Here is a 144,179-nt window from a genome sequence, read left to right on the forward strand (position 1 = left end):
GAATCCAAGAGTTAAAGTTTCTGTAAGCTGAATAAGAGTTCATCCTATGCGTCATTTGCTGTTTGAGAGTGACTGAGGGGGAATAATTACATATATGACAAAGGTGGCTGTTATGCTATTACTTACAACATTTAGCAAGTTTTCTTCAGGTTGCCATTGCCTCTGTAGTATTCAGAGAAAGTCAAAAGAAATAGAATATATTTCAAACAATTAACAAAGCTCTCAGTGAAGCCTTGTTCTCTCTGTAAGGAGATTATAGAGTCATTCATTAAAAACTATAATTTTTTCATTTATTTTTTAATTTCAAAAAAAGGTAGTTAAGAACATGGGCATACCTAATATAATAAGTGCATTATACAAGTTTGTGTTTGAATTCCACATTAACCAGCCATGGAGAGGTTATTATAATCTCTCTGGCTTCAGTTTCTTCAGATCTCAAATCGGGATAATACTTAGCTGGTACCATGGTTATGGGATTAGAGACAAAGATATAGAAAGCACCACATAATATTGTATGTCAAGTGCCTGGCACATGGCAAGCACCCCTGGTATTGTTATTTGGAGAAGTGCTATGCTAAGCTGTTTACATTGAAAAGACATTCACATTCTCTGAGTATGATGCTGCTTGAAAGCCTTCTTTCCTGCCTGGTGGCCGACTTTCCCTTTTCTTATTGTTCTAAGAATACTTCCCCATTTGACCCATTGTAAATAGTAGCAATTGTTTAGTTGTTCCATCAGAAGACAGAAGCCTTCCTGGAGCCTGGCTAACAGAGCTGCCTGTCTGATCTAACAGCATTAGAGCTGGAGACAAAGCACAGTCTCTCACTTCCTCCTGGAGGAAGAGAACAGTGTCTCCAACCAAAATAGATTCTCGTTGTCTTGCAAAAACCACCCAGAATACATACAAAGGAAATGAGGGCAAAAATTCCCTGTAGTGAATAAGGAGACAGAATTCCTCTCCAAATAAAAAGTTTTTCAAAGTCTGTAGGAAGTAGTAATGGGTATTACAATACATGAATCATTGTTACGCCAAATCCAGGTGACATATTAGTAAAATACTGTGTGCAGAGTGGTTCTATTTGGATTACTTGAACATGGATAGATACTATATCTAGAGAAATATGCCTATATAGTTACATTTACAAACAAAGATAGCCTAGTCAAAGTCACAAAAACCAACCCATCTATGGAATTTAGTGGAAAATTGGTTAAAATCTTGACAGGAAAAAAATAATAAACTTCAGCTCTCTCACATCTATATAATAAAGCTTGGAATAAAAACCATGTGATACTTTCTATATCTTTATACCTTTTAAAATTAAAGCTGGATGCCAATTAGTGGTAAAGATGGGGTGTGGGAGATATCAAAGATCCATTGCCCTACAAGAGTAATAAGTAGTTAACTTCTCAGTTAAATTATTGCTAAACTCAATTATTTTTATTCAGACAAGATAGTGATATTTATCAGTCATGACACTTGCTAGGTTTTTTTCCCCTCATTGGCTAATTTTCCTCTTGTCTGGACTTCAGACAATGTCTAAAGCTGAAAAAAATGGCAATTCTAATTTAAATTGAAGATCAATTTATTGGTAACATTATTTGAAAAAATTTGAAGGATGTCAAATAATGTAACTTTTCAGACAAAAGAGCTCCTTCTTTTGCCTAAATATGTCCTCCCTCATTTAAGAGAAAACCAATTTGTAAGAAAGTAGCATCTTCACCTAATATCTAGAGAAGAAAAGTGTCTGATGAACTTTATAGTTCCATTTCAGAAGTAAGGGGAATACTTCATTTATCAGATATTAACACTCACAATAAAGTTACTACAATCAAAGCAGAATAGTATTGATATTATAACAGATAGATAAATGGAAAAGATTAGCTCAAAAGGTTATTCAAGTTATTCAAGTATATCTGGGAGAAGAAGTCATTGAAAAAAGATACATAATATTTGCTATAGAGTATTGCCCCTTGTCTGCGGCTTTGCTTTTTGCAATTCCAGTTACCCTTGGTGAACTGCAGTGTGAAAGTATTAAATGAAAATTTTCAGATAAATAATTCATAAGTTTTAAATGGCATGTTTTTCTGAGTAGCATGATGAAATCTTGCACCATCCCACTCCTTCCCACCTGAGGACATGAATCATCCCTTTGTCCAATGTATCCACACTGTATACACCACCCACTGTTAGCCACTCAGGAGCGACGCCTTGGTTTTTAGATTCACTGCCATGGCATAGCAGCACTTGCGTTCAGGTAACCCTTATTTTGCTTAATAATGTCTCATTCACCTCACTTCATCTCATTACGTAGCCATTTTATTATCTCATATCATCACAAGGAGAAGGGTGACTATAGTACAATAAGATATTTTTGAGAGAGAGACCACATTCCCTATATTGTCATAATTATCCTATTTTATTATTGTCTTTGTTAATCTTTTATGTGCCTAATTTATAAATTTTACTTGAGGTGTGCTTGTATAGAAAAAATATAATATAAATGAGATTTGTACTACTCACAACTTCTATCTTATAACATATCCAAAAGTACATTCCAGATAAATTAAGGAAATACATATAAAACAAGTAAAATTACAAAGGTATTAGAAGAAAAATTAGGAAAGCATTTGTATAGCTATGGAATGAGGAAAGCTTTCTTTAGCAAAATAAGAAACTTAAGGTGAATAACTGATTATATATATTTTAAATGTTACTCATACTACAGAGTACCATGTTGCTAATTTGGAAACAAAAAATGAAAAGAGTAGATTAAATAAACATGCATAACTTCTTTGTAGTATAAAGCAGATTACAAATGATCTTCCAAGAGAAAATATTTACAACTCATATAACACAATGGCTTAATATCTTTAATATACAAAGAGCTCTTACAAATTAATTAGAAAACAGCATATGTGAACAGGCAATTCACAGTAGAGAAAATGCAAAGAACCAATAAATGTAAGGAAAAATGTTTGACATTTATATTAGTAATTAAGGAAGTGAACATTGAAGTAGCGAAACATCATTTGGGGTGCAAGGCAGTGTTCCTACCAGCATAATATAATTTCAAACAAGTCCTGGCAGCCGGTGGTGGGAACACTTCGGGGTAATGGTTACCCTTGGACACTAGGATGGCTCTGTAAATTGCTTCAGTCCAAAAGTAATCTGTCTGCATTTGTTAAAATATAAAAAATGCACAAAAACTTTACCTACAATCTCAGTTCTGGGTAGTTATCTGACATAAATAAAAATAAAGTATGTAAGCATGTGCTCAACTATAGTTATTGAAGGAATGAGGCAAGGCCTTGTAACGGATAAAAGCATGGCAGACTCATCTGAGTTCAAATCCATAACTAACTGTGACCTCAAGTAAGTTATCTCATTCTTATGTGCCTCAATTTTCTCATCTGTATAAAAACAGCAACAAGTCCTATCTCATGAAATTTTTATGATGATTCAGTGCATGTAAAGTGTTTAGAACATTGTCCTGTATGTTTTAAGACCATAATAAATTGGTTTTTATTATTATTATTTATAATAACAAAAGCAACTTGGATATCATTTGAGAAGGAAAACAATCTAACTGCACTATAGACCATTAAAAATAATGAGGTATATCAGTATGAATGTATTTGCCCAACGTATAGTAAGTGAAAATGTACAAGTTACAGTTTGATGTATTGTATAACTCCAATTTTGGAATAAAAGCAAAACTAAATGCTTCCCCTACACATATGTCTATTTTTGTGGTGGGACAACAATTTGATATATTAACTATTTTTTTTTCCTTTCAGTAGTTCACCTTTTACCTCCTTGCCTACATTTGCCCCCTGGCTACTCTGGGCTACTTGTTGCCAGGAAGGTACAAACAGACAAAAGAATCATCCTAGTAACTCGTTTCTAAAAGGTCAAACTTGCAAATGTTTGAGGGTTTGAGAAGGGAGGGGTTTCCCCACTGCCTGATTGGAAAAGGGACCTGACAGAATTAAAAATGCAAATATATAAAACACATGTATAAGGATGTCCATTAAAGGTTGCAGAGGAGATGCTTCCAGCTTGGGGAGGGATGAGAGGGTACTGGAAGGAAAGCAGCAAGCGTGTGAGGTAAGCTTAGCAGGAAGCGGCCTGATGCCGAGTGCCACAGATAAAGCCTGGGCAAGTGGAAAACCCAGTTAGGCTGGTGGGGTCTAAGGCCAGAGGAAACCCGGGCCTCAATTTCCAGGTGGAAGCAGGCAAGAGCCCACAGAGGACATGACTATAGTGAATCAGGACAGGTAGGGCCTCAGGCGGCCTGGCAGAGATTAGAAGGCTCAGGCATGGCGCAGAAACCACCGCACCTGACAGCATCTGACAGTAAGGGCTAACGCATCTATGGGTACCAGTGGCCAAGGCCCAGATAGGGTGAATAGTGTCTCAGTATCATCATAGTTACCAAGGATCAGATGCTGTACGGACTCTACCTCCCACTCAACTCCCTGGTGCTACATAACTTCCCACCCCCTGAAATGTAGGCACAACCACAGGAAAAGGGAGGGTAGTCCAAATTAATTGAGGTTGAGTGGTCAACCAACACATGTGAATGGAACCTCAAACTAGAAATTAGTTTGAGTTACAGAGAAGTGAAGTTATATTTCTTCCTCATGCAAGTTATGGGCTCATGTTATTTATATATATGGGAGAGTCTATGCAGTATATAGCTGAAAGGAGGAGAAAAAACTTGTTTTAGTTTAGATACTTCTGTAATGTTTAAATGGTTAAAATGTATAGGTAGCACTTTTGTAATTTAATTGACTAAAACGGTAACAAATACAAAAACAAAAATAGCAAGTTTGAAATCATTTTGTAATACATGGTAAAAGTCCAGACTCAAAATGTCTATTTTGGGCAAAGTATTAGTATCTCTATAACTCAATTTGCTAATTTATAAAATGAGGGGATTGGGTTGAGTGATTTATATAATCCTTTCCTTCTATAAAATTCTATTAAAGTAGTAAGTTTCCTGTTCTTGAAAATCTACACCCAGATACGGTAGAAAAGATTCATGTTTATGAAAGATCTTGGATAAGTAAAGACCCTTCTATTTTAATATCCTAAAGATAATGACTACAGGAACTAGAGTGGAAAAACAGAACTGTTCCAAGAAACGGGTTTTGGTTGTCAATCTCAGCTCTGCCAGTTATTTTTATCACGACCTTGGTCAAGACAGTTTAAACACTTTGGATTTAAATTCTCTAAACATCTGTAAAGCAAAAGTTTCCAGGCCTGTCTGAACATCAGAATCAGTTTGAGATTAAAATACATATGTATGCACGTGCATGCGCATGTATATATATATATATTCAATAGAAATGTGTACATATGTCACTAAAAGACACGTGCCAGAATATTCACAGCTGCGCTACTTGTAATAATACAAAACTAGAAACAATGCAAATGTCCATCAATAGTAGAATAAATGGAATGTTGCTATACTTGTGATTGGATACTGGAGAGTAGGGATCAGAAATTTTTTTTCTTTAGAATGCTAGATAGTAAATATTTTTCAGCTTTGGCAGCTATACCGTCTCTGCTGTGACTAATCTCTGCCACAGTAGTGTGAAAGCACTATAGAGGACACAGAAACAAATTAGACTGGTGGTGCTCCGGTAAAACTTATTCACAAAACAGAAGGTGGACTCCCTCCTATATAGCAAGGAAAATGAATTAACTATGACTACATACAATAACATGCATGAATTTCACAAACATACTGTTGAGTAAGAGAAACCAGATGCAAAGAGCACACTTTGAATGGTTCCATTTATATAAATTGCAAAAATAGCAAAAGTAAGCGAGGATGTTAGAAGTCAGAATACAGTGGTTCTCTTGGGAGAGCGGTGGGTGCAAAGAAGTGTCTTCTGGACTGGATTGCTCTATGACCAGATCAGAGATGGTGTTCATTTGGTAAAAATTAATTGAACTATATACTTGCACAACTTGTACTTCTTTTTTTTATGATGTAATCTTTACTTCCCTGAAAAGTTTACATAAAGAATAGATCTTTCAGGGCCTCATTCTGTAAGAATCTGCATTAGTTGGTCAGGGCTGTGCCCTGAAGGTCTGTCCTAATCTGGAGTTGAAGAGGTGACTTGCTCAAGGTCACGTTGCTGGCAGAGCCCACAGAGAGTGAGCTCTTACAGTGTTGGGCATGGGGTGAGCCAGTTCTGCAAAGAGAGAGGACACAGCACCTGTCCTTGAGAACAAACTGGTGATTAGCTCATGGGAGTCAAGTTTATGTTCCAGACTTCAGCCTCAAGTGATATTTGCACTATCACCTGAATATTCTCAGAGCTTCACAGATTTTTTAGAATAGCCAGCAAGCTGCCAGAAGGCTTTCAGAAGCCAGCTTGAGCACAGCAGCCAGCTCTCCAAAGTGGATGAATGGTCTCGATGTGCTTCCTACCTCCTGCTCCTCTTACAAGAAGGCATTGTGGTGGAGCAGACACAACCTGAATTTGGGGTTCACACAGAAACAACTTCACATTCTGATTTTGTAACTTGTTGGCAAATACTGAATTTTACTGACCCCTCATTTTTCTCACTTGTGAAATAGGCCCAAAATTTACTCCCACTTCATCCTCCTCACTGCTACAACATGCAAAGTTTGTTTTCTTCTCTTTCTTCATTCAATATTTCTTGAACCAGTCTTTATGTGCCAACTACTGTTAGGCCTTTTGCAAGGATTACTTCATTTAATCCTTCACAGTAAAGAAGGTTTATTGATGATCTTCACTTTATACATGAAGAGACTAGTAATCAGAGAACTTAAGTGACCTGTCTGAGGTCATACAGGTAAATAAGAGGTGGAGTCAATTTCCCATGAGGAAGTCAGATTGGGAGCCTAGGTAGCCCTCAACCATTGCTGAGACAATGGTAGTGCCTGGCAGCTCTCACCCTGTCTGGCCCATGGATGACATTCAGTGGATGTTATTCTGCATTTCCTCTTTCCTCAAAGAGCTATGAATCACAGCAGAGGCCTGACAGTCAGAAAATCTGGATTCTAGTGGCTTGATGAATCCCTTTATTTCCTGACCAGTATAATGAAGACATTGGACTAGGTAAATCTGAAAATTTTTTCCTAGGGTAACTGAATACGTGCTCATATTCTCTATGAATACTTGCTCAAAACAGAAAATAACTTTAAAATATTTTTGTCCTAAAATTTTATAAATATTTTGCCTTTGCTTCCATAATCTGAGTTTGTTTTAATATTTAAAAAATAGAAATTAAATTATTTACCAGCTAAACCTCTCTCCATCCCCCACACACTCACCTTCGCCCACTCCTGCAGCTCCTGCACATCCCTTTACTCTGGGCATGCCTCGCCCACAGCTGCACAAACCTCAAAGCGGAGCTCTTGATTTGACTTGAAAAGCAGAGGTTTTTTGTTGATTTTTTTTTTTCAGGCCTCTGTACCTATACCATTCTCTTTATCTATACAATGTGGAAGCTTGTAACACAGAAGCTCTCCCCAGACCTGATGTGAGTCCTTCAAACTCATCTACGAATGAACAAATTCTTCTCATTGAAACACTTCATGCACTTTTGACTTTTTGCCAACTTGGCAGAGAATGCTGGATTTCCTGTAAATTGAAAAGTGGTGATGGTGAAGCTGCTGATAGTGTAAATGCTGATAAAATATAACTACATCTCTCTATGGAGGGTTTCTTGTAAAGGCAAAATGGAAACACATTACCAGATTTGGAAACCCTTGGACCAACAAGTACATGTAGAGGGCAAGAAGATAAATTTAGAGAATAAACTAAGGATCGTTTTTCTATTATTTCCCCAACATTTGCCTACATCTAAAACCCCATTAGTATTTGGAGGAGAATGAGTTTTGTTAAAGCTATTTACAGAAGTAAACACAAAAGTTAATTTGAAAATAAGCCAGTAGTTTTCTCTTGATGCAATGATTAGCAGAATTTCAGAATAACATTTAAAATAAATTGTTATAATAATGGGAGATATATATATATATATATATATATATATATATATATATATATATGGCATTACATTTTAAAAACAAACCATGAAAAATGACACCGTAAATCTTGAAAGACACAAAAGCCAGTAGAGTTGAAAGATTTAACATTCCAGTAATAAGAGTTTGGAATTCCAAAATGCACACAAAAATGTCATCTTCATTGTTTTTGCTTAGTTTGGTTTTATTCCAGGAAGTTAGGAGACACTAGGCTAGACAGTAGACCTGACAGGTCATGATGTAAATTCTTCCTATGAGACAGGAAATGCTCTCAGACCCTGCACATGACCCCACAAAATTTGCTCTTTGTTTTTAGTTTATTCATTTACTTCTTTGTGCTTAATTTTGTATATTTTGTTCAGATGAGACAGAGAGAAAACTGCAATCATAGGACAATATGCCTACTAAACAAATTGCTCTTATAGCACCAAGGAATAAATAAAGATGCTTATCACTGATTTATAAAGAGATATTCAGTATAAACAAAAAGACTTCTTATAGCAGCTTTACAAAGAACCTCAATAAAAATTTTCAGTTTCTAAATGCTACACACACAGAGGCACACAGACAGGCATGTGTGACATATATACACATATATGATTGATTTTCAGGTGATTTTAGATTCTTAAAGAAGCAATCACTCAAAATAGTTTTTAACAATCAACAGATTTTGAATTTGTGTTTTGGGCTATTACCATTTTGATCATGAAGAACTTGGGAATGACTAACCCAGAATATTTTCTTCACTGATTATCAATGATACATCTAGTAATTGAATCTGCCCACCTGGAAGTATCATGAAAATTTCTCCTTAAAAACTGAGGTTGGCTTCAGTTCAACTTTCAGATTTCATCCAGTGCTCCAAAGGTATGTTCCTATGGTTGAAAAAAGGAAAACAATATATTATAATGCATTTAAAAAATTTAAACAATACAAGCTGAAACAAATTTATAGTAACAATGAGCACACAATAATAGCAAAAATCTTTCTTCCTATAAGTATTTCTGATGAAATTATAACAATATTATTTCAAGCCATACTACAGAACTGCGATAGAATGATATGTTTCAAGCCATATGCTATGGGGGATTTTATTGCAAAAATCTTATTTTTCTTCAGTTTCATTTTTAAGGCATATATTTGACTGCTGGTTGAGGGAGTGAAATGTCAGCTCTTAGTATTTGAAAAGAAAACTCAGGGGTTAGCAGGGCGATGCTCCTTCCAGCCATTTGGGAGAGGATCCTTCCTTGCCTCTTCCAGCTTCTGGTGGCCCAGAGCATTCGTCAGTTTGTAGCACACCTCCGCCCCTGACTCTGTCTTTACATAACCGTCTTCTCCATGTGTCAGTGTCTTCACATCGTGTTCTCTCTGTGTGTGTTTCTCTCTTCTTATAGGACAGATGTCTTTTTGGATTAGGGACCCATGCTACTTTATATTATCTCATCTTAACTCTATCTATAGAACTACATTCCCATAGAGTCATTCTGAGGTGTCAGGGGTTAGGATGTCAACATAGTCTTTGGGGGGGGCACATTTCAACCCATAACACCTGCCCTAGTAGGTGTTCTAGATGCTGGAATTACAGCATAAATAAGACAAAGTTCATATTCTCCAAGGGCAAGGAGATTTACATTAAATAAACAAAACCCAAGAATATCAGTTAGTGACAAGGGCTACATAGGCAGTTATATAACAGGGCGCCTGCTTGGCTTGGGTGGTCAGAAAGATTACTTTAGAATGACCTTTAAGTTAAGATTATAAGATAAGAAGGAGGCTGGAGAAAAGAGAATTCCAGGCAAAGGAAACCAAGACTTCCAGGGAGAAAGAGTCTATTCCACTGCCCACGTTCTGTCAGAACAAAGGGTTCCCTTTTGTCCATGAATTTATGTATTAACTTCATAAATTATCTACTTAAGTTTGGGCTTCTGTTAGGTAAGTCTCAGAAAAATTATGAACAGATAGAATAGCAACCTAAGCAATGGGGCTTTTCATGCTCTAAAGAAAGAGTATTTATCTTTAGTTTGTGGATGCTATATCGTTTTTTGAACTCTGGGGAAATTTTTAAAATTTAAAAGTTGATTGTAAAATATAATTGAAATATTGCAAAGAAATGTAAAAAATAGAGAAATTACTAGTGATTATATAAGTCCTATCCATATCCCTGTAAAAGCTATCAGACTTGATTTATATCTATGCATTCATAAAAGATATTAGTATCATTTATTAAAAAATTACCCTGAACTGTATCACTAAATTGCACAGAAATTATAGCAATTTTGTTCAAATATAGCTATGTTTCACAGAAGCTACATTTTTCTAAGAGCCTTCTCCCCCTATTTAATTCTACAAGTTCCATATAATAAGATATAGTGTTCTAAAGCTGGACTCTATGTAGTTTCATCTCAAGGAATATGAAAACATTATATTGTTGGTGGTGAAATGGTACCAGGTGTTAGGCCGCTGGAGTCAGACCAGACTTTGGTTCAACAACTTCTGTACTTGAGTTCAGGCTAAGACAGAATTCAGAGCCAAGACTCAAATTATAAAATAAAGTTTATTTAGATAGTCACAGAAGTAGAAGAAGTGAGCCTTAGCATAAATGGGCTCAGGAAACAAATTATAGAGACAAAAGGAGGGCCTTGAAGCTTAGGAGAGAGAAGCAAGGAAAACATCCTGGGTGGAGGTGTGTCCTCTCAGGGTTGTGGTCTCTTATTAGTGGGTCCCAGAGCAGGGTTCATTAATCAATGCAGCCTGTCTTGATGTCAGCCCTGGTGTCACTTGTCTGGTTTTGCTACTTTTCTGGCCCAGAGCTGAAATACAATTGAGACCCAGATGTATTTGATGTGGATCAGAACCTCATTGTCCTGGAGGCTTAATGCTTAAGGGTTATTCTCCAGCCCACTTATTCTGTTCCCCCTCTAAGGGAGTCTAACCTGCATGACTAGCAATATGCCAGGCAAGGAAAGGTCAGGGGAGGGTCCAAGCTACATGACCAGTGATATGAAAGGTCAAGGAGTCTAAACCACATGACCAGTTAGATGTTAGGGGAGGAAAGATTACCCTAGGGGCTAGGTCCTTGTTTTCCCAGTTTTGTCTGTTGCTAGGCACCCAGGGCTTTTACTCTGGTGACCTTTTGTTTCTGGCCCATCATCTTCGTCCTGCTCATATCTGTCTAACTGCATACTACAGAATGACAGTGAAAAACTTCTGAGAAGATATCAGGGCCAACATCTTTTGTACATTTCCTATATCAAATTTGGTTTTACATATTTAATACTCATAAGAAGATTCATGGTAAATATAGGGCATCTTTTTTTATCTCTATTGCTTGCAGACATAGGCATTTTACTCACTGAATTAACAACTTTTCCATATGCCTACCGATGTTTAGAAGAAGACCAAGAATTTGTAAAATAATATGTGGGAACCTGTAATTCAGTGAAAGAACAAACTCACCCATTCCCAGAATAACCTCAGAACTGACCCAATTGTTTTGAATAAAAAATTTTCTAAGAATATGGTTACTTCATAGAAACTTTCTATGAATTTCTCCAACAAAATTTAACAAGGGTCAAGACCTCTCTTAAGATATCCAAAATTTTAAACTGTTCATCTTTGGGGATGTAAAGTACAGCATAGGTGTGGAGAGCAGGACCAATAAAATGGCATTGGTCTTGTCAAGATAGCATAAAGTATGTAAAACAAAGTGGAGTCACTCATGTCAAACAAGATGGCTGCCAGTCAGCCTAAGTCACACTAGACACATCTGGCAAGGAGACACACCTAAAATATCTGCACATGTGACCAGAACAGCCGTGTCTGCAGAGCAGGACCATCCATAGATAGGCTCCTGGGGAAAGTTCCCACTTGCCTTCAGGGGTGCCAAGACATTTATCAAGAGACCCAGCTCCAGATCAATGCTGAGACAACTGAGCCCCCCATACCAGAGTGTTCCTTCATGCTACATTAATCTTCCTTAACATTGGCCACTGGAGGTTCTACCTGACTGGACTGAGGACTTCGTCTGCCCTGCTGCCTACCTGGCTCTGGAGATACTTCCTTGTAAGACACCGACAATCCCCTTGCCCACCATACTGTCTTCTGGACCTGCAGACTGAGATTCTGGGACTCAGGTTCATTATCCCCCATTGATTGCTGTGTGTTTGTGGTTATAATTCCCTTAGATTGATAGAGTATGAGTAGGATATTAATGTATGTTGTTGTTCTACTTTGAGTGAATCTGCATTCAATGAAAGCTGAGTGAATAGCATAGTTGTCTTGTATAACTCTTGTCTATTCCTTGGTGCCAGGTTACTCAGTAGGCAGCTAGCCAAGCAGTTACCTGGCTGACTTATAGGAAAGGCTATATCACAAACATAGGCTCATGACAATAGGGAATAGAGTCAATAATATTGTAATAATTATGTATGGTGTCAGATGGTTACTAGACTTAGTGGGGAGATCACTTCATAAGTTATATAAATGTCTAATCACTATATTGTACACCTGAAACTAAAATAATATTGTATGTCAATTGTAACTAAAATTTTAAAAAAATATTTTAATAAATGATCATCTTTTTATGCATTGGAGGTATATCATGCTATAAATTCTTAAAAATTAATCAAATAAGCAAAAATGTTTCTATGAAATAAACACTTCGAGAAACATATAGGAGAGTTACTCTTTTCTATTGATTCTATATCAAATAACTACATTAGAAGAAAAGCTTTAGGAGATTAAACAAAATCAATTTTACCCCATCCCTTTGGGTCATCTAGACTAGTGTAAGCAAATGAGATCAGCATTCATTCATTTATGGGAGGCTGAAAGTCAGTCCTCACTCTCTCCTCATCCTCCACCATCCCCACCTGTGGTCCCTGAAGGCATTAGATTCAGGCATGGGGCATCTGGTGTCCTAGCTCAGGGGATAGGCACCATAAAGTCTGCAACTACTAAGCACCATCTACCAGGGTGCCAGAAAAGAGGTTTGTTTTTGTTTTTGTTTTTTAATTCAGTTGAGTTTTTGTTACTTCTTAAAGGTCCACAATGATAATTTTTAGAAGTCTGAGTAAAATGCTGGTTCCCTGAAAGAGATAACAGATGAGCTATAAATACTTGATTAATATGAGCTCACCAGATAATTAATGGAGGCTGGTAGAATCAAAGCTCACATATAAATAAGCCATCAGAGTCCATTGTCAGTGGTTGCTGAGAATAAACATCTATTCTGTAGCCTACTGCAGTGAAAAGATATGTGTATCAATATGATTTCAGATATAGGAAGGTGGCAGGAGGCTTTGAACCTCTTTCTAAACCAAATGTAGGAAAGCTGTTGCTTTTATCTTCTTCCTTTTAAATCACAGTCAAAACACACCTCATTCCCTTGGTTCTAGAAGTGTGTTACAAGAACAGGCACAAGAATCTGTTGGTGTTTTGCTTGATATTGGTGGTCCCTGTGTGCCTCCCAAGTTTTGCACATAAGTAACTGAAGACTGAGAGTGTGTAGAAAGAAGAACTTGCCCTTGTGGTAGTTTGCAGCTTCAAAAAACAAAACAAATGTCAGCATGGAAAGAGAAGCAGCAGCTTGCTAATTGTCAAACAAATGCAATCTGCTATCTACTGTTCTCGGGCCTCAACTTGTTGATACAAGTGAAGAGTGCTTTCTTTGCCGGAGAACTGCGCCCTCCTGGCAAGGCGTTGGAGCAAACCAGGCTGCTGTGGGGTGTTTTCCTCCTCAAACCTTTTATTAAGCCACTCTGACTTGTTACCAAGGCTGCCTGGGCGTGTTGATTCCAGTGAGTTCTATGCATCAGTAGGGACTGAGAATACGTTTTTTAAAGAGAAGAAACTTTACAGGTGTGGGTTATTTCAGAAAAGTGGAGAACAGAAGGGAGGTTGCAGTTCCTGGAAAAACATTAATATTATGAGTCAGACATACCTGAAATTTCCATACTCTTTACAGATTCAAGTAACGTGGCGAAGCACACACCTTTCTTGGTTTCCTCTTCTAGGTTCTCCTGTTGAGTCTTCCTCCCACTTGGGAATTTCTTCTGCTAGATTTTAAAGCTATGATTTTAAAGCAACCTGCTCTGGCTTAGCCAGATTGGTTTAGATCACGATGATTTCCTAGACAAACTAGAGTAACCAAATAGGATATTTCTAGTGTAAGCACTGTTTTAGTACAGAAGGCTAATTGGGGTGAAGAGATCCCAAGTTGAAATTAGAATTCTATTTGAAAATGGAATTTGAATTAGTTCAAATTCACCAAATAGTTGTTTCTCTCTTTACTGCATTGGATCACAGAAGGTCCGATAGCTACAGTTCAGAAAAAGTTAAACACAGTAAGAAGTATAGTTCCATCAGAATCCAAGTGAGTCAGTTGCAGAGATAGGGGTGGGGGATGAGAAAAGGGGGGAGGGAAAGTCTACTTTCCATAGACATTCTGAAATCCAAGGTCTTCCCACCTTGTAGAGCAGTGAGCAAATCACAATACAAAGGTCAAATCCAGCTCAATTCTGGGAGCTAAGAAAGGTTTTCATATTTTAAAATGGTGTAGAAGCAGCATCAGCAACCACAGAGTCATTATGTACCTGCAAAGCCCTAAAATATTTATTAACTGACGTTTACAGAAAAAGTTTGCTAACCCCTGATAGGAGTCAGCAATTGCCTGGAGATTTGATGTGCTTCAGCAGGGCCCCTTATAAGCAACCTCTGATGAGAGAAGAAAGAGGGTATGAGGATTTTGTGGGAGGTACTAGAACCAGGCCTGGAGAAGATATAGTCATAGTTGTCTGGTGCCTGTATTCCTTTGGGTAGAACACAATCACATGTTCTGCAGGTACCTGCAAGAAAGGATAGGAAATACAGTCCAGCTCTGTGCCTAGGAGGAAAAGGAATCTGGTTGGCAAAGATAAAGGTGGTAGAAGGCACACGAGGTTAGCTGCTAGAAGAATGACATAGGCAATTGCTAAAGAGTTCAGGAAAAGGCCAGAGCACCACAGACTGAGTTACGAGGTTATCACGGTGGTTTCCCAGAAGAGGTCAAACTATGATGGTCAGTCATCAAGAGGGTGAGAAATGTAGGTCGCTGGAATGAGATAATGAAGCATCAAAGTGGAAAATGTAAGGCTTGCTCAGGGGATCATGTTTAACTAGGTAAGAGGCTCCAAAGGGAAGTTCTGGGAAATAAGTGTAGAAAGATTGAGTTTAGCTGGTAAAAGGCCCTGAGTGTCAGGCCATTGTAGCTAATATGTGGATACCAACTTTTAACAATCATTCAACCAGGGATTTTTTTTTTCCATGATTTTTATTTTATTTGTTTACTTTTTGCTCTATGGCAGCATTGACTGTAATTTTGGAAATTCTGCACCTTTAGCTGTATAGGTATCTCTGGGTGAAGGTTAACTTCAGAATATAGGAATTAGGATTTCAATACATGAAATGAAATGATAAAAATTGATCCAACTTTTTTTTTTTTAATTTATTAATTTGAGAGTGAGTGAGAAAGAGAGAAGACATTGATTTATTGTTCCACTTATTGATGCAGTCATCGGTTGCTTCTTGTGTGTTCCCAGAGTGGAGATCAAAACAGCAATCCTGGTGTATCAGAACAATGCTCCACCCAACTGAACTACCTGGCCAGGGCCTAGATACAACTCTTTAAAAAAAAAAATCAAATTGGAGAGTCATACCTTTACAAGAGTATATGATAACATTTATAAGCAACTTAGAGAATGAGAAGAAGATGAACATCCAGGTACTCACTACCAGATAAGAAATAATAGAACATTGCCATTATGTGTGATGCCTTCACCCTCACCAAGACCCCCTTTACCCCCCTTTCTTACTGCTTCATTCCACGAAACAATAATCCAAAATTTTGTTAGTAGTTCCTTGCTATTTTTTATAGTTTTACCACTTACATATGGATTTATTTAAATATGTTATTTATTTTTACCTACTTTTGACCTTTGTATAGATAGAATCATATTATATACATATTCTTTTGTGATTTGTTTTTGTTCACTATTATGTTTTTGAGAGTCATGTAAATTGTTACTGCTCATAACTAGTAGTAAATTCATTTATAAAACATTCTGCTCTATCTTAACCATTGTACACTTGAATGCCATTTCTCTTTCTTTTTAAATTGGAGAAAACATTTCTTTCAAAGGAGACATTTGAGTGAACACTAAAAAAAACACAACAAACACAGGAAATAAGATGCCAGTGAGGGATGCATTGCTCTTTTAGAGCATTTGAAAAGCCCAGCATATCTCTCCTTGGAACACCTTGTTCTTACAGGAGGGGAAATGTTGGTTTAGGTTTATCATGTTCAACTTGATTTGCTGTGACAGTTATCTGTACTTTATTTGGTGGTTTGTTTTTACAAATCACCAGTTCCCACATGTGATTGAAGGGCTCTAGTTACTTTAGAGATAGCCCCTCTTTCCCTGTCCTCTTCTTGCCAATTAAGAGTATTTGAGGCACTTTTGTAAATAATAATGAGTCTCAGATTCCATTTCAGAACATTTTTTTGCAAGGGCCTGACTTCATGGGAGAATTTCCTTGCATACCTCAGGCTGTTGGCAACACATGACTTGGTTTTAATAATCCAGTTCTTCTGGACATAACATAAGTCTGACAGTGATAATTCTGTATTATAAATCTTTAATGTTAGGCTTTTGGTCTTGAGTCTATTTTGGCTCAATTTCATAAATGAGATAAGCCACTGTCCCCTTCATGTGTTGAGCCTGGCTGAGAGGATGTTTCTCAACTCTGGTTGAGACACTCATTCATCCATCCACACAGCAAAGCTTGGAGATATGGCTTCAGCACTGCAGAAATGCCCAGCCCAGTTCCTGAGAGAACCTCACTGCTCAAGCCTTAACAACCATCTGATCTCTTTTAACAGAAGGAGGCAAGTTAAGTATCTCTGAGTGGTGTAATATTTTACTTCTTAAACATTTTTTAAGTTTCTTTTCCTTTTGTTGTATATTTTATGGTCAGGACTCAATTCTGAATAATTAGCATATGTTTGCCTCATGAAAACAAACTGAGTTGCAAACACTCATTTTTAAACCTTTGTGCCCTAAGCAATCACTTCCATAAATTATGTATCTCTAACTTGACATGCATTTTTCAGTAGGCGTCTAAAGCCATCCCTCATCATGAATACTCATTTTCACATTAAAAGTAGAAGAGCCTGGAAGCCTGTTGTTTTTTTAATTTGTTTTGTTTTGTTGTTTCTTTTTTTCTGAAAGGCAGACAATCTTCTTTTGCAAGTCCTATTTATTTCTGATGGGAAGTTTTATTTCTATCTTTTGAAACATCATTTTAGATTTGTATGATCAGTTCAGTAAACTGCTTCTTAAATATATAAATAAATATCAAATTAAACTTGCAATTAAAGTTTACTAAAAAAATAGGTTGCTATAATTTTGTTGGTGACAGAAGTACAGAAGTAGAAATCATTAATGATGATTGCTAATCGTGCAGCTGTGCCTACAGACCATGGGTTTAGCTAAATAAAGTCTTCATCCCAGGGAAAACCTTTGTAGACAGGATTTAAATACAGCTCATTTCTTTTCAGTATACTGACATCTTTTAGCTTGACAAATAAAACCAGAAAAATAGTTCTAGAATGCCCATCTCATCTTTTCTTCCTTTGCTGTTGCTTTATTGATTGTTAGATTTCAGTTTAAAATAATGATATTAATGTGAGAAATTAGGTAGTAATGGTGAAGAGAGGGTCATCTTAAAATTATAACTTGTTTTCTTCCTAAATTTTAAATAACTTGTCTTGGCATTTCACATTACAAATGGCTTATTGGTGCAGCTGATAGAAACCACTATAAAAACAAAATCACTAAATATTTGACTTAAAGGCATAAGAAAGATCTGGGTTTGAGCACCACATCTGTAACTTAAAATAAAAAAAACCTATAAATTAGGTAGCTCTCAACTTTTTTTAACCATATACATGTTTTGATTAGCACAAAGATCACATTTGCCTTTTTCTATTCTTCTTGCAGAAAAAATGTCTGTTCTAGGGAAAAATTTGCAAATAAAAAACCAGAGATATATAGAGGTTATAAGAAATTGTAGTAATTCAAGCTTGGTTCTTTTATATTCCAGTCATGTGTTATTTCAGTACCCAACCAAAGAGAGGTTGGGACAGGGAGAGGGAGAAATGGTAAGAGAAAAAGGAGAAGGAGAGGAAAGATAGAAGAGGCTTCTTTTACTTTTACGAATGTTAAATAGGGGATGCTGAGTAGGGAAAATATGGTAATAGCGGTAGAGAAGAGAATATGGGACTATGGAAAAAGTTGTCGCTTACTGAGACCAGCAAACTGTGGCTATAATTTTGTAACTATTCAACCTGAATGTTCAATTAGAAAGATGTATGCATCTTTGCTTCATAAAGATGGCTTGATGTGATGAAATAGATTGGAAAAAAAAAGCCTCTGGATAGATGTCTGTGTTGTAATCTAGTTCCACCACTGAAGTACAGAGTGACCTTGGCCATGTTACATAACTTACTGAGTCTTCTTTCCCCTTATGAGAAATGTTGGTAGAGTATCCATCAACCCTGCCCACTCAACGCGATTTAGTGTAAAATCTCTGTGAAAGCTGGAAGGTACCAAAGTAACATATAACATAGGACCACAAATAAACGGCATGCTGTTCCTGGGCCTGCCAGTTGAAAGTAAAATATTTAAAAAAAAAAAAAGGGGGGGTGGGGCGGGGAGAGACAGGTTATACCATTTTTAGGAAAAAGGCAGCTTATCCCTAGCCAGAATTTTTAAGATCATATTTGACATATTCAAGGGCTTAGTATTAAGCAACAGAACTTAAGCTATTTTATTTTGTTATCATGATCATAAAAATCTGCAGATCTTTTTCCCCCTTTGGACAAAGTGGTTCAAAAAGGTGTTGGGGGAAGAAGCAGGGTATTCGTGACCAGGCGGTGTTCTCAGGGGACCTCGGTCGGTCGTTTGGCTCCTATTACAGAGCACTGGGGGATGAAGGAGATAAGCTGACGAGGGGCTTTGCCTTTGCTGCCCTCCGACTTCTCCTGAGTGATGCAGATCAAACTGCAGAGCTGGAGACAGCAACTGCCAGAGAAACATGCCAGACAGCTCCTCCAGTGACAACCCAGCCAAGAGGCTCCTGTCAGACCCAGCCAGTTAGTGGTGGCCCAGAATGTGGTCAGAACACGGGCGGATGCAGGATCAGCGCTGCTGACACACGGCCCCTCACTTTTGACAGGAGCTCACACTTCTGGGGCTCAGGAGAGGAAATAGACATTTGGAAACAGATATGACCAAAGGATTTTCCCTTCAACAGGTCAGCATGCAGATTTTGGAGGGGAAAAAACAAAAGAAAACAAAAAAAACATTGCTTGTCCTCTCAGGGCTTATCAAGTATTTTATCACATTTTTATAAAATAAAGCCTTAGCTCAAGTTTTGTTTGCATGAGGGTGTGTCCAGTCCATGAAGGGAAAATTTCCACGCTTTTTCCATTATGTTCTGTGTTCCTCCGTCCTTTGTTCAGTTGTTCAGGGTCTCTGTGCATTGTGATCCTCACACGTTCTAGGCTTAAGATCAACTTTATTTGAGATTTTAAAGCTCCAAGGGCAAAAATGGTGGGGAAATAAATCAAAATGCTTTTGGGATAAGACCAAATATAAGCCAAATGTCTGTATAAAGAGCAAATGTGACTCTTCTTAGTCAATCATCCAGTGATATAGGTTAAATGATTACTCAGACAATACCATGTTAAAGACACCATATATACCTTTATCGTAGTCCTTCAACAAATTAACTAAGAGGACCAATTTTGTCACTAACGTGGTAACATTGTGCACGTCAGTCTCTTTCCCACTTGTGGTCTTTCCCGACTCCTGAGTCTGAGGCAGGTGCTGATAGCTTTTATCCTGTGACGGGAATTTTTAGAAACACCAGGCCTGTTGGGTGGACAAATGTCTTCATCAGGAAGTCACGAACTGGTTGGCGATAAGGAAGGGTCCATCTGGAAACCATTTGCCCCTTGGTCTCATTTGTACTTTCTCTTCCTTTAGCTGTCCTCTGTTGTGAATTGTCCTTTCAATCATCGCAGAGCTTATCATGCTGGCATACTCAACACATGCACCCTCCATCCTTGAACAGCAGTCATCTCACCGTTTTCTAAGAGAAACGGATAGACTCATAATGTAGAAGACAGAAGCTGGTGTCAGTTCTCTGTTAGAAGATAGACTTTAGAAACATAAGAAAAAGAGTGCCGTCTGCACAGATCGGGGCACTTTTGCCTTCTGGAATGCCAATTCTGAAACCACAATGGTCCTTCCTCCTTTGGCAGCCTGGAGAGCGAATGCTAAGGCCTTCTCTTCATCACAGTGCTGAAGCATATCACACTGCCTGCCTTTGTCCTGCAGCACATGTTTTACCTTAAAGGCAAATTAGAATTCTGTGAAGGCTAAGCATTAAGAAAAGAAAACTCAGACAAATTTTAGTCTCTCTGGAAAAGTGATTGATAAATACACTCAAACGATGAAAATATTTTCACACTGTTAAGCATATATTGAAAAATAATAGACGTTTCTGGAAACAGCTTTCTTTTGATAATTTTCCCAGGGCCAGAACACACACATATATTCTATGGACTCAAGACCAAGTAGGTAAGAGATGTCATTTTGTCAGGTAGATTCTTCAGGAAAGAAGATCATGCCATGCATGATCATTTAAAATAAATAAATAAATTCTCTGCCTTATAATAACATATCGTAAATTGTATTTGTGGTGGCTTTGTAATGTGTTGGCTTGGCTAGGATGAGCCTCATGGCCCAGAATTCCTGTTCTTGGGTGTCTCTGGTTAAGGTGGGTTATAAGAAAGGTGCTCGTGGGAGATGTGATAGGTAGTGATGCAGCAGCGGTAGTTGAGCTCACTGACTTTGTTGCTTCTCTGCTGGTCTCCTCATGGGTGTGAGGCAGGGGCTGGGCTTCTACCCGCTTTGTCTTTCTCTGGGTTCTGCTTCAGTTTCTCAGATTCCTGCACCTGATAAACAGAAAGTAGCAACTTTTCTTGACACAGTGATAAGATATTTGCATACCAGAGGGTGGGGAATAAACCCCATAATAATCAGGGACCCCAAACCTCAGTAAAATGTCTAGGGGGTCCAGTATGAGAAAGATCGAGGTATCCTTTCTGACCCATTTACCGAGTGACCAAAAAAGCTAGCAATTATGAATAGGGCCCAGAATGAGAGAAAGCCCGTCAAGGACTCCAGGCTGCTGGGAAAGCGTCTGTGCCACCACGTAATCCAGGAGATCCAACAGTACGTGAAAGGTCAGCGACAGGGGTACTGTTGGGAGCCTTTTTTAGGCTCCTATAAGTGGATCACAGTGTAGGTCCTTAGGATTTTGGAATAAAGTTCCGACACCCTCTGCAGATAACTATTCTTTTAAGAAAAAGCTTTTGTTTTGCTACTGGGTGTGAATAGAAATTGAATGCATGGCCATGGGTCACCAAGTTACCATGTGACTTGAGCTGCCTAATAGTAGGTATTGTTTGGGCCACAGAGTTGACAGTTGAGCATGCGAAGAAGTACTTCATTCTGAAGGACAGTGATGAAGGGAAATTCTCCCAGTGGACACAACTTAAGCACTGCACCTGGGTGTCTTCTGGACAGATGTCTAGGAGAATAAGTCTACGTTAATTCATGGGCCATGGCTAATATTTGCCTAGAAGTTTAGAAATTTATAAAGAAGATGACTGAACAATTGGTGACAAAGAGATGTGGTAGACCTTTCTAAATGGGCGTGACATGTGAAGATATTTGGGTTCTATATGAATGATCACCAAGGATTGAACTCAACGGAGGAATATTTTAATAATCAGGTGGACATCAGACAGTCTCCTCGAGCAACTCCTATTCTTTTACAATTGGCTCAAGAATAATGTGGCCATGGTGGCAGAGATGGAAGTTTGGCATGAGCTCAGCGACATAGACTTCTACTTACCAAGGCCCGTCTGGCTATAACCACTGCAAAGTGCCCAATTGTTAACAGCAGAGATCAAAACTGAGTCTCTGACATGGCACCATGCCTAGCTACTGGTTAGCTAGGTTGATTACATTGACCAGCTCTCTGCCCCCATGGAAGGGGCAGCGCTTTGTTCTTACTGGCATAGACACACTGGATATATATTTACTTTCCCTGTACACAATGCTTCTGCCAGAATCACCACAAGGAGAAGTTATGGGAAAAGATCCTCTCATTATTATCCAGAGTGATCTGCTAAACCTTTGCTTTACATTCTTATGAGTATTAGGCTTTGCTGGTCTAGAGATCTTAGTTTTAAAGGGAAGCATGCTTTTACCAGAGGGGCCCAATAATGATTCTGTTAAACTGGTACATTCCTGAGCACTTTGACTCATCCCACTGAATCAATAGGCAAAGAAGAGAGTGATTGAAACTGGATGCTGCTACACAAAGGTGTAAAAAGGTAGGATATTTCTAATGTTTAAGATCTTCTAGGTTGCCTCTTAGTCAGTAGAGTATTCCCTCACTTATCATGGGTATTACATTCTAGACCTCCCCGCGAAGTAGGAACCTTACATTTATTCTACACTCTTAAGCCTACATAACTTTAACAACATATGTATACAGTACCACAAAATCCCATGATATAGTGAAAAATCTGTGATAAATTATTAAATATAATATTTTTTAAAATCCTGCAATACAGTGAGGCCATGATAAGTGAACCACGACATAGAGAGGGACTGCTATATTCCCAATCCTGTGATTAAACTACGTCAACTCAATTAGTAGGACTGCTAATAACCCAGGCCCTTTAGAAATAAAGATTTGGTTCACTCCACCAGGCAAGGATCCACAACTAGCTGAAGTGGTTCCTGAAGACAAAGTAAACATGAAATTGGTAGTGAAAGGAAGAGTTATAAATACCAGCTATGACTACATAACCAGTTGCACAAATATTGTGATATTTGTGAGCATTTCTCATTATGGTATGACTATAGGTATAGTTATATATACATATATATATATATATATATATATGCATCTAAATATATTTATATATGTTTAACCAATTATTTCAACATTTGTCTTCTTTCTCATTCCCTTATCATCTTCACATAAGGTGTGTTAATAGTAGTTAACTTACTATCCAATATATAAGTTATAGGGTAGCAAAGAGAAATCGGCTTAGTGTGAATCAGCTACAGTCACACTAAGAACTCACATCACCAAAGAGAAGAACTTTGGATCCTCTTCTGGGGAAAGGTTAATGTGTATTGGGTTGTACTTGGAATAAATGTATCATGTTAGCTGGAGACATGACTCTTATTACCTTTATTTGGAGATTAAGTTTGATTTATAGAGATGTGGATGAGTACCATGTTGTCAAGAGTGACTTTGTAATGAGTGAACTTGAATAGGCTGAACTCTGTTTCCCAGAGTTCCCTTTCCTGATGTTTCTGGTTAGGGTGGGCCAGTGGAGCATGGCATCTCCTAAGGTTGTCTAGGAGACTAGGGAGGGAATGGAACAGCACCCACTGACTTTTGAATATAACATATTCTGAGAGAAACATGGAATGACATCAGCCTAAATAAAGATGAGTCATTCTTGTTCTTACCTTTCTTCAGCACCACCCACATGGGAATTCAGTAGCCCCAAAGTGTGGCTCCTTTCCCCTCATTTTGCTCTAGTTCCATTTTCTCTCACATTGCTCGGATAAGTCAGGAGTGACAGATTGCTCCACAAGGTCGTTCAAAGCCTCCAAATATGGAGTCATGGAAAGAAATATAACATAGTGGGTATTTGACTGAAGAGCAAGAGATCTGGATTTTGACTCCGATCTGGCACTTACTTACAAGCTATGGGACTATGGATAAGTCAGATTCTCTCTCTGAGTCTCATTTTTTTCAATTGTAAATTAAAAGGGTTAGAATATGTGATTTTGAAAATATTTTCATTCTATGCACCTACAAGTGGGCTAATAAAGGCCTGGAAGATTAACAGGTATAGTCATGTCAAAATCCAGGGAGACAATCAGAATCAAGTGTCCATTTGTAACTGTGGGTACTGCAACATAGTCAAGCAACCATCTACTCACCCATCCATTCACCTGTCCATCTGTCCATCCATCCATCCATCCATCCATCCATCCATCCATTCATCCAATAAATATTTAGTAAACACTAATATATACAAAACATTGTGCTTGGCAGTGGAGACAGGAAATCAACATAATTCAGTTTCTTTCCTCAAGATGCTTACAATTCACTGAGAGAAATCACATTTACACATAACTAATTACAATATTTTAGAATTTCAATAATAAATATGTTAAGAACAGAGATGGTGTTTTGGTAAATCTTGATCCTCAAAACCTTGTTTTATGATGAAATAACTGAGTATGTGTACATTTGGGCAAAGGGCATTTCAGAAAGCACTACATAGAAATACAGAAGGGAAGGATTAAAAATGTTGATTCAAGCATTGTCCTTCTGGAACTCATAGCCACCTTTTTTTCTTGGCATGTCTTACTGACAGTTATATATTTCTTATATGTACTATTATTGCAGCAAACCTTTAGGAAAAAGAGGAAAGAGAAGAAATCCTAATCTACTCTCCATATAGATGAACAGGTAACCATTAATTTTACTTTTAGAAAAGACCCAAACTGAGAAGCCATGGACTTCCTAAGCAAAAGAGACATTATTTAGAATTGGCCACATTTAATTAATCTGATACTATTATCTTACTCTTAAATATAAATACGATGATTTTAAACATGAAGTTCATCCTCATAAAACAAGTATATGTTTTTTAGGTTTATCTCATAAATGTTAAAATTTTATTTATTAGCATCTAAATTCTCTAGAGATGGTTTTAAATTTTTAAAAATTCTGCTTTTAAAACAATTCTCCTTTATCCTTTTTAATTTTATCAGAAAAAGCTTTGAGTGAATTGATTCCAAGAGAAGAGCTTATACTGACAGAGAAACCCTGATTATCCCTGCTATCTTTTATTCTTAATTTGTACAGTTGAAGATACTAGTAAATAAACAGCATATATGTATTTTAATAGTTTAACTTTGAATGTTCAGCTCTCCAGCAGACCTGGGTGAAGTTCGCTCCTTGTCTGGCTTCCCTGAAGCCAGCAAGCTGGGTCACGTGGCTGGCTGACCTCCCAGCACCACCTACCTCCACTCCATTGGATGCCATCAGAACCCACCCAAAGGAGCCAGTCATCCCCATGAAACAATGAGCAATTCTTACAAGACACAACTGGAGCTCTGTTACTGTGGCACAGGAAGGCTTGATAAGATCTCCCAGCCACAGCATTCTTTTGTGTCAGCAGACGCAAGTGGGATGTTCCTTCTTCAGCTCTTACAGAGCAAGAGGAAGCAGGCTTTGAAACACAATGTTCATTGAAATTGGCTTTCATCTGAGGAATCCCGTGTGGCTCCTGCTTCAAGATGTGCGTTCTATCTGCAGCTGAGCTTTTCTGATGCATTTCCGTTGTTTGTTCTGGGGGGAAGGCAGTACCTTAACGAGACTCACTCTTGTACTAGGTAAAGGGCATCCCATTGTGCTGGGCAAAGCAGTCTGTCTCAAGTGTCTCCAGTGAGTCTGGAGCCTAGAAGGAACATTAAAAATAAAAAACAATCAAAGCCTCTGCCATCCTGGCTCACTGATGTAGCTCTTGCTATGTTAGGGGAGGAACACATGGCAGCTCTGATGACCCATAGGTAGCATATGCATAATTGGTGACTGCAGGATCAGGAAGTATTTGTTGCTTTAGCTATCACAATGGGCACAAAGCCACAGCCACCAACGGTGGTACTGAAATATAGATCTGAGTGCTGTGGGCCTAATAGAACTTGCCCAGAAGCAATTATCCATTGTGGGCTAATTCTGGCTCTTAAAGGACAAAACTGGGGGAGAAGTGATCCACAGTGTCAAAAGCTAAGTTAGAAGTCTCTTTATCCCATTGTCCTAGTTTTAAATTTAGCAATCAATCTTCTTTACAGGGAAAATCATTCTGGTTCCAATGAAGGGTTTCTCTGCCTGAAGAGAGGTCTAAATCAGTACCTGGAGGAACAACTCAACACTGTTTAGTCCATCTTTTTTTCTTCCTAGACACCTCCTCCCATCTATCACGAGGTTAACCATATTTTAATGCAAATGGACATAACTAACTCAGTAAGAAAAGAAGAGTGAACACAATACTTTTTCTACTTTCCTGACTGTTTTACTCTGCATATCTTTTCCCCTCTGATTCTGAAAATAAGCTGGAAAAGTAAGGTAGGCATTGTCTATTTCAGCAGTAGAGGGAATCAGTAGAGAGACAGAACAAGGTTGAGACCCTTGAACCTCATAAAGCGCTAGGAGCAGTACATGAGGGAAAACTCATGTGCCTGGTTCTTGGCCCAACCATGTATTAGATTCCCTAGGCATGTGGGCAAACAGTCAGTCTCTAATCTGACCATCGAAGGTGGCTTTCATGACCACCAGAAGGCTAAAGTCCTACAAGTCCTACGTATGGCTCTGTGTTTATACGAAGGTAGATATAACAGTAGACAGGAAGATACTGATATGGAAAACTTGAAAAACCTGGAAGTTGTTTCTTGGAATCCAGTGTACTTGTTCTAGTCTACAAAGGACGTCAATCATAGAACTGACGCAAGACATTGATGAAAACAACAACCCACATAGTTTACTTTCCCAAGAAGAAAATAATCAAAAGAGCACCAAGAAATCAAGATTCTAGCTAAACCCCATTAAGAGGACCAAAAACTGCTCTCTAAAAGGCTTGTTTTAAACTGACCTAGTAACAGAACTCTTGAATACCTGAAAATTTTGTGGAGTCCTTTCTGAGATATTCTGGGGAAAGGATTTGTCCAAAACTAAGCATAACAAAAGTTTCTGATAACTTTTCTCCTACCTCTGACTTGAGTAGCTCAACCTTGATTGCAATGGGCTTCTGGAAAAGAGAATTTAAATTAGTGACTGGCTTTGGGTAGAAAGGAGATGTGTGCAACTATTTCTTCTTCTATCATACCCTTCCCTCACTCCTAGTTAAAAGAGTAAAATAAAATTAAATGATAAAGTAAAATGGATATCTAGTAGCCAGAACATTGTAAAGCAGATTCCTGAATTGAATTGTACTCGGATATTCTGGGGTTCTTTCCAATTCTAAGATTATATGACTTTAAAAATCTTAGGAGAATAATGCTGGTGCATATAATTTATATACATATATTGGTGTTCTCTGGGTTAGGACCACATAAATAATGTCAAGAAGAGTATCACATATTAGATCAAAGCACATCTCATCCAGTTCATTTTAATTTAGGCAAAAAGTATGCTGTTTGCCCAGGACTATATAACTTGCAGTCAATAAAAGGATATGTTCCTGCCCTCAAGAACAACACAATGATACAGTTAACTTTGATATAACATAGTATGTGCTGACTGAATGGCCCCCATGATAGCATGAGTCCTAACTAGAACCCTAACTCACTTTGTGAAGGAAGAGGAAAGGCTTCCAAAAGGGTAATGTCTGAGATAATACTTTAAGCTTGAAAAACAGTTGTCTAGCTGAAGAAAATAGAGATGAGATTCTAGACAGAAGAGAAAAGTAAGGGGGCCTGAAACACAACTCACATTTGAAGAACTGAGGGTAACTTGGTATTTCTGGAAGGTTGAGAGTATGGTTAAAATGGGTCAGGGCACATCTTCAGGGGCCAGGCATGAAAACTGTCCTGATTTTAAAGCTTCTATTAGGATATAGGATAAGGGAATGAGACAAGATTTAGGTATTAGCACTTAGTATTAAGACTCCAGGAATTAGATAAAGTGAGATTAAATATCAAAGAAACTGAAAGAAACAAGGCTGAGGTTATGTTAAAATCAAAAGATTTATTTAAAGGTGAGGAAGGACAATTAGAATTGAGGGCAGGGGTAAACCGTTATTGATATCTTGGTCAATTGGTTATGGCTTTTTTAGGAGAACTTAAAGAGCATTAACAATGTGACTCATTTTTTTTTTCTTAGAAGCAACCAACAGGACATCTACAAAGACTTGAGTCCTGACTACAATTCTGTGCACCTAAGAATAAATGAGAAAGAAATCAGAACACAAGAAAAAAAGGGAGAGAGAGAGGATTAAACTCTGCAGGATATGTGTAAAATATTTTTAGTGACTTCAAATTATGGGATTTAAAATGGAATGAAAAGGACATGGTTTTGAAGATAGATGACTGAATATAAACTCTTGAACTTGCTCTATAGGAAGTAACAATAGTGACTTGGGTTCAACCAAAAGTCATGTGTATTTAGAAAGTCAGAAAAGAGGAATATTGGAACTATTCTTTGGCTAGGAAAGTGATAGAAACTGCTATTATTAAAATAATTTCAGAGTAAGGCAAGAAAGACCTGTATTAAAGCAATAAAGAGGAGAATTCACAGGGCTTGAGGAGGGAAGGGGCTTGAGGAGATCTTTAGTGCCTCACTTCCTCTTGCATTCTTCCAATCCCCATCTGTTAATGATTTAGCAAGGTCAAGAAGCAGACAGAACTGGAGCAACCAGAGCCTGCTATATAATTTGTAGGGCCCAGAACAAAACTGAAATGCAGAAGCTCCTATTCAAACAACAAAAAATAACATGCTATTAGAGGTACTAAAATATAAAGCCTTCTCCTTTCTCCCAACAATCTTTCTCTTGAATCATCATTTTAAAAAATTTTTTAATATTATTATAAATAAGGAAACAATAAAACTTTAAGTTATTATCATACCATTCATCTTTATGTGGTGCATATCTATCTTAAATACAAATATAAAAGCACTTAACTCATATATTGAATTATTAAAATTATGCAATTCATATTTTGTAGCTCATACATGCATATACATTTTGTTCTTACCAGAAGAATGGAAATGCTGCGGAATACCAACTTAACCGTTTTCATTTCACTTTTGAGTATAGATTTATTCTATCAACATTCTCTACCTTCAACATACAGATGGGTAAGGAAGTATTAAGAGGAAAAGTAACCACAGATCAGTGTATCTTTCTTTTTCCTTTAAGTCATAATTTTTAGCATATGCACTTGGCTAATATAGGGAAGTAACATGATTAAGAAAGAATATGATAGAGTTTATGTCCTAGAATTTCATTGTCTTTTATCTGCACCTGAAGCAAGGTCTCGTTCAAAAGGAAAGCATGGTTTCTCACGTTTGTCAGACTGCCACTCCCACTCCTCATTCAGCCATAGACCTAACACACATGCCTTGTATTTGCTTTGAGTCTCAGTGATCTCCTGTGCATTGTGGGTCTACCTGAATGTCGTGCTATGGGCCATAGTGAACACTATATAAGAATGGGGCAATAAGGAATCACAACAGTCAAGCATATTGTATGTATGTTCTCTGCTCTTGCATATTTTCCATTGTCTTATTTGATTTCACTTAAAAAAAAAAAAAACCCACAAGTTCAAGGATAACATTATTAGGAATCTTCATATGCCAATAATAGAGTATTAATCCAAGCCCTAGGCTCTCTTGAATACCTGTATGACTTCACAGTTTGCTTGCTCTTGAAGCCAGCTGTGGGAACAATGGATTAGGATTAATATTTCCAACTCTTTCTTAACCATTGTCTAAAGAAATTACTTCTTCCCAATAATCATTTCTTATTATGACCACAGAGCTATTTCAGAAAACCTTCTGGGATCAGCAAAATCCCCTCCAATTTATAACCCCACCTCATAGAAACAAGGCAATAAGACTAACAACATGTAATTTATAACAACCTCATTGAAACTAGGAAACAATACAGGGAAATACAACTGGAAGAATAATTTAGCTGCCTGAGTCTGACTTTTTATTAAGTTAGAGACGAAGATTGAAATGATTTGAGCTTACATCTTAATGACTCTTTCCAAGTTTAACCTCACTCATTCAAGGTCCTACGGCAATGACCCACATAGCTAGTCCATTGTCTACTTTTCATTTTGGGAGGAGGGAGTTCAAGCCCAGAGGGCTATCTTGTCAACCAGGAAGCAAGATGAAAGGAGCAAGGCAAGAGGGAAGAAGCTAAATGTTCCCTAGTATCTTCAATAGCAGGTGTAAGACACTGGGACTCTGCAGGGCTTTTAATAGGACAGTGTAGATGTTCTTAAAGATTGCTTCTTTGCCTCCTTTGAGTGACAAGGGCACCATTTTGAGAAATACTGTTTATGAATGTGATTCACTTTAAAGAAATTTCTTGGTGATAATATCAATATCTTCCATAGCTTTTTAGTATGTCAGCTAGCATCTATGACTTTGCAGGTGCTAAACTAGAATGTCCTGAGGAAAGAGTTCGTATTGAAATAACCGGCATAAGGCATGCTGGGCACATTTCCTTACGAGAAAAAAATGAGACGGCACTCATCCAGGAACTCATAAAACGCTGCAGAGAATGTTGATTGGCAGTTTTAGCTCCTGCATCTGGAGAGAGAGTTACAGCCAAATCTTGATAATAAGTTGTAAAGGAGAAAAAGGAAAGAATAGATTATTAAAAACCATGCATCATTCACACACTTTAGTTTAAACAGATGTTTTGAACTGCCACTTTCTATCAAAATTTCTACCAGACTTATTAACAAAGAATCAATTTACAACTTGATGTTTAATTTCCTTTTATGTCATTTGCTGACCATCAAGAATAAATGTCAAAGACTTGATCAGAGCATTGTTGGGTAGCCATAAACAAACAAAGGATAATAAATGAATGAACTATTGCTATGAAAAAAATGGCTAATCTACTCTGACCCTACATGACTACATCATGCAACTCTAGGAGCTCACAAAGAACAAAACTGAAGCATTGAGCCTCATAATTTGAGGAATACTCACATCATTTAACATACACCTTTTAAATTCCAAGTTATACTTTATTATAAAAATGTGAGTTCACTCAAAAGTAGCAAGGAGTCCTGACTGGTGTGGTTTAGTCGGTTGGGAATCATCGTGTAAAGGTTCCCAGTTCAATTCCCAGTCAGGGCACGTGCTTGGGTTGCAGGTCTGGTCTCTGGTCTGGCTGTGTATGAGATGCAACTGATTGATGCTTTTCTCCCATACCAATATTTCTTTTACTCTTTTTCTTCCTCCCTTCCCCTCTCTCTGAATATAAATAAAGAAAATATATTTTTTTAATTAGCAAAAAATAATTGGCCAGAAAATACTGATTCTTCTAAATTTTTTTATAAAATATTTTATTGTTATTCTATTACAGTTGTCCCAATTTTCCCCCCTTTGCTCTCCTCTGCCCAGCCCACCCTGAACACACACAGTCAATCCCCACTCTATTGTCCATGTCCATGGGTCATTCATACATGTTCCTTGACTTCCCCTTCTTTTCTTTTTATCGTCACCCGAGGATATGTTTATTGATTTTTAGGGAGAAGCAAAGGGAGAGATAAAGAGAGAAACATGGATCAGTTTTCTCCCATACACATCCCAACCAAGAATCAAACCTGCAACCTAGGTACATGCCCTGACCAGAATCGAACCCTCAACATTGTGGTGTATGGGAGGATGCTCCAACCAACTGAACCACCCAGTCAGGGTATAATTATGGATTCTTTAGCTTTTCCTTCTTTTTCCTGAATCATGATGTGTAGCCAAAAGGCCAAGTCTCAATGATTCTATAAGGGAAGTTTCCTGCAAGATCTATTATATTATGTCAGCCTATAAGAAACAGGTTCATAAAATGGATCAACTGTTTTTGGAATGTGTTTGAAGAAAGCCTTAGGACCTTACTTGAGTGGCAGGAACTATTTCTGGCATGAAACCCAACTCTAATATTTAAATTAATTAATAATGACAGATGCTAAGAATACCACAAGTTTATCTGACACCCTGGGCCGAATGGATTATGTTTAGGCTCTATCACTTATCAGAATCAAAGCTGGCTACCATTCTATGCTCTCTAATTTGCGGCTTGAATTCTAAAAGCTGTACACTCAGCCCAAAAGTTTTAAGATGCCTTAAACTCCTCACCAAATTCCCAAAGAATCATTTAAAACAAAGTATGAATACTGTATTCAATTTCTTTCCAGTTAGAGTAGATTTGCAATGCCATTTGCTCAGTCTTCTTTGTATGGTGACATTCATTGTCTGTTATATTCCATGCTCTATGCTGAGCACTATTTAGGGAGGAACTCATTTAATATTGACTCAAAACTCATGAAGCAACTTCTATTACTGTACTCGCTTTCCAAGGAGAGAACAAGGACTCAGAATACAAGTACTTTGCTGAGAACACTCATTTATAAAGTAGTAGAGATGGGACATAACCCTACACCTTCTCACATTGAAACTCGAGTTCTTACTCATTATTCTACATTGGACCCTATTTCCTTGCATCAGAAGATGGTGTGTTTAATAACATTGAACAGGCTAGGAATAATACATTTTCAAATAATAGATTAGTGAACTACATAGACTTCGTTAGGTCCAAATTGTGGCAGTATGCCACTATTGGATTGCTAAAAAAGCAAGTCAATAAAAAGAAGTCCAAGGAAACAAAATATTAATTATGAATCATGCCATATACTTGGAGGAGCTAACTTATAGTCATATTGATAAGGAAAAAGATAGAGGGCGACGAGTCTCCAAAAAGAGTTGGTGGCCTACTACTTATGTGCTTCACAGGGCACCAGCATAAGTTTTACTGGTACATGGGTTACTTGTGGCTACAAGTACTTTCTAACTATTGCATCTGATATATAACATGCACTTCTCTTTGCTCATTCCTTGTCATTTTCTATCCTTGTTCCTAGTCTTCTCACAATAAAATGAATCTCTGATCCAGCCCACAGATAAAGAGTTAACATTTCACACATTGAAAGTAGTTAATCTCCAGTCTATAAATCCACTAGATATTAGTCCCTGAATCATCATGGAATTGACTAGATCCTCATTAGCAAGACTTCTTGTCAAAAACCTTAGGGTTAGCATTCATTTGGCAGGACTATTCATCCAAATGACACCATTATTCCTGGCATTGTTTCTCTCATAATTAAAAAAAAAAAAAAAATCTAACTTTTTAGGATTGAGAGCTTTCTCTGGAATGATGTTTTCAATCCAAACCAAGAAAAAAAAAGAAGACACATAAATTATAGTTTTGATGAGATAAAGATTGAAGCATAACATCTAATAACATGAGAACCTTTTGAGAAACTTCTTTTTGACTGGAGAAAATATAAGAGGACAAGGATAATTTCTAGTGATTGAATGTAGAAAATATTTTAACTATTGTTGCCTATTTGGACATGGGAAAAAATTCCTCTAATATTAGGATGCTGGTTTAAAAAGTGAGTTGTAAAGTGGGTGATTTCAGTACATTCTCCTATTCGGAAACTGTTAAAACAGAAACAAAGGGATTAGTAAACTTTCATTTTGGTAGTTAAATTTACTTTAATTGGCTGTATAATCTCTTTTTAAAAAATAATCTATATTTACTTCAAATCCTTAGATCCTGAAATTGCTTTTAGTAGAAGATAGTGTCTAAAAGAAGTGGCTCAGTATCTAGGTTTTAATTTTTGTTGGATGATGCCTTAAACTGCAAGATAGATATACTTCTTTGGCCAGAGAGGGTTGAACCTGAATTAATTTTTAAAGATAACAAATATTAGACAGTTTTCAACATTGCTTATAGGAATAGTATCATGTAAATGTGGAAATAACTTCTTCAGTTTGTCCCAACCTCAACATCTAGTGTGACTTATTTTTTCTTCCTCCGTATCATTAAATAATAACGTTATTTAAGTCACATTTCATCATGGCTGACAATATCTTATGAGCACAGAGCTTAACAAAGCAAAGCAGCAATGTTTTCAGGATAACACTTTCAGTGAAGTAAAACAATGGCTGAAGAGTTGAATTCAGCAGAAAGAGTATTGGTTTCCTAGGATTTTGCCATTTGCTGGCTAACAACTCATTTACAGGACTTTGAAATACATTTCCATTTACAGAAAAAGCATTCATGGAAAAATAGCATTCATTTGGGAAAAGAGAAAATCTACTCATTGCTGCTTCATCATCTCTACACAGAAGGATAGATAAGGGAAAAGCACTCATAACTTTCCTGGCAATAATCAAGGAAACTGAGAGAAATTCTAATGGAGAATATTTGTTTTAAAAAAGAAAAAAAGAGGCAGGGTTTGAAACTATTAGGGATTACTTCCTGTGTGCTACATGCACACAATGGCTGAGTTGTGCTCCCTCCTGGAACCAGGCCAAGGTCAGAAATTTAAATTTTGATTTATTAACTTATGGAAAATTCTGGTACATTTTATGTGTGCAACTTGAGGTACATGCAAACCTACCAATTTCTTAGCAAAACCAGTGTTCTTACCTGTTACTTCTTTTTTTAACCAAGAAAGAGCAAAACTGGAGGAATTCTTAACTATTATACATTACAACACAATCCATTTCCCCCGCACTTGCTCCTTCTTTAGGTCAAACTAATGAGTCCCTTCAGAAATCAAAATAGACAACTACCACCATTATAATAAAATTTAATAAGATATGTAAATGCATAACAAAAGTACATTTGCATTGTGAAATATTATTTTGGAGACTTCAGTATCTACTTTCTTAAGGTATGCCTCACAGTCTTGAGGTCAAATACTAGCAAGTGTAAATGCCAAGATATTTAAAAATAACTGTATCTAAGTTATTGATACATTAATAACATAATATAAATTATTGAAATTGGGAATGTAAGTTGGTCAAAAACTTTTTAAAGCAACTTACCAATATCTATTACAGTATCTCCTCTGCTATGAGACTGCTAGTTTTAGCAGTGACATGTAAAGCCGTTGGAAGTTGTCATACCCTTTTTTACAATAAAATAAAGCTAAACAAACTAAAAATGAATACATTTTCTTGAATTCATCAGAGAACTGAGGTCACGGGAAAAATTGCCCCCCCGCCCTAAATTTGAAATCTAGAGAGTCACAACTGAGATAGGCTTACCAGGACCAGTGGCCTCTGGAGCCATAAACTGGTAGGAACACTTAAATGACAATTTTGACATATTGAGGCTGAGTGTGGTCTAGCCTAAGAGAGATAAACTCTTCCTGGGCACAACCTTAAAGCTGAAAGGTGCAAAGTCTCTCTGAGGGGAAGTATTTAGGGGGCCAAGACACAAGCGGGGCATCAAAGACAAGGATAGATATTCAAAGCCCTGGCACCTACTGCTAATTCAAACATTAAACATCACCCAACTCCTAGCAAATTAACATAAAACCTCACACTAGGGGCCAAACTTACCTCAGTTTTTATTACCCAATATAACATATCTGGCTTTCAACAAAAAATTACAAGGCAAGCCAAATGCAAGAAAAACACAAGGAAGAGACAAAGAAAACATCAGAACTAGACTCAGATAAGACACAGATGTTGGAATGATGTGACAGGAAAACTTAAAATAACTATCATTAATATATAAGAGAAAAAATGGAATATGGAAAAAGCAAATAACACATAAAGAGAGGTGCAAACTCTAAGAAAGAATAAAAATTAAATGCTTAAAAAGACCATGACAGAAATGAAGACTGTCTTTGAGAGACATATGAGTAGACTGAAAGTGACTGAGAAAAGTCTCAATGAGCTTAATAGTAAAACAATAGAAACATCCCAAACTGAAATGCAAAGAAACACAAAAATGAAGAAGAAGAAGAAGAAGAAGGAGGAGGAGGAGGAGGAGAAATAGAACATAACATCCAAGAACTATAAGATAATTTCAATAAGTAGTCGTCGGCAGCCGTCCGTCTCGAGAGACGATGGTGTAGCCTCTTAAGAGTCTATCTGCACCGCCGAGAATGGCTGTGCAGTCCGACTCGGGAGTGACATGGTATCTGTCTCCTCCCGTGTTGAATCGACATCTTGCGATGACGCTGAAGCTACAGAGCCTGGGCAGGGTAATATGGAGGGTCTGCTGTTGCCCATGCAGCAGACCCCCCCTCTCTTCGCAGATGAAGGGTCCAAGGGAAAGACGGAGTCGATACAGCTTGGGTTCAGGTGCGCCGCAGGAGTTGCCGGTATTGACTACAACGTCAAACCGCCTTAGGGACTCCGGCTCCGGATTTTCTGTCGGGGTTTACTCCCTTAGCCTTTCCCCTGAAGAGGTATGCCGCAAGGCAGTGGAGGTTTTTTGGAGTCAGAGTTTTCCTTCTCTGATGTACCCTGACTGGAAGATCGAACCAGCGACACTTAGCTCGCAGGCCGACGCTCAATCCACTGAGCTAAACCAGCCAGGGCATACAATAAGTAGTACATATGTGTAATTAGAATACCAGAAGGAGAGGAGAGAATGGATTAGAAGAAATATTTGAAGTAATAATGATCAAGAATTTTCCAAATTAGTGACTGATACTACAGATCTAGAAAGCTCATAAACATACCAAGGATGAACACCAGAACATAAATACCTAGCATATTGAAACTGCCTAAAAGTCAAACACAAAGGAAAATTCTTGAGAGAAGCCATAGCAACAACAAACAAAAATTACCTCATCTGCAGAGCAACAAGGATAAGAATTACTGTGGACTTCTCAGAAACACCGCAAACTACAAGAGTTGGATTAAAATATTTAAAGTGTTGAACAATAGCAATAACAACAACAAAACACCCACCTAGATTTCTATATCTAATGAAACTATTCTTCAAAAGTAAAGAAGAAATAAAGACCGTCTGAAAAAAAATTATTGCCAGCAAACTTGCCCTACATGAATTGTTAAAATAGTGGAAAAATAAGGAAAAAAGTATAATTTTACAGAAGAAAAATTTATACTTTTATTAATGTCATTCTATGGACAATGAAAATTTAACCCTTAAATCTCTATCCTACTCTTCGTATATATTTCAATTCTTTTATTTTCTTAATGAATTGAGGAAAGGTAACAATTTTTCATATGATTATGAACACTTAGTTCTTCTTAAACAGATGTTAATCAGTCTTTCTGGTTTCAGCCTGATGTTGTCTCTGATTTTGGATGATCTGGGTCTTCCTGAGGTTTTATATATGTCTCTATGCTTCTATTACCATCAGCTTGCCTTTTAGCTTAAGCTCTAGTACCCCTTACTCTTTGCATGGGCACCTTTTGTATCGCTAAGTTAGCAATCACTCATCCGTTTCCAAATTTTATCCCTGATTCTATTCTATTCTCTTGTCTGGGGACAGACCTCTCTAGGTTTCAGGAGAGCTGAAGTTTATGTAATTTTGAGTACCCTTAAAAAAATCAGAATAAAGTTATGAATATAAATATTGATCTAAAAGAGAATACTTGTTTTAAATAAGAAAATAAATCATAAAATTTCTTAACTTACAAATGCCATAAATATCACATTTTAATAAAACATAGTAATTTCAGTTGATTAACAGCCTGACACAAGTCTATAATTTCCCTTATATTTTTTCTAGCTACATATTAGTTGTCTCCTCATATAAGAACAATTTTATAACACAATGTTATAAATTATTTTATATTCTTTGGAAAAAATAGAAAAGTATTTCAATCTTTTTGCTGGCATGGTTAAGTTTTTTTTTTTTTTTTTAAATGTGACTTCACACACAGACATAGTTGACATTATAAACTATATGTATAAAAATATTGGTCTGTGTCTTACAAACACAGGAAATCTTATAAATCTTATTTTGTAAAATTCTCATCACAAATGAAAAAATATATATGGTCTATAAGACACCAAATTATTCATTTACAATTTAATATATATCTGATGTTTGGAACAATTTTCCAGACATGAGTTTCCGGCTTTGTATACTTTGACTCTTACTTCTCCTGCACTACTTGAATGCACCGATGCATGGTCCCATAAAAAACAATCTTATTAGAAAATGATCTCTAAATGACCTCTGGCCTGGAGTATTTGTATAGTGATGCCTGGTATGTTGGTAAAGTGAGTAGCAGAAGTATTCCTGGAACTATGACCAACACTACTCGCATAAGATGGCTTGCAATAACTTACCCACAAACAGACGTGAATGTATACAACATAAACACATCATTCTAAACTCAAACTCAATATATATTCAAATAAATTTCCCCTAGTCAGACCTCAAAAGTTACCATAATCACCATTCAATGCAAGACATACTGTGACGAAGAATCCAGGATAGAAATACACAGCAGTCTTAACTAATTATGGTTACAGGGGCTTATCTTTGCAAATGTTGCAAAAATATATGACCACAGGAGCACATTGCTAGAATCCCTCGCAAAGTTTCGGAAGGCATCCCTGCGAGCAAAAAGGGGCCTTGAAGCTTATGCTCCATTACCTTTATAGTAAATCTACCTGTGCTCTTTGTCCTTTGGGTTTTTTCCCTTTAAAAAATCCCTTTATTTTTGGCTATAAACAGTCTTGTGCAGGGTTTTGTGTGAACTTAAGTTTTATTTCTCTGGGATTAATGCCCAAAAGTACAATTGCTAGGTCATACATATGGTAAGCACATGTTTTGTTTTGTAAGTAACTGACATAACGTTTTTCAGAGTAGCTGTACCATTTCGCATCCCCAGTGGTAAATGGGTGGTCTAGTTTACCCACATCCTCACCAGCATTTGGTATTATTACCATGCTTTATTTTAGCCACTCTGATAAATATGAAGTGATATCTCATCATGATTTTAATTTGGATGTCCAAAAAGACTAATTATGTTGAACATTTTTTGTATATTCACTTTCCATCTGTGTATCTTCTTTGTAATTGTTTTTTTCATGTCTTTTGCCCATTTTCTAATTATATTGTTTGCTTTTAATATTGAGATTTGAGAGTTCTTTATATATTTTAGTTACAAATTTCTGTTAGATATGTGGTTTGTGAGTATTTTCTCTGAGTCTGTAGTTTACCTTTTTAGTCCCTTAACAGATTTTTAGTAGAGAAAAATATGTTGTTTTTGTTCTGGAAACAACCCAAATATCATTCAATTTTAGAATAGTTAAACTATGGTACATCTATGCCATAAACACTATTTAGCATTAAAAGAAACAAATTATTGATACATGTAAAAACTGAATGAATTTCAAGAGAATTGTGCTGAGGGGAAGAGTCCATCTCAAAAGGTAACATATTGTATTATTTCACTCATAATTTAATTTTTGAAATGACAAAATTATGGATATGTAGAATAGATTAATGGCTGTCAGAGACTGGGGAGGTGGGAGGAGGCTGTGGCTACCAGAGGGCAGCACGGGGTCCTTGTGATAAAACTCTTCTGTATCTAAAACTGGTGAAGCTGAAAATAGTCAGTGGATTATATCAATACCAATGTCGGTTATGCAAGACGTTATTATTGGGGAAAACTAGGTGAAGGGTATAAAAGATCTTTCTGTATTATTTCTTACAAATGCATGTGAATCTACAAATATTTCAAAATAAAAAGTTTTTAAAAATCCCTTTGTTGTCACTATACTCAGTATAAACTAAAGAACAAGCATTATTATGCTTAATTGGAATTCTGTGGAAAAAGTTTTTAAAGGAATGCATTGATATTCAGAAGACTAAACAAAACTTTCAAGGAATTTTTTTAATTGTAGTTACTTTGAATGTAAAAAGTACACATGAAAAAAATATATGTGAAAAGTAATAAAATAAGTAATAAACAAAATAAAGAACAAGATGATATGTTTGAATTCAACCACATCAATTATAAATTTATTATAGTCTAACCCACCTACTTAATGACAGAGAGTGTTGTTTTGAATAAAAAGCAAGACCCAAGGTTCTCACAAGAAATCTACTTTAAATATAAAGAAAAAAAATAGATTAGAAGTATAAAGATGAAAATATAAAAAGTGGATTGAGAGCAAATAATATTACTAGGGATAATGAAGGCCATTTAATTATGATAAAGGCATTGATTAATCAGGAGAACATACCAGTTCTAAACATTTATGCACCTAATTACAGAGCTTCAAAATACATAAAGCAAAAAACTGAGAGAACTATAAAAACAAATAGACAAATCCTCAATGTAATCAGAGATTTCAACACCAATCTCTCAATACTTAATAGAACAAGTAGCTAGAAAATCAGGAAACACAAAAAGGTTTAGGTCATTGAATAAATTTATCTAAAATTGCATGTTTTTAGGGTGATATCTTTATTAAATACACATGTATTGACAGAGTCTGTAAAGAAGTTATCAAAATAGAGATAATGTGTTCAAATAATTTATTCTCTTTGTTGCTGCATATCCTTACTATTACTGTGCATTTCCATGATTCTACTTATCATCAGAGATCCAGAATTCTTATTGAGTCTGCAATGGCTTATCACATGAGTTATGTTTATAACCTTATGGTTGTCTCAGTGACAGTAGTACTTGCAAGATCAGAATCTCAGCCAACTGATCCTGGACATTAACATCTGTTTTCCCCAGTCACGGTAATCTACTGTCTTTAGAATCTGAGACTGGGAGAGTTCTATTGGTCAAAGTTTGTCGATGTGTGTCATATCCAGAAAAGGGCCAAGGGCCCATAACATCTGGGTAAAATATTAAAGTAAAAAGTGAAAAGTAAAGGATTGGTGGAAAAGTGATGCAATCAGAAGTATCCAAAATATGAAATAAGAAACAGGGGTAAAGTTTAATATAATTTAGAAACAAGATGAAAGGAATTTTATGGGTTCTATAACCACATGATAGTCTCCCCTTACTTTTGACAATCTGACTGAAGAAATCCTAAAGGGGAAAGACTGGTATATCTCAGAGGGGAGGGGTACTGGGGGGTGGGAGACTGGAAGAGAATAGCCAAAGTATATTCATGCATATATGCATTGCCCATGGACACTCACAACAATGTGGTGAAGGCCAGGGCAAGGGCAGGGTGGAGGGGGGAAAAGGAGGAGAAAAAGGGGGATATCTGTAATAGAGTCAAAAAAAGAGAAAGACATTCTAAATTAGGAAATTAGATTATTTTGGGGACTGAGGTGAGGGACCAGCCTACTAGTCATTTGTCTTAAGTGTTCATTACTATGAAGTTTCTGTGGAAGTACACCTGATAGAAGTCAGATGACTCTGCTTAAAATGAGATGAGAGTCTCAGCTTTTTGCAAATTCCCACTCACTGTCACCTTGACAAGTCATTTGACCTCTTTAAATCATATCTTTTTGCCTATAAATACAAAGAGTAATACTAGACTATTGATGAGGTTGGTCAACTTAAATGTGAGATATTAGAAATAATAATCTATACTGTAGAGCAACACTGTCCAATATTCTATAATTTTGCTATTTAATATAATGATTACTATCACATGTGGCTATTGAGCATTTGAAATATGGCTAATACAAAGGAGGAAGTGAATTTTTAATTTTATAAATTTTAATTTTAATTTAAGTAGCCACAATTAGCTAGAGACTACCATATTGAACAGCACAGGTATAGAGCTAAAGAAAAAATTTTCAGTTCATTTTTTGGGTCCCATTTTACATGCAACAGCAGAAAATCTGTTAATCACAGCTTGTATTACCTTCCATTTATATGAAGAAACATAAAAATATCTGACTTTTAATTTCTTGACTTCATGCTCTGGAATGTGGTATTAAAGATTCTCTCTAGAAAAATTCCACATTTTTCCATTGTTTGTACTGTGGCTATGATCTTGCATCCAGAAAAGAGGTGGAGAAGTATATTTCCACTTGGCTGCAAGTGAGGGGCTTCAAGAATTTTTCTCACAGGTCTATGGTCACAATCAATGCCTTGGCCACAGTATCCCCCTCCCCCCGCCCCCCCCCCGCCCCCCAACTGCAGTTACCAGTCATCACATGGAACAAAAAGTAATTTCTGAGCAGGACCCTAGGAGAGGTACTGAGGTTCCTGTTCTTGAAAATGTTAAATTTATCCCTCTGCAATGACCTAGGAATGGTTCCAACAAAAGGTAAATAAATACAATTGTAGTCTTCTGAGTCAATTAATTGGCCTTCCTGTTTCCAGAAAGGTTAACTTGATTTTTAATCATGTTAACTGTTGCCCTTTATTTTACTGGAATGTTCTTTTGACAAGTATATATTTCACCTGTGCCTTTATTTTTTATTCATTTGTGTGGGAGTGTTCTTATTTCATATCACGTTAGTGGAATAATTTCCATATGATTAAAAAATACTTGGCTAAATGAAAAGAAAGATGAGGTCTAGCAAGGATAAAACTAATTGTTCATCCATACTCCTCTGTTCTGTTTTTTCTTGTACCTTAAAGTAGGAAGTAGAATTTTCTTTTTGTATTGAGTCATCTTGAAATAAGAAAACCTAACAGATGTGTTAGGAGATGAAGGAGCCTCGGAATTACCTTCCCTGTGGGTACACTGGCAGAATTTTAGTTCTTATCTGTGCATCAAATCCCAGATACTTGGTTTCAAGTAGCTAAATCATTTCAAATAACCAACTCAATTTTCAACCTTTCATCCTGATAATATGGAAAGAGTATCTCTGGATTTGATAGCAGCTTGAATTTCAAAGCTTTGTATTGTTGGTAAATTATTCCATTTACTTTGATTCTTTCATACTGGGAAAGAAAATGAAAGGTGCCTATCTCAACCTCTCCACATATTGTTGCTGATTATTGGTATTTACTCCTTCTCTACGCAATATTCTTATGTGCTGCAATGAAATCAATTTAAAATGCTTTCAAATAGATTTGTATTCACTAAAGATTTTTGGTAAATACTTCCTATATTATTTTATGCATTTACTTCATTAAATAATTGCACTGCTTTATTATTTATTATATTCCTATGTAACATGTTATGGGGATTAAGGATGCGGTAATTAGGACATATGCTTTATGGCTAATTTAGGTAATATGTTGTTGAATTTTTCTTGCAGCATTTTTACTGACATTAGAATACCTTTCTTTTCAGGACTATGCAACTATAGCAGAGTCTCCTTTTATTCCCTTTATGAAAATGTCACTAGAACAAGCTCTACCATTTCCTTGAAGAGTGATTGGAATTGTAACATTTTGGTTACATTACCTTTTGTCACATAATACTCCAATCAGCAATATTGGAAAGTAATGTGATTGGTAGACATAATGATGTTTTTGCCACTGATTGCCATGTAGATGGTCCACAGCAAACACGTTGTCTTGAGGACTAAAACTCTGGAGTCAAAGACCAATTAAAGCAATGACTAAGATATTTCTTAGATGGTTTTATTATGTAGTTAAAGTGTGAAATGGCTTTACTAGAAAATACTTCCTCCCTCCCATTTCACCACCTCTCACCTACCCTACCTTTATATACATGTAACCATTTTGTTATGTCTTCTCTATATAAAAAGTATAGCCCTACATCTTGAATAAAGAGACATCTAATATCTATGTAATGCTGTGGCCATGATAGAGACAAGGACTAAAGCTGATTCTCTATGAGTTGTAAACAGCCCAGTAGGAGTGCCGTTTGTACAAACTTACCTTTTTTTGGCAGGATTTATTACTATGAAACTAACATGTCACAGCACTGTACTCTTAAGTAATGTAATAACGTCCACCATGCTTATTTAGAAGGGAAAGCTTCATGTAATTGGTCTTCATTCTTAAATAAAGCTCATTATTAGACCAAACTCTTATACTGTCCTATCAAAATATAAACCCATTTGGCCTTTTGGGCATAACTGGGCAGGAAATGACATGCACCGGCTGCTGGTAGAATCCTAGTCTTTGCCTTCTAAGACCACACACAGAAAATAATTATAACTGGTCATTGATTGAACCCTGTGTTCTGTGTTTTCTTTACTGGGTTCATTTTATTCAGAGTAGTACTTGGTGAAAAACTGTCAGAAATATCTAAAGTGTTATGTGCTCTTTTTCCCCCAAATCTCCGCATGTTTTTGTGATTATTATCATGCCTCTAGTCTTTACTGAGAAGCATTGCTAATAACTTATGTAGTAAATACTGAGTTCCAAGCATAAACAGTCGTTTCTGGCCCTAAGTAAGACTTCTTTTTAATCAAGTGTACCAGCTGTCATAGGCTCTCCTTGTTCCTATGTCCTTTATCATTGACTCAAATTATTCTAGCCTGAAAAGTATTCAGCTGTGGAAACCTTTTAAGTAACTGTTTGAAGGCATCCTTGGGGAAGTAAGCTACTGTGGAGAGAAGAAAGAGCATTGGTTTGTTCAGGTCAATGGATGCTATGGAATGGAAAAGAGAATCTAAGTCTTTCCATTTTGAAGGAATGGTTCACACGAAGCATAGACGTGCGTGACAGAGGTGGGGATTGAAGTGCCTTTAAGATATTATTGAGGCAACAATCAATACCTCCTAACTATTCTGGCAATAGGTACATTTTGTATTTTCCTGTGCAAGTAAACTTTTGCTAATCAAAACTCAGCCCAGAGGCCTGGAATTATGGGAACAAACCCAGCATACTTTGTGCAGTTGGCCAAACCTTGTAGGTGATGTACATGTTATTATGGGGAGCAGAGGAGTTTATGGTTTTATTTTACCAGCATTGCTGCCTGGTGGATCACGTAGACTTTGCAGAATATTTTAGGGCTTTCAGACACCTGGAAGCCACTTTTTTTCCCTTATGTGACAGACACCCTGAGGCACCCCTTGATTGTGCAAACTTTAAGAATTGTAGTCTACTTTCAAGGACAGGGGCTAAAAATTTTGTATAAGATAATGATATTGTATTTGCAGCTAAATTGGTTTGGGCCTGGCTGGAAGCTGGCTGGGCAATAAAATAAGAGTATTTGCCCTTTACAAATTCCTTCTCTACAAAAACTGCTGGTAGCAAAGAGGTGTGCTTGCCTAAGGTCAGCCTCACACCAATGAAAGGGCTTAGTAAAAATGGAGAATAAGGGGCACTCGAGATAAAAAAAAAAAGATACATGATCTTTGGGGTATCAAAACGTGTTTACTTGAGATTTCTTTTCTTTACTCCAATAAAAGTATTAGCAAAGTGTTTGGTATTTGAGGCATAGTAGTGGGAGTCCTGTCACCATGTAACGGAAGACAGTGGGAAAACCAGTTTGAATAATGTGAAATCCAACTTGAACCTTTGCCCGTGCCTGAACTAAAACCAAGTCAATCCACGGTTAAGTGTCAAAAACGTTGAGTCATTAGCTTCCTTTTTGGTTCATCTGTTTCAGAATATCTGCATGTGTTTGCTTTTTTTATACTCTTAAAAAACAGACTTACTGTGATATTCAGGATGCAATTCTTAGCTTACTCTGTTCTCCTAAAGTTTAAAGAGATAAGTATAAAATAAAAATTCTCATTAAAATATATTTATGAATTTAGATGTTTTAATTCGATTCCTGATATACTTCTCAGAACCCATCTTTTGTTTTTTAATATAGGTTCTGAAAACAGCTAACTGCCTTGGTAGGTGTTATTTTGGAGAATACTGGGAAATGGCAGCGTGCGCCATTTAATACTAGTCCCAAAGCCATTGAGTAACCATTAATTGTTCATTACTGCAAGGTAAGGTCTAGGTTTTCAACCCATCCCATTTTGTCTTCCTCCTCACTTCTCTTACGTAAGAACATTGTTTTTGAAACTTCTTGAGTTCCCTTTAGACTACTTTGGAGAGACAAACTACCTCACAGATAATCTACCCAAGTCTCAGATAATCATGACTATAAAAACTCTTACCAGAATTAGCAGAGAGAACTGAACCATGTGGGAGAGGACTTCAAGGGGAAAATGATTCATGTCAAAACAGAATTTTCAGAATATACTAAGTAGCCTGTCCACTACTTAACTTGATGAATGCCTTCTAAGAGTATACTGCCCATTAAAAGAATGAATACATCTTCAAAATGGGAAGGTACAGAGGATTTAGGGGGTCAGAGGTGCTCACTGCATTTTGTAGAAATAGGATTATCTATGGCCAATTTTATTTTAGCTCATTAAGATACGCTGAAACTCCAGTACACACACACACACACACACACACACACACACACACACACACACACACTTTTTTTTCAGTCTTGCTTGGTCTGAAGAGCTAAGATAATTGTTTGTGAAATCTTCCCTTCCCTCACCCCAGGCAAAATTTGTAGTCCCTCCTCTGTGCTTTCTTTGTTTTTCAGGCATACCTCTAATATGGAACTTATATTTTTATATTATAATTATCTGTGTATATTTCTGCCCACTTTTACCTCCAACTAGACTATGAAAGCAAGAAGCATATCCTATTCAGATTTGTTTCTCAATGCTTAGCACAGTGCTTGGTACATAGTAAGGGCTCAATGAATGCTTATTGAATGCACAGGTGAATAAACAAATTAATTAAACTCCTGTGAGACCAAGAAGCCATACCTGGGTTCTTGGGAAAATCTTCCACCTACCCAGCCTGATATCTGCAATTGAGGACACTGCCCTGTGCCTCTAGCATATGCCATTAAACAGAACCTTGTTTGATATCACCTGGTTGAAAGAGACTTTAATTTAGAGCAGACATGAATGAATTGGTTTTCCCTGGCTACTCCAAAGAGACAATGACTTCAAGATGACACAGATAACAAAAATTAATCTTTGCAATTTACCCAGCACAAGATAATTCTTTACCTAATATTATTAATGACTTTCTATATCTAATATTATTAATTGAGACTCAGACAAGTGGCATATTTCCCCAGATCACACAGTTAAGAGAAAGAAGACATTATTAGAACTCAGACCTCTGGCTTCAGATCCCATCATCTTTCTCCTACAATGTCCCACCTAATCTCAGAGCTGTCTGGGTGAACAAGAAAGCCACAGATATATTTCAAACTCCCAAGTCAAGACTGTCACAAAAATTGCCCAAGTTGTTTTCATATCAGGTGGACTCAGGAAGTTGTTTTCCTTTTTTTTTTTTAATTGAGATAACATTGGTTTATAACATCATATACTTTTCAGGTATACAACATTATATAATTTGACATCTATATATACTACATTATGCTCATCACCAAAAGTATAATTTCCATGTGTTACCATAAATTGACCTCCTTTACCCCTTTTTCCTTCCCTTCACTCCCCGCCTTTTCCTCTGGTAACCACCAATCTGTTGTCTGCTTCTATGAGTCTGTTTTTATTTTTTTAAATATATATTCCACATATAAGTGAAATCATAATGATATTTATCTTTCACCATCTGACTTATTTCACTTAGTATAATGCCTTCAAGCTGCATCCATGGGTTCACAAATGGCAAGATTTTATCTTTTTTATGGTTGAGTAGTATTCCATTGTCCATGTATATGTGTGTATGTTCACATCTTCTTTACAAAAAGGTATTTTAGAATCAACACAACCTGTGTGCATATATAAGCTTACGTCCTTCTGGAAACAAAATTATCAACTTATTTTGACTTCATTGGAAAGAATACTGGAAAGTTTACTTGCTATGAAACTATATTATATCCATACCTAGAATTTTACTATGTTTAATTCTTTTTTCTATTCTTCCAGGAAAGCATGAGAGAACTTTAAAATTCCCAAATCACAAAAGTGGATGAGTAGGATGATTCAATTCTACAGATTTGATAAGTAGGGGCTTATTTCCCTAGTTCCTTCATACTAGAGGAACCATGAAAGCTTATGAAAATTGAAAGAAAATTCTATTTTCTATAACAATAGGAATTTGTAACATGTTATCCTAGAATAATAGGTAAGTAAGGCATATAAATAGACTTTGAAGAAAACAGTAAACATTCATGAATAAATTTAATAACAAATTATGAAGCTAAGAATAATGTCTTCATTCTTTGAGATTATGGGAAGAAATTACAATATGATCCTTGGTACCCCTGTTAAAGTGAAACACTGAGCTAGATGGGTTTTTGACCCAAAGTAGTATTTTTAAAGTATCTCTGTCTGGTCCAATAATCAGAGTTTCTCCATATGCTTTGCATAGACCTTCTTCTAATGAAATAAAAGAAAGGCTAGTTCAATCCACACATCATTCTTCTAGTCCTGAGTGCTCTATGGTCCCTCAAATAATGGTTGCTAAAATCAACAAAACCAATAAAAACAAAATTACTATGCCCAAAAAATTTTCTTGAAAGAGAACTTTGTTTTTCTTCCCGTTTCCTGTTTCACCTGACCTCTTCTCTTTTAATCAATTAGATCTTTCTCTAGAAATTGATAACACAGCAGAAAGCAAGGAGCAAATGGTCATTTCTTGGCTTTGGGTTTCAAAAATTTAGACAGTATCTAGGAGAAAGTTTTCCTAATCCTTAGTGGGCAAGGCCTCTGGTTGAGGGAAGGAGGTTAGAACCATAAAGCCATTGTACATCCCTGAGAAAAATGTCTTGTGCCTGTCCCTTTCCAAAGCCAAACCCTGAGAGGAATGACAGCAAGACCTTAGGTAAGTTGGTGGTTTCCAAGAATAGAGAGACCTGGGCTTTCTTCTTTGGTGTAGTTCCAGGGAAGAGGCAAGACCAGAGAAGCTACGGCTCTATAGTGTGAATAGGAAGAGAAGGCCCCGGAACCTCAGGTATCGTGGGTCCGGTTGGGTGGAATAACGATGTCTGAGAAGAACACGATGCAGTTCAGGCCCTAGGGAGCCTCATAGTCCCTCCATATCCCGAAGTGACTGGTGACTCAGAAGGTCTCCTTTGCATGTGGGAGTGGCACTGAGTGGGCTGGGTGACGTTGAAGAGACTTAGGGACTTTCCCATGGCCCAACCTGGCCCAGCAGCAGCAGAATGACCCCTGTGTCCCCTACAGGGCCTTGGTAGTCTTTAAAAGGAGCTGAATGCTGTCTGGCTTTGTATTTGGGAACATGAGACAACCCAGCATGGGTCTGCATGGAACAATGATGAAAGGCCAGTAAGACCAGAGAATTTTCAGGGGATGCTTTCATGAGAAGAACACTGAGGACCAGATGCTGCTATGCTCTCGAAAGCTTGTCCCAGGAAAGGTCCTCCAGGAACACAGTAAACCCAGGAAAACAGGGGCTAAACACAGATATTTCATCAGTGTATAGATAGATGTACTCATTATTTATGCATATTTGAATACTTTTAACCCCCTGTATGCCAAAACTAATATTTCAAAAAATTGCATCTTCCTCGGTTGTACTGGTTTACTCTGACCAAAAGTTAGGGAGATGCGTCGGCAGTGCACAAATCCTCCAGGTATTCCTGAGTCTGAATCTCTCCTGAATCTATGCAATTCAGTACTCTAATTTGGAAAACTTTTATAAGTTTAATGATAATGAATAGAAGGTAACACTTCTGTACTTTCTAAAACATCTGAAAGGGCATTTCATGCTTTATTTTGTTTAGTTTCTTCTTCTGAAAGGAGAGCTGCATATGTATTTATTTATTTTTATTACAGCTCATCCTATTACCCCAGAAGTCAAGAATGAGAATTACACATAGTATAGACTTTGGGTCTTGTGGCCATAGAGATTTATCCTGCACATGATAACAAGATTTGGCTTGCAACAAATCAAAATGTGTCATAGAGAAGAACACTTTAAAACAGACTTACATTGTATTCAGAAATAAAGATCACTAATAAAGACACCAATAGAAACTATTCAGCCTCCCGTTCAAATATTTTCTAAATTATTGGTCTCTCTGTGAGAACATTTTCCTCTGGTATAAACAGCAACCATGAATAGGATGAGTGTTTGAGCTGCACAAAAGTACCAGGTTTCTTCCTGTTACCCAAACAGCAATAAACACCAATAGTACAGTGCCCTGCGCAGCAGCCTTCATCAGACAATGGGGCTTATACACGAGGAGCTGAGACATTCAGTTCTCTGATAACATAAATGTCTAGTCTCAGCTGGGGAGACACCAACGCCAAAGTTAACAGTGGCAAAAGAGCCATTGAAGAAAAGTGGAAAGGCTTCCTTTCCCTCCAAAGTCATTGCAGACTGCAACGGAGCTGCATCTGGGTGTCTGGGGATGAATCACATTATTGTATTAAAGAACTGAGCACATGCTCTGTTACCTTCCCTGCCACCACCACCTGTTCCCAAGGATGTTGTACTATCGATTTATCTTATCAGGGCCAGCTGTATCTGACTATGTCAGCATCGATGAATGAAGAAAAGAAGAAATGAGGTTTGAAATCATTGATTTTCTTTAAAGTAATTTTGAAGAAGGACAGAAAGGATGACTTACATAATCTTTAAAAAGCAGTCAATATTTAGATTTGCCCTTTTAAAATATAAAATATAAGTATATTTCAGAGGTAAGTGTCATTAATTTTCTTCATTTTTCAAATGGAAAACTTAACCACAGAGAGGTAAAATAAAAGTTTTATGTCTGTGATGCTAGCTCGGGTGTGTGTGGCTCCTGATTCTCTCCTGAGAATTATGAAGGCAATAACTAGGACAGTGGCTTTCACACCTTTCTGACTGCAGTCCACAGGAAGAAATTCATTTTTTACTGAGACATAGAGCACAGCTCATGAAACAATAACAAAAAAAATAGGCAACTTTCCTGCAGGCCCAGAACACAAATCTCTCTTATTTTACTCTCTACAAGAAAACCGGAATGATCCACCATTTTATGACTCTCAAACAGGTCTTAACCACTTAACAGAACCATCTGCAGTAAATGGCTTTTGTTGGAATCCACCTATTAAAGGAACCTAAATTAATTTTTCTGTAACTATTTTACTTCTGTACATTTCTATGTGGGGAGGCAGGTCTACGCTCCCACTGTTTCTGTGATGGCCTGCTAGATGCTAGGAATGACTACCAATCTCTCATGAGTCATCTCTTCTCCAAATTGGACATTACCACTTTCTGTGATCCTTGTATGATATAGTTTCCATTCTGTCCACCCATCATAGAATATACACCATTTTAAGATATCCCAGCTATGTGAGGCTAATCGGGACTCCCATCTTTTGTCTTAAACATATATCAAATCTAGGTTTTGCTGTCCAGAGATATATTTTTATTTATAGTTTAAAATCATATTAACCTTTTTTGGTGACTTACAGTCACATTGTGGTGTTTAATGAACTTATCAGACACAACCAGAAAGTCCATTTGCTTATGACAATGAAAGTCACTGTAGCCTAATGCCAGCCTGATATAGTTGTTTTCAATCATAAGTTAAATATTGACAGATTTGGAATAAAGAAACTGTGCTACCTGTAAGTCACAATACGCAAAGGACAGTTCTACTGACAATTTTAATAGTTACCTTATTTTGAAGATAAACAATGTATATTATCTCAGGGTGATAAGTTAAAATGACGCCTGCTGTTTATACAATTTCTTTGTCAGTCAACTCTTTTATTCACTTACTAGAATCTCCATTTATTTGTTTTTTCTTCTGTTTTTAAAATTTAATATTTATTGTATTTTTTTATTGCCATTTAGTCCCCTTATACCCCGTTCTCCCCAGCAATCACCACTCTGTTGTCCATGTCCATGAGTCCCTGTCCTTTTTTGCTCAATCCCTCTACCCCTTAACTCCTGCACCACTGTCTGTCATCTGCTGTCTATGAATCCATCTCTGTTTTGCAGGCTAGTTCACTTTGTTCATTAGATTCCACATATGAGTGAAATCATACAGTATTTGTCTTTCTCTGACTGGCTTATTTTACTTAGCATAATGTTCTCCAGGTCCTTCCACACTGTTGCAAAGCATAATTTTTCTTTTTTTTCTTTTTTACAGATGAGTAGAGTTCCATTGTGTAAATGTCCCATGGTTGTTTTATCTACTCATATATATTGATGGACACTTGGGCTGCTTTCATATCTTGGTGATTGTAAATAATACTACAATGAACATAAGGGTGTTTATGTTCTTTCAAATTAGTGTTTGGGTTCTTTCAGATATAGTCCCAGAAGTGGGATTGCTGGGTCAAAAGGCAGATCCATTTTTTTCTTTTTTAAAAGATTTTTTAAATTTATTTTTAGAGAAAAGGAAAGGGAGAGAGAGATGGAGAGAAACATCAATGTGTGGTTGCCTCTCATGTGCCCCCATCTGGGGACCTGGCCCGCAACTCAGGCAAGTGCGCTGACTGGTAATTGAACCAGCAACCCTTTGGTTCACAGGCCAACACTCAATCCACAGATCCACACGAGCTAGGGTCATTTTTAACTTTTTGTAGTATCTCCAACCTGCTTTCCACAGCTGCATCAGTTTGCATTTCCACCAGGAGTGTGAAAGGATTGCCCTTTCTCCATATCTTCATCAGCACTTGTTTGTTGGTTTATTGATGATAGCTATTCTGACAAGTTTTTTTTTATGGTTTCTATATCTTTTCTCATGCTGTTGAATATCCTTATAATCATTACTCCAAACTCTCCATCTGATAAATTGTTTGCCTCCATTTCATCTAATTCTTCTGGAGAATGCTCTTGTTCTTTCATTTGAGGTCTGTTTCTTTGTCTTCCCATTTTGGCTGCTGCTCTGTGTTTTCTGCCTTAAAGGTTAAACTAATCAACCATCAAACTGATCAGTTGTTAATATAATCAAGCTATAACCAGAAGTCCAGCTTAAGCACAGGTTTGGGCAGAATAATTCTTATGGGCAGGGCTATTGCTTCCCCTCAGGCTAATGCCACTTGGAGAGGAGTGTTTTGCCTGAGAAAGGTGGCTTCTGCAGTATGGGGAATGACTCAGTATTGGGATCATGGTAGCTGTTCCTTCAGTTCTCTCCCCAGAACCAACAACCCCAGACTCTACTCAAGCATCTCTAGTTCCCTCTGCCCTCATCTTTGCTGGAGCCCAAGATGAGTGGCTGAAAATGAAATTTGTGTGTCAGCCCTTTGAGAGGCTCTCTGCATCTCCAGCCATCTCTCCCTGGCTGACAGAAACCCTGCTGCTTTTCACACTGGTTGTTATCTGGGTTTCCAGCTCTGGTGCTGTAGGCTGGGGAGCCCAGCTTGGGGTTTAGATGCCACACTTCTCAGGGGGTACCCTCACCAGCCCCTGAAATATTCTCTGGAACTTCAGCTGCCTCCCACAGGAGTCCAGTCAGTCCTCTCACACCTCCTCTGTACTTCCTCCGAGTCATGTTGTGGTGAAGTGGTTTCTTCCATCTGTCTGTGGTTAGAAAGTTTCTCTCCAATTAGTGTTGAGTTGATTATTCTGTGTGATTTCTCTACAATTTCATTGTGATTCCAGATTGGTCCTGGGAGAAGGTTAGTGTAGCTTCCACTTACTCCTCTGCTATCTTGGATCCTAAATAGACCTTTGATATGCTTATGCGACCTAAATTTGATTTGCTTTTTTTCCTTTAATCAAGAAGATTTTATTGCCAAGACAACTTTATTAGTCCACTGTTTCTAACGAAACATTACAACATTATTTAAATATTTCATCTTAAGGGCTGTGCTTGTGTGTGTGTGTGTTTGTGTGTGTGTGTATATATATATATATGTGTGTGTGTGTGTGTATTTTTTTTGTGTGTGTGTGTGTATATATATACATACATATATACATATATATATATATATATATATATTTACTTGAGTGCTATTTATTTCCCAAATCCTGTTAACATTGCTTCCCAGCAGACCTTCCCTTTTCCAAATAGTCTCTTTTATTCTGTTTTCAGTATAGTTACATTCATAATAAGGAATGAAGCATATACTTCAAAGGTATTGGTCAGGAGTTTTGTGAAATCCTTTGATTTAACTCATAAGATCTCAAGATAAAAATGTCTTAATGTGGTACCAAGGAGTGTTGATGTGTGGGTATTCCTGAAAGACAAAGCTTGAGGGTACAAAAAAAAAAGGAAGAACTGACCAAAAATACAATGTGCTGCTTCAGAGAGAGGGCAGATACATGACATGGATTTTAAAGAAGGGGATAAGGAATTGGTAGTTGAACTAGACTGGCATTTTTCAAGCTCTGCTTTCTGAGTAGGGAATGGTGTTGGTGAAGGAGGGAAGCAATCTAGCAGAGCTCTAGGTCCTCATGTCCAATAAACGACATGTTTCTTCATCCAAAGCAGCTCCCCTGTGTCTTTAAAAAGATGCATACATATTGTACCCCTGAATAAACTGTGTTTGCCCACGGTCTAAAGAATTTTCTAAATCAGTGGACAAAATGGTTTTCAACTGCTATTCCTGTCTGATATTTATCCACCAGAATCAAAACGGTTTCTGTTTGTAAAGTGTATATTCACCTATAAAGGCAGAAGAAAAGTGTCTGCAGGGATGACTGGTATTTTTCCTTATCAATGTCCAAAAGATTCTGGAAGGTTTGCAGAACAGTTAGTTTAGGAAAACTAGTATCACAAGAGATATAGGAGGATGAGTTTTATAATAGCTATTTTAAAGATAAATAATTTGGCAAAATTACACATACACATACAAAATTGCTCTCAGCTGACCCTGTGTTTCTCTGCCTCCCAAGTCACCCAGAAGACTCTTCAGTTCTACCTATACTCATCAGTCTTAGTATTAAATGAGTCCTTTAACCTGCGAAGTGGAGTTCAGCTCTTATTTTGCAGCCTCAATTCCCCTTTCTGCCAGGATGACCTTGACCCAAGACACTGCTGACTACTGGGTTTCTTTGCAGCAGATCTCTCAATCTATAGGCACCTACATATTGGCCCTTTCTGAATTACTCTTTCAAATGCCAGGTTAGCCTCATACTTCCCTGAAACACAGCTCAACTGTTTTTGTGTGTACACGTGTGTGTAATTTTGTTTTAATAAGAAAATGGATTATATGGACCTATCTAAATTCCTTATACTTGTCCTATAGGTCAAAAAGCAACTCTATTATTTAAAAGTATATAAATCTAAATCTAGATATATGTAACTATATTGAGTCATCATTTAAATCAGTAGTATCTGTATAAATTGGTTTTTTAATTAAAAACTTAAGTCATATTGTACATTATGTAGACCTACAAAATTAACTCATTTATACTATCTATGTAAAGTTGTTTTGTTTTTTTTTCTTTTACTGTGGTAGTCAGAAGCCAGATTGCAGTGTACTCAGGGCCCAAGAATAAGTTAACTAGTTATTTCAGGTTATCAGAATAACCTAAAACTAGTTATTTTCTAATGCTCACCTCTCTAACCCAAGTCAAGGCCCATGAATACTTAAAAATGTTCTCACAAAATCATAGAAACCCAGTGTTGTGTGTCTAAGTGCTCTCCTGGGGGAAAAACACAGTTCCCTCCTAGGAGATGTGACCTGGAGCATGAATAGTGTTAGCTTGGCTCTATCCTAAACTGCCTTTGTGATGTTGTGGCATCTGCTAACACCTCTCAGGAAAGTCTGGCCTGGCGGTGCCCAGAGCTGCTCCTTCCCCATCTGCCCATCCCCTGATCCTGGGTGTGGAGAATGGCTCTCTTTCTGCTTGTTCTCTGATGAGCAAAAGAATTCTGAAAAAGGCAGACAGAGAAGACTTTAGTTGTTTTGGTTTTTGTTTTATCTATCAAAAGTGGTAAAAGGAATGTTTCTAACATGATTTAGGTCCTGTTGCAGGTCATTTTTTCTATTTTTTCCACCTAGTTTAGCCTGTGTTCTGTTTTTATTGCTTCCTCATCCCATGTCCTGTTTACATAGATACCAGCTGAAAATAAAGGTCTATCACATGTAACCCCTAACGTGCCAACAGAGCCCATGTCAGGCAGAGTCAAGCAATATGCACATACTGGCTCTTTTATGCCTCACCACAGACCTGTGAGGTAGGCTTCATCAGCCCCTGCTCCCATTCTTTAGAGGAAAGACTAAGTGTCAGAAAACTGAGTTACTTTTTCAGGGAAACACAATTTATGTGTGATTTCTACATCTGAAACTTCAAAGTCCATGACATGTGACTGTGTATACCACCAACTAAGAGTGATTAATCTTCCTTTAGAGTGCTTGAAACTTTAAACCATCCGTATTTTTAAGGGCATGCATTTTTTTAGGCAGTCTAGTTCATGTGAAAACCAAAATTTTAGATAGGCCCTCCATCAAAATAAACTTGTGGGAAAGTAGAAGAACAAGGTATAATCTTCACAGGTATTTGCAGTGAAATCCACTCCTGAGTGGCACCGGTATGGCCATGTGGGCTGCACAGCAGCTCTCAATGCTCACACCACCTTCCCTCCCACCATAAAGCAACTCAGATTGCGGGTGGGAGTGTGACATCATTAGAAGGGCAACTCTGAACTTGTGGTGATTTGTTTATAGATTTTTAAAACTCAGATTTTCTGGGCACCCATCCCATAGTTGAGAGTTTGTCATGACATTGTGATTGGCAGGTTGGGAAATGATGAGTCAGATGGTAACTCAAGGTTCCATTTTTGACTACATGTAGTTAGCCCTTGCTGTAGAGCAGGCACTGCTCTGTGCTCAACACAGGTCAGTCCTGCCTTAGACCCAGATAGCCAGGGTTCCTCCCCCTGGGCCCTGTGCTTTAGAAACCTCCTTCTCCAGCTTCTTCCCTTCTCATGAAGTAAAGGAAGCGTGTCTCCCCAGGTCCCACCCCCAACCCAGTCCGTGCTCTGATTATTTGGGACCTGGAACTCCCTGTCCTAATGACCTGAGCCTCCTCCCAGGGTTGATGCAGCCTCTCCCAGGTCTATTGTCCAGAGTGGAGATAGCATCTCTGGATGCTCATTCTTAGGTCAAAGGGACAGTCAAGAGGTGCTTGTTTGCAGAGCAAGAAGAAGAAGGAGGGATTTTGGACAGAGCTGGGATGTACTTTCATAAAGAATGAGGAAACTGGAGGTGAGAGAGAAGGAGAGAGGGTCAGGCTGAGAGTGTGCCTCTATTCCCATGGTTGCCTTGTTCCTGTATGGCCAGGAATTTAATGATGATAAAGATTTCTGGTCTCATAGAGTTTTAGTCTGGCAGAAAGATGGACACATAAAGAGATAATGTTGGTCCAACAGGGTGAACATCATGCTTAGGATTTTTAGAGCTACCAGAGGTCACTTAGTCCAGCCTGGCATGAGGATATAGGGATCAGTTGAAAAGAATGAATCTTGAAGGGTGAACAAGGTAATAGGGGAAGAAGGAACTGAGGTGAAGGGGATGTTGGGATTGCAGAGATCGTAAGAAAGAACACTAGCAGGAAAGGCAATGAAGTACGAAACAGAAAACTTTCCTACCATGCAAGACTGGACTAAAAGCCCTTTATTTATGCTTTCATATCGCAATAAAACCTCTGCACGGACATCTGGAAAGAAGATGAATATTTGTGTGTTTAACTGACATAGTCATGGTGTGGGAGAGGGACCTGCAAATATTTTTGTGTTCTTGGAGCGAAAGTCTTCAGTGTAAAGAATGAACATAAAGTGGAGTAGAGGTGTCGTCACAGTTTTGGCAAATGTCTCTGACACTGTGGAGGCTAACCTTATATTAGAAGTGACAGAGCTTTAAGCACAAAACTTTATTTTATAGTTAGTGAAATATGAAGGATTATTAGAAAAGCACTGAAGACTCAAGATGCAAAAAACCAGTTAGTAGGCAGTTATTATAATCCAGGAGAGAGATGATAAGGGCCTGAGTTATACTAAATCTCTATCTCAATATACATATGGCTGTATCCCTTGCCTGCCAAATAGTAGTTGCTCAGTAACTAACTGTTGAATGAATGAATAAAGTCAATGACAATAGGAATAAAGAGAAGGAGGATATGTTTGGGACAATTTCTGCTCTAGATGCTCAGAGGTTATCAGGGCAAAAAGGATGACTCAGAAGTTAAAAATATAAACCTAAAAAAATGGATACAAATTTCATTTTGTACTAAATTTACAATACAGTGTACAGATGATGTGTTGTAAAATTGTGCTCCTGAAACTTACATAATTTTGCTTACCAGTGTCACCCCAAATAAATTCAATAAAAGGGAAAAAAGATCGACTAGGACATTTGTTAAAATACAGATTCCTAAATTTCATCCTCAGGCATTCTAATTTGTGAAATATTAGATAAAGTCTGGGAATCTGCATTTTGAATGTGCATTCCAGGTGATTCTAGTGTAGCCTGATAGGACAAAGTTTTCTAAGGCAATTTTTTAAAATTTAGTGCTTGAGTGACAGTTTAGAGATACAGATTTGTGATCATTGACATAAAGATAATAACAACCAACATTGACCATTTGCAATGCAAAAAAACTGTTCTAAGCATATTGTATAAATATTACACCTCTACCAAGTATTATTATTCCATGCATGTTGCAGATTGAAAAACTGAAATCTCAAAGAGGTTTGTGAGTGGCAAAGATGAAATTTGAGATCAGGCAGCCTAAATTCATGACCAGGGCCTGTGGTTTTAACCATTATGCTATTCTAGCCTCACATTACTGGAATACTTGTTGAAAGTAATTAATAGTGGCAAAGAGGGTGAGTTTGCCCAGGCAGGTGTACACGGACCAAAAACTGAATCCTAGAGAACACCAGACACAAGTGGCAGATGAAGGTAGAGGGTTAGAAGAGATTAAAAAGGATTTGAGAGACTTCGGGCCAAGATGGAGGCTTAGACGGACGCGCTAGGTCTCCCTCTACAACTAGAGAGGAATACAACTACTTCAAAACAAAGGATAACTAGAAATTCCAGAAAATAAAACTACACGGAAGCCCAACATATGAAGTTATAAACCAGCGGCGCCCTTTGGGCAGGTAAGAGCAAAAGGGGGCGGAGCTGTTTGCGGTCGCACCTGGGACAGCGGCAGGGAGAACAACCCCGGCTGCAGTCGAACCCCCGGCAGCTCGCGACCCCAACGCTGGGGAAAGCAGCCACCACATCGCCTTGAACAGTGAGGCCCAGGGGGGCGGGAGGACGGAACCCGGTCTCCTAGCGGAATAACTGTGTGAATCCATCTTGGACCCCCGCCCCCAAAGAAAGCGCCACAGGGCTGCGAAATAGGTCGCGGACAGGCACCGGTCGCTGGATTGTGACGACAAAGCACCACGGCGCAGCAAGAAAGGCTGCCGAACGGCGGCCGGTCGCTGGGTCATTACGAGTACACAGGCACTGCCCCCTACAGCCGGCCCAAGAAAACAAAACGCATCTGTCAAAATGAGGCAGACAACTATAGAAATCCCGGTGGCACAGCTCACCAGGCAACAGATGGAGAACCTGACAGATGAACAGATAAGAAACCTGTCAGAGGCTCAGTTCTGGGCCATTGTTATCAGGTGGCTTACAGAATTCACAAAAGATCTGGAAAAAGATGAGAAAGAAGCGAAAAACACTCATAACGAAAGGAACAAAACCACATACGAGACAGATGGTGAGGAAAAAAAATCCAGAGTTCATTTCAACAAACTGGAATATGGAGAAGGAACAAGAAGTCAACCAATGCAGGGAGAGGAAATGGGAAGCAACGATGAGAGGATCAGAAACCTCTGGGACAGCTATAAAAGGCCCAACATAAGAATCATTGGTTTGCCAGAGAGCGAGGAAGATGAACTAGAACTTGAAAATTTGAGTGAAAATATAATAAAGGAGAACTTCCCAGACTTGGGGAAGGAAATAGACTTACAGGTCCAGGAAGCACAGAGAGTTCCAAAAAAACTGGACCCAGGGAGAACCACTCCAAGACACATTATAATCAAAATGTCAAAAATTAAAGATAAAGAGAGAATCTTAAAAGCAGCAAGAGAGAAGAAAAGAATTATGTACAAAGGGGTCCCAATTAGACTATCAGCTGACTTCTCAAGGGAGACCCTGCAGGCAAGAAGGGACTGGCAAGAAATATTCAAAGTAATGAAAATCCAAAACCTACAACCACGAATACTCTATCCAGCGAAATTGTCATTCAGAATAGAAGGACAGAGAAAGTGTTTCCAAGACAAAATAAAACTGAAAGAGTTCATTAGATCCAAACCACTGTTATATGAGATGTTAAAGGGACTGGTTTAGAAAAAGGAGGATCAAGACAATGAAGTCTAAAATGAAAACTGCGTCACAAGAAACAACAGAAGCTAGGGAATTGAAACAAAGGCAAACTAAACAGGCAACGAGAGTGGAAAAAGAACTATAGTTACGGGGAACATATTGGGGGGAGGTCAACAGGGAGGGGGAATGGGGAGAGGGAGGGAGATGATATAGGAATTAAGGATCATGGTAGGAGGGAATGGAATAGACAGAGAGAGGTTGAGAAGAACTGTATGCACAACTAATGGACATGATCTAAAAGGGGGGGACAACTGGAGGGAGGGGGGCCACCGGGTGGAGGGGAGCAGAGGGAAGGGAAATTGGCACAAATGTAATATTATAATCAATAAAACACATTAAAAAAATAAATAAAAAGGATTTGAAACCATGCTGGGTTTTTAAGGAGAGCTAGATTTCTTAACAGAGAGAAAACAAATTCAGAGAAGATTTTAACAAATATTTTTGGCAATAATATTGATGATGGAAACTTAACAATTCCCAGGTAACTTGTAGGAGAACTTTACTAAGTTATCATTTAATGGCATACTGTGATATTTCTTCATAGTATTTCAACTACATTGGATTTTTTACATTGCTGAAAAGAGAAGAAATAACTTAGAGAAAATGAATCTATGTTTAAAATTTTTAATGAATATATTTTACAGAGAAATGTAAAACAATGGATACAAATATGAACACACGTTTTTTGTTGATGCTGCGTCATCTGATTCTAATTAAAACAAACATCAGAATGGGGATTTAAATTCTGATAATTTTTGCACAACTCATCCTCAATAATTTAGTGAATCATTGAAATAAATTTAAAGATTGTACTCATTTGCTCCAATTGCATAGTGCTTGGCTTTCTAAAATGTTTGTTCTGGTTCAAAGAAATGTTCTTTCACTTTGTGGGTCCATGAAACCCTAGGTGTACTAAAAGTTTGAAGAAATATAGAACTTCTTCATTATCCTGTCTGTACTCAGTTACAGGACAGCCTTAACCAATTTGTTCAGTGTAAAAAAATCTCTTTCTTAGATGGTAGCCTACCCCAAAAGGATATCCCTTATTATAACTTTGCTGAGCATTTTTAAACAAAGAACAAGAAAGTGCTGATAGTAAGCGTCTGTGTCAGAACTTTAAGGTAGCAAAGGCAGCATTTGTATAAAAGCCTGTTCCAGTGTTTGCTTTTGCCCATCATGGCAGGTGATGAATGGGTGCTTTGACACAACTTGTTGTGTGAATGCTGGAAAGACAGGTGAATGATTTTAGAAAATATTTTGAACATGATCTGTCACTAAATTAGAGGATTTGGGGTAGGAGAGAAAGAGTGTAGAAATGATATTACTACAGTGAGGAGCAAGACCCTCATTTTATCATAGAGATGAATGTACAACAGATCTGCAGCAATTTGCAAATAACACATAATTAAAGATAGTTTTTGTAATGCAAAAATAAGCCCTCTAATTATATATAGAACTGATTGCAGATAATGATAGTGATCTACTAGAAACAGATTAAAGGATTTAGACCATTTTTTTTCCATCCCATTCAGGCACTCAGGTTTTCTGCACTGACCTGTAGAAACAGCATTCATGGGAGACATGGAAGAGAGACTGTCTGGATTGTTGCAGGGGCTCATTTCACATTCCCCAGAAGCTTCCTTGTCAGGAAACTTTTACAATACCATCATTCTTAACTCCTCAACATGTCCACTAACTAGTCAGAGGTGTAGCTGTATGTGTGAGAAGGTGAAAAGAATAGAAATAGAAATTTAGAGTCATCCACATACAGGGTGGGACAAGAGAAGGTTTACAGTTGTTTGTATGAAAAATAATACAATAATTAATAAATAATAATGCAAGACTGAACTCTTGTTTCATGTAACACAAGTGTAAACTTATATTTGCTTTACGCAGTATGGGTGGCAATTGAAATAATGGGTTTATGTGAGTTTGCCAAGGGAGAGAGGGAGAGAGTATAATGAGATACATATATTGTAGGTATAAACTTTAAGGAATCCTGACATTTGTTGTCTATGTGGAGAAAGATCATCCTGGAAAGGAAAATGAAAAAGTGATCAAATGTGTGGGGAAAAAAGTACATGTGATGTGGAAATTAGGGGCATCGGGTATGTCAAAAGGAATGAGTATCCAAAAGTGAATGCTGCTGAAAAGACAAGGAAGACTAGACCTAAAAATGACCATAGGGGACTTCTGGCCAAGATGGAGGTCTAGACAGACACACTGCATCTCCCTCCACTATTAAAAAGGAATACAACTACCTCAAAACTAGAGACAACCATAAGTTTCAGAAAATCGAGCTGCATAGAAGACCAACAAAGAAAGATATAAAGAAGAAATGCTCATCCAGACAGGTAGGAGGGGTGGATATGGGACATAGAGGATGCAGTGTGGTGGTGGCAGCAGATGCAGCAGTGGCAGGCTTGTGGGAAGTGCGGTTGCATGTTTTAAAAGGTAGGGAGGGACACCTGGGGAGCACTCCCAGCACCAGCACCAACACCAGACCAGACCACGCAGCTCACGTTCTCAGTGCCAGGGACAATAAAGCCTCATTGCTTTTGACTGTGGAAACCAGTGGGGGTTGGTGCGGAGGAAGAAACTGCCAGTCTCTCAGCAGAGTCCACTTGTTTGAAGGGTCCCCATGGTCCTAGACATCCACAGATCCACTCAGTTTGGGGATGACAGCCAGGGCAACAGCTAGAGAGGCGCCAGTCCCATACAAAGTGGGAGAAGTGCCTAGAAAAGGGGCGCGTTCTGAACAAGTGGCATTGTTCCCCCTCTGACCCCTCCCCCACATACAGCGCCACAACATGGTGAAATAGGTCGCCCTGTACTGACGAATACCTAAGGCTCCACCTCTTACAACATAACAGGAGCAACAGCCCTGTCTAAGACACAGAGGCAAACAAACACAAGAGCCTGTCAAGATGAGAAGACACAGCAGTATGGCCCAAAAAGGGGAATGGATCAAGGTTCCAGTGGGAGAACGAAGCAATGAGGAGATAGCCAACCTAACAAATAAGGAGGTAGCCAATCTAACACATGCAGAGTTCAAAACACTGGTGATAAAGATGCTCACAGGCTTGACAGATATGCTTGAGTATGGCAAATGCATAAGGGAAGAAGTGAAAGCTATGCTAAATGAAACGAAGGAAAATCCACAAAAAAACCAATGGTGAAGGGAAGAAAATTAGGGTTCAAATCAATTATTTGGAACATAAGGAAGCAAAAAATAGTCAACCAGTACAGAATGAGGAAATAAGAATTGAAAAAAATGAGGAGAGGCTTAGGAACCTCTGGGACAACTTTAAATGTACCAACATCCAAACCATAAGGGAACCAGAAGGAGAAGAGGAAGAGCAAGAAATTGAAAAGTTATATGAGAAAATAATGAAGGAAAACTCCCCAAATTTAGCAAAGGAAACAGACATATAAGTCCAGGAAGCACAGAGAGTCCCAAACAAGTTAAACCCAAAGAGAACCACACCAAGACACATCATAATTAAAATGCCAAATGTGAAAGATAAAGAGAGAATCTTAAAAGCAGCAAGAGAAAAGTAGAGAGTTACCTACAAAGGGGTGACTATAATACTATCAGCTGATCTCTCAAAAGAAACTTTGCAGGCAAGAAGGGACTGGCAAGAAGTATTCAAGGTGATGAAAAGCAAGGACCTACAACCAAGATTACTCTACCCAGCAAAGCTATCATTTAGAATAGAACAGCAGATAAAGTGCTTCCCAGACAAGGTGAAGCTAAAGGAGCTCGTCATTACCAAGCTATTACTATATGAAATGTCAAAGGGACTTACTTAAGAAGAAGAAGATCAAGATTATGAACATTAAAATGACAACAAACTCACAACTATCAACAACTGAATCTAAAAAATAAAAACAAAATTCAACTAAACACACCAGAATAGGAACAGAAACATAGGTATGGGGATCATTTGGAGGGGTAATAGCTGGGAGAGGGAAGGTAGGGAAATGGGGAAATGTTGCAGGGATTAAGAAGCATAATTAGTTGGTACAAAATAGACAAGAGGAAGTTAATAATAATATGGGAGGGGGTGAAGCCAAAGAACTTATATGCATGACCCATGGACATAAATTAAGGGGGGTGGGTTTGCTGAAGGGAAGAGGGGTACTGGGCAAATAGGAGCAAAGGGCAAAAAATTGATTCTACTGTAACAACCTAATCAATAAAATATACTTAACAAAGAAATATATAATTTTCCAAAGGAAGTGCTGATTAGGGAAGAAAAAGATACAATTAAAAAAAAAAACAGATTGGTGATTACATTACATATAAAGATAGAGTTATTTGGTATTAGTTACAGATTTCAATTAATCTTAACAAGCTGATCGCCAGAATCAGTGGTAAAAAGAAAGGTAAATATTGTGCTACTTCTTTCATATATTTTCTTTTTTATTAGGTCTTGAAAATGTAATCATTTCTAATGGAGATATAAAAAACCACCAATAAAAATTTTTCAGAGGAAAAAAAAAAGTAACCATAGGATTTCTTGACAGACAGATGATGAATGACCTTGATGGGAGAAATTTGGTGGAAGAAAAGGAGTAGAAGTCAGGTTGGAGTAAATAAAGGAATGAATGAAAAAATGAAGACATGGAGTTGGTAAGTAGTGAAGATCATTCTTTTGAGAAGTTTCACTGTGAAGAAGACAAGGATGATGGGAATAAATGAAGCTGGAGAAGATGTTTTCTTCATCTATTAATTAATTCATTTACTGTTTAAATATGAGTATTGCTGTTGTATATTTTTTCTTTAATTTTTCTTTTCTAGGGGAAAAAGACTAGACAAGACTGAGAGAAAAGGGGAAGAAATTCTGTAACTTTTTGTTAAAGGAAAGAAAGTGTGAGCAAGGGATTATCTTTTCACAAGCAACGTTGTGCCTCTTGAGAGGAAAAACAGAGGCAATGCAGACAGATGTGATTTGGTTGGTTGTTTGGTAGGAAGAAATTTAAAGACTTCTTATCTGGTGTTTTTGTTTTTCTTAAATGTTTTACTTTAATAATTCCCACGTCTGAAAAATACAATAATGTAATAATTATCTTTGATATCCACAAATGAAGAAACAATATTTTTTTCATACCAAAAGAGGAAAACAGTATGCAAAAAGGTGTGAGACTTTTGTTGCAAAGTTTTTTACATGAAAATTCTGACAGTAATTAAGTTAAGGTATAAGGAGTTTAAGGTTAACTAACATTTAACAGTCTTAATTGAAAAAAGGAAAGTTATTTACAATTGAAATTGTTTGGAAAAAACAAAATGTATGCAGACTCTTGGTTGAAAGTGACACAAAATATCAGCTAAAACGGCTTAGGCAAAAATAAAATGTTATTAATACAATTTTTAGAAGTCGAGGATGCCTTCAGCACATCTGCATTCAGGCCTGATGATACCATGGAAACTTCAGCTATACTCATGCAGTGTCAGCTAAACTGTGAAATAGCACAGTGGAATCCTGTGCTTTATTCTTTTAGATCCACATCCAGTACAGGTCTTTCCTAGATCTAGAAAAAATCTCACTGGCTTTATTTGGGTCATATCCTAACCCCTGAAATAATGACTGAGTTTAGGGAGAATAAGATGCATGATCAGCTTAGGTTTGTGGTCACTGTCGGAGGTGAGTTTGGAGTCACATGGTCTACCACGGGAATAGATAGATCACCAAGTGATGAAGACAGGTCAAATTCTGATTACTTAAAGTACCATCAGACTGATTAACAATTTCACTTTTCTGCCTTGTATATAACCTTTGAGGATAACAGCTAATAAATGTGACAAATCACTGATTTAGGTTTCTCTTCTATTTGCCTTTACTGTAAACTTGTGCTGACAGTGCTGAAGGTCAAAGAAATGACCAAAAGGAAGATGCTGGATTGATGAGTTCTGAATCATGGTGAATGGGCTGTGAAAGTATCTAATAAGAAAAAAAAATTTTAGGACAAAATAAAAAGTGTCTTTTTAAAATTTAACATTGAATATGTAGAGTTTATTGTAAAATGTGAAAAGCTATAATTTCCATGTTATTAAACATAACTCCATGAGGATACACTTCTCTGAGTAACATCCTGATATGCTACATTCCTAAAATTAGTTTTTATCAAGCACACTCATTAAGTATATTACGGCATACGGCATGATTTTGTTCACACTTGGTAATATATAAAACAAGCTCTCTATCCAGTAAGGCTTAGATCTAACCAGATGTAACAATGCAAAAACATGCCAGCTCTAGTACCCTGTGAGTTCTCAAGATCCCCAATTAAGCATTATTCACTTCTGTGTTTCTTTTGCCTAGCCCTGGTCTTAGGATGTAATACTCATTAATATAAGTAAGGATATGTTGATATGATATTTTGTCAGTCCTTCCACTGATAAAGAGTTCATAAGCATCATCACTTCACTGTGTTAGGCTTTTAAAACAAACATTTTGGTTGAAATCTTGAAGACAGGGTACAATGCCCTTCCTTGTTTTTCTCCCAACTATTACTTGGGTACATGTGACTCTCCTGAACTACATTTTCTTTCAGAGAAGAAACCATATCATAAATTATAAATTTATTTAAAGATTCAATGAATATTTAATAATTATCCTCCACATGTTGGGAACTATAACTATGAAAATACAGTAGTCTGTCTCTATATCGCGGTTCACTTATTGCGGCCTCACTGTATCACGGGATTTTTAAAAATATTATATTTATTTATTTATTGTGGATTTTTCACTATATCATGGGATTTTGCGGTACTGTATACGTATGTTGTTAAAGTTACGTAGGTTTAAAAGTGTAGAATAAATGTAAGGTTCCTACTTTGCCGGGGGGTGGGGGTGGTGGGATCTAGAACGTAATACCTGCAGTAAGCAAGAGAATACTGTATATCAGATACAATCCCATGAGAACTTTGCCTGTTGTGGCTTTTTTTGTTTTTGTTTTTCTGCCACAACACCTAGCAAAGGATGTGGTACATAGTAAAGGTTTTAGAAATGCTTACTTAATTGATTCAAGGGAGTTGTACCAAATGTAACCTACATCTCCAGCTACCAAATCAAATCACAAAGTATATTATTCTTTAATCCTTTTTAATTAACACTTGAATAATGGTCATTATTTATTCAAAATCTATCATGCAGAAACCTTGCATACATTGTGTTTTAAAACATTGCACAGCTTTATATATTTCCTCATTTTATACAGAGGAATGCCAACATGAGAAGAAGCTAGAAAACTCTTACAGATTAAGTAGCAAAACTGGGATTTGAACCTTGGTCTATTTGGGAATAAATCCCATGGTTTTACTCATTATCACATACTGGTTTCAACACCCTTAAAATACCTGCCTCCTCAATCCCTAAGTCCCTTTTTTAGTAATGTCCTTCTCCCAGTCTGCCCTCACTGTACTTTAAATTTTTATAATACAAACATTACTTCAAGTAGCTCAATAAAAATTCATGTGTTCAATAATGTCAATAACCATTTGATCCTCTGCAGTAAAAGATGGCACGTTCATCACACTTTTTAATAGGTGGGTCATTCCACTACCATTTTGTAAATTCTTAGTAAGCTCTTATCTGTATGGGCTCAAGGGGAAAGAACAAGTGCTTCAACCATCTTCAGGGAAGCCCTCGTTGGGGGTGGGGGCAGTTTCCAGCCCTCAGGCAGGTAATGAACCTGCTGGAATCCCAGTCTTCTGCCCCTAGGCTCTTTGAACTCTGAATGTTCACAATTCTTATTTCTTTTTAGATGTTCAAGTATGTAAGCATCAACAGGAGAGCTTTGTTCTTGTTGTCCTTTTATATACACAATATCTACATTTTGCTTTTGTGCATAAAACCTATTTCCGTTGCATATTCTTACAACCACAGTGAGGCCCTTTTCATTCCAAAATATTATCTTGGTGCTGTAGGGGGAGCAGATTCAGCGAAAACTGGGCTTATTGTAAATAGTATAAACATAGGTTCCCAAAGACTGGTTGCTAAGCTATCAACACAATGGAAAATGTACACATCACCAGAAGATAATAAAAGACCAAGGTGATGGAAAAACAATCAATTGCCAGTGGTTCCATTGAAAGGTGATCTCTGAGGTCAGTATCAACAAGCATCTTCATCACTGTCTTTTTGAAAAGGTTAAAGTTTCCCAGTCTAAATGTGAGAACAAAAAAATAAAAGTTTACCCTGGAATAATAATCTGCAGAGACAAGACAGAGCCAGAAAGACAAAGCCTGTTCAGCTGTGTTTCCTGACAGTGCTGCCCAGCACACTTCCACTTCAGGCAGGGAACCGAGTTTCTAAAGAATAATTGTATCAACTGATGTCATGATGGATGGCCTATTTCCAATGGCTTCATGGCTTATCTTTTGGGACAGAGAGTTAGGAGAGATAGCAGACTGTAAACTGTTGTCACAGTTTCATGGGGCAGGGGCAGGAGACAGGTCAATTTTTGGTGTTCTAACTCACACGGGAGTGCAAGGTCTGAGTTCCACCCTCCAACTCCCTTAAAAACCAAGTCCCTTAATTAACCCTGTATTGACACAAGTCCTTTAATAAGACAAATCTCAATATATGATCAACTTCACTTATGTAGTAAATTTTTATCTAATAGTTTCATAACATTAGACAATGTTCAAAGCACTTTATATATATTTACTAATTTAATAATCATCATGACCCAACTTATAAGTAGTGTCCTTAAGCCCATTTTATAGATGAGGAAACTGAGCACAGAAGGTAAAATGACATGCACAGGTCACATGGTAGGTGAGCAGTAAAACCAGGAACAAAAACTGACCCCAGAGCCTGCCTTTAGCCAGTAATAGTACTATCTTTATGATGATTTTTAAAATTATTATTATTTCTAATTAACTTTTTAGCAAAGCTTACTAAAACAAACCACCTCATATTTCTTAACCAAAAATTCAGTCAGAAGTTTTCAGTATAGAATGCCAAAAGCTTAATAGTTCTTTTTGTATATTTAAATCACATATAATTATGGCTTTAAATAATAGGTGGAGTAGCTTATTCTTTAAAACAGCAAGAGTCTATTTTCTGATAGTCTTAGCTCATACTTCACAAACTAGAGTATGCACACCAATGTGGATGTAGTCAGCTCATAGGAAGTACAAGATATATCCCTTGGGACTGCCCACATTTATATGAAGATTTAGAAGTAATTATATTAAATCAAATGTGAATATATATTATAAAGCAGGGAGAAAAGTGAGCAAGATAAAACAAGAACCATCCAAGAAATGTTGAGCTTCTAATTGCTTGCTTCAAGTTCTAGCTGAAGACTGTGGGTTTCTTGGTTTGTGTACATTACCTTGGAGCTACTTTAATGGAAAATCTAAGAAGCATTAAAGAAAAAAATGCAAATGCCATTGATGCAAAAGTAAAGTTTCACAAGACTTTTTATTTGTTTTCCACAGAAATATTCATCGTAATTTTCATCACTTTTATAATTTGAGGGAATGACTAGAAGAATGAAATAATGAAAATAAAAAAGGATCTCCTGATGGAGAGCCATAAATAACACATTTTTATACAAAATAGGAACAGAAACAATTAACCTCTTGATTTTAAACAAATAAAAGAAAATTATTATTCTTCCCATATACTTAAAAAGGTAGAAACAGTTTAATTGTCTCGCAGGGACCACAGTGTTTGTTGAAACATCCCTGTAGGCACAACACTATCTCAGACACTGTGGGCAGCTTCCAAAGAAAGGAAAGGAAACGAAATAAGATGCTTTTAACTCATGAGCACACCCAAGAAAATGGCACAGATGAGATGAATATAAATTACAATGCTTAGAAATACAAATACAATTTGTGTGTATAGCAGCCGAGGACAGTTTTGTTTTGGTAATATGATTATATATAATTATATATACAGGGGTGAGTAAAAGTAGTTTTATATATATATATATGTGTGTGTGTGTGTGTGTGTGTAAGAAAAGGACTATAGGGTCTGGATCTGTATATTTAGTACTTCATTGTCCAATAGGTATAACTCCTCCAATTCAAATAGGTGGACTTATGGGTGTCCCCTGTAAATAAGTGTATGTCAGTCTTTGTGGAACAAAGCAAATATAGAACTGATGTAGGAAACCTTCTGGATGAAAGGTGTTTGAACTGTTATTGGGTCCTATTATTGAGTCAAAAAATAGCTCAAGTTAAATGTTCACAACCCCTCTATAAGGGAACCATTGAATACATAATTAAAGCATTTAATACATAACGGCTGTTGGCTTTCATGGTTTGCAAGGTTCACACACCCAACCTTACTACCTTCCTTTGCTGCTACCCTACTCCTACTACATTTTTAAATCCATGTGCACTGTCGTGTGAGTGCTCTGCTCAACACTGCAAGCCATCCCAGGATTCATCCCAAGAGTCATCCCAGCGAAACATGTAAATTTTCTGTGCTTTTAGTTGTACTAATTCTCACTTAGATTTTAGCAGCTGAAATATAAAGTTTGTTTCAAGTTTGAGGGAAATTCAACTTCAGACATTAAAAGAAATTCAACTCAATAATCTAGTTTTACCAGTCTCTCACTCTGTTTATTTGACATCTTGGTCTGGTTTTTGGTTAGGTGTTACTTAAATAGCAAAATTGAATTAAAAATCCATTTCATATCAACCACACTTAGCCACTATTTGCTGATATGTTGATCTCAAGAAAAACTAATCCCATTCAGTTATATAATTTATATAATTATATAAATCTAATTATAATGCAATTATATAATTTTAGTTTTCAGGAAAAGATATGATGTAATTAAATATTGTCAAATTTTATACTCAGCAAATTCATAAAGCCCAAAAAGTGCCAACCTTTATCCACTATAAGAAAAGAATAGTTGTTTTAAAAAATTCATTGAAGACTCTACAATTATACTTTTAAATAAGTTGATTTTTATTTTTTCTCTAATTAGAAAGTTGAACACCTAGGAAATATCAACAAATGTAATATGCATAAGAAGCAGAGACTATGTTCAAGGGTAGCATAATTATTCAAATATTTATTTTTGAAGACTTTGTTGTCCTGAATAGCAATTATTTTTTAATTAATATTTTGCGAATCTGTCACTATGCATAGCATTCTACTTGGGCATGTTTTAAACTCTTTGGTCATGTTTTTGCACAGTTATAAAATAACAAATACAGTGTTATTATTGCTCAACAAGCACATAACATAACTGTTCTTATAAAAACATCATTAGTGATGGGGAAGATGCATACCTATATTATGAGTAAGGATGGCAGCCTAGTAGTTTCCAGGAAAAAGCACAGTTATGCATCATCAGTATTTATGCAGGGTTAGATGTCAGAGCTTCTGCAATGGGATCCATCCAGAAGGAGGAAGACAGATGTGGGCGTGACCTGGAAAAAGAGGTCCAGATTAGCCTTGGGAAAGGCGGGGGTGTGGCCCCTGTATAGCTTCATTTTCTTCCTATTTCCTGAACTATGTATAACAACTACTTGGGAAACAGCAAATTTTGACCACAGAATATATAATATAATCAAAATACATTAAAAATATTTTTTGCATAAACAATTAGTTTGAGAAGTACAATTTGTAAGTGAGCCAGGGGCTTACAGAACACTGCTATTCTAGGTAATGTTCTTTGAACCCTAAAGGAACCCTAAAGGAACAAAGACTTGACTTCAGGGAAGAGGGACACATGTTATCTGAACATATCCACACAGATCCGAGTGAATCAGAGGTCATAAGGCCCTGGATGTCACTTAGTTTTAAGCCCTAGTGTCTTTCCCTTGGTCTCCTTCTTGTCCCCTCTCATGGTCTCTCTAATTCAGCCTCTCAGGGACATTCTTTCCTGGACAGCTTTTTCTCTCTTTTCTATGCCACTTCATGACTTCCTCTTGCACATTGCTTTGGCTTACTCAAACCTGTGACAATTTGACAGCACTAGTAAAACTGGTTTTTGGCAACTCATTTCTTGTTTCTTATTCCAAATTTGCAAGACAGAATCTTTAACCTGTCAGCCTGAGTAGGTGATGATAAGTCTATGAAGTGACTGTCCTTGTGTCTGGCTTGTCCAACCTCAGTGTGTGGGGGCGGGGTACAGCGCATGAAATGCATTAAGACTTTATAGAGCAAAGGCTATGGATGAAGCACATTCCTTAGAAAGGCCTGAAGTGGGGCTGACAGTGACTTATAGCTCTGGGACACTTAATTTTTAATATACCATCATTTTTTTAATAAAAGTATTTGGTTATTTATTTAACATTTTTATTAAGAAATCTCAATAGATCAGATATTAGGGAGAAATAACAATATTGGGGAGGCTGCTGAAAAACACTTTTTCTCTAGTGACTCCCTTCACTGCAAGTTTCATCCCCCCACAGACCTGCAGAGGTTCCCGTGGTTGGCACTCCTCACGGAGAGCACATTTTTGACTTGACAGCTGAAGGAAAGATGTATTTGTGTGCACAGTCTCCACCTTTACATAAAAACTGGGCTTGTGTCTTCACAGCACAAAATTTAACATTGGAATATTAAATGGCTCTGGTGGGTCTGTGACATTTTAATCTCTGAAATGATATAAATATAAACATCCCACTAAACTATAAATGAAAATAAATATAGGTGTCAAGGCAAGGAAGGCTAAGGCAGATGGGTATATGAGGAGGAGAAGAAGGGGACCCACGTAAAAAGTGATGTATTTTTATTTAATAAATTCTGAGAGCCGCGAATGAGAGTCTTGCTATGTTTTTTTTCTTTTTTCTTTTTTGTCAGTCTGTTGTTTATGTATTTTTTACTAAGTTTTTTTTGGCAGGTAGTCAAATTGTGAAATACTTTAAAAAGGTCTTTCACTATCTCAGCCAGGTGATCAAGGTAAATAAACATCAACAGTGTAGTCATGCTGATGGTATGTACCCTTGATATGATATGGTGAAAATGGAAATTTACTTCTATGGTTTTTTTTTTTTTTTTTTAAGCCCTAACCCCAGAAAAATCACCATTGAGGAGCATTCTAGAACGCACATGACCAACATTCACCACAGCCATGGTGATCAAAAGTAAGGGAAGTCATCGATCGCCATGAGAGCCGAACAACACAGAGCATAAATGCCATGTGGTGTCTTGGACAAAACCCTGGGAAAGAAAAAGAATACTAGGTGAAAACTGAAAAATATGAATAAATTATAGACTTGAGTTAATAATAGTGTATTAATATTGGTTTAATAGTTGTAACAAATATAGTATAATAATGTAATGTGTTAACAATGGAAAACCAATTACAGGATGCCTCAGAATGGTCTATATTATCTTCCTAGTTTTTTTGTAAATCTAAAGCTTTTCTAAAAGATAAAATAAAATTTATTTCAAAATCAATACTATTTAGAAAAGCATGAAAGGTCTTTTTTGTTTTAATGAGAAGTTTTTATATGATAGCTCTAATCAGGTATGCTTGTACTTCAAAGAGTCTATTATAACTTTTTTAAAGTTATGATACTTTATAAACTCATCTTGCTCACAGGTTCTGGAAATTTAAAAGAAAGAGAGAAACAGGAATGCTTTTCTATCAAATACATGGCTTTAAAAAATTAAATATTTAATGATATAATCATTAAAGACTGGGTTCAAAATCATTCGTGTCTAGGCTCCATTTTAAAAAGCAATAGAATTGTACTATAACAAATATTATAAAGGAAAAAAAGCCCATTCCCACTCATATAAAAATTACTTATTTTCTCTTTTACTGTATTCCTTACCTTTTACTGCAATCACAGTGTTTATGGAATTGGCCGATCTGATTTTATACTGTGATTTTTTAAAAAAAATTATTTATTTGTTTGTTTATTTATTTATTTTAGAGAGAAGGGGAAGGAGAAAGAGAGGGAGGGAAGCATCACTGTGTGGTTGCCTCTCACTCATGCCCCCAACTGGGGACCTGACGTGCAACCTACTAATGTGCCTTGACTGGGAATCGAACCAGCAACACTTGGCTCGCAGGCTGATGCTCAATCCACTGAGCCACAGCAGCCAGGGCTTATACTGTGATTTTATCATAAACATTTTCCAGGTTATTTTAGTCTTCAAATTTTCTTTTTAAAAGCCTGTATAACAGTCCATCAAGTGGATATACTACAATTTAGCTGAACAACTCCTTATTGCTGGTTTATCAAAGAACCATTTCTACCATTGGAAGAATCATATTCCGCCTTGCCTTTCTGTGGTACACAGCTGAAAGTGAGATAATATCCGCAGTGTATTTATTCCTTGGAAAAGCATCCGATGTTAACCTCTGGACCTGCCCTTCTTGCTCGGGCCCAGGGAGGAGGTGTGCAGAGCCCTGCTCAGCAGTCTTCAGGCCGCAGAGCAGAAACTGCAGGCTTCATCCTTCCCCCTCCAGTTCTCATGATGCCTCACTCTAAAATCAAAGTCATCTGGCCTCGGGCATTTAAATACCTCCAACCTGCTCATAAAAGAGTAAATGAAAGTAGCTGCTCTTAATTTTATGCATCACGTGTCTTAAGCATGAAATCTCTTCATGGATACGAACATAAAAGAGGGACAGAGAACTGGTGAGAAGGGCATTGCTAGATAATAAATCACAAAGCTGCGGTGTCTAAAGGAGGAGGTAATGTGTTATTTATAAGATGTGATCATGCTAAGATCAGCCCTGAAGCCTGTCAACTCCAGGGAGATAAATGCTAGATACATCTGGCTTCTTTTCACTCTGTGTGTGTGTGTGTGTGTGTGTGTGTGTGTGTTAAAGCCACAAGTGATTAAATGAGACTTGTTATTTTTTCTAGCATCACTTCATAAATATAAGCTCATGTTTGGTCTTGCTACAGATAGAGAAAGGAGGGGAAATATATTGATCACAAATTTTAAAAATGTTCTTTAAGAAAAGGCACAAGAAAATAAGGGGATGGTACCCAAATGTGTAGGAGTGCTCAGTACGAACTCATAAAAAGTGATCACCAAATAGGCAGACTTTACCTCAGGGAGATGAAAGGCATGAGTCATGTTCTTGTCAAAAGAGGACGTTCTGGACTGTGCCTGCCCCATACAAACAAGCATAGAAGGGGCTGGAGTCCTGCCGACTCAGCCTCATGAGTAAACACTCGTGAGGTCAGTCCCAGCCTAGGAACACAGGCAGTTCCTTTCTTTGTAAATTGCAATCAATACATAGAGCCCTTTGCTCCTCCCAAGAGAGAATGGAAGAGCCCAGAAAATTGAGGTGAAGCAGATCACATCACATCAGTCAGCTGTGATCCACCTTGGTGACAAGAAACACAGACGCCGGTGGGAAGACGTATGTTGTGGAGGGGGAGACCACCCCCTGTGGTCTGGCTGCATTGGGTCAGGCTTGCACAGCTTGAGAAAACATTTCAGGGTGAAGGGACCTACAGTATATTAGAGATTTTTATCATTAGACATGATAATTATCTTTTTCTTTGTTGTAAAATTGGCCTAGTTTATTTTAGGTAGGATTTCTTTATATGTCAATAGACCTCAATCCAACGCAGGAGAATTTAAAGTCCTGAAAGTTCTGTGTGTCCTTTTTCCCCCTATAATTTTTCTTCTTTTCATATTTTCCTGTATCCAGATTGTTTCTTCTTTTTTGAAGTTTAGTAACATTTTTCTATGTTTAAATGAATGAAAATCAGACAACTTATAATTTATTTTGTTTATTTCAGTTGGCCTTGTAGTGCCAAAACTTCTCTTTATAGAAAATCAATCTGAGTTTTCAAGAGTCTGCTTGATTCATAGTCAGTCTCAAACTCTAGTTCATTCTACTAAATCAGCCTCCAAATCAGGTTTAAGCGATGTGGAAAAAGATGAATTTTTATTTAACTTTTCAGAAACATCAGTTAGTGAGTTCCTAGAGCAGTGAATTTTTGTATAACTCATAGGGCCTCGCTGAGACCTTTCTGCATAATAGTTTAGTAGTGTTGAATAAAGTAGAAAAATACAGTGTTAAATAAAGGAGACAAAGTTAGAATATAAATACAGGTTAAAAACAGATACCAAGATAAATCTCTAGAAATGGGTTTTCATGACTCTCTTTTCATGCTGGGGGAGGTCATGGGGTACTGCTGCTGTCAGGGGAGAGTCTGGTGTTCCTGCCACCAACCTGAGTCTTTGCCTCTGGCTGCTTGGGCAGTGGGTGGATGTTGGTAAGGGAAGTAGGGCTTGATAGGCCAACCAAAAACAGAGGTATAGGTGTTACTGGGTTTTTTTAATATGCATATTTTTAGATTTCTTTGTAAAGGTGTTATTTGAGTACATGAAGAACCTTTTGGCCATGAAGCCTTTCGAAGGTGATGTGTTGCCAAATGGAAGCAACCTTGGCTGGGGAAGCTGGGGCTGAATTTGAGCTGAATTTTAGTCCTCTCTGTAGGGCCTCTTTATCAACACAGTCCAATGTGAGAGGCCTGGTGGTAGGACCTGTGAGAAGTAAGGTGACATTGCTCCAGGAAACAAAGGAGCTGAAGGTCAGCCAGGGGAAAAGTCAGCCAATGACAGCAGACAAGAGCTGCTGCTCAGGCTGGGGACCCGGCTCAGCTTACACAGGTGCTTTGGGTGTCACTTAATGGACAAGTTTACAAAAAGAGGCTATCACAGGGACATAATCCTGAGCTTACTGAGCCAGGACTCTCTCTTCTGAACTACCAAATGGTCTCGAATGAAAACTGGACCTATGTCCACAAGATCTTTGTTGTGCTAGGACACACAAGCCTCACCATATGCGGGCCAGGAAAGAGAGATGTCAGTAGATGCAATCGACGTGAGTTTTCCCTCCTTTACTGAGGGGCTGCGTGATTTTTGGCAGCATTTTTTCAGGTAGAACCTGCGTGCTCCCCACAGAGCAGACATCATTGATTTTCCCAGGAGTGGGCTCATTCCATGGCATTATGTAGAAAGGCAGTGGACTGATTACATTGCAAGGGCAGCTGAAGAGTTTGGCTCCAAGCACAGATGTAGTCCAGCAAAATGGCATGTCATGCTCAGTTTCTGATGCACTCCTTCAGCTTCCACACAGGTCAATTTGTTTGGGAAGCCTGAGGGCTTGTGTTGGTAAGTCATCTTGTAACACTCCCATCCCCGCCCCCCAGGACTCCTCTGAACTGTGACTGCACTGCTGAGTAAGAAGGAACACTGTGACTGAGTAACGTCCTGCCTGCTCTGCGCAGCCATCCTAATGCCAGCCCTTGTGTTTAGAGCTTGTTCTAAGCCCTTGGCTATTTCTGAGTCATTTGGTGTAGGGTCCTTGACAGACACTTCTATCAGCCATTTAGAGTAATACATGGATTCCCCACTGGACTTTCGACCTCAGAGGAACTAAATATGGTGTGCAGAAATGGAAACTCTTTCAAATCAAGTTCAAATCTACAGTGTTTACTGAGCACATACCAATGATTTGGGAATTTGAAGAAATTCTGGGTTTTTGAACTTCCATAGATTGGAAGGAGAGGAGAAGTTAGCATCCCATTCTCTCAGCCCTACTTTGTCTGTCATGCCTTATATGAGTAGACACATGTAAGGCTCCCATTTGATAGTGTATTGATGTCTATTTATACAAGCTATATTTGAGACTTTTTAAATATTTGCACCAAAAGTCTCCACTCTGTAATAGTAGAAGATATCTTATTTTTATGAACATAGAGTTGTGAACCATTAATCCTAAAGTCAAGTCATAAACATGAGGGAGTCTTGTATCTTTTTTTAAGGCTGTAATTAAGATAAAAACACTTTATTCTGCTATCAATGTTTCTGGAGTATAACACTAACTATTTCTATTAGATTTTTGTTTATTTACATTTTTATTTATGAAGGCACAGTAATAGCACATAGTAGGTGCTTGATTGAAGCTGTGTTCCCTTGAAAACAGAGCTCAACACACAGTCTGCAGGTAGGCAGTTTATTTAGAAGTGCACAGCTACTGTGCAGTTACTGTATACTCTTTGCTTATTTTGTCTTATTTAACATTCACAACAATCATGAAATGAAATAACAATAATAGGAGAATTTTAATGGCACTACTCTAAGCAGTGTGCAGATACTTGGTAGTAATCACCAACAACATTTTTGGTACCCTGTTTTTTAAGAAAGAAGCTGAGGCACAGGGAAGTTATGGTGTTGTCCAAAAAGTCCATTTAGTTTCTTCTGTAAAATAAATGACATATTTTTTTGTTTTCACCAATAACTTTATTGATTTGGATATTTTGAGTATGTCAGCTATCTCCCATGTGATATAGTGTTGAGTTGTTCTCAGTTAATGTCTCGGTTTGATTTCTATCAACTTCAACTGGTTTATCCAACCAGTTGGAACATCGTCCAGCAAGAAATATCCAGCAAAACTTTGCAAACCACTTTTGACATGTTTGATCAGTCACAGCACCTTCTCCACACATTGCACAAATTTTTTTTTGACATTTCAGTTGTGTTTTTATCTTTCTTGAAATAATGAAGTATAATATGCTGAAACTGTTGCATATTTTCTTCCATCTTCAATATTAAAACGGCTACACAAAAAAACACCAATTTTGATGTTTCTTTTTTTAAATGTGTGCTGATATGACAGCTGTCACAGACATACAATCTAACAAAATTGTTTCAAATGAAGTTAAAGACAACTAAGCGCTACTGGAGTCATCTTACAGAGAAAAACAAACAAACTTTCTGAACAACCCAATAGAAAAGTACTCAAAATTTTGCAGTTAGTATATAGCACCATCACAGCCAAACTCAGATAACCTGGTGCCAAATACTTCGCTCTTAGCCATGAAGTTCTGCTATCTCTTTAATAGTGGAATAGTATGCATGTTTGCTTGCTTCCTTGTTTGTTTGCTTGTTTAGATTTGCTTTAGGTTTTTTTTTAAACTAAACTCTATTTTTAAGGCCAGTTTTAGGTTCATAACAAAATTGACTGGAAGGTAGAGAGATTTTTCCATAATCCCCTTGTGCCCTCCTGCACAGCATCCCTCATTATCAATGTCTCCTACCGAAGTGGTATGTTTTTTACAATTGATTAACCCACATTGACACATCATTATCACCCAAAGTCTGTGGCTTACACTAGGATTCACTGTTGGGGCTGTAAATTCTTTGGGTTTGTCGTCGTCGGCAGCCGTCCGTTTCGAGAGACGATGGTGTAGCTTCTTAAGAGTCTATCTGCACCGCCGAGAATGGCTGTGCAGTCCGACTCGGGAGTGACACGGTATCTGTCTCCTCCCGTGTTGAATCGACATCTTGCGATGGCGCTGGAGTGTCCTCTCCAGTGAAGCTGAAGCTACAGAGCCTGGGCAGGGTGATATGGAGGGTCTGCTGTTGCCCATGCAGCAGACCCCCCCTCTCTTCGCAGCTGAAGGGTCCAAGGGAAAGACGGAGTCAATACAGCTTGGCTTCAGGTGCGCCGCAGGAGTTGCCGGTGTTGACTACAACGTCAAACCGCCTTAGGGACTCCGGCTCCGGATTTTCTGTCGGGGTTTACTCCCTTAGCCTTTCCCCTGAAGAGGTATGCCGCAAGGCAGCGGAGGTTTTTTGGAGTCAGAGTTTTCCTTCTCTGATGTGCCCTGACTGGAAGATCGAACCAGCGACACTTAGCTCGCAGGCTGACGCTCAATCCACTGAGCCAAACCAGCCAGGGTTTGTACAAATGTCTAATACATGTACCCATCATTACAATATTGTACCAAGTAGTTCCACTGACCTACACATTTTTTTGTGTGCTCCACTTATTCATCCTTTTCTTTTCCCTAATCTCTGGAAATCACTGATCTTTTTTACTGTCACCGTAGTTTTGCTTTTTCCAGAATGTCATATAGTTGGACTCATACAGTATGTAGCCTTTTCAGAGTGGCTTCTTTCACTTAATAATATGCATTTAAGTATCCTTCATGGCTTTTCATGACTGGACAGCTCATTTGTTTTTTTAGAACAGAATAATAGTCAATTGTATGGAGGTACCACAGTTTATTTATCCATTTACCTACTTTTAGCAGTAATTAATGTCTTGTGCAGGTTTTTGTGTGAATGTAAGCTTTCAACTTTTTTTTTTTTTTTTTTTGGTAAATACCAAGACGAGTGATTGTTAAGTTATATGGTAAGAGTCTGTTCAGTTTTATTACAAATCACCAACTGTCTTTCAAAGTGGCTGCACCATTTTGCATTCCCACCTGCAATAAGTAAAGTTCTTGTTGCTCTGAACCTTCACCAGTATTCAGTGTTGTCAGTGTTCGGATTTTAGCCATTCTAACAGGGCAGTCGTGGTATCTCATTGTCTTAATTTGCATTTTCCTGATGACAGAAGGTGTGGGCATTTTTTAATATGCTTATTTACCATCTGTATATGTCTTCCTTGGTGAGGTGTCTATTAAGGTCCAATTTTTAATCGTGTTGGTTGTTTAATTATTGTTGAGTTTTAAAAGTTGTTTGTATTTTGGATAATATCTTTATTAGACATGGTATTTACAAATAGTTTCTTGCAGTCTGTGTCTTGCCGGCTGTAGATTTTTGCTGTGATAAAGTGTGATCTTCTATCTGTCTCTCTGTTTTTTCAATTTTTATGGGCAGCGGTTTACCCTGTGGCCTCATTTCCATTATGGATCTAGGAAGAGTTGTTGACTTTTCAGATCAGTGGTTGCCAGGGGCTGGGAGTGCCAGCTGACTACAAAGTGGCATGAGGGATCTTTTTGGAGTAATGGAAATATTCTACATCCTGATTGTTACTCTACTATATGCATTAGTCAAAACTCAAAGAACTGGACACTAAAATAATTAATTATACTGTAGGTAAATTTGGCCTTAATAGAAAAAAGTATTTTTTTTGTAAGTCCAGGCATTCAGAGTCAGTCTGCATATAAATACCAGTTCCTTCACATTTTGCCATGTGACCATAGTTTATATGACTCTACTGTGTCTCGTTTTCTTAACTTGTAAAACAGAGCTAATAACTGCAGAGTATTGTTGGGGAAATTATAACAAATAAAATGAGGCATATAATTGTTCATCACAACGCCAAGCCAAACAAGTGCTCAACAAATGGTAGCTATTGTTTTTTTATCCCTATTAAAGAGCTAAGACGTTGTTTAGGACAGAGGCTACTAGATAGAGTTGTGTGAGTTTCTCTTTTAAAAAGGAAATAGAAGTTTTATTAGACAGCTTGTTAAGTGCACTACAGCCCCATAAAAAGAAGGCATCTCTTTTATTTCTTAAGAAAAATATTACTTTCCTACAGAATTCCCTTTAATTCTTTCTAAAAAATGTTGAGGGTAGACTTCAGAAGTCATTTTTTTCATCTTTCTTGAGAGAATAATGGCCATATTGGGTAAGTTTGAGTTCTTGGAAAATAAACAGAAAATATGAAAAAAAAATAGGTAAATGACCTTTTAGAACCTAGACCATTGTATTTGTTCCTGAAATATAATTCATTCATTCCTTCCTTCAACCAAAGAGCAGCTCTATGCACCAAATATTGACTGTGCTAAGTGCTAGAGATTCAGCAGTCCCCTAAGTAGGAAAAAGTCACTGTCCTCGAGAAACTTTGGTTCTATATTTAATGAGATTCACAGAGTAAGCTTCTTCTGTATCCTTCCTGCACAGATTTGAATGAGACCCCTCTATTCCTTAGTCACTTGGAAACAAGTGTGAAGACATCTCCCACAACTGTCCATACCCACCCATAGAGTCCCATAGTGTGTATTGCTCTTCATTTTCTCCCTTTTAAGACCATGATCCCCTCAGACTATGCCATATAGCCTCCCCTTTTTTACTTTGAAATAATTATCAACTTGTAGAAAACTGCAAAAATAATACAGAGAGTCTGTGTACTCTTCACTCAACTTTCCCCAATGAGACAATCTTATGAAGTACGGTGCAATATTGAAACTGGGAAACTGACATTGTACTATATCGTTAACTACACTACAGGTCATAATAAGATTTAAACCCATATTCCTTGCCCATTGATTGAAATTTTCCTCAGTTCCCCGAACGTCTAGCCCCTTTCTTGGTAGGAGTTTCTCCTCTCTTGGAAGCCTGAAGTTGAGGCCCCTAAGACTCACCTGGAACATTTCAGACTTCCCTGATCTGGGAGATTCTACTCAAACGCTGTTGTCACAAACACACAATTTCAAAACCAGTTCTTCTGTGTCTCCACCAGAACCTCATGTTCAGATTTCATTTGCAACCATATGGATAACTATTTCACTCTGTATCTAATTCTCTTTCGTCTGTCCTTATCTGAAATTCAAGCTTGGTCTCATCTCTGTTTTTCCATTCTCATCTTCAGATATCTCAGTGTTGTGTCCTTTTTACTAGCCCACTCTTCCACTCCTTTCCTGTCTCCAAAAATTTTCAACTGTATTCTCTGAGATTCTTATTCATGATAGTTAACTTCTCTTATGGGTACGCACACACAATCCTAAACACATCTTCACAGAATGATAATTACATATTTTTGTCTCAAGACTAGACTTCTTCACAAAGCCTTGAAAGGCTTACATGGAAGATGTTAATTCTTCCTTGTTGCACATCAGTAGAAGCCAGTCAAATCATGTTGCCATCAACTGACTGAGGCCACAGATGGTATCATTATTCTCACAACTTCACATCTTCCCAATGCCCCTTCCAAACTCTTGTTCTTCCTTCTTTGTATGAAGACTCCATGGCATCTGACCATTCTGGCTTCTACCTTTTTGATTACTGTCTTTTACTAACCACTTGATATTTATCCTAAACCTTGTTACCTCCCTCACAGCTTACTTCCCTGTACTGAGTCCTCCCATCATATAGAATAACACTGACACCAATCAATTCCATGTCAATGACTTTTCCAATAGTCTAGCTTCTCAGTTTCTTAAATTTCTGAATTATAGAGACCTTTACTCTCTCTGTCCTCTAGCCTCCTACACCCATGGCCGCATTATAGACACATTACAAGCCAGAACCCTTCCGCATTTGACACCTTGAATTCCAATCCCTACTCTGATTTATCTCCTGCCTTTTGAAGTTTTTCACATCCACTGAATCTTCATTTGGTGTTCAATGCTTCTTTCAGGTCCCTTGATTATTCCATTTTCACTCAACTTATCAGTTTTATCCTAAACTCATATTTATACTCAGTCTGGGCACCACAGTTAATCACTTGAATTCTTCACCAGCAACCCAACTCCAAAGTATTCTTCTTATTACACTATAAGTTCCTGTTAAAGTCCAAACACCACATCACACACAAAGTTTATACTCCATTCTTTTATAGCTAGAATGTTTAGCATTGCAAAGAAAACATTCTGAACAATCAGATTGATGTCACTACAGATTCATAGTCCTAAGCTGAATTCTCGATTCAATTCAACACATCTCTTTGCTTGTCCACTGAAACCTACTGCTTTCTCTCCCATTCTCTGCAACTGTGATAAACCTTCACCATGTTTACAGTGTCTCTACCCACACTGTACTGTCACCATTTTTACTTTAAATCAACAGGTACAGATTTCAGAGATCATTCTGATAGCAGTGAAGGGAATGTTAAGGTAGTGAGTCTCCAAGATGATATACATAATCTTGATCTTCTATTATAACTTTATTAAATTAACATTTGTTAAGTGGAGCACAGGGTGCTAGATGGTGAGCCAAGATTCAACAGATAACAAGAGAAATTGAAATAGAGAAGCTTATTACACAAAGGACCCCGGAGGACATACACAGCGCACACATGGGCCACACAAGAAGGTCAAGGCAGAGATCAGACAGAAAAAGGCAGCACCTGCAGCATATACCTTTATTAGGGTCTATTACAGAGTGCTTTGGGTTGGTTAATTTAAACCAAAAGAATAGTGTTTTTATAAGCCCTACAGGGGTTTTATCTAAGGAGATAAGGTGTGCTGGGAGGCGAGGAAGAATGTTTGATCATGAGGGTTATTGGAAAAGTCATATCAGGAAATAATAACTGTGAGTTATTATAATGCCTAGGGCATACACTTCCATGAGGGGGCCAGTGTCAGTTTAAGGTCCCTGAACGCAGCTTGGACAAACAAAATGGAGGCTGACACCAATACCATAGAGTAGCTTAGCTAAACTCTCAACACCTGGTATTCGTTTCCTTGTGTGGTCGCTTCTCTCCAAATAAAATGCATAATCACCAAGGTATGGTGCAGGAGACTCCTGAGGCTAGGTCACAGAAGAAAACATAGCCTCTGCCTTCGCACCTTGGATCACTTGTTCTCAAGGAAGCTAAGCTACCAGGCTGTGAAGTGATCCAAGCCACTCTGTGGGGATGAACACCATAGAGAAACTGAGAAATAACTGTGAAATATATGAACCATGTGTGGGAGTCACCTTGGAAGTGGATCTTCCAACTTCAGTCAAGGCCTCAGACAACTGCAGTCTCAGCCAACATCTTAACAACTACTTTAGGATAGAACTTTCTCTCAAATTCCTGATCCACAGGATCTGTGAGAAATAATGTGTTATTGTTATTTTAAGTTATAAAATTCTAAAATAAGTTGTTATGCAGAAATAGATCCATACAGATTTACAGACATAAGGCCAGAGGCAAGAAGAGTGGTTAGAAGGTTATAAAAAAGTCCAGGCAAATGCTAATTAGGGCTTGAGTTAGGGCTGTGGGGTGCAGATGGATAGAAGAGTGGTATCTGAGAAATATTCAGGAATAGAAATTTGCATGACGTTGAGTGGATGTGGGTGTTCTAGGGGCATATAATTATCCTCAGCTTTCTAGCTTTGTGGCTAGATGCCAAAAATTAAAATAGCAAATGCAGGAGGAAGAGTACGATTAGAGAGAAGGGCAAGACTTCAGAATTGTGAGTTTGGATTTGAGCTGCATTGAGGTACTGTTACCACCGAAGACCTCTCAAGTGCCTTCTGCAATTGTCCCTTTTCAGTCCTTAGCCTCCTGCAATGCTCTGCTGCATTTGACCCTATTGATGACTCCTTATTTCTACAAATTTTCTACTTCCTTGGCTTAAAAATCCTCCAGCTCTTCTGTACCTCTCGCATTTTCTCCTCGGTTTTTCTCATCGCCTACTTTGCTCATCCAAACATTGGTGTTCCAGAGAATTTCACCTCAACCTGCTACTCAATGTCCTCTGAATACTGTGCAGTGGGTGCTCCAGAATCTTGGCTTTAGCTTCTTGGATTTAGCAGAATAAGGCTTTAAAAGAAATAACCTGATACAATTGTCTCTTTTTATGGCTATATATTCAAATTTTTAACTGACATAGTTATATTCTCTGTCACATCAGTTCTAATTTTCAGTTATTGTTTGTGATATCATATATGATGATAAGAAATACATATTTGATTTAATCCCTGTCCCTGGCCCATAGTTTCCCAAACCCTTGTAATTTCCGAAGTAATTTGAGCAACGGGGATACCAGTTGTTAGCATATTTACTTTTTGTCCTCAATTCCTGAAATAGCTCCAGAGTGATAAAAGTAAAACAGGTGTTTTTTTGTTTTTGTTTTTTGTTATTCATAACAAGTCTCTTTCAATCACATCTGAGTTTATGTTAATAAGGACACTTTTGAAAAGCCCCAAAGGATGTGTGTTGGTTGCCAGGGGAACTTTCATTTTCACCTCCTGACCTCCATGGAGGAGAAAGGGACTGGAGGTTGAGTCAAGCACTAATGGCCAATGATTTAATCAACTGTGCTTCCATATGAAGCCTTCAGAGGTTGTGAGAGCTTACAGATTAGCGGACAGGTGGAGTGTGCCCAGAGAAGGCATGGCAGCTCTGCACCTCAGCCCACACAGATGGCCCTGTGCATTCCTTCCATCTGGTTGTCCCTGAGTTATATCCTTTAAAAAAAAAAACAAAAAAAAAAAACCAATAATCTAGTAAGCAAAATGTTTTCCTGAATTCTGTGAGCCTCTCAAACAAATTAATCAAACCCCAGGAGGAAGTTGTGGGTACCTCTGATGGAGAGCTGATTGGTCAGAAACACAGGTGATAACTTGGACTAGCAAATAGCATCTAGAGGGGGTTGGGGTAATAACAATGTTCTGGGAATGAGCCCTTAACCTGTGGGATCTGATGCTATCTCCAGGTAGATAGTAACTGAATTGAGTTTAATTGTAGGACACCCAATTGGTATCTGGAGAATCTGAGAACTGCTTGGTGTAGGAAAAAACCCATGCATTTGGAGTACAGGTAGTGCAGTGAGATTATTATAAGTGTAGAGAATAAAATAGGAGAGTTTTTCTCAAACATTGTTGTAATGCCATATAGGAACTTCTGCAAATATTTGTGTTGTCCTTCTGGACACATAGAGAAATTGAACTTGGTACCTCTTTACTCTTTAAACTAAAGTATGGTCATTTTTCTTGCTTTGGCCAATGAAATATGAAGATAATACATGTAACTTCTCCATAAAAACATTAATGGCAATTGTACCTTATCAAGTTCTCTTCCCTTTAACTTGCTACTAGGTTTTTGAAAAATTGTAGGGCATAGAACTCTCTGCTGATGGGTATTAGACATGAATATGGGGAAGAAATAAATTCATTGAATTTTTGTTGATGTTCTCATACCATTACCTAACCCATCTTAACTGATAAAACTACAGTAAAATTCCAGGTAATATAAGTAGGTCTTCCCAAGTTCCAAGGCTCCTTATGTCATGTGAATAACCTCTAAACATTAGCAATCTCAAGTATCTAAGTTAACTAAAACTCTTGATGTATATACCTTCCTAGGATTTATATATACTGACCCCAAAAGTGGAAGCTAAAGACTTCTTTCTCTTGTCACACTCAACAAAAAGGATGTCAATAGTTGGCTTAAAATAAATTCTTTCCATTTCATTTTAAAATGTAGGCCAAATACAGGGTGGGGCAAAAGTGGGTTTATAGCTGTTTATATGGAAATAATAATAATATAAAAATGAACTCTGTGTTTCACATACTTAACGTTCTTTGGGTTATCAAGGGGACATAAAATCTTCAGGACATCATTTGTGCAAGACTTCTTGAAAAATATAGTGAAATATTTGCTTCTTTGATAGTGGTATGACTAAGGTATTAGAATAATTGTAAGAAAATAATTTAAATATATTTCTTCTATTTTCTCTATATATTCATCAACTATCCCCTTTTGTGAAAAGTAACTGTTGTTAATTTCTTCTAATCTGATGAACTTTTAGCAATATTGACCCTGAGAAATTTGTGGAATGCTAGTAATTCATGTTAAAATGAGTTTTCCCAAGAGTTTCCATATAATGTTACATGCATAGTCTTTTAAGTAAAAGCCCTATAAGATGTATCTCAGTTATTATCATTTCAGTACTTCACCTTTTGACTTATTGCCATATAAGGAAATTATATATCTGGGCAAAAATGATAAATAATGGAACACACAACTAATTAAAATCTTCCTCAATTACCAGTGAGATCTTCACTATGCTCATGTTATTCCTCAAATAGCTACATTAGGTACCCTTTTCCAGCAATATTTAAGAACTCATTAACTAGAATTTTTCATCACTCTGACAAAATATATGTATGTCTCTTAGTCACTCAGACTACTATAACAAAATACCATAGACTGGGTGGCTTAAACAGCAGACATTGATTTCTCACAGTTCTGGAGTCTGAGAAGTTTCAAATCAAGGTGCTGACATGGTCATATTATGTCAACAGCCCTCTTCCTGGCTTGTGGACACTTTTGCTCATATAGCCTCTCTTCTGTGTGCGTGAGTAAAGAAAGTGGTGTCTCTTCTTACAAGGGCACCAATACCATCATAAAGGTCCTACCCTCATGACTTCATCTAAACCTAATTACCTCCCAAAGACCCCACCTCCAACTGCCATCACATGGGGGTTTAGGTCTTCAACATATGAATTGGGAAGGGGGTAATCACAAACATTCAGCTCATAACAATATTATATAATACTCTTTTGAACAGTCATATTGTAAGTCAACACATGCATTATTAAGTGAAGAATTGAATATGTAGAGACTGAGGCAACTAAATGCAATGTGGTATCCTCGGGGAGGCTCTGGAACAGAAAAAGGATGTTAATAAAAAAACTGCGGAAACCCCAACAAAGTCTGGAGTTTGGTTAATGGTAAGATAACAACATCAGTTTATTGGCTCTGGCAATCATACCAGAGTAATGTGAGAAGAAAACATTGGGAAAAACTGAAATGTGGTGAATGGTGTATAAGAACTCTCAGTACTATCCTTACAACTTTTCTGTAAATCTATATCATCTCCAAATAAAAAAAGTGTAATAAAGAATTCATATGTAACATATGTAACACAAAGAAATATGTAATATAAGAATAAACACAAAAATGCATGACCATTATGAGCAAATATGAAACTTTATCAAACAATATTAAAGGGGACCTAAATAAACAAAATGAAATACCATCTTATGCACAGGAACTTTCATTGTAATACAGATAGCAGGTCTCTCTAAATTAATAAACAAATTTAATGTAATTTCATTGAAAATGCTGACAGAATTTTTCATGGATCTCATGAAATTGATTGTAAAATGTGTATGAAACAGCAAAGGGACAAGAAAAGCCAATTCCAATGGCAAAGAAGAACAGAATAAAGCTGTATTAATTAAAGCAGTATGATCTTTTCACAGATACTGACAAATAAAACCAGTGGAACATAATAAAAGCTGAGAAACAAATAAATTAATACACAGAAACAGAGAGAGTGGGAGAGGGAGAAAGAGAAAGACATGGCTAATTTTTTGTGTCAACTTGACTAGGCTAAGAGATGCCCAGATAGCTGGTAAACATTATTTCTGCTTGTTTCTGAGAAGATGTTTCTGGAAGAAATTAGTATTTGAATGTGTAACTAAGTAAAGATCACCTTCATCACTGCAGATTGGCATCATCCAGTCTTTGAGATCCTGACTAGAACAAAAGGCAGAAGAAGGGGAAATGTATTTTCTCTTTGAGCTGAGACATCCATCTTCTCCTGCCCTGAGACATTGGAGCTCCTGGTTCTAGGGAACTGCAGATTCAGACTGGGACTTACACCACTAATTCCCCTGATTCTCAGGCCTTTGGGCTTGGACTGGACGTATTCCACCTGCTTTCCTGGGCCTCTAGGGCAGATGGCAGATTCAGGGATTTCTCAGCTTCTCTGTGTGAGCCAAGGCTCATAATAAATCTCTGTCATATATACATATAATATAATATTATATATATATATATATATATATATATATATATATATATATATATATATATATATATCTTATTGGTTCTGTTTCTCTGGAGAACCCTCATTAATAGAGAGAAAGAGAGAGAAGAGAACATTAGATTTTCTAATAAATAAATGAATTCGTCGTCGTCGTCGGCAGCCGTCCGTCTCGAGAGACGATGGTGTAGCTTCTTAAGAGTCTATCTGCACCGCCGAGAATGACTGTGCAGTCCGACTCGGGAGTGACACGGTATCTGTCTCCTCCCGTGTTGAATCGACATCTTGCGATGAAGCAACAGAGCCTGGGCAGGGTGATATGGAGGGTCTGCTGTTGCCCATGCAGCAGACCCCCCCTCTCTTCGCAGCTGAAGGATCCAAGGGAAAGACGGAGTCAATACAGCTTGGCTTCAGGTGCGCCGCAGGAGTTGCCGGTGTTGACTACAACGTCAAACCGCCTTAGGGACTCCGGCTCCGGATTTTCTGTCGGGGTTTACTCCCTTAGCCTTTCCCCTGAAGAGGTATGCCGCAAGGCAGCGGAGGTTTTTTGGAGTCAGAGTTTTCCTTCTCTGATGTGCCCTGACTGGAAGATCGAACCAGCGACACTTAGCTCGCAGGCCGACGCTCAATCCACTGAGCCAAACCAGCCAGGGTAATAAATGAATTAATAAATAAGAAAAAGGGGGTATGAAGTGAATGGAGATGACTGAAGCTGAGATTTTAGATAGCACGGTCAGGGAAGGCCCCATGAGAAGGTGACTTTTGAGTAGAAGGAGCCACACAGATATCTGGAGAAAGAGCATTCAGGCAGAGAGAACAGAAAGTACAGAAAGGCCCTGAGGCAGGAACATGCCCACTGAGTGTGAGGAACATCAAGGAGGGCAGTGAGGTTCTAGAACATTAAGAAAGGAGAGAAATAGCTGAAGAATCAGAAAAGTAATAAAGAAAACAGGCCCTGTGGGGTCTTGTGGGTCCTACCTGTAAAAGGTAGAAATGCTGGAAGACTTTAAACAGAGGAGTATCATAATCTATCAAAATTTATTCTGTCTGTCTGTCATTTTTAGAATAGACTAGAAGAAACAATAGAAGCAGAGTTTGGCCAACATAACAGGATGATGAGAAAGATTAAATTTGACTACATTGCAGGTGTAGAGCTGACTTGATTTTTGACAGACCAGATATGAGAAAGAAGTGAGAATGAATTCAAAGGTTTTGACTAAAGCAATGGGAGAATGGACTTGTTATTAATGAGGGGAAAGAATGCTAGAGAAGCAGGTTTAGTGGGAATATCAGAAGCTCAGTTATGGACAAGTTAAGATGAGGCCTACTATAAAACAACCATGTGGAAAAGTTGATAGGTATTTGGATAAATGAGTTTGTATTTCACTGGAGATTCTTGGCTAGGAATATAAATTTGGGAGTCAATTCAGCAAATATGTGGCATTTAAGGACATGAAATTTGGTAGGATCACTTAGGGAGATCATAAATATTCATGTGCAAATAGATCACCTGGGGATCTTATTAGAAGGCAGATTTTGATTAAACAAGTCTGGAGTGGGGCATTTCTAACACTGAGTAGTAAAGTTCCCAGCACTGAGTAGGAAGAACAATAAGATGAGACTGCAGATAGTGAAGAAAAGAAATACATAGTCTGAGTCCTGAGGTTCTCCAACATTTAAAGGTTGGGGAATCAGCAAAGGAGACTGAAGAGAAACAGCTAGAGATAAATGAAAAACCAGGTAAGTGTGTCATCCTGGAAGGCAGAGGAAGTGATCATCTCTGCAAATGCTTCTAATGGGTCACATGAAATGAGGACTGAGAACTGACCATTGGAGTTGACCGTGCATAAGTCACCAGTGACTTGACCAAACAGCTGCAATGAGGTGGCAGGGGCTGCACCTGACTGGACCGGGAGAAGAGAAGTTGGAGACAGCAGGCATGGTGAACTCTTTCAAGAAGCTTCACGCTAAAGGGAGTGAGAAAAATCAGGGTACAACTGAGGGAGAAAGGTCAAAATGAGATTTTTAAAGATGGGAGAAAAAATATAAAATATTTGTATCCTAAGAAGAATGATCAATAGAAAGAGATGCAGAAAGGGGAGAATGCTGGAGAACATGCTGGAGTGGGCAAAAGAGGAAGGGTTATAGTGCTTGAGCGGAGGGGTTGGTTTTAGCCATGAGCACAGCAGTCCATCCCGGTTACAGGACAGAACATAGAACATACAGGTTTCCAGACAAGTAGGTAAGAAGATGTGGGGATCATGGGAGCAACCTTCTCTGATTACACCTTTTTTCCCATTGCAATAGAAACATGCTTATTAGCCTAGTGTGAAGGGGAAGTTCAGGGCTGGAGGAGAAAGTATGAACTACTCACCTTAGAGAGTAAGTGGATGACTGGATCAGAGACACATGGTATGATTACTGGGCAGTGTTAAGTGCCTGCTTGAGATTAATGATCGGGAATTTAAAGTGAAGCCAGTGTACACAACTGTTACTCTCTAGCCACACTTAGCCCTGTAGGTCAAAGCACAGAATGAAGATAGAGCTGAATAGCAGGACTGTGGTTTGGGCATGATAAATCAAGTTTGAAAACTTTTTGAGTTTCATGTGAGTCAATAACCATGCTAGTCACTGGAATCACAATGATAATGACAACAATAATTATTATAGAACTCTTTTTTCAATATGCCAAACCCATGCTAAGCTCTCTACTCTTATTTAATCTTCACCAAAACACCTACAACAAAGGATGAATACTATTATTATCACAATTTTATAGATGAAGGAAAGAAACAAAGGCTATGCTAAATAAATAATGCCCAAGCTCACACATTTCATAACAGAAGTAACTGGGGGTTGAACTTCATGTTCTTCATCAGCTGAATCCAGTAGGGACACACATTAGAGACAGGGTGACAGTCCTGAGTACGTCGTACCACTTTAAAGGCATGTCTAGAGGACACAGAAGAGACCTGCTTTTACTTTAAAAATTAAACAAAAATAAGTAAACCCCATATTTTAATGTAAGTATGCATTTCCATATGAATAAATATATTGTTTGTATTTTAGTTAAATGGCTGTTACCCCAATATGACAGGTGATGTCTCTACCAACAAAGGTCTTGGGAGTGGCTCAGAATGACCACGATTCTTGTTCAGTGATTGTATGAGTCCATGACAATGGCCCTCCATGCAGGCTTCTCACAAAGTCCCTCGTCAGACATATTTTGAGGCACAATGAATTCTAGGACTTCGAGTATATGCCTTTATCCTGATTTAGTTTCCATAGCTTTGATAGGAGACCCCCTAATGGTCAAAATAAGTGAAAAAAGTTTTATGTTGAGTTTATTTCAAGTATTCCTAATGTAAAGGATTGGAAGGTCTTCTTTTGACTCCCTCTTATTCTTTTTTGATTTGAAGTGGTCCTTACAGAAAGGAAATCCAGAAGCTGATTTTGGGATGCCTCTTTTGGAAGAGTGGCTAAAAACATCTAGCTCAAAAAAATTAGACAGGAATCCATTTGTCCTGTTTAGGCCTACTCTGTGCCAGGCTGGGCACATCAGTTTACAAATGTGTTCTCATTTAAACTACTCACCTATCCTGTGAAGAAGCATTTTCAAGCTTGAGTAAATTACTCCAGGATTGGGGGTAGGGAGTTCTTGACTAGAAAGAGATAAAGCTGGAATTCTAACTCACTTCTCAAGGAATAAAGCCCTCAGCTAGTTAATAAAAAGAATTCTGCCTCTCTTAGCACCTTTTTTGGGTGGGGAGGGGAGGTAGTTCTAACAGAGTCTCCTTTCAACATTTTAGAAATGACCCAACTTTGTCAACATAATTTAAAAATTGCTTCAAACTCTCTTTATTCTCTTTTTGCCCCTTATATCAGAAAATCAAACTTTATTCACAGTTGAGTTTTCTCCTAGGCACTTCGTGGATCATAAATGAAGCCAAGAATAATAATGATGGATTCTTCCTGCACTTGGCAGACCACCTCTATGAAGAGATAATGGCAAATCCCCAGGCTACTAGGCAGTGTGGAAGTGCCAGGGCAGGCCCACTGCTCTTCAAAAGTATGGATTACCCACCTAGGCAGCAGGAAAATTGATAAATATCCTTTGGGGAAATAAGGGGGCTGTTCTATTCACATGATTCAGGGGTGCTCTAAATCTAGCTCTCCAGCGCTCTCACATAATGCTCCGCTTGGACTAGATGTTCTGTAGTGTTTTCTGAAGCGAGTTCCTGGTACAGAGAAAGCTTTGTCAGATGGACAGGAATATAATAATGCTTTAGCTAGGATGCCACATCCAGGGCACCATGAAGATGTGAAAATGTACGCTTTCCTTGGGAAAGGAAAAGAAGGCCAGGATTCCATAAAGAATGTGAAGTATGTTCTGAGGACCAAAAGAATCTCCTGAAGCCCCACCCTTTAGTGTGAACCTGCTTTCTTGGAGCATGTCTTTTACGGTCCACTAGTGGCACATTCCTGTGGATCTGGGATCGCTGGCTGGTGTGGGAGTGCCTGCAATCTCTTCTGGCAACAAACGAGTTCTCAAGTTCTTATACACCTCTGAGTCAAGCCTCAGGCCACTGTCCAGGTGCCAAGAACATCAAGTCTCCATAGTGGGGAAATTGCAGCCATTAACATAACAAGATTAACCGGGAGGACAGGTGAGGTAACCTGTACCTTCATGCCAACCTGGCAACCCAGTCGATGCTCGTGTATTAAAATGCCCTGCCTAGCAACAGCTCCAATGTCCTGTTAAACTGGCTGGAGCTGCTTGCTTAAGTATTTTTCAGCCTCAAACAGGAAGTCTTCAGTGACTCAATTCAGAAGGAACACTGAGGTAAGATTAGAGGGCAATTTTGTTGGTTTCTGAACCTTTCTTTAGGGGATCAAATAGCTAAAGTCACAGAGTATTAATAGAGCCTTTTGGGAAGCCCAAGAGAGCTGAATAAATTAACAGGTGAGCCAGAGTGGATTTTTCCCTTGCTGGTATGTTTCAGTGTAATTGAAAAAACCAGGGCCATCTCTCCAGACACTGAGAACTGAAGACTGACCTCCATAAACGCACAGCTCTGAAATTTGCACAATGGCTGGCTTGCCATTTAGGTTGAGCATCCTCCCTTCCTGGGCACTTATGTGTATGCCTGGCTGACCTTCCTCAGAGCCTTTCAAAATGAAAAGATCTCTTGTAGTCACTGCACCTCCTCCTGGGCTCCTGGACAATTCCTTGGCCTGATCCTTCTTGGAAAACCTGAGGGACAGAGGGAGGCTGCCTGCTCATTTTGTTGCCACAATAGGACAGAGGAATAATGAAGACTCAGCACACTGGTTGGGATTTTAACTTTTGATTCTTAAGGAGAAATGATAAGTGGTGTTTTGCATCAAAAGAAGGGTGATGAGTTAGGTAAGGGACGTAGTGTGGGTAAACCCTTTGAAATATGGACCAGTAATTCCATTATAGAAAATTGGGCAAAGTCCAAAAAGAGAACATCTTAAGAAACTGGATTTAACAGCTGTCATTTAGCTAAGTGTAATACCAAGCATACTCAGCCGCTTAGTATCCTCTTCTGGAGTCTCCATTGGTATTTCCTTCATGAACTGCAGCAGATGCTCATCTTCCTCAACCTGAGAAGGTTGAAAAAACAGTGTGACAACCAAAGAGAGCTGGGATCATTCTCTCTGAGTGGCCTCTATCTGAGAAGTGTTCCCTCCACCTCACCCTCATTTTGCATGTTTCTTCACTATAGTTTAACATTCTTTGGTTTCAAGGAACAGAGATCCTGTGAAACTGGTTCTTCATAGAGGTAGGGAGAAGGACAGGGAGGGTTGTTTATGATATAAACCTCCCGCTAAGCACAGCAAGGTCACGTGCAGACTGGAGCTGGGACCCCCGAAGTCCTCAGGAAGGGGGCCATTGCTCTGCCCTTTCTGCCTGCACCACTGTGTCTCGTGGCTCTGCTTCTTCTGCACATCCCTTCCAGTCTCTTCACCACACTGTCTTCTGGGCTTCCTTGAGGCACAAGGGCACTTGTAGAGATTTTGGAAATTAGTTTGAGACTTGCCTTACCTGGGTTGCCTCCCAGCTCTGTCACTTACTAGCTGTGTGACCTTAGGAAAGCAATCGCATCCAAGTCACGGATTCCTCAGTGCTTGGCACACATAAGCATTTCATAGGTGTTAGCTGCTATTACTATTACTTATTATTATAGTTGGTGGTGGTGCTGTTACCACTGTAGTTACAGCTTCCCTCTAATTCTAGTCTTCCCACAGCTTTGGCTTTCCATGGCACAACTGCACCCCACTTCCTCTGTGACCTTGCATTCTGGTTCCCCCAGGGAACCATGTTGGTGTTATTATATTCAGTGTTTCCTATCAGCTTGACATTGGCGCCTTCCACAGTCCCATTCGCTGTAGCCAGGGATGGCGGCTACACTACAGGAATGCAATCACCTCAACCCTCAGCTTCTGAAGAATGAGGGATGCTCCTAAGACACACCTCAGAACATACCTGCTGCATTTTCCCATGAACTTTAAACAAAGCTGAGTATTATCAACATCCCATTTTCCTGTTAGACGGCCAATGTATTGTGAATGCTTTCAGTAAACATTTTTAACTATGAGGATCTCATATATCTTTTTAAATACCAGAGTGGGATCTTTTCAGAGGTCAATGCTGAATCAAAAATATCTGTCGGCCCCGAGGATGCATTGTTTCTCTCTTCAAGTCCATGTAGTTGAAATCAGTGAGCCTGTGTTTGCTGGATAATTTCATGTGATTGGTGTCAGACTCATCAACAGAATTTATTCTTTCTTTTTAATGCTAAAAAAGTAATAGCTTTTTATTAATATTCAGGACTCACTAAGTTCAACATCCACTTTCTTTATACTTGTTTCTAATATGTGATCAGGCTAATGGAGTATTACACTCAGAACTTAGCCTGTCCAGACATGCTGTGGTTGTAGGTACCCACAGTGCTCTTTGCCACCCAGGTTACTCTTGACTCTACAGACATAGCTGATGAACATCTGACCCTGGGATCACATCAACTTAGAGTGATTGAGTCAGTTCCCACTAGATTCACAAGTACAGAGATGCTTAAGAGGCTAGATACCCTTCAGAAGGTAGCTGGATCCAGGTGGGGCCCAAACCATTTCTTCAATATAGTAATATTTAACATTTTTTAAAATTATTTTTAAATTTAAAATTTTAATAAAGATCATTTGTATACAGTAAAATTCACCCTTTTTAGTGTACAGTTCTCAGGTTTTGACAAACATCTATAGTCATGTAACTACTATCATAACCAAGATATAGAACAATTTCATCGCCCCCCTCCCAAAGTTCCATTCTGCTTTACAGCAAGTATCTCATTTTAAAACACCCCCTAGGAGAATGTGATGGGCAGACATGTTTGGGTTATCACTCACATGGCCCCAAACATTTTGCAAATGGAGAAGTTATATGACTCATCCAAGGTCACGCTCCTAGACAACCAGGACTATGATCTACATCACTGTTTCTCAGTTTTATCTATTTCTAACACACAGCCCTTATTCTAAATTATCTTCCATGTCATGGTGGTTCCTCTAAGTAGAAAAAAACTTATGAAATAAAAAACAAAACAAAATAACTGCAGACTGAAATGTCAAATTAAAACAAAATGAAATAAAGCAACCACAATACATAATCCAGGAAATCCTTATATTAGCCTGAATCTACTCAAAAGCAATAGCAAAATTGGAAGGGCTGATTCTTAGCACAAAATACTACTCTCTTCTTCCTTTTTTCTCTTTTTGCCAATACTCTATGTGCTATAACCAGTCCTACAGTACACCCATGCTGTATCACCTCTAAGCAATACCCCACAACATAACCAACCTCTTTCTTCTCTTACTTTCCCTCTGACCAAGACAATGGAAAGGGGCAGACTTGGAGAAAGCACATGCCATAAATATCTCAGGGCAACTGGCAGATAGACCTGATCCAATTATGGCCTTAGCGATGAGCCTATAAATAAAGTAGCTTTGCCTGTTTCAGATGAGCTTCTCAAAGATAGAAGCCATTTTGAGAAGCAAACAGCCCCACCCAGGGGATGGACCAAGCGAAGCCAAGGAATTGTGTAATGTTGCATGTTTTTATTTATTTTTATTATTTTTTAAGATTTTATTTATTTTTTAAGAGAGAGGATAAGGGAGAGAGAAAGGAAGAGAAACATCGATGTATGAGAGAAACATCTACAGATTGCCTCTCACATGCCCGCAACCGGAGACCAGGCCCACAACCCAGATATGAGCCCTGACTGGGAACTGAACCAGCGACCTTTTGGTTCTCAGGCCAGTGCTCAACCTACTGAGCCACATCAGCCAGGGCCCTGCATGTTTTTAAAGGGAAAAGTCCTGAAATTCCACTTAGGTATGTCCATATGGTAGCACGGTGTGTGGGAAAGATCCACACAGGGGGCTAAATAGCATTTGCTGCTTGGTTCTGCAAATGCCAGAAGCCAAAGTCAAGAATCACTTAAAACCCTAGGCATGAGCTCAAAAGACAGAACAGTAAACAACAGTCATCCTTTCTAACAATATGAACCTTTCATGAAGTCTAAAGTAATTTTCCACCCAGAGACTTTTTTTTTCATCTTATCCCTTGGCTCTGTGCAGGAAATGATGCCCTATGTATGCCTCTCAGTCCCTGCAGGTCCTTCAGAATTTCCCAGGTCCTCGGGCCTGAATCCTAAACAGTGTCCTTCCTTTTCTTTCTTTGATCTACAATGCTACCAGCATGTTACTGAAGGTTATGGTGATCTTGTAAAGCCCCGGTTGGAGTCCTTTCTGTAACTTGGAACATAGAATAGTATTCATTGAAAAATTAACTTCCCACTGGTAGCCTGGCTGTCTCTGAGTCACATAGCCTGGCATTTAAATCCCTGGAGGCTGGCACCAAAACACCAGGGTTTGAGTTCTGACTTCACTATTTCCCCACCCTGTTAGTGGGCAAGTTACTTAATCTCTTTCGGGTCTCAGTTTCCTCCTCTAACCATCGGGGGCAATAATTTGACCTATCTCAAAGGGGGTTTGCTTGAAAATTAAAGTACTTAGCACCAAGTATAACTACTATCTTGGGTTAAGTTGGAATATTCTAGCTATCCTAATTTGAGAAATACTCTGTCTGAAGTATCTCTTATTAGGGACAGAAAACTGAGAACCAGGAGTTACAAAGAATTTATGACTGATATTAAATATTCAACTTCAAAATAGCATTGGTGGTGCTTCATTAAACTATTTAAAATTATACACACACACACACACACACACACACACACACACACATATATATCGGTCAGCAGCCGTCCGTCTTGAGAGACGATGGTGTAGCTTCTTAAGAGTCTATCTGCACCGCCGAGAATGGCTGTGCAGTCCGACTCGCGAGTGACACGGTATCTGTCTCCTCCGTGTTAAATCGACATCTTGCGATGACGCTGGAGTGTCCTCTCCAGTGAAGCTGAAGCTACAGAGCCTGGGCAGGGTGATATGGAGGGTCTGCTATTGCCCATGCAGCAGACCCCCCCTCTCTTCGCAGCTGAAGGGTCCAAGGGAAAGACGGAGTCAATACAGCTTGGCTTCAGGTGCGCCGCAGGAGTTGCCGGTGTTGACTACAACGTCAAACCGCCTTAGGGACTCCGGCTCCGGATTTTCTGTCGGGGTTTACTCCCTTAGCCTTTCCCCTGAACAGGTATGCCACAAGGCAGCGGAGGTTTTTTGGAGTCAGAGTTTTCCTTCTCTGATGTGCCCTGACTGGAAGATCGAACCAGCGACACTTAGTTCGCAGGCCGACGCTCAATCCACTGAGCCAAACCAGCCAGGGGTTCCTATATATATGAGAAATTTGCTCAGAATTGTAAAGAAAGCCAGTGGCTAAAGAAATAGTTTTCTGAACACCCATGTGTTTTTGCCATCGCTCAGCGTGAGCTGCCACATCACCATTTCCAACATCCTAACAAGCCACGGGTAGATTTTAGAGTGTCTGAATATAAACAGACCATTTTTTTTCATTGTCCTTGTTACCATTAACTGTGCCACCCATACAAATGTGTTTTCCATGTGTGCTGATGAGGTACATACATGCGAGTGGTGTGAGTGTTTGTGCTACTTCTTATTTCCCTGTAGTTTCTCAGTTTGCTACACATTATGTCTCAGGAATACTGAAAACAGTACCTTTGTGAAATGAAAAGGAGACTCTCCACATTTGAGCTCTGCTCCCTCCTCAGATTTGGTTTGAGAAGGGGAAAGTCAGTTGTACTATCGTAGGCTGACTTTTCCTGGCGGAGATGTGTTTCCAGAAGCATATTTGAGATAACCGTGGAGACAAGCTCTGCATTCCCTTCTTTATCTGAGATTTCTTCTGCTGTATTTTGCAAACCAATAGCATAAACAGGTGCATGGAAAGATTCAGAACTGTCCTGCAATGGAAAAAACATGATTCAGGAGTAAAAGGGAGCTGGACTTGAACATCTTAACTGCCACCTACTAGCTATTTGATCTTGAGTAAGAGACTTAGCCATTTTAAGCCTGTTTTACCATCTGTCAAATAGCTTGCAGGGCTGTCATTAAGAAAGAAATAGCAAATATAAAGTACTGGTACATAGTAGGTGCTTGAGAAACTGCAGTGTTTATCAGTATGAAATTCTAACTCAGTTTACTAGCATCCAGCACCACTGTATAGGCATTGCGGTTTTTAACTGAGTGATAAAGCAAACTTTGTGGAGTTAGGTTCAGCTCTAACACAACGATATGGCTAAGAGTGAACAACTCCCAAGTCAGACCCTTCATAGGGAGCTCAAAAAAGGGTTATCTACAGCAGATATTGCAACATATATCACATATGGCACGTATATCATAAGTTAAAATTCAACTGTACATTTATAATTCCCATATAGAATAATATCCCATTCAGAAAGAGAGGTAACAATTTATTAACTCGATTGAGATGCCTTTAAAAAATCATTATTGCCTCTTACAGGATTAGTTTCTTGGCTTTTTCCATTTTCACTTGACTTGTTCTCTGTATGTGATCAGACTACAAGCTAGTTGGAGCTAGTTTTCTGAGGACTAATAAAACTTCCTGCATCAACTTGGAAAAGTTAATTAATCATAATAGCTGTTCAGGACACTGTGTACCCCATCAAATGAGAGGAAATATTTTCTTATTATGATGCCAAAGACCTATGTGTTTTTTGTAAGCAGGTGGCTGGTACACATGTCTGACTATATTTCTAATATAAATATTATTTGCATTTCTTAAACTTGGCCAAGAAATAAATAACAGACAGGATGAAGAAATTAATTGGCATTGTATTTATTCACAGGTATCCAGTTAATGGAGGGATATAATTTCAATATCTTTTCAAGTGTACAAAAAAGTTGAAAATTATTACTGATGAATCCTAGTACATATGAAAAGTTATAATTCTCAATGCTATGTTTATCAATTTTACCTGAAGAAAAGCACAATATTATGCTATAGAACAATTAAATTACTTGGGAGGGAAATTTTACCTATGGGCAATCAGAGAATCTTTCTGGCCTATTACTGGGCTTCACAAAGAACCATAGTTAACTAATTTGACACATGTGGGATCAGCTAACTTTCAATACAGATATGCCAAATAGTCATTATGACTCTACAAATGCTTATTTTGAGGAAGTTACAGAAGTAGGCGTTCAGCAGAGTGAAGAACATGAACTCATGTTTCTAGCTTCTAGAAGAGCCCAATCATGTGCTGGGCTATAAGGTCACCCCAGAAATGGCAAAGAAACAGAGAAAGAAGTGAGACTGATGGAGAACATAAAAACTTGCATAACCACACTTTTTTAAGAATGTATAAAAATCTTTTAAAAATGTATACCCTTTACTTAGCAATTCCATATGTATAAAAATTTACTATAAGAATGGCTATGTACAAATATCCAGGCACAAAAATAATTTTAAACATTTTTTATAGCAAAGACCAAATGGAAACAAATAGAATTTCTAACAATAGGGCATCAGTTAAATAAATTCCATCACATCCTGAAAAGGAACAGTACACATACTAGAAAATTATGCTCCAGGAAGGTATTTATTGATTTGGAGAAATAGTTATGAAATATATTTAAATAAACAATGTGAGATATACAGTAACATATACAGTACAATATCAACTTTGTAGCATCCACATATAAATATAGATATAATAAAAAATATAGGATTACACCATCTATGCCTCTGAGCTAGACAGTTTGTTTGACTAAACTGGATGAAGATAATGTTAATAATGAGCCATTAAAGGGAACCCACTCTCTTCTTTTAATTCTGTGAATTCTGAAAACCATGACATAAATATCAGGAAGACTACATGTTCTTTACAGATACCAAATAAATACATCAGTGTCACCTTCTTAGCTCCCAGAGTAAATAAGTGAATTAAAGTTTATAAAATATTTGCATAAAATAGCCCAATATACTTCTGACATCATCACCTCATCAAAATTATTTTTGTACCACAGAAATAATGTTAACTCTTGTGAAGTTTAACTGAAAGAGAAACAAGTTATTAAACCCAGGACATTTGTTCAAAACACAGATAAGAAACAACCAGGCTAAAAGAAATGCCCAGATTATATCCAGCTCTTGTCAGAGAGATCTTTCACCCCTGTGTACAACACTCAAGTTCCTGCTGATCATTGGTGCAATAAAAAATGTACTGTACATCGTGAGACGAATCACCACAAACATTGTGTGTGGGCCATCACCCTGTGGCAGTGTGGAAGGCCACCTGTTCCTGGGGTAAAGTGCAGAGACCGGGCTGGGGCCTGAAACTGAGAAGAGGAAGGGAACTAAATAAGGACACTGTCCCAGACAAGTGTTGAGTCAGCCCATGCAGTCTCCGACATCACAGTCCTTTTATTGCTCAACCTGAGAGTCACTTGCTCAAAATTAGACATTACAGTCAAACAGGGGGAAGTGATGGGACGGCACCATGAGTGAAATGACTGTTACCCTTGGCCTTCCAAGTCATAATGATTTTCAGAGCAGGACTGCTAGAGAGGTTGAATACTTCCACACTATTGTCCATGGTGTGGTGAAAACTTCAAGCTTTTAAAACAAAGACTTCGGTCCTGGGCCAGCTCAGTCAGTTATTAGTTGTTTAAGTTTGTGCAAGTCTCTTATCTTCTCTGAATATGTCTCTTGATACATAAAATGGTGTTAATAATATCTACTTGGCAAGGGGGGTGTAAAGATTAAAAAGACATTATATTTAAAATGCCTAGAGTAATGCCTGGCACACAATAGATGTTTAATAATAGGTCTTTTCTACTTGTCCTCTTTTACTGCCTTCTCTAGATATAGTTCTATTTATTAGTTGCTTTAAAATAGTGGGAAAGTAGAGAAGGAGAACAAAGAATTATTTTAGTGAGTTCAGACATTGTAAAAATCTCCCAATGAAATGACAGGTTATTACAGACTCCAGAGGTTTTCTGTTTATGTCTAGGTGCCAGTTAATGTGCTGTGCATGTGTGTGTGTGTGTGTGTGTGTGCATGTGTGCACATGCTCCTTTTTACAAGAATTATGCTGTTAGCAGAATTAACTGCAGAAGTTTGTCTGCATGTGTGTTGTATTGACTTTAGTGTATTCATTTTATTTTGTTTACAAAATTAAAGAAATGAAACTTGGAGACAAATGTAAAGGCATTTTTCTAAACATTAAGAAAAACTCAAGACCTGTCTTCAGCAGAGCTATACAAGAACCAAGTAAAGAGATGGCTGGATTTCAGTTAATTTGCATGAAGTGAATGGACTAGGGGAGCTTGAGAGAAATTGTGACTTTGCGGCGTGGTCCTGCATCGGGACATCTATAAAACAAATTTGTTCATTTAACAAAATTTTTTCAGGAACATTCCTTGTGCCAGGATTGGGCTAGGGACAAAGACTTTTTTCCAAGCCACTTACTAACTGCACAAAGCCTCCTAAGCAAGAGCTGCAAAAACCCAGTCATTTTCTCGCTGCTTTCCAGTGATTTCCAGCTCAGGGTCACAACCTGGAGCTAATCTGACAGTTCACACCAAAGCAGAAGTTCCAGGATATAATACTTTGCAGCATGTAATGATCAGGAACTAGAAGGAAAAACGAAAGGTTTAGTTACTTTCAAAAACAGTGAGAACTATGGACCATAAAGCAAAACAGCACACTAGTAGCTGGTCCCAGGAAAGCCACTTAAAGGAAAGTGCACTTGCCCAGTTGAGATGTGTGTAAGCTCCAGTTGCTGCGAAATTTGTTTCCATGTTGCCTACCCTTGGTCTGAAAGCTCATGCAAGGCCCAGCTGCCCCCAGTACTGGTGGGAGAATCCTAAGAAAGATACTTCTACACAAACTTTGTCAGTATTATGAGGAAAACCACTTTACAATTACCAGAAAGTCTTATAATTACACCTAATTTTCTGCAAATAGAACTTGTCAGCATAATAACCAGGTAATTCACAGTTCTCAACACTTACAAGGAGGAAAAATAATCTTGGTTTATCTTTTCAGATCCTTTGGTGATGAGTCTCATTTGTTAGTTCTTTGACTTTGGGAATATATCTCACCTCCACTTCCCACCTCCTCCTTTAAAGCATTATGTTGTAGAAAGAGTTTTAGTTAAAAGAAAACAACTCCTATGATATGGTAAGATGGCAAGTAAAGTAATATACATAAAACAATTCTTCCTATCCTGTTACAGTTTTTAAAAATTTTTGTTCTATTACAGTTGTCCCATTTTTCTCCCGTTGCCCTCCCCAATTCCGCCTACCTCCCCCCTCTCCAACGGTGAATCCCCACCCTGTTGTCCATGTCTGTGGGGTCATTTATACTAGTTCCTTGACTAAAATCTTCCTCTTCTTTCCTCCCTTCTCTTCTTTAGAAATTTTTTGGCAGAAAAATAAGCAAAGAGAAGAAACCTTTAAAAAATTCACTCATAATCACTATTAGAAAGAATGCGTGAGCTTTATATTTACTGATTTGGGAAGATGTATAGAGGATAATACTACTTTTTGCTTTAAAAATAAGAGGAATACTGTTTATCTGTCCATATGCTTGAATGTACTTGCATGAGCATCGAAGTAGGTGTGGAAGACCAAATACCTAACAACATTGATTATTTTGGATAGATGGAATGGGGCTGAATGGGGAGGGAGTTAATCTATATACCACATCTTTTTACAATGAGCAGGTATTGGCTTGGTAATTTTTTAAACTAGGAAAAATAAAGAAAAATGTTGTAAGGCAGCCAGGGCTGAAAACACATTCTTGAAGCCACTTTAATATTATATTAGTATTTATTCATGGAGTACTTATTGTTTGCAAAGATAAGAATATAACATTAGATGTGCTACCTACTAAAGGGCCAATGTATAATTGGGGAGATGAGACCTATTCACATAAGGGAATAAGTATTTTTATGCTGAGAATAGGGTTAGCTAATTTATTTTTATTTTTTGAAGTAAGTGGAATGGAAGTGAAGTAGTGAGTACAGCTAGAATGTGGTATTCGTCTCCAACTCTGCCACTTACTAGCCCTTGAACTTGGACAAGTTCCTTAACATGTGTAACACCATTGTTCAGGCCCTTCACCTCCGGCATTCAGAAAGAAAACATCTGGATGCAACGTTGTTAACTTTGCATCTACTGACTTGAGAAGTATGTCCCCCTCTTGCATCTCAGAACTTGGGAATTTGAAGCTGCTCCTCCAGGCCTTCTTCTTTGAAATTAAACCCTCAACTCCACAGCCATCTGGAGACTCTGAGAACCAAATCATCCACAACGGCCAGTTCAGAATTCTTGGCTCAGCCCAAACCCTTATATTCAATGGTCAAAACGTAAAACCAGACAACTTTTGCTCATGGTGCTAAGTTGCAAACCATCTGTCTCTAGTCTCTAGTGAGTGTTACTGGGAATCATCAGAACAAGTTATCATCCAAAAATTCTCATTCTATGCTTTTCTTGGTCTGGGCTTAAAAAAACCACAGGCACTTCTATATAGGCGGCATACCAATGCCATCCAATGGCAATATCCCATGTGGTGGTGGAGGAAAGGAGCCGAGGAAGAGCCAGAATAGCCTAAGAATTATACATTAATTAAAAGTGGGCAAGGAAGGAGGAGAAAAATACAAAGATAGGCACTTGCCCAAATCAGAGTTTCTGACAGCATCAGCAAAAAATAACCATTGGCTCTTATCCAGGGAGTTCCCCATCCAACTGCTGTATGTGTGTCACAGGTCTAAGGAGCACACAGATCCTGTACCTGGTCAGTCCAAGTCTCCATCCCTCCTGCAGTGGTGACAGACTGCATTTCACGGGCCTCCCATTTTAGAGTAAACGTTAAGGAGAAAGAAAATGACATGCATTCATTCCTCCTATTTCACCTCATATATTGAAGAGTGTTGCACTTTCTTACAAATGAAAAGACTGAATATTGAAGCTTAGGCTGTCTTATGGGCCTCTGTCCTGCCACTTTGCCTTCATCCTCAGATTTTGATTGTTACAAAGCTAGATGCTATGCAAGGAGAAGAGTAAAGGCACAGTTCTTTGGGAACTGACAAAACTATTTCGATTTGAGCGAGCAATGAAAAATAAGATAGATCAAACACAAGGGCTAAATGCATTGTAGGAACAGAAGTGGGAGCTCTACACACTGTGTGGGAAGACTGAACCAAGCTGTCAATCCAAATCTCAAGATTATTTAGCAAGAGGAGGGAACAAGAGGGGGCAATCACTTAGTGAGTTAAGCACAAGGGTAATACCTTGCAGTTTTAGAGAATGTTAAGAGGTAGGGGGTCAGCGGGCAGCCTGCGTTTCTACAGCACCCACCCATCACACTATCTCCTCGTCTGCTAAAGTTTTGTTATTTAACCATCAAGTATTCATGCTGCAAATTAAGCAAACCTTAAGTGCATCTGATTCCACATAACTAGACTATCTTCAGTAGGCAGATGCCCTTGCATAAGAATGGTTTTTAAGGAACTAAAACTTGAGAAAATGTGATTATCTAATCAGACTACTGATGTTCTCTTAAGCTCGCCTGTGCTTTATGTTTAAATAGTACCCAGGGGAGAAAGCATATTGTTAGAGAAAGAGCAATCCCTGAGAATCTAGGGACTGGCACCCTAGTTCCTAACTAGTGGCTCAGAAACCCTGAGCCTTGGAAAATATCTTCCAATGTGTTTGTCCCTTAGGGTCACCACTGGGATTAAAAAATGGACTAAGTCACCTCTAAGTTTCCTTTCTAATCCAGAATTCTGAGTTTTGCCAGATATTATTAGATGAGGACTAATAGTTTAATGGATTGGCTCCAATGATTCAGCCCATATTTATTAAGCATCTACTAGTGAGCCTTCTTGGCTTAAAAAAAAATCCAGGTGGCTGGTAAAAGTGCTTGGCATTCTTGGAAGCATGCAATGCACTGGGAAAATCATCACAATTTTATAAACATGCTGTAACTGTGCTTTTACTTAATCTACAATGTCATGAAGCCTCCCAAGGAGATAACTCAGTGCAGCAGTGGCTTTAGGATGACAAAGGCTTCTCACAGCAAAATGACTCTGTTATTATCATTGTGACCTGTGACGAGGCACTTAACTTCTCTTGGTCTTAATATTCTTATCTGTTACTTGATGACAATGAAGCCCACCTTTAAGGGTTATGGTGAGGAGGAATCCTGACTTCCCACAGAGCAGTGGAGGAGACTTACCCATAGGGATATGTGAAGCTTTGGGCTCAGACAGGACAGGTACAGGGGCTGGTTTCATGGTTTCTTAGTTATGTGACTGTTTGAAAGTCAACCCAGTTTCTCCAAGACTCAGCTTCTTCATGTGTGAAATGAGAATAATAACATTTACCTCATCCAATTACTCTATGTGAAGAGTTTGGGATCGTTCATGGCACTTGGTACGAGAAATACTATGCATCACCCATAAATTCAGAATTGGACTAATCTGCACACGGTAGCTTGAGTTTACTTTTGTACTACAAAGGGAAGGAGTCTTATTAGAAAACAGTACAAATGGTAATGTAAGAGAAAAATTTTTAACTATGTAGAAGATGATCTATTTTTGTATAAATATAACACATTCCACACATAGAATTTATGTGCAAATAACAATTACAATGAAAATAAAAATTAACATTGCTTCGATTTGCAAATTATTCTATTTCTGGTAAGGACATCTACCTAATCTGTTACTTTTAAAATGATTTCAGTATTTGAAATACAGATAAAAATATTGCATTTTCTTGACGCAACTGGGGCTTGGAAGAATGGAAATTACACTTATTCTGAGGCATTAGGCCCTTCAGTTACAAGCAACAAATGCAACACTGGTTCAGCTTATTGGAAGGATATTGGTGAACACAACACACAAAACCGACAGAAACTGCAGCAACAGGCTTAGACGTGGGACAGGAACCCAGACAGGGCTCCTGAAGGGCAGTTTCTTCCCTCCTTGAGTAGAATTAAAGGGAGAAAATTCAGTTGACGAGGCTTAGATCTTAAAAGGTCTTCCCTTAAGATCCTTCCCACAGGAAAAATCTGGCCAAAGCCTACCCCTGCAACAAATACCTAAATTCTCTGCGCTACCAAGACTATCTCCAACAGGGGAGAAGCAAATCCCCTAAATGAAATAGAAATGCTGATAGGAAGAGGGGGTGGATGCTGAGGAATCACTGTCAACAACGGTCCACTCTAGCGTCAGACAGACCTGTTTTCCCGGTAGACCCTGCTATTTGCTGTGTAAACTCCTTCCCTCTCCCAAGTTGTAAGATGGGAATAATAAAAACCCAACTCTACAGGGTTCCTTTGAAGTATACATATTGTAACATTTATAAAGTGCCTGTCTCAAGTTCCATACACAATACCATCCTTCTTTAATTGTGCTCGTGTTAAGCTTTTCTGTATTAGCTCCATGTATATTTACTTCTTGCATGTTTCTTACATCCATGCATATTAGTATTCTATTATTGAGGTATATGCTTCCAGAAAAAAAAGTTATGACTCCTTTAAAAAGTGCCATTTGCTTTTAAATGATAACTGACAATGATAATAACAGGGAGGCACACCCTAGTGATTAGGTATAAATACTGTTTTGAGATTTTTTTATATCTACATACTATGGTGTTGATAAGCACAGTCTATGTTCATAGTTATATTTAAGCTATAGGCTTCCATTTTCTTTTTCACGGTCATGCTGAGGGACCTAGATGACACATAGACCATACTGTCTATATCAGGTTTTTGATGACAGAATGGTTGGCACAGCCTTACCTTCCTAAATAGTTTGCTGATTCACTTGTTCCATTTCTAAACATCAGCAGATTGCCATTGGTGACATCTGCTATTTATTTGATTTGACTCGTGGCTGGCATGAGACTTCCATCTACAGCAATCAGTAGGACATGATCAGTGTGAGGGGAACGCTGCCCAGTCCATGACCGATTGATAATAAGGAGCAGCCTTGTCTATTTTCTTTTTTTTTTTTCCCAGAAGGTATCATTATGCATCACATGTTGGAAACACAGCTGCCCAAAGTTTAGTGTAAATCTGGGGAGACTGTATCTAACTTCATTCAAGTAGAAATTGCATGGTCTTTACACTAATAGTATATCAAATCTCAAATTGCACTGGCTTATTATTCAATATACTGGATATATAAAGGCCTTCTACATTTCTCCTATGGTTTCCTCCAACGCCCACTGCAGTATAGAATCAGTCTCGAAGGAGCTGAAAACTGTCCTTTCTTGCTGCCTAGTACCAGCTTTTAAGAAGTCCCCTCCAATGACATTTTTGTTTAATCATTTTTTGTGACTGCCACAGCTTTATTAAAGCATGTTAGTTGTGCTTTCTGGTTTAATTCACAGTGAATTAAATCACCCCAGATAAATTCACTAAGAGTTTTGTTCTTTGGCTTTAGTGCTACTCTGCTGTGATTATGCAGGCAGTGGCCTCAGACCCCGGCAGTCACCGTATCTGCTAAATCCTCATTGAACACTTCAGGTCCAAGTCTGTGTGCATTTCTACCATGGTGTGGTCTACCAAAGCAAATGCAGGAAAATACCTTCTGCCCCCTGGTGCTCCATGCCTTTAACTGCAGCAGATGGCTCGGAAAAGGGATCTTGCGGTCAGGAATAGAGGGATAGCTCTACTGCTAATGGCACACGGGGAAGCCACAGCATTTGAGGACTTCACAGATCAGGTAGGCACTAGGTACATATGTATCAGGTAAATGAATGGAGGAAAATGCTCAACCCGGTTACAGGCAGCCCTGTTGAGAGAGTGGCAGAGACTCTGGGTTCTGGGTCTTGTTGTCCTCCATAGCCCCTCATCAAGGAGGCCCCTGGGGTGCTGCCGGGCTGCCCTGGCCACTGCTCATGCTCTCAGCTAGGCCAGGTTCCTCCCTTCTCAGAACATTGACATCTGCTGCTCCCTCTGCCTAAAAAGCTCTCCAGCCCCCTTTACTCACTAAATCCCACTCCTCCTTGAAAATGTAGCTGAAAGGACACCTTTACAAGGAAGACTAAAGCAGGACTCCATTACATCGTCTCACACCACCTCGTTTTTCTCCTCCAAGGCACTCCTAACTATTGTAATTAAATAATTAATCACAGGAACTCCCATTTAATGAATGTGTCATCTGCTAACATACAACCCCCCCCCAAGGGTCCTATTTATTGTAGGTTTACATTCCAAATGTCTTATACATAGTAGGTGCAAAATAATTTAAAAAATAAATAAATGAATGGATTCTGTGTTGAAAGCTAAATGCGATAACCCTTCTTATAGTTTTTGCAGGTAAACCAGAGCTAGGTTCATTATGAAGTATACTTTCAAAAATACCTGGGGGAGGGAGAGAGGAGAAGGCAGGGAGGGCCAGACCAAATCAGGTCAATTTCCTCTCCACTCTGTTTCGCCTAAGAGCAATTGTATGCTAATATAATGAAATGTCAAAACAAGCTTGCCGGAACCGTTCTCTTTCCATAAACTGTTCTAACTGTAGAAAAGGGAGAATTCCTTTCAAACCCTGTTTACAGTTTACCATTTTCCTGTCCTACTCACCTACCCTCTCAGAATCTGACCGTTTTTATTGTGGAACTTGCATTTTTTTAACCTTCATCTGAGGATACACACACACACACACACATATGTATGTATATATATATATATTAGCCCTGGCTGGTTTAGCTCAGTGGATTGAGCGTCGGCCTGCGAGCTAAGTGTCGCTGGTTCGATCTTCCAGTCAGGGCACATCAGAGAAGGAAAACTCTGACTCCAAAAAACCTCCGCTGCCTTGCGGCATACCTCTTCAGGGGAAAGGCTAAGGGAGTAAACCCCGACAGAAAATCCGGAGCCGGAGTCCCTAAGGCGGTTTGACGTTGTAGTCAACACCGGCAACTCCTGCGGCGCACCTGAAGCCAAGCTGTATTGACTCCGTCTTTCCCTTGGGCCCTTCAGCTGCGAAGAGAGGGGGGGTCTGCTGCATGGGCAACAGCAGACCCTCCATATCACCCTGCCCAGGCTCTGTAGCTTCAACACGGGAGGAGACAGATACCGTGTCACTCCCGAGTCGGACTGCACAGCCATTCTCGGCGGTGCAGATAGACTCTTAAGAAGCTACACCATCGTCTCTCGAGACGGACGGCTGCCGATGACGATGACGATATATATATATATATATAATTGATTTTAGAGAAGGGGGGAGGGAGAAACATCGAATGCCTGCCTCCCATACACACCCCCGACCAGGGATCAGACCTGCAACCTAGGTGTGTGCCCTGACCAGGAAACAAACCCGCCACCTTTTGGTGCATGGCTCGACACCCCAACCAACTAAGCACTTGTGGCCAAGGCTGTGGTATCTGCATTTAGAACAGGACCTTAGGTACTGAGTCAATGGTCGTTGCTATGTATTTCAACAATGCTTCTCACTGCTGGGCCTAAGTCACTCTGTGGTTATTTTCCCTATTGGTCTTACACCGGAAATAAGCAATAATTGTTATATCCCTTTTGCAGATGGAGGAAATAAGCACAGGCAAATCTGGAACCTTGACCACTGTCACACAGAGCCTCAGTGGCAGGCAAGACTGGGTCACTTCTAAAGCAAGAAAGGAGGGAAATCCCAGGACTCCAGGCCCTTGGGCAATTTCCAAGGCCTGCAATGGATTACAGATCCTGGTTTTCCTCCCAATAGCTAAAAGTATAATAAATGCAGCCTGACTACCTTCTGAGATAATCCTGTAATGGTTAGTGGCGAGAAGGAAAGAAAGTCCAGATGTTTGTCCTTTTTTTTTTCCCTCCTGCTTAGAGTGGATTGACGCTAACTTAAAAGCAGCTTTAAATGTAGACTGAAAAGTGCTTCTTCTTTAAGATGCAACCACCTATCAGAAAACCAGTAGGATACAGACAGCACAGGACAGCTACAACAGGATGTGGATGAAGATGGGGAACGGGCACAACACTTGGGTAGTTATTGCTGTTCTACTTGTCTGATAAACCCTGGCTGGTTTGGCTCAGTGGATTGAGCGTCGGCCTGCGAGCTAAGTGTCACTGGTTCGATCTTCCAGTCAGGGCACATCAGAGAAGGAAAACTCTGATTCCAAAAAACCTCCACTGCCTTGCAGCATACCTCTTCAGGGGAAAGGCTAAGGGAGTAAACCCCGACAGAAAATCCGGAGCCGGAGTCCCTAAGGCGGTTTGACGTTGTAGTCAACACCGGCAACTCCTGCGGCGCACCTGAAGCCAAGCTGTATTGACTCCGTCTTTCCCTTGGACCCTTCAGCTGCGAAGAGAGGGGGGGTCTGCTGCATGGGCAACAGCAGACCCTCCATATCACCCTGCCCAGGCTCTGTAGCTTCAGCTTCACTGGAGAGGACACTCCAGCGTCATCGCAAGATGTCGATTCAACACGGGAGGAGACAGATACCGTGTCACTCCCGAGTCGGACTGCACAGCCATTCTTGGCGGTGCAGATAGACTCTTAAGAAGCTACACCATCGTCTCTCGAGACGGACGGCTGTCGACGACGGACTTGTCTGATAGATAGCATGAGGGAGGGTAGACTCCAAAAATGATAGTCGTACACAGGTCTATTGTCTGAAGAGTACATTGATTTCTCATTCATTTAACTCTCAACAAATATTTACTGAAAATTGGCAAAATACTAAGCTTTGTGGCTACAACGAAGAACAAAGTGAAGTCCCTGGTCTTTCAAACCTTACATTTTAGGGCAAGAGAAGATAGGGGATGGAGAGAGAGATAATATACAAGGAAATAAACAAACAGTATAATTTCAAACACCAACAAGTGTTACTATTATGATAAACCATGGTAATATGATAGCAACAGACTGGATGTGAGAGTTTAATTTAGGTCTGTGCTGTTAGATACAGTAGCCACTAGTCACATGTGGCTCTGGAGCATTTTAAGTGTAGCTAGTCCAAATTTAGATGTCATGTAAGAGAGGTGCTCGATTTCAAAGACAAGTGTGAGAAAAAGTATGTCAAATAGCCCATTGATATTTGAATACTAATGGTATGTCGAAATGATAATATTTTAGATATAATGGATTAAATAAAATATTATTAAAATTAATTTCACCTCTTAAAAATGTTTTAATGTGGCTGCTAGAAAATTTAAAATCACTCCTATGTCTACTGGGTAGCACTGTGTTAAACAGAACAGGTAGGTATGGCAGCCTGAGGGGGTGATACGACACTAAGGATGGGACTGGCCATGTGAAGGTCTAGGGGCAAAGTGGTGCAGGAGAGGGGACAATTGCAGAGAGCCTGAGATGGGGACCAGCATGGTGAGTCAGGAAAGAAAGGCAGAAAGCCAATGTGAATGAAGTGAAGGCCAAGCAAGGGAGTGGTGGGAGGGAGCTAGCCCTTGCAAACTAGAGGAAGACCTTAAGATTTTATGTAAATACAAATTTTCTATAAATTATTGTAGCAGATTTGTTTCTGTGCCCTTTTTCCAGGCACTGTTCCAAGATATTCAGTAGGAAACCCTGGCTTAAGAAATGCAAAGAATCCCACTCAGCCTAGAATATCTCCATGCTAATAGAGGCTTACACTGAGGTATGCATTTATTAAGCTCATTTATTTTCATATAATGATTGCAATGTTTATACATGGGTGATTTTTTATGAGCAGGAAGAACACAGGTGGACAGAATGTACTCAAATAAATCCAATGAATATCTCGGTCTCATCTTCCTCTTTCTCGCTCATCTCAAACTCAGACTCAGAGTGTGTGTGTCACAGAGGAAGGCAGGCAAACCCACGTCCACCCAGAAAATACGGAGTGCAGGTTGAGAAATAAATACTGAAGTTTTACACTCTTTAAACATCAGTGTGTGTCTCCTGGGCAACTCCCAGGGAGAGGAAAGTCAATTGAATATGTTCTCCCTTCCTACCTTGGGGGAATGGTTATTAAAAAAAAAAAAAATAGTGCATCATTACATGGCCAAATATGTCTGATGTATTTTACAGTTTATATAATAAATGCATTGCCAGAAAAGCAAAATTTTGAGTTTCACAAGGGAAGTGGAAATATTTTTGTTCCTAAATAGGAAAGGGAAACTAACACCCATAATTATCAGGTGACTCTCACATGCACAATAAGACAGAGCAGACCATGTCCTAAATGGGGATACGGGGTCACTAAATTACAAAAGAATGAGTCCAAGTTTTCAGATTACCCAGGACACAGTCAAGATGGGTGCGTCGTCAAAACCCATTAAACCCTGTCAGTCACTGGGACCATGACCATCAGAAGCAGGGCAAGGCTCTTCTGTGCCCGGTCCCTGGAAACCAGCATGAGGGAGAGGCAGCTGGGTTACAAGCCACAACTGAGGCCCTAGTGAGTCAGCCAGGCTTAGTCCCTTGCATAGTAGTTCTGAACCTCTCATGTTACAGACGAATAAGGTCATAGCACTTTTTCTTAGTCTACTAATTACTAAAATTCTACATTCATAAGTTTATAGACCTAGAATCAGGATTTAGGTTTGTTGATGGTCCAACAACAAGAGATAACTTCTGAATGATGGTGGGTTAAATGGATGCTAAGAGCATGAACAACTTATCTTTGTCAAAATAAAAGCCTCTACTTAAACAAACCCCCCCAAAATGTGTGATAGGACAAATCAGGGCTCAGCACATAACACATACTCCATAAATACCTGTTGAATGTTAGAACGCACAAATGTTAATTAAGATTTGGGGAACCTGAACATGAGATTAGTTAATACAACGGGGAACACCACATCCTATGTTAGCCTGACCAACTCCTCCTACTAGGCTTCCTGGAGGAGCTATGCATCAGAGGAGCAGGCACAAGTGAAAGATAAAAACACAGTGGTACCACAGGACTGGTTGTTCATTCATTCCAGAACTCGCGAGGAGTGCCGAAACCAATGAGTGCCGAGCAAGCGATGAGTGATGAAGCGTTTTCTCCAGTGGGGCAGTGTTGCGACTCACACAAGCTGTCGCCAGTGCAGTGAGCCCCAAACAAGTGCTGAGTGGTGAAACACTTTTTTATCGTCAAAATGCAACGAGTACAGGGTTTGCCGAGTTCTGAAGCTTACAAATACCGAGGGATGACTGTACATATTTAATATTAATTGCAAGTGGTTCCAGTATCCCACCAGTGGCCTATCTGGCAGGCTGCACTGGTACCCTTATTGTAGACTCAAGCCTGCCGTGGGCCTAGCTACACCTATAAAGCGTAGTCTTTACACTGGTTAACTGCAAAGCCTGAAGAGATGAATTCCCCAGAGCTCAGAAAGTTTATTCTGAAATAAGAAAGAGATAAAGTAAATGGCTGGGCCTGCACTTTGAAGCAGTGACCCTGCCAGACAATTAGCTTGGCCTCCTTCATCTCCTTGAGCTCAACAAACATATTTGCAACTCCTCATTCCTGGGACCCGAGGGTTCTTAAAATAGCATTGACCTTGGTAGGGGGGAAACATAAATGGAAATCAAGGACAGGTAGTCATAATCTATAACTGACAATTTTGAGAACTTCAGAAATAAAGGTCAATGCAATTTTGAAAATGTGGATGTACAAGCCCCGCAGAATAAGTTTTACGAAACTCATTTAAAATGTAATCAAATTGAAGTTCATGGTGATTAAGACCCTTTGCCAGGGCCAAATGGTGAACTACTAGAGGAACAGATATATGAGCCCAGATTATGCTGCACATGAACACATCTTTGCAAATTGAAGCAAGAGCAGAACACTTTCACCAACACTAATCCTATGAAAGTACTAATATAATTTGCCAAATAAAAATTATCTGTTTGTTACATTGTGCTCTTCATTAATGTTATTGATAGAAATTGCATTAATTATACTTATGAAGACTTAAATAATTAATAGTAGAAAATGCAGTAAGGAGTAAGCATTTGTAGTATAAGAATTCCTTCTAGCTTACAGCAAGAGAAAGAACTGTGCTTGGCTTTGGTTTCATTTTCAGCACGCCAAGTTTAAACTGTATGTGTAGACATCTTCACTTCACACACAATACGAACACATCAAATCTGGTTTATTAACTTCTTTCCCAAACCGCCTTATCTTTTATGATGTTTGAAGAGAAGCCAGTTCTAGGCCGGTTTAAATCAGTGGCTCAATAACATCATCAAAAAACAGGAAACCTGGATATTTGCTTAGTCCACAGACAAGCTCCTCTCATCATAGCAAAGTGGTGGCATGGTAGTTCCAAGTGTCACAGAGAGAAGAAGAGATTGTCTCTTCCTGTGTTTCCCTTTCTCAAAAACAAAAGACATTTTCCAGAAGGCCCTTGGAGGACTTCCTTCACAACCCATTGGCTAGAAATGGATTCATCCTGGAGCAGATTCATCCTTAGTTGCTTCTAGAGGGAGTGGGGCCTCCTCTTCGGAAGACTGGGGTCGAAAAAGGAGGGTGGATAATGGAACAAACTAGAATGGAGGACACAGGTTAAGAACTCATGGTGGAGTGCGCACTAGTGGTGTGTACTGCATCTCAGGCCTGAGTTGTCACTGTAGACCTGTGTCCCAGGACCTACTGTATTTCCATGACAATCTGTTTCATAGACCCTTTCTAGCTCCGTAAAGTACAACATTGGTGGTCTCCTATTGTCACAGAACTCAATGCCACCTTCTCAACCTAGCCTTCATGGCTTGCTCCAAATTCACTCCAAATTTTCTTACTCTTAGGCCATATTCCTCTGCAAGACTTTTTCTGCACTGGGTGTCTTTTCCTGACCTTTCTGGCACCATATCTCATGTATTACCCTATCCTGTCACCAAAGTGATATTCCTAAAAACAAACACCTGAACTGTACTATTTTACTTAAAATAATTTCTTATAGGATGAAGTTTAAACATCATAGCATGGAATCTATCACCTTTCACAAATTAGTTGTTGCATATCTTTCCAGCACTTTCGCTATTAATCTCCATATCCATCCTCCCCTCTCCTCCTACACTTCAACCACATAGAAGGTTCTCTCACCCTTTACAGACACATTTTGTTTCTTTATGTCTTCATGCCTTGTCATACGTTGTGCTCACTGCCTGGAATATATTTCTCACCTTTTCCATCTAGTAAAATTCCAGTCATCACTCAAAGCCCAGAGCAAAGTTCATTTCCTTCATAAATGTTTTCTCAGTTCCCCAGGGAGAACTAATTTGTTCCTCTCTAACTGCTTCCAAAGAGTTCTATTACATCAGGAATACATTATATAGTAACAGTTTGTTTGTATACATGTCTTCCAACAAGATGTTTTTCTGTAACAGACCATTATTTATTATTATCATTATCATTATTATATTAATCTCTATGCCCTTAGCTCCTGGTGAAGAACATATTCTCAATAGAAGTTATAAGGGAATCTGTCTAAATACCAACTCTGTCTAAATTCCCCATACTCTTCAATGCCTATCTCAGATGCCATCTCTTCTAGGACTTTGTTGTCACTCCTCTACCATGAAGGAGACTCTTTCCTCATTTAAATCCCCATAACTTTGATTTGTGCAGTTAAGGTCTTCAGCTACATCCTGGTTTGTCCTATGGTTGCCCTCCCCTCCCCTCTCTGTCCCACTATAGCTTGTGACCTCTCTCAGTAAGGCCTTGTGTCCTTCTGTAGCTCAGTTCCAGCACCACTCATGCTAGTACCAATTCATAGTACAGTTTGTTAGTACCTGTGTAGATACAGTCATGGGAGAACAACTGTTTCTCTTTCACTTCAATTTTAAAGTCAGTCTTATCTGGGATTCTTAATTTTAAAGAGTAGGAAGTTAGAAAAAGAGTAGGTAAGCAAATATGTTTGAGAAGCTAAATGCTTCCCAAACATCTGAGGTACAGGGGAATCTTGTATGTATTTTGTGGTAAGCTCTAGAAGTTCTATAAGAATTTTTTATGTTAATATTTTTATTTAGACAGTAAGTTTTTAAAATATACAAACATTCTTGGCATTTATGATTTTTTTTTAAGTCAAAGCAAAGCTTCTTGCTCTCAATGGCACTGTGTTTGTCATCTTGTTGATGTCAAAAGACCAATTTTTAGGAATTTCCCTCAAGTTTAAAGATACACATAGCTACCATGGATGTTTATTTATTTCAGGGGAATTGAAAGACTTTATCTTGTTCAAAAACCACCATTAAATCTAAATGTATCAAGACTAGTTGCATTTTATTAGCGTGTGGCAAGTTTATAAATTACCAATAATGATGTCTATCTTACATCAATCAACCGTCTTAATTGATTCAGTGAAGAAATCAAGCTTAAGAAACACTCAAACATAGCACTTCCCAGAAACCAATGTTTCCTAAGTTTTTATTGTTCACATACCAGATACCCAACATGTACTATATCTGTGTACCACCTACATGGCAGTAAACTTAATAATTCTTGGAATAAAACAATCAAATTAAATACCAACATCATTTGTCATCAATAAGAGGTAATTATTTTTAAAGAAACAATAAAATATAACAATGTGATTGTGATTCTAACTGGAATGTAAGAAAGCCTCAGTGCCTGAGGCCTGCTTTCTTTATGTAAGAAGGGAGATTAACAAAGTTTAAAAGTTGGGGAAAACACCAGCACTAAAAAGAGCTGAAGAGAGTTTAAAAAGGACATGTCTTTTTCTCTATGTAATTTATTTAACATTAATCTTTGTTATTATGGCCTCTGAATATCCCCTCCATACCATGAGGGGCACCAACTTGCATTTGGGAAATACAACCATAACTAAAATAATCAACTGGTAGGATAAAATTACAGTTTTTAAATCAGTGTTATGATTTATGATAATCTATGTAGCATTATGAAAATGTATTTTCCTGAAGTCAATAGTTGGGTATTTTTTAAGGATTTACAACATTTGACTAGGCAATGTTCAGGAGTTAAAATATAAACTTGATTTTGTGAGAAAACAAATTACACTTAAATAAGACTTCTGAAGAGAGAATAATGAAAAAAAGTCAGTGGATTTAGAATCTTTCCTTGTTTCAATTTACCCCTTAATAGCACTTCTCTTATTATTGGGCACTTACTGGCTCACCCAGTAGAATGCTCACTTCTGAAAGATAAGTTCAAACAAAATTAAATAATAGTTTTTATTTCTGTTACTTCTTCCAGAACATAAAAAAATATTAAAGACTATTACTTGTATATATCTATTGAGAGTGCTTTATGTATCAGCCTTCACTTTTACCATACTGAGATTTTTCAAGTTTAAAAATTCACCTTCAAAGAAACTTCTTTGTTCAGAGGATATTCAGAGCTGCACCAATTCAACTGTGGAACTCGGGGAACAGAGACACCCCAGAGATTGCATTCAGCATCCAGGTGGGTTGGGAAAAGGCAGCACCGGATGTTCGGGCCTGTGTGGTCAGCACCTCGCAGCTGGGAGCTGGGGGAGCAGAGCACAGCTTACCCAGTGGAGGCAGACAGTATGGGCATTTTTCTATGACTACTAACCTATGTCACAGAGTGACTCCAGCAGTCAGGATTTCAATGTCCAGGAAGGGGATTCGGAATAATAAAGGTTCTTTCTTCCTTTAACCAAAATGCAGTGCCCTTTTAATGGGCAACTTCGGACCAACTTATTTCCTGGGCTGGGAGTAGTAGAAGACTTATAACTGCCTGAACCAATTGGTACTTAGTAATCAGTTAAGGATTCATTAGGATGGTTCGGCCTTAGGGGGAACAGGAATTGAAAAGAACACATATCCATCTAAGTGTATTAAGTTCTTAGGGAGCAGATGCAGTTATAGGCAATGGAAGAAGACCAGCAGTGTCTCAAAGGTTGGAGATTGGCAAGAGGGTATGGTATAGGTACCCAGTAGACATCAGCAAGGCCAGAAAAATTTGAATATTACAGCAGGTGCATGGAGCAAAGCAATGGGAAGTCTAAGCACTCCCAAGCAGATAGGCAGGTGGGCAGGGAACAAGGCCAAAGCTGCAAGACTGAGTTCCTGAGGCAAGAGTTGGGAGAATTACCTGACTGTGCTAGGAATAACAGGAGAGAGCATAGAGCTAGAAGGGAGTGAGTGTTGGGTGGGCTGTCAAAGCACAGTCTTGGGCATAGGAGAACAAGACAGAGACCCCCAGAAGAGGTACAAAGAGAAGAGCTCGGTCATTTTCTTGAAAAATATTTCAAAAATCCATTTATTAGAACTGGGGCAGGCCTAGCAGATAGAGGGACTCAGTAAGTGGCAGGAAGTGGAAAAATGAAGCCATTCCCTAAATAAGCTGGATTTCTAAGGTTTCTTCTTTTCTGTTTGTATATTTGGCTTCTCTTTTGTGTTGGAAGCTTTCCTGAAACATCTGGTGATCCTTGGCTACCAAAAAACAATTAAAAACAAGGCACTAAAAAAGCTTTTCATGCAAGTACAGAGTTTATCAACTAATGAGACTCATTGTAAAGTAATTGAGATAGGAGTTAAATTCATTAGGTAAGAACCTACCCCAACTCCCACATATCAGGATGCAGAAATCTCTTCGCAGGTGGAATTCACTTTCTTCAAAGAGGAATCCTCTGTCTTCTGCCTTAAAAGAAAAAAAATCTGGTAGATAAATATAGAGCAGAAAAGGGAGGAGATTCCTATCATTTCTGCAGACTCTTTCCACCCCCATCCCATGTTTCCCATTTAATGATGCTTGAGAATAAACTTCATCTTCTGCCCTTGCTGGGGATATAGGTTAATCATAGGTAAACTTTGGTACACAAAGAGATCTAGTCACTCAATAGTATGACTCACAGCCTGTCCCTTTGTTTAAAATTCTCACCCTCTGCAAAACCTGTTCTCTCTAGTTCTAGTGAATCTAAGTGATTTGTGATCAGAATAATCTCAGTTTTCATTGCTAATTTACTTTGAAGGCCCTATAAGGTATAGCTTCTTCCTCTCTTTTGAGTTAGTTATTAATTCTCCATCCTCTTTCCACCTTACAAAAAAGTTGAGCTCCTTCATCTCCTGATTTTTCTTCTGTCTTTGATGCTTTGTAATTTTTTCTTTACTAGCATATTAGGTTGCTGAGAAGGATTCAGATCATCATCTTTATGGAAGTTCCCTGTAGGTAACTATTGACAATATGAAAAGTGATGTGAATATCTGATACTTAGAATTCCATGGGTGATCTTAATATTTACTGTGAAATTCATAGGTAGACATAAAGGTGAAGTTGTTGCAACAGGTCTTGATGGACAGAAAAGAGAATGACTCATAATTATTCTGATGGCTCATGGAGAATAGGAAAGAGGACTCTAGAGCGTAACTTACTTCTGCATTGGGTATGAATGGGGCTGAGCTTGCTAGGCAGAACTGACCCAGATTCTCCTGAGAAGATTAACTTTACCGGGATTATCAACCCATCTCACCTCTAGTTGATTTAAGTGGAGTGAATGCCAAATGCTGCTGGTCTAGGTGCCTACCTGGCTATATATATATGAATAACCTGAAAAGTCTGTTAAAAATAATAGATGTACAGATGTCACACCCATGCCCAGAGGAACTTATTCAATAGGTGGAGCAAGCAGGATCTTACGAAGGGAATTCTGAGTTACTATTATAAATAGTCATTGCACTGATTGGTTCATACTTACCTATATCTATCTGTATCTATTTGTCTATATCTATATTGCCTACTTGTAGATAACTAGTACACTAGGCATACAAGATGCAAAGATGAGTAGACAGTCTTAAGCTTTAAAGAATTTTTATTTAGTAGATGATACAGACATAACAAAAATAAATTTAATTAAAGTTAATAGGTATTCATGAGGACAATGTGAATTGCCTAAAATATGGTGGAAATTTGAAAGAGGATCAAAGAAGATCTTGTGAAAAGGTGGTCACTAAGTTGGGACCTGAAGAATAGGTGAGCTTTCTATGGGCAGGAATAGGGAGCATTTGAGCAAACATTTTTTTCAAGCATTTTTCTGAAATAAAGCACTCAAAATAAGTTCTGTTATATTAGATTCATGTTTATTTTGATATATTCTGTGTCGATGAGCATAAATAAGTATTTTAAGTTAAATATCTAAGTTTGTTGATATGGGCACAACAAAATATTTTCAACAGCCTTAATTAATATTAGTAATCCTTATCACATATTAACTAAGTATCCATTGTGTATTGAAATCTGTTAACAGAAATTGGACAAATTACAACAATAGCATAAAACTTATCTCACTAAGAAATTATGTCATATAAATATTAACTAAAAAATACTCTATTTCCTATTAAAGATGTTGATAATATTCCATATTCTTTCAAATTGATTTACCTCTCCTATAAGTGATATGTAGTCTAAATATCCTTATAGATTCCTCTTTGGGCAAAGATAACTTTTTTAAGTTTCTATTTTACTCTCATAAATTTTTAAATAATAATGGAAAATCTTTTATATTCTATTTTCTTATTCCATTTATAGTTAGAAGTTATTTTCAAACTTTTCCTTTCCTCTCAAACATTCCATTTAATCTCTTGCATTGCTTTTCCAACTTTAGGTTGATATGACTTTGCTATTTCTTGGTAATCTTCACTTTCTTTATTAGTTTCAGAAACAATATGCCCTTTATATTAGCCCCAAGCTCTTCTTTCAGTTAAAGTACAAAATTAGGTTGGAATTATTCCAGGTCTTTTTCAAAGAAAAATGCTAATGATAGTAGTGTGATACACTCTGTATGTCATCATTAAAATGATTAAAACTGTTATAATGCACCTGTTTGTGCTCTGTGGTGTACAGAGAGATGGGAAGTATTGCTATTCTCTAGGGAATCTACTATAAAGGAGGATGCATAGGTAAAAGACATGAATCATGAGCAACAAATTCATAAAGCGACAAGATAATGCAGTTATTATAGAAGATAAGTTCTAGGCATTAATGAAGAGAAAGTGCTACAAGATACACGTCATTTCAGAAACTATATACATAGAAGGGTGGTATTATTATAGGTTAGACATGCTTTTCTTCTTTGTCTTTGACTCACTCACCGAGCAGCTCCTTCCCTACATTCTACCCTCTCCTTTCTTCTCCTTTCTTGCTCATTTCTCTTACCTTTCCCTCCATCTCTTCTTCACTCAATGAAAGAACAGTTCTCTAGCCCTTCTTGGTCCTAAAAAGAGCATTTATCTTTCTCTCAAATTGTTCCTTGCCCGAAGACAACTAGGGATGAAGAGCCTTTGATCCTAAATGGCCACTCTGAGGGCTCCTGGTCAGTCCCACTATCACCTGGCTGGGGGCTCTGCCTTTGGGAACACCACTGATTCCTCAAGGAAAGTAAGAAAGGTGGGCACTGGGGTACAGTGGAGAGAAAATTGGGAGTCAGGGACAATGAGCTGTGGGCCCAGCTCTGTCACTGGCTACTTGTCTGGCCTTAGACCACGCTGGACCTGACGCTTCCTATCTGTACCATGTTGGGGTTTGTTGCAGGCTAAATAATGAATGCCCCCACTCCCAATATGTGTATGTCCTAATGAAAGCAAAAGGACTTTACAGATGTGATGAGGTGAAGGAACTTGAGATGGGGAGATTATCCTGCATAATCTAGGTGGGCCTGAGGCAATCACAACTGTCTGTTAAAAAGGGACCCAGAAAGGGTCCTTCAGAGGAGAAGGCAAGATGATGAGGGAAACCCTGATTGCAGTGATATAATTTAAACATGGAGGAAGTGGCCACAAGACCACAAATATAGGCATCCACTAAAAGGAACCAGTCCTCTGGCCATGCTGGCTTTAGCCCAGTTCAACTGATTTTGGACTTCTGAGTTATAGGACTTTAATACAGTAGATCTATGTTGTTCTAAGCCACTAAATTTGTGGTAATTTGTTACAGCAGCAGTAAGAAACTAAACAAGGTTGTACTATGTGACACCTATGGCTGCTTCCGACTACATACAATTGTTACTTTATAGCAATGACCCACCGCTAAATGGCCCAGACTGCTATGTGCGGTACTTGGGTACTTTAATGGACTTTATTAAAAGGAACATTTTGACAAGACTGTGGCTTATTCTAAAGATCAAGTGTAGTAAAAGAAGAGTCTCTGCAGTTTTATCTGCAGTTTTATTCCAGAAAGAATTAGTAGTCAGAGAAGAGCATTAATCTTCCCCAATAATCTGACCCCAACGGACCTTTCCAGCTTTGTCTCCCATTACATCCTACTCTCTAGCCCTACCAGTCTTCTCCTGCTTCCCAAACAGGTGCTTCTAGGTCCCGACTGCTTTGTCAATGCTCAACATCAAATGCTCTCACCCCAGATCTGTGCAGAGCTTCAACCAAGGGCAAAGTCTTCTCAAAACCTCTTCCCAACCACCCATATATATTATATTACCTACTTCTGTTCAGACTCTTAAATCCACTGGCTATTTGGAGCTTACACCTCAGTCTCCTCTATTAGACAGGAGGAGCACCGAGTGCAGTGTCCGTGGCTTATTAGTTTGGTGTTTCCTGAGTACCGCGACCAGTGCCTACACATAGTAGATGTCTAACATTTCTTGAATTAAAGTTACAAAGGACTAGAACCAAAGAACCAATTTTGTTACTTCTCATAAACACATATCTTAGCACAAAATTCTCCCACAGAAAAAGTTGCAAAGGAATGTATAGTTATAAGTGGTCCCTATTCTTTTTCCTTATTTTCCTCGGTGTTTTACCTTAGTGTAAATTTCCCAAGATTATCTCTCCTGTGACATACCATGAGCACGCAGGAAAAAAAAAAATTAAACAAATCTTACTTGCACAATTTTTTCCAGTGGAAAAGATAAAAAATTAACTCAGGAGACAGGCAATGAAAAAAGGTTTGTTGAAACACCATATGTTACAATTTACAGGGAGAGCATAATCCCTTCTGATTTACTTTCACACCATAATTCTTTTTATTCTTTTAGATTTAGGATTAGGGGCATTTTAAGACCTTAAAAGCTATTTTAAAGTGTCAGGAGTAATCATTGATAACATCTCTTTACCCCGTTGTTCCAAACTAAATTCTAATTAAGTAAAGCTCTTCTGTTCCTGAACAGTAAAGGCAATTCATTCTACCTGCTTAATATTAAATGGTATCCCAGTGTGGATTTGATGATGGAGAATTAAGAGGTAAATTAGTTCACTTCAGAAATACCTTCTAGTAGTAAAATGCCCGTCCCTTTGCTCATTTCCTTAATCATAGTTGGAGCTTATGCCAAGCCATTCATTTAGATAACTAAGGGAGCTTAACTCTTAAATCCTCAGTATACCAAAACAGGAGATAAGTACATAGTACCTGTGTGCCTATTACTGTTATGTTTCAGACAGGTAAACAGACCCAAAGGTCAAATTCTCATAGTCTGTCTGTGAAAGAACATAAAGAGAATGAAGCTTATGGGTGCCCAATCTTGTTTAATCACCACCTGTCCAATCCAACATAGTCAACTGGAAGCCCCTGACTGGTTTGAACAGAGGTATATGAATTAACATAAATTGGATTTAATTGGCAGTGATCCTTGAGGAGCTCCTACATAACAGCTGTTTATATTTAGCAGTGCCATAAATAATTTTATCTTTATAAACAGCAAATGGATACCGATTCTTCAAAGAAGAAAAATCTGCGAATTCCTCTGACCATGAAAGAACATCTGTGGTATGCGACTACCTACAAGTAAATAAACAAACCTCTCAGACTAAACTCAGGTCACCCACACATACTAACATCTTCTTTTATTATTGATTCTTCGTACATAGTGGAGTTCTAGAATGCTTTCCAGTCCAGAATAGGAATAGAAAACTCTGAGGCTAGAAATGGCTCTTGGCAGAATTCTGTCTGGCTATCAACTGATTGCTAAAAACTAAGTGTTTCTTGCTTCTATGCTTAACTATTTGGATGAATCAAATTTGGGAGAAAACAAGCATGTCATCTCAGACTGCATAATACTATGTGTAATCAGACATGTAATTTCCAACAGGAAGTATATCTCAAACTTTCATAAAAAGTACAAGTTTAAGTCAGACCAATGTCAGTAAAATTTTTTATTGTGCCACTTGGTCTATGTGTCCTGGGACAAAGAACTTAGACTCTCTGTGTCTTTGTTTCCTTATCCATACAACGGGAATAGTAGTACTCCCTTGTCATGCTAAATAAGATGATGTATGCCATCAACTTAACAATTTGTATACATTTCAAAAGTAGCAGCTATTATTAGGAGTCATGGGAAAAGCAGCATTATTTCTTTAATGGATATATAACATATCCTGTAGACTATTTTAAACTTCTTGAACTTGGGTTCTGTTGTACTTCTTGTGTATCCCTTGCAGAGTCTGTCAGACTTCATGTCTAAGTAGGTATTAAAGAAATATTTGTTAATTTGACTTGATTATATATTATGTTTAAAACAAACAAGTTATGCCAGCTTTCCCACAGCTTCCATTTTCTGTGTTTTATTTTTTTAATTTCACTGATATCTTTTCAAGTAGTTTGCCACTAAATGGCAGACAGCTGAAGAATGGGAGACTTATAACAAAGCAAAATAAAACAAACAAACAAAAAACCCCACTCTGACAACAGAACAATATGCAAGTCTCAATAGAATATAAAAGAAGGACCTATAGCAGGCCAGGCTGTCTCAGGAAGGTTGGTAATCATTAACTGTAACATTTTGTTGAGACAAAATGTCAGATAATGGGAAGAGGGCACAAGCATGGTGACATGTGAAGTGGGGACTGGTGAACCAAGTGGGATAATTTCACGCTCAGCTCTAAGGAAGTCACGACTATTTTGCAGCAGAGCCAGGAGAAACAAGGTCATCAAATCTGCACAGCATTGACCAAGATAACAGGTCATCAGCCATGACGTGCTAAGCTCTCTAGCATACTCCCTCCAACTGGGAGCTCTGGCAAGTTTCCTCAGTCCTCCTGATCTGTTTCCTTATCTGTAAACTGAGAGGGTTGAACTAGATGAACTCCCAAGTCGCATCCACTATTAATAGTTTATGTACATAGGCTTCCATAAAGTACTACTTGGTTCCCTAAATTATGAGACCGTACATGCTTGATAGTGCTTTTGAGCCGACCAAAAGCTTCTGCAGTTATCCTTCCATTTGACCTTCACAACTGTTTTGTAAACCATGTGTTTTCATCCCCCATTTTTACAGATGAGGGAATTGAATCTTAAGAGATGAAGCAAGTCAGCCAAGGGCACAAGATTTGCTAGCGATGAAATTGTGCACACAGCCAGGCCTGACCAGAAGCTTTCTGGGGAGATTAGTATTAAAAGAACAAGTACATAATATAGAAGGGGAAAAAAGTGCAAGTAAGTAAGACAAAAGGAGAAAGGAGAGGAAAGAATATGGCACAGATTGAAATAAAGGGCAAAAGGCAGAAGCACTTCTGCAAATTGCCAAGGACAAGAAAAAGCTTTTTTAAAAACAAGGAAGAGATGGGCCCACTTCTTAACAGATGGCGTGAAATGAACAGACAGGAGACTACAGAAATACTTCTTTCTTACTTTATTTCTGCGTTGAAAAGAGAGTATCTTCAAACTGGAAAGTGTAGAATAAATACAGTAAGACTCTGAGATCAAAATAGGGGAGGAAGTAATCACGGTATTTTAAAAATACGCCCTATATATCCAGAGTCAAGTTTCCAGGCTCAGAAGAACTACCTCAGGCTTTTGAGAGGCTCCACATTTTGACTGAAAGATCAATTTAAAAAATTTCTTCACTTATAGAAAACAATGAGATGTTGAAAACCTAGAGATGGACAAATGTTCCAACTTTTTATAAAGGCAGTTTCCAGAAATTACAGGTGAATGAGGTGGATATCAATTTTTAATAAAGTTCTACAAAGGTAAGTGGGTCAAACAGATACAGTATTCCCTCACTTATCGCGGGTATTACATTCTAGACACCCCCATGATAGGTGAAAATCCACGAAGTAGGAATCTTACATTTATTTTAGTATTTATATATATTTTAAGGCTTTATAAACCCTTCCCACCATTCCCAGTCCCTTAGTAACCTTTCCCACACTTTTATAAACACTACTTATGTTCTTAAACATATTCTACACTCTTAAACCTACGTAACTTTAACAACATACGTATACAGTACCGCAAAATCCCATGATAAAGAGAAAAATCCAGGATAAATAATTAAATATAATATTTTTTAAAATCCCACGATAAGTGAACTGCGATATAGAGAGGGACTACTGTATATGGAACTTAGAAATGAAAGTACCAACCAAATGGAGCTCCCATAAATGACCAGGAATAAGTCATGGCCAACTAGCTTCATGTCCTTATTTGAAATTATTGCAGTATCTGTTTAGAATGTTATAAGTGTGATGTAGATTCATTTTTGAAGGATATTCTGTTTTTGAGACATTCCGTGCAAATAAGAATTCCTAACTACAGTACTCAGTGTCCTCCTAAAAATCTTTGCTGCTGGTGTTCATTTCATGTTGATGTATTTGTGAGGGGAAAGAATACTCCCACTGATACTAAACCCAGGGAGCCCAGGAAGGCAGGGCAGAGGGGGCTGGTGTCGCAGTTCTGTAACCCACACAGCAGGAGAGGAGCATGAAGGAGCCTGTAGCTTTCCAAGGAGGCAAGTATGGGGTAACAAACATTTGGAATTTATGACTGCCTGTTTATAAAAGCAACTAATATGTTCTATTTCCCAATATAGGAGCAACTGTGTTTTTTTCCCCCAATTGAGAAATTTGACCAAAAGATCCCCAGGGAAAATATGCATTCAGGGAAACCCGTATTTACCTAGATGAGGCTTCATCCTCAAGCAGGGTGAAAACTAAAAGTGTTCCCACAGTTCATTTCCAAGACTCTTCTCTGTATGGCTCTGCAGAGACCACGGAGCTGCTGACAAAGACACGGAGAACTGAATGGCAGCCAACTTCCGATTCTGGGTCCACACCCACAGAAATACCCGCACACATACATACACAGCACGCGTATTCTGCATGTAACTATCTACAGATTTGCTTTACTTTTAAGTCTTATCATAATCTAATTTCATGATCCCAAATATTTAAATTTCAGGATATAATGCACAAGGCTGCTCAATATACATAGCCATAATAAATAAATATGTAGTAAAAAATCATAGAAACTTTAGGGAAAGCTGGAATAGTATTTGTTTTGGTAAAAAGACCATTCTATTCCAATTGAGCAAAGATTTGTCCGGCACTTGTGTTGAAGGTGCTTCCAGCCTCTAGAAGATATCCAGAGAAGAGAAGGACAGGGTCAGTGCTCCAGAAGAAAGGCAAGCATTCAAAGCAGGTACAGCAGGTGCACCCATGGTGTGACTCCAGGAGCTTGACCCTCAATGTTTTATTTAATTCTCATGGCAGTCCTTCAAACCAGGCACTATTATGTCCATTTTAAAGCTGAGGACACTGAGACTCAGCGAGGGAGGTGATATATCTGAGTCACACAACCCACACTGCCTGCCTTCAGAGTCCGCTTTCCCTCTTAGGTTACACGAGCCCCCAATAACTATAATACTGACTAGAACACTAAAATGAAAGTGTGATTAAAGCAGGAACCAAGACCTAGAAAGAGTAGGAAGAGAACAAAATTATGGCTGGTTAGTTTGTTGGGACCACAAAAGCCCCTGTGAAGAAGGAAACCTTTGGACAGCAGAGTGTCAGGAAAAGTAGAACATCAGCAAAAAGAGATGAGGTGAGTGGGATAAAACCTCTAAACCATGGCCTGAAATGCACCTTATGCTATCAGTTACATTCTTCTCTCTATCTCCAGGTAGATAAAAATTTGTATCATTCTTCAGCTGATGACATGTTATCCTGAGAGTTTTAAAGCTTTTTCATCTTCACTGATAACCATATAAAGAACATGCACTAGGATTGCAAGGAAGGTATTCAATTCATGTCACATGCTTTATAATTTAAGAACGGATTAGATACTGATACTAAGAACCAGGAAAAGGAGGACTCTCAATAACTGGAGGATGTAATTGAGCTTTTTCTTTTTAGGGCCAGGCTGTCTGTAAGCAGGAGAGCAGAATAAAGATTCTTCTAGGACTCAGTCTTTGAATATACTCGTAACAAGCCCTTGCAAGTAAACACCAAAAAGTACTAACCTACAGCTTTTTTTCCTGTTACTGAATGCCGTACAATCAGGAAATAAAATATGATTCATGCTTTTTTAGTTGCAAATACTAATTACATAAAGACGCCATCCCAAACAACAACAACAAAAAATAAAATAAAATAGGATTCATGCTTTTTTCATTCTGAATACTAATGATATAAAGATGCTATTCCAAAAAAAAAAAAAACTGAATCATGGACCACTTATATCCATTAACCTTGTTTGTCAAGATTCCTTATGAGCAAATGCAGAAGTAGATTCTGAATCCTTTCCTTGGTCATTAGAACTAAGCGAAATTTAATTTAAAGTCCCCCACATATATTCCCTGTGTTTATAAATAATCAACACCAGACAAATTTAAATCATCAACATCAGACCAATGTTATTCTACAGTGAAACATGCAAGATTGTAAAGAAGCTAATCTACATTGAAGAGGTAATGTTCACAATAATGGCTGGAAGAGGGAAGAGGGTATGGGCTTTGATAAACAGAAAGAGAGAAGGCTTAGACTAGCTAGTGCAAGGAAACTTGTATTTGCCTGATTATAGCAAGGCTCACACAAGAATACAAATTTTGGAAGAGATTCTAGATAACAAGAAGACAGCTTAAGGTGAAGTGAACTTCCTGTGGTCTCCTCAAGCCTCCAGTTGTTAAGATGAGTTTACAGTTGTTATTGCTATGATCCAAATATTTGTGCCCCCGCCCCATGCTGATGTTGGACTTCTAATGCCCAGTGCAATAATATTAGGATGTGGAGCCTTTAGGAGGTAATTAGATCACGAGGATGGAGTCTTCATGAATGGAAATGTGCTCTTTATAAAAGAGACCCCACAGAGCTCCCTAGCCCCTTCCACAATGGGAGGACAGGGGGAGAAGTCATTTGTCTGCAACCCAGAAGAGGGACTGGCACCTTGATCTCAGACTTCCAGCCTCCAGAATAATAAGACATAAGTGCCTGGTGTTTATAAGCTACCCAGTCTGTGGTATTTAATTATAGCAGCCTGAATGGACTAAGACCGTTATAAAACATCTTAATTAAGATCTGTATCTCAAAACTCAAATTTTAAAGTATAATAAATCTTCATGTCCATCTGAAAAGATATAATAATTAGCCAGCATCTAGGTTCATATTGGAGTGCAGAACAAAGAAATAAATTGTGCCTGGAGTCCATCTTGCTGCCTCCCACTCTGTCAGATGTACAAGAAGTGAACCAGTCATTAGTCACTTGCTGATCTCTCCTAAGATGGAAGATAGCCTGTCAATTTACCTTGAAGGAGAACGTCTTGCTTGCAGTGGCCCAGGGTTTCCTGAAGCACACCAATAGTCCCCAATATCTGCAAGCTTCTCCTTCTGCCTCTGGGACCATGGGGAGCTAGTCAGGTGTCTTACTCCATGGCCCTCAGACCCATCTTCTCAACTGCACTTGAGAGAACAGCTGAGAGACAGCAGAGTTACTCCTTCTCCACACATTGCAGCAGACCACGAGAGGGAACATTATCTTTCTCCCTGTGAGCAGAAAGCACCAGTAAGGTAGGCTTTGTACCCTCTCTCCACCCCCTTATCTGCTTGCTCCCACAGGAGTCGAGGCTAATTTGATGGTCAGGGCCTGACATTTATTAGGACATATTTCCTTGTGGAAAATGTATCGAACATGAAGGTGTCCCCTTGCTCTTTTACTTTCTGTGATCAGCAGGCCCTTGTGTGTAATAAGGACAGTTGGGGAAAATCTCCTGCAGGTACAGATGATGCCCATTCTCTCCTGTCCTAGCTCTACTCTTGTGCCTGGGTGGATGCGGTTGTTTCTGCCCTTTGGTTTTTAACTCATGGAAGATGGAGTAGGAAGCCAACACAGTTTTCCAGAAGCCTTGAATTTTAGGGATTATAGCACACTTTTCCAGGTTAATAAAGAGAAACTGAATTTTTGCTTGACCAAGCATCTGTCTGTGTGCACTCCACTAGCCAGATACCCAAAGAGAAGCAGAGTCCATGGCCTCTTGAACCTTGAAGAGACAAGTAAGGGCTCTGAGCCTGGATTTTTTGTTACTCGCAGGCACCTGGGTCTCTAGGTAAGAGAAGGAGAATCAACAAAGTTGTCACCCTGTGCCCTTTCATTTCTATAGCAGCCTTCAAAGTGATCATCACATTATAAAGAGGGAACCAAGTCTGAAACAACTGTGTCCCCCAGACAAGTCACATCCTCATCATCATTCCATCATCAGTACTTAGTAGCTCTCTGACACCTTGCTTTCAGACTTCTAGCCACCAGAACTGTAAGACAATAAATTTCTGTTGTTTATGTCATTTTTTTTCCTGGCAAAATAATGCAAGACCCAATGTCTGGTCCCTAGCTTTGTAGTTATTGAGAGGTAGGGAATGGGGATTGGGTAACATCCAGTTTGATGATGCACATGATACCATAGTGAAGTGTTCCAGAGCCAGCAGTTATAGGTTGAGTTTTTTTAATTTCCTAGATTATTTATTGTCTTAAAAGCAGCAGTTAACTTGGTAGCCGATTCAGTTGTGGTTCTTGAAAATTCAACCTAGAACCCACACCTGCCCTTCCCATTCCCTGAGTTAAGACCTTTCTCTTAAACTAGGTCCAGTGGGTTTTGTAAACTGAAATGTGTATCTTATATCCTGACTAAAGGACACAATGATGCTCCAAAATGCACCAATAATTCTAGTTCATAGAAAACAAAAGTTCTATTTTTTTATTTGCATAATACAGTATGCAGAACCATAACAAGTATGAATAAACCAAAGAAGAGTGAAATTAGGTAGTTGATTTCATTGAAAATAGGTCACAAATCTCCATAAGACTGTTTGTTCCCTTTAGAGATTTCTGTATTTCTGACTTTACTGCAATAGTAAGCTACTTGTTTTTCCCTAACTTGGTTAAAATGGGGAAAGTAGACAGACAGAAGTGTGGGTACACAGATAAGAATTAATTTTTAAATATGGGCATAGACGTTAATAAATGAGTGAAGGAGGAATAAGGGCATCCAGGACTAGACAGCAAGAACACGTTCATGGTAAAGACGTTTGGTGGTGATAGGGCTAGAGAAAAACCATCCTTTCTCTTTGATCACTTCATTGTCAAGTACTCCCTGCATGGCACTCTGTGGAGGCTGCTGTGCTGATATGTTAAAATAGGTATGTTGTAGGGAAAATAGCCAACCGCAGGAAGTGAACTAATTCTTGATGAAACTCTGAAGTAGAAATGTAATGTGGCTGCACCTTTTCTTCCCTTCCTGTTGTCTTTCTTCTCAGTATTAGGGGCCTCCACTTGGAGTGTCCTGGGCTTCATTTGCTGTGTTTGGAGAGGTCACCATTGGGCCTCCAGCAAGAGAACGGTCTAACCAAAGCATTAGGACAATTATGTTAAGGATCTACAGGCACATGCTATAAAATATATGTTCACTCAGATGTATGATTCAGCCTCTCAAATGTTCCCTGTAGTTTAGATTTGTACATTTGATTTACCCTTCCCTCGTAACCATCATAAAATTTCCCGGGTGCATGACTCACTTTCCTTCATTTACTCACATTTCAGTGATGGTTATTAACCTTGGCTAATAGTTCTCTTCACTAGACTGACTCAAGGATTGCTAAAAGCAACAGGCTTATATAATAGATGGTAGGAGATAGCGACACAAAATGCAATTTGGCTCACATGTTTTAGTACTGAGACCTAACACGTTCTTATCTATTTGTACTTTCAGCCAGGAGGCCTCTTGATCAAAAGCTGGGGCTCCAAAGTTCAAGTTTTTGATTTTGGTCAATCAGTCTCAAGATGATAGCAGTTTAATAACTAGTAGCTGGGATAGAAGGGCAAGAAGATGAATGGAAGTATTTTCTTGCTATTATTATATTTTATAATAAAATACTCTATGTAATCACCTGTTTGGCTTAGAATTGCATGTCTTGTTCCTCAAAAAGTTAAACATAGAATTACCATGTGGCCTAGCAACTTTACTTTTAGGTGGCTACAGTAGTCCCCCCCCCCCTTATCTGCAGGGGGTATGTTCCAAGACCCCTAGGCAATGCTTGAAATCACAGATAGTACCAAACCCCACATATACTATATATTTCTATATATTTTTCTCATATATATATATATTTTTTTTTCATATGTATATCTTTTCACCTGAAGCACTTTATGGCTTCTTTTCGGCATCTGCAAATTGCCAGCATCACTTCTTGAACGTTGGGACTATTAGTAAGTAAAATAAGGTTACCTGAACACAAGCACTGCAATACTATGTACCACAGCTGATCTGATCACTGAGATGACTACTAAGTGACAAACAGGTGTGAAGTGTATATAGCATAGATACACTGGACAAAAGAACAATTCATATTCCAGGTGAGGCAGCGTGGGACAACTTGAGATTTCATCACACTACTCAAAACAGAATGGAATTTATAACTTATGAATTGTTGATTTCTGGAACTTCCCATTTCATGATTTAGACCATGGTTGACAGTGGGTAAATGAAATCACAGAAAGTAAAACCATGGCTAAGTGGTAACTGCTATGCTCAAAAGAGTTGAAAACAGGTATTGAAACTGTGGAATAAACTCAAAATGAGTTTGGAGGGTTTGGCTATAAATAAGTGATAAGAATTTATTCAAGGGTTTCAGAGTTCGAAAACTGAAAACACAGCTATGCAAAACCCCAGAAGTGTTCCAAAGAAGAGAGAAAAGTTAAGGATTTTTATAGTGAAAGTGCATTCTTGACAATAAATCAGTCCAGCATTCTTAGCCCTAGGACTGGTTTAAGATAGTTGCCAGATTCAGGTGGTCAGGATGATGCATGCCATGTGGTCTCGAGGATGGGTGCCAGGAGGTCTGATTGTGCACAGTGGTCTGGAAAATGGATGTCAGGTAGCTGCCAGGTGGTCTGGTTACATGAGTCCTTCATGTAAGTAATCAGAAGGTTTCTGGAGGCCTGGTGTATATATGTCCAGATGTATATCCAGACATTGACACAGGACTGAAAAGTCCAAAAATTTTAAATTCCCAGTCTAGTTTGAATAAGAATAGTCTTTCCTCAGGCCCCAATCTTTATAATGTTAATAATTTTAGCAACTTGGTTAAAGTGACTCCATTTTATTTATTTCCTATTCTTTACTTTTTCATCAAAACAAGTAATTTACATGCATGTTCATGGCAGCTCTATTCACTGAAGATGAAAAAAGCCAACGTCCATCAGTAGATAAATGGATAAACAAATTGTGGCTTAGACATAAAGGGGAATATTATTCGGCCATTAAAAAGAAATTAGTGTCAATAGATGTTACAACATGATGAACCTTGAAAACGTCATGCTAAATGAAAGAAGTCATACACAAAGGTCACAGATTGCATGATTCCATTTCTATGAAATATTAGAAATTGGTAAATCCATAGGGGCAAAAAGCATATTAAAGGTAGGCAGAGGAAGGAAATGGGGCAATGGCTAGTTAATGGGTATGGGATTTCCTTTTAAAATAATGAAGATGTTTTGGAACTAAATGAAGGTTATGGTTGTATATTGTGAATGTACTAAATGCCACTGAATTGTTCACTTTAAAATAGTTAACTTTATATTATGTGAAACTCACCCCAATTAAAAATTTTGCATGTGTTCCCACTGAGATGTTATTAATACATTAAATAAAATTAAAAAGTTGTCATTCTTTTTGCAAATCAGTATAGTATAAATCCTACCATGAAAGGGTGATGTTAAAAATATTTAGTAACCAGCAAGGAACAGGTGCCCTGAGTCAGAAATGACACTTCCCATTAAAAGTAGTGCAAGCCAGTGGAAAACCAGCCCTGCCAGCATTCAGACAGAAAACCACCAAAGAATCATTTTCTCTGAGGCCACACAGTGCAGACAACCAGGCCTAGTTTCGCTGAATCCCAACAAACAACTGGACACATTTATGAAGGAATATTTCTTCAATTTTGCAGAAGTCACTAAAGTTCAACGAGACTAGGTGATTTGACTCAAGGTCACATAAATATTAAATGTCAGAACAGACTCGCATTTAGGCAGTCTTAGTTCAAACAAAGATCTCTTTCTTGCACAAAAGTCACTTTTCTCAAGACAACTTGCATCAAAACAACTCAACTGCTGCAGATTTTTAGAAAAGATATTGGCTCATCTAAGTGCTCTCCCAGATTTTTAACCTATAAAAAGAAGAAGGGAGAAAACACCAAAGGAAGAAACAGTCCAGACTTCCTGGAATAAGCTCAATGGTACAGTTATACTGATAAAAACTAGTATTTGACAATTTAGTAATTTGCAGAAATACGTACCCTGGAAGTAAATGTAGTAAAAAAAAAAAAAAAAAAATGACACCCCTCCCTGCCACCAAGCCTGCTGACAGCATGTTATCCAGGGCCCGCTTTCACAAGCACACCTCCTGTCCGGGGACACATGGCCCCAGCACTTGGAGACTTAATTATTTAGTGCTCTGCTGTTGCTCCCTTGAAGTTCTTAATCACTGGTGGAACAAGGGGCCCTGTTTTTTCATTTTGTACTGAGCACCGCAAATTATGTAGCCAGACTTGCCAATGTCCAACTAATTTTAATCCTCACCTGATCTACTAAGAAATGGAGATCAAAGGGGGGTAAATATTCTAACACTCTTTTCAGTTTATAAAGTACTTTTGCATAAAGCTATTAGTCTTCAATTATCTCATTTGTAGTTATTCAGATTCACAGATAGGGAGCTACCTGAGGAATGTATTGCTCCTTTTGCAGGTGGGGAAACGCTGACCAGAAAGGGTGGGAGACTTGCAGAAACAGAGGTGACCTGCCAGGGAGGACAAAGCCCACTGCGAACCCAGGTATCCTGACACTCAGGGGCTTCTTCCTGTGGCTTTTACTGCTGCCTTTTCATCCCTCAGTGCTAAGGTCCCAAAAGGGCCTTGTTTGCACCCTATACCATAAGAAGAAACCCCCACTTAACTCCCACTCTCTGTCACTTCCCCCTGTTCATGCTCTTCATAGTAACGTCACAATGTGTACTTATTTCATTTCTGCTTGTTCCTTACCTCTCAACTTCACCAGACTATAAACCCTACAAGGGTAGGAAGTTCTCTGTTTTCATCATTATGTATTTTCAGCACAGAGTCTGGTGCAAAGAAAGCACTCGGTAAGTCATTTCTTGAATAAGTGAAGAAATGAATGAATAAGTGAATGCGTACTCTTTTCTAGTGGACGGAAGAAGGCTGCTTTCTGAGCTGGCGCTAAAGCACTGTAATGTTCTTGGACCACGTGGTCAGTGGGCGGCTTTCGTTGGAATGTATTGGTTTACAAATGTTTAACTATCAGCTTACTTATCTACCTTCTCTGAAAATGAGATTCTAAACGATAATAAAAATGGCTTTGGAATTTGTACTAAGCCGGTTATGCACATGGTACAGAATGTTCTCAGAAGCAGCAGGGCTCATGAATAATAAGGCAGCCACTTCCTGGACTTCCCAGCCCCATTTGCCTAGTCCTCTCTTGCCTACAAACCTTTTGCCTCCTGACCTGAGTCTGGATCCTCTCCCCTCCTATGAGAGATAACAGATGAAATTCAAGGAAGTCACCTTTATCCTGAATCTCGGCTGCCTACTGTGCCCCACCGTTTCCACCCAGCTCCACACTTAGAGCACTGCTATTTTATGGAAAGAGTGTCATTAACACCACATACCCCACATGGCTATCAGAGCCCCTGACCGAAGCAGCATTATTCCATTCAAACTGTTAATGCTAGATTGCTCCAGATGGCAAAGCTGAATCAACAGACCCCAGCAGGAGGGTTGGGTTTATTTCACAGCAGGTAGGAATGTGCAGTTGCAGCACAAACAGAAAATTTCTTTGGCCTTCCCTGAATTATGTGTTTGTTATACTTAATAAAATCAGTATCTATTAGGCTATTTGTTCCATACACAACATTTTTTTTTTGACTAACGGATTACACATAGCATTACCCATATGAACCAGTGTCATTAACGCACACACAAATTCTCTCAATGCATGCTCATTGTAAAAAATTCAAATAATATAAAAGTACACAGAATAAAAATATATAAGGTCCTTTATCTACCTCATCCTATTTCTCTCTCCCAGAGGTATCTTGTTGACATTTTAAAGGAAAATATTTCTCTCTTAACATTTTAGAGTATATTGTTCTGACACGCCTAATGCTTTTAAGGGCATCTATTTAAAAACAATTATAAAAGCATTAATAAAAACCTATATTTATTTTAACATGCATATGTCTTTACATATTAGCATTTCTGAAATTATGTTGTCTTATATTTGATAGCCTCTTAGACTCAATGAAACACTAAATTTTTAAGTTTTTAAAGTAATGGTTTATACTTAATGCATTATTTTGAAACTTCTTTTCAGGAGGATCTAAATAAGCTCTTCACACAATATTTACCATTCTCACTGCATTTATATCTACATTACTGTTTGGTGCTTTTAAGCTGTAAAATATATGGTCATAGCTCTCACACCTTCCACATACTTCTAAATTTATTTCTGACCCTTCACACAATGCCATTAGCATAATAGGTCCAAGGCCTTAATAAAAGATTTTTGTGGATGACATGAGGAATTTGAATCATACTCTTAGAAGCACCCTCATAAATCTGTAGCTAATAAGCAACAAAACACGAGTAGCCTTCCTGGTGCTAATGGCAATAGATGTGTCTTTTGACTTACGCACTGGTTCACTGATATTTTCTTTAAGGCTGGGTAGTTACGAATGCTCCATCATGTCACGCGTACAGTCCCACACGAGAGTTGTGGGTTGCACAATATCTCACCATCTTCTAATAGGAAATGGGGAAGGGAGGCATCTGCCAACTGCATTCCTGTTTTTGCCCACGACAACTGTCCCAGCCTTTAAGTTACACACCCTCCCCATTCTCTTCCCCCAGTTACTGAGCAGCTGGCACAGGGACTAAGCAGGATCAGGGTGAACTCAAGACAATCACAGCCACATGGAATAGGAGTATAGAGAAAGGGAGGACTTTGACCCGGACTCAGATTGACTTCAGTTCAGAAAAAGCCCCCATGAAGCAGGGAAGCTCTGGACTGCACAAAGGAGAGGTCCCAAAAGTTCAGGTGAGGTCAGGACTCCTTGGTGCTTTTTCAGAACTAAGTCACACCACAGATGCCCCACAGACTCTGGGTCTGCCTCACATCCAGAGCTGACCTCTTGGGACAGGTGAAGTCTAGATTCGCTCTACCTCTGCCCCTCTGCTCTACTTGCAGCAGTTGTGGGAGCCCTAGGTGTTCCCCCAAATACGGACTTCAGCAGCTGAAAATGACCCCTTAGAAGGCAGTAGGGTATTTACAATAGCCACAGTATAACTATTCTAAGGCTTTAAAAGCACAGATGTGGACTTATACTTTGAACCTGTGATGTTAGTAGCATTCTCGCCACTTGCTTTCACGTGAAAGAGTCATTGCAGTGGCTTTTGACCCAATGGCCTGATCTACATCTGTTACAGAGCCAATCAGAATCCATGGATCTACCACAAATATCTTAGCTGCCTCTACCTCCAAAGAGACCTCAATTTAGTCAACTCTCACCAACTCATCTGCTACCCCCAACTCCAAGCTGCTGTCACCTGTTGCCTAGGTTTCTGCAATAGATTCCCTGTTGTTCCCTGGCTTCTGCTACTGTTCACCACCATTGAAATCTCCATACAGAAACCAGAGTCATCTTTGAAAACATCAATTTCCAGTTATCACCTCCACCCTGCTCTATTTAAAAGCCTCTGTGGTTTTCTTCTGCACTTAGAATAAAATCTAAACTTCTTGGCCTGGACGACAAGTCCCTATCCATCTACCTTTCCAGCATCTTCTCTCTACCACTCCGTCTCTTACATATTGTATTCCAGACATGCTAAGCTTTCACATGCTTAGCTCTTTCCAAAGCAGAACATGGGCTGTGGCTTCTACCTGGAAAACATTCATTTCTATTCTAAGCATCTCAAAGTTTTTTATCACCTGCTCAGCATAGCTGTCCCTGTGCACCTGCCTGAAGTCTCCTCCCACATTACTGTTTATTTCCTCTTTTAAGAGCAACTTGCTATATATACTCTGTAATTATCCTATGTGTTTGTTAATTTTCCTAAATGTAAATATAAACTTCTAAGTATGAGGAACATTGTTAGTTTCTCTTTTGTGCCCCCTTCTTCTAGTCTAGGACATTTCCTGAACAATTTAGCCAATAGGCTTTTTGAATGAATGAATGGGTATTATTTATATATTTAAAATGAATGGGAACTTCCTCCTATCCTTGAACTTCACCAGCTCAGGGCTCCCTGCATCAGGACATGAGAAGAGGTTGAGTGAAAACAGAGGAAAGAAGCCATTCACAGTCCAGGGGCTCTTCAGTATCGCAGATCAATGGGCCCCACTCTGAGCTGCCAAATTACAGGCTTCAGGGGTAGAGTCTGAACATCCTTGGTGAGGAAGTTCCATGAGTGTTTCCAGTGCCTCTTTGTCTCAACGTGATCAGAAAGCGCCCTTCCTTTGCCTCCGGAGTCACTGTTGCCCACAGTGAGATGGCTATGTGGTGAAAACTGTGGTCCAAGTCGGCGCCTCAACTGCCTTGCCTTAGGAGAAACAGCAAGCACGGGGGTACCCCAGCACTGACAGCAGGGCTCGCAGGAGCGATGCGATGTCCTGCCCCCACCTACCCTTCCTGAGAAGTAAATGAGCCACCTCAGAAAAAAGGGCTTGAGCTTTTGTGGGGTGAATGTGAACTCTGTATGAGTGTGTGGAGGGGGCATATTTAAAATAGCTCTTTTTATTAAGGCAAACTACGGTAAAAAAAATTTGAAAATACAGAAAAAATGTTAAGAACTTAGAAACCATCCATGAGTCTTCTACTCAAAGATCATCATGTTAATGTTTTGATACAAAAATAAAAAATCATTAGGGCCACTAATATTTCTTAAGTGCTTATAATCTGCCAGGCATGTTCCATATGTATTTACTTATTTAATCCTCACAACAACACAATGAAGTATTTTCCTTACCCATTTTACAGATGAGAAAACTGAGGCACAGGGAAGTTAGGATATTGGCCCCAAATCAAACAATTTCAGGATTTTAATTTAGCAATCTTCCTCCAGAGCTCATGTTCCTAACTGCTATGCAATAAAGCTCTCGGTGGCTTAATATGTTTAGATTTGTATAAATACACACACATTTATATATGTAATGGGAGGTAAATGCTGTAACTATTAATAACCTTTCCTCACTCTCCTATTGAGGAAGAAACCTCATCTTTGGCTAGCTGCCAGGTCTCTGAAAAATAAATAAAATATTTTAGATTTATTTTTATTGGGTTAAGGTAGTAATCATTTTTCTATTGTAGGAAGTTTTATTTGCTTATTTGTTAAATTAAGAATGGGGATGTAATTTTATCAAATGTGTTTTCTGTGACTATAGAAATGACCATATTCCTCACCCACCTCCCACAGCCCCTTAACCTGCTAAGCACTTGGCTTTACATTTATCAGACCGGCTGTAATGTTTTTCTAACCAATAACTAAATTTTTCTTGCTGGCATTTTGTTTCAGAATTTTGCGTCTGTGTTTAATAATTTTTTAAATGATGTTTTTTCCTCTTACTGTCCTTGTCTGGTTTCAGTATGAAGGTTATAATAGATATATAAAATGAGTTGAGTACTATGCCACCTTCTCCTGTTCTCTGAAAGAGCTGAAGTTTGGGTCACCAACACCTTGAACGCCTGTATACTACACTTTTATAAAAATAGTCTGGGCCTAAGATTTTCTCATGTGAAGACTTTTAATTGCTAATTAATTTGTAATTATTATAGCACAAATCGAGTTTTGTCTTATCTTTTGAGTCAGTTTTGAGCATATTTTTATTTTCCTAAGAACATATCTATTTCTCATAAGTTTTTAGTTAATTGTCATAGACTTTTTTCTCTTAATTTATCTAATCTCTTACTGCTATATTGTAGTAATATTCATTTTAAATTGTTAATATTGCTTATTTATGACTTCTCTATTTTTCTTGATAAATCCTGACAGAAGCTGCCACTTCTATTAATTTTTTAAAATGAAATTCTTAAATACTTTTATTTGCATCTTTGATTTCTATTTCATGCTTTTCTGCCTCTTAAACTTTCTTTGGGTTATTCAGTGAATTAGTTTTTCCAACTGACTTCTTAAATTGAATCTTTAGCTAATGTTTGCCTTTTTCCCCTATCTACAGTGTTTCTTGTGTCTTGTATCTTTTTCAATAAATGTCTCTATTTTTCATAGCATGTGGCTGGATACTTTCTGGACAGACCTTGTATTTATTGCATTATAGTAAGAAAATGTGATAGGCATGCTACCAGTCTTTCAAAAATTTCTGAGATCTTCCTTAAAACCAAATATATCCAATTAATTTCTAGAAATGTCCCATGTGTGTTTAAAAAAATGTAAGTTTATGCCATTAACCTCACAAAGGTTAGCTTCCATACTGCCTGTAGATATTTTTCCTGGCCTTCAAAGAATTTCTGTATTCTCTCACAAGCTAAAATTGCATTAAAAGACAATTTTTTAAAAATATGTTTTATCTGAAAATTTTCACATGCTGGACTAGGAAGGAATCTTGCTTTTGGAAATGGAAAATTCCTATAATTTTAGATGAATTATTTTCTTTCTCCTTCCAGCAACTTGACCTGAATTATGGCATGGATTACTTGTATTATGATTAGATATGCAGAAATTTCTTCCTCTCTTTTCATATTAAAGACTCTGGGGAGAATGCCTACGTCATATTCATTCTATAAGCTGTTACTTGCCTGGAACAAACTATTTTATTAATAATTTATCGTAAATTAATAAAATAATTTGAAGTAACTCTGCCAAATGGATATGCTCAAGAGCAGAGACTTTCTTTTCCATCTTTGTACCCCTGAACCTAGAGGGGCACCTGGCATAGTACAGGCTAAAGAGTTTCATTGATCAAATGAGGAAGGGTACTTTTTCAAATATGCAAAGAGGAAATATATGCAGGAGGACCCAAAAAATTGAATTTATATATTAAAATATTGTGCATTTATTCTTACATGTTTAAACTTCAGTCACCTTCAAAGTATTCTCCATTTGATTCAATGCATCTATCAAGATATTTTTCCACTGCTCAAAACAGGTTTTGAACTCATCAATTTTGATGTCTTTTAGTACTGCTGTTTTTTGTTTCACTTATTCCACACTGGCAAAATGTTTCCCTTTGAGGACTTTTTTCATGTAGGGTAACAAAAAAATGTTGCTCGGGGCAAGATTGGGTGAATAGGGAGGGTGGGGCATGGGGGTCATTCTGTTTTTGGTCAAAAACTGCTCAATATTTGGTGTGGTGTGGGAAGGTGTGCTCATAAATCACCTGTAATGGAATGGGTAAAAGCGTTGATAGTCTTCAAAAAAAAAAATCACTAAAGCTAAATGCAGCCTCTCACAACAATGCAGCTGGTACACTGATACAGATGGGTTCCTAGAACACTCATCTAGTAGGGGAAGCCTGTATTACAAGAAGCCCGCCCTCCAGAAGATAATTCTTGTTTTTTGGGGAGGGGGTGGTCTTCCCTCATATATTACAAACACCAAAGAACACATATGGGTCAACTTTTGAGACATTTATTTCTGTCATTTGCTCATGAATCCAAGGAGTCTGAATTTATTTCCTGAAAGAATTTTAATTGGGTTCAACTGTTTAACTCATCTTGCCTTTCCAAAGACTTTCACTTGAAATATATTAAATAATTCATTTCTGTGTTTCTAGAAATAATTCTTATAAAAATAGCCACATGGAATCAAATTTCTGATGCTTGGCACACCATGTAGCAATATATAATTTATTGATTTTTTTTCCCAAGAGTTAGACCAGGCACATCAGAGTCTAAAACAACTCAATCCCTGGGGCAGGGTTTCTGAGACCTTGTCCAATGAGATGTCACCTGGAGTCAGAGTAGGTGGCTACCGCTTTCTTTGCTGCAGAAATGATTTTGTTCCCCAGAGCTGGTTCCCAGAAGGAGAAACTTGATTTCTCTTTCAGTCTTACTGAGCCTAATGCAATTGAGTGCACAATCTACAGGATTCAAACCCCAAAACCCCAAAAACTTTTCCTGTTTGTTCAACACTTATTGAACTCTTACTGTGTGTATAGTGCTGTGTGTCTTCAGTTAGCCATTGATCTGTCGGTGTGTCATTCTGTCATCTTGTTTGAGTTTCCATTATTCTTCTTTCATCAATAATATAAGAATGCTGAGGAGCAAGAGTGATCTATGTCAGAGTTAAGGATTTATAACTCAACAGCCAGGAGAAACATACTGGTTATTTTCTACAGTTAAATGTTCTACACTTCTAAATTTTATTAAACAATTATATG

The 144,179-nt window shown here is 38.3% G+C and overlaps 1 long non-coding RNA gene across 1 annotated transcript; it reads left to right on the forward strand.

Annotated features, from left to right (window-relative positions):
* The first annotated feature begins 11,979 nt into the window (after positions 1 to 11,979).
* On the forward strand, positions 11,980 to 73,085 carry LOC150007814 (uncharacterized). Its single transcript, XR_016511845.1, has 3 exons — positions 11,980 to 12,092; positions 64,455 to 64,556; positions 72,912 to 73,085. It is a non-coding gene; the product is annotated as an uncharacterized LOC150007814 (long non-coding RNA).
* Positions 73,086 to 144,179: the final 71,094 nt, after the last annotated feature.

The sequence above is a fragment of the Furipterus horrens genome, unplaced genomic scaffold, assembly GCF_987537825.1.
Source record: "Furipterus horrens unplaced genomic scaffold, mFurHor1.1.pri manual_scaffold_6, whole genome shotgun sequence".
In the NCBI taxonomy this organism is placed as follows: Eukaryota; Metazoa; Chordata; class Mammalia; order Chiroptera; family Furipteridae; genus Furipterus; species Furipterus horrens.